The following is a 144,179-nucleotide window of genomic DNA, read 5'->3' on the forward strand; positions in this document are numbered from 1 at the left end:
AAGACAAATGGAAGGCTTTATGATCGTGGAGTTGGCTGATATACGAGGGGTGATTGATAAATTCGTGGCCTAGGGTAGAAGGAGTCAATTTTAGAAAACCTAGTACATTTATTTTTCAACATAGTCTCCTCCTACATTTACACACTTAGTCCAGCGGTCGTGGAGCATACGGATCCCTTCTTTGTAGAAGTCGGCGTCTTGGACCTCCAGAAAGTGGTCCACAGCAGGGGTGATTGATAAGTTTGTAGCCTAAGGTAGAAGGAGATGAGTTGTACAGCTCTTGTTACATGCACATGCAGTTCAACTCTTTGAATGAGTATGCAGAAAGTTTGAAGTTAATAACTCATCTCCTTCTACCTGCTCTGGACCACTTTCTGGAGGTCCAAGACGCTACAAACTTATCAATCACCCCTCGTAGGTCTGCACAACAACGTGGGCTGTGCTGGTGCTACTCTGAGCTATTCTGTATTTTCCATGTCCAAATCTTGTTAAACTATTTACACATTCTGCTCCCTTTTCCTTCTAATGTGTTCCTAGATAAAAAGGTTCACTCCATTAAGGTAAAAGGCTGTGCATTCAAGTCTCACTTGAAGCAAGCAGAGATTCTAGGGTGACACTTCCCTACATTACAGAGGCAGCCTTGTACTGTTACAAGTGCGGATGTGAAATTTCAGAGCGGAACCTTCTTGTGTCGAGGTTGCCTTGACAGGGTCAATGTTGAGGTGTTTGCACCAGTAGGAATGTCATAAACTAGGAAATCTAGCTATGAAATAAAGAGCTAAAGTGAAGCATAAAGAAATTTGTACTCTTAGAGGGTAGTTACTCTCTGGAGTTTGTTATCCTGGGGAGATGGAGACCAGATCTTTAGGTAAGTTTGAAGTAGGGATGGATATAAATTCAAAAAATGAAGGAATTGTAGGTTGTGGGAACTGGCATAAGAGGGTAGCTGAGACCAGCATAGACCAACCATGATCGTATAGAATGGCAGCTCAGGTTTGAAGAACGGATTGGCCAACTCCTATTTCGTTATGCTCTGATAAAAGCAGATAAAATTTCAAAGAAAAGCAAACAGATACTCTGATGCACAAAATAAGCTGCAGATGCTGGGATCAAAGCAACACTCACAACACGCTGGAGGAACTCAGCAGGTCGGGCAGCATCCGTGGAAAAGATCGGTCGACGTTTTGGGCTGGAACCCTTCGTCAGGACTGTAGAGGGATGGGGCAGAGGCCCTATAAAGAAGGTGGGGGGAAGGTGGGAATGAACATAGTATGAACTTGGTATGAACATAGAATTCTCCAACTTCCAGTAATTCCCTCCCCCTCCCTTCCCCTATCCCTATGTCACTCTGCCCCCTCCCCCAGCTGCCTATCACCTCCCTCATGGTTCCGCCTCCTTTTACTACCCATTGTGTTTTCCCCTATTCTTTCTTCACCTTTCCTGCCTATCACCTCCCTACCTCCCCTCCCTCACCCCTTTATCTTTCCCCTTACTGGTTTTTCACCTGGAACTTACCAGCCTTCTCCTTCCCACCCTCCCCCCACCTTCTTTACAGGGCCTCTGCCCCTTCCCTCTACAGTCCTGACGAAGGGTTCCGGCCTGAAACGTTGACTGATCTTTTCCACGGAATCTGCCCGACCTGCTGAGTTCCTCCAGCGTGTTGAGAGAGATACTCTGATGTCTTGGTCAATATTTATCTCTCTACCTGGAAGCTGATTATAGAATCATTATTATGTGGTTATTTTTGTAAATTGGTCAGGGCTTTAAGTTACACTCGCACTTCGAAAGTACTTGATCTGTTATGAAACACTCAGCAAAATTCCGTCTTCCTGATGGGTGCTGTATAAATGCAGTCATCCTTATTTTCATTATTTATTTCTTATTAACCATCCTAGCCTCTTCAGTTTCCTTTCCATTTTTTCATTCATTGTAATTAATATTACAGAAGGAGCTGAAGAACATGAAGTTCAAGTTCAAGTTTATTGTCATTCAACCATATACATGTATACTGCCTTACGAAATAATGTTCCTCCAGACCTAGGTACACAACACATTACATATAACTCACATACAACACATAAAGTAATGTTACTGCAAATAATACATATGAAGTTAGTGAGTGAAGTGAGTAAGTAAGTTTAGCAGAGCTGGTACCTGAGAGGCCATGTCATTCTAGTCTATAGAATGTAGATTGTAGAGATCTGACCTCCTCTTAGCTCATGAGGTCATGTTTACTTACCTCCCCTGCTCCCTGTTACATGGGTATGGTTCTTAAGGTTAATTCCACTGTCATCTAACAAGCACACTTGGTTGTTGTTCTGGATGGTGTCTTAACCCACCTGTAGTCAACCTTTGTAGTGTTGAATCAGGTTCGCGGATCTGGCAAGTGAGACAGCAAACACTGACTGCGATTAAGTATATTAATCATTTGTTTACAAACAGTAAAAATTCGACCAAACATTCATGTTCCCCAAGTTACAGAAACTAAAAAGCTGAATATTTAACAAGCGTACATAGTTAAACGCATATGCAGAGCATACCTTCTCATTGGTCATGTGCACTGCTTGCCTTAAACAAAGGGAGAGAGGAAGAACCTCCCACACGGGCTCACTATATACCCAGGATATTTGAAACTGGAGCTAACCAATGGGAAAAGCAGCTGCAGTTTCTGAACTAACCAATCGTGACAAAGTAACCTTTGACAGTCAGAATAAGCCACACTCCCCACAAGACAATCTTCACAGTTAAAATTTCCAGTCTTTGCCCATGAAATTGAAGGCTGGTTCCTCTACTTGACTTGCTTTTCTCACTCTCTGCCAGTTGCAACACCGATCTGTACAGGTTCCTTTGAGGATCAGATTCCAGGCACCACAGCTGTGAACAGAGGCAGTGAACCATTTTGAGAGCGTGCATCCAACTTGGCGATAATCTTCTAAAAAAATTCTCTCATGTGCTGTGGTAATTTTGAGCAGAGATTATCATCGATCAATGAATTAGTAACAATAATTATGGACTTTTTAATGAAAGAGGATGAGTTCTATTGCTTATTTATGTGTATTCATTGTTTCACTGCTAATAAAAGTATAATAGAGACAGATAGAAATAAATGAAACATTTTAGAAAACCTGTTCAAAAATTATTAAAATTAAACTTTTAAAAAGACAATTGAAAAATAAATATTCATGGAGGCACTAAACTATATACAGTATTTACCATTATTCTCACTGAATAGCTAATATTCACCCGCAAATGACAGGTGAAAAATATAACCAGACCAAAGCCAGTGCCAAATGGCCCATCCATTTACTATCCAAGACAATGTTAAAACTACCAATAAAGTAATTAAATGCTCCGGTTAAAATGAGTGCGTCATTCGTCAAATATAAAAATACTTAATGGATTGTTTCAATTGTATGCAACTGTTTCCTGAACAATACAGTACATCAATGCCTGTAGAATACTATAGAGATTTCCATCTACAGTACTGTAATATATATTAGGCATATATATCAGCTAGGGTGCATAAGAATTTTGCCTAGTATTGTATTTGTGAATGTGGAGCAGAGATTAGTTTGTAAATCTGGTGGGAGCAAAGGATGTTGGGAATGGTAGAGATGGAGTGACGCGGGAGGGGTATGGGACAGGTGGCAGAGAAGGAGTGCCAGGGCGGGGGTGGCACAGGTGAAGACACACCCAGTCCTGGGACACCAGGCAATGTCATTCGATTCCAAACAACTGGTTTATTGATCATTACAGAATGTCTCTCTGGTGCTTGCCCCTCCCTCCCCTCTCCCTTCTCCTCTTCCCACTCTCAGTCTACAATAGAGACTCATATCAGAATCAGGTTTATCATCACTAACACATGTCATGAAATTTGTTTTGTGGCGGCAGTACAGTGCAATATATAAAATTACTACAGTACTGTGTAAAAGTCTTAGGCACCATAGCGATATGTATGTGCCTAAGACCTTTGCACAGTATTGTAAATCAATAGGCAATGCTCTCCTGAAGTGGGGTTTGGAAGGGGGAGGGATGGGCTGTTAATAATTTGGGGCTTGAGTGATAGGGTGGTGTGGGTGGGGAAGGGGTTTTCGATGGAATGGGTGAGCAACGAGGGGTGGCACATACTTGAGCCAATATATGCAGTGACTTGCATCAAATTCAATTCATATATGGAAGGCTTAGTTGTAATGACCAGATAAATATTACACTCACTGAAGTCTTTCAATTTTATAGATGTAAAAATTAATCCAAAAAGTGTTTACTTTATTGATCACCAATAGCTGCTCAATAAAATTTACTATGCACAGTTGACATATTTATATGAAAGAGTGTAATTGTTTCCTTTTAATCATTAAAAACACACACCATTAAATTAAAAGATCCCAATGATGGTAATGCCCATTTTTGATAGAATAGGAATCAATTTTAGACTGTCAACAGAAGGCTTAAATCACTGTTTTTCAGTGTCTATTAGAAGATGCATTATTGAATTTTGGAAATACTACTGGCCTATTCAGAAGTCATTAGTCAATGGAAAAGCTTACATTCTTGGAACAAAATTGCAGTTTAACAGTTACACGGCTTTCCGTCCATTAATGGAGACGGTAGCTTAATTTATGAAGGGCTAAGGAACAGAGGATTTATTGATTGTTGAGACTACACCAGTGTCTTTTTTAATCAGCTTTCTATCCCAGTGTCCTATCCACAGTGCAGTAAAACATTAATTATAACCATTGAAATAGTATGAACCAATACTTAAACAAACGAACATCAGTTTTAGTGTTTTATTCAATGAAGAGCTTGCCTCCACTTGCAGATGAATTTTACAATCAATTCTCAGTTACATTCTGCACATATACTTTCAACAAAGTTCAGCCCTCTAATTTAAATTTTTATAATGCTTGAAAATTTAAACATTGAATATTAATATATGAATGCTAATGCATTTATATCAGCTTCCTCTGTCCTCTAATTTAATAGGAGCATTAATATGATTATCTGATATGTGTCAGAACCTCCATAATTGTAATGGATAAAAGAATTTAATGCAAACATGTAAAGTGGATATGGGGTAATGTTTAAAAGCCTATTGTCTCTTCTTGTTTGCAGGACTGCATAATTTCCAGTTTGAAGAAGTTTCTTTTTTAGATTCTACACAGTACACACCTTGTACTTAGTCATGAAGTGTGTGGGACACAATAAGTAGCTACTACAACTTCCATTTCATCCAGGCACAGCCTTGCTATTCTTACGTCTTCCTTTTGGAGTACGTTTTGGTGCCTTTCAAAAGCACAGTGGTGCAGTGGTTAGCTCAATAGCTTTACAGCACCAGCAATCACAGATCAGGGTTTAATTCCCACCTCTGTTGGAAGGAGTCTGTTCTCCCCATGATCGCGTGGGTTTTCTCTGGGTGTTCCAGATTCAAGTCAAGTCAAGTTTTTTTGTCATTTTAACTTTTATACATGTATACTACCAAACATTTCACCAGGCCAGGGTGTAAAGCACAGAAGTACACATAACGCACAATAATTTAGGAAAGTAAGAATTAAATCTACAAATGAATTTCGCACAGGTAAACAAAGTGCATAAATTAAATATTATAGGGTAAAGTACAAATTATCCAGTGACATTTCAAATGCAATGCGGCAGGGAGTTCAGAAGCCTAATGGCCTGAGGGAAGAAGCTGTTTCCCAGCCTGACAGTTCTCGTTTTTATGCATTGGAGTTTCCTGCCTGATGGTACAATGTCAAAGGGGAAGCTGGATGGATGGGTGGGATCCTTGATAATACTAAGGGTCCTGTGTACACAGTGCTGCTGATAAATGTCCCCTATGATTCTCACAGCTGTTCTCACAGTCCTCTGTAGGGACTTCAAGGTGTAGTGCTCTGCTGCTCCCATACCAGATGGAGATACAGCTTGTCGTAACATTCTCACTGGTTATCCTGTAACATTCAGTTAAGATGGGGATCCTCCCACATTCCAAAAGCTAAAAATTAGGGTAAGTGAAATGTAGGCTCCTTACAGTATGTTGGTGTCAGAAGCTTGGCATCACTTGCAGGCTGACCCCAGCACAGCCCTCCAAAATCTATTGGTCACTGACACAAAATGATACACTTCAGCACGTGTTTCGATGTTACAATATCAATGTCACAAATAAACCTAATCTTTATCTCCTCTTCTCTTTGCAATAACATTGTTCAAGATTGCTCCCTGTTCCAGTTTTACAGAAATAAAAAGATTAAAAATCAACTTTGCTTCACCAAGTAATTTTAAAAGAGCGGAATCACTTTTAGGAAGAACTTGTATGGTAGATGTTTGATTGAATATCTTAATAAATACTAGGTTACCCTGTATAAGATGCATTCCCATTGTGTACTGGATATTGTAATGGGTTTTTGCTTAAACCTTTCACTTCAGGCACATAGACTTCCACTTCAAGTTTAGACTGATGATGAGTCATCATGAAGGGTATTAATTGAACTGATTCTGGACAGAGAAACACGACTCTTATTAGATATAAATGAATCACTGTAAATCAATTTATAATTCAGCAGAATTGTTAGCCTCTTGGAGAGAAGCTTCTAAGATATCTGAGCAGGAAATATATCAGAAGAAGATAATTTCTCTTTTTGACAATGTTGCCACAGCATTCAGAATTAAAACATCTTTTATTTTGGATTTCCAGCATCTGTAGGTATTCCAGTTTAGAGGCTTTACTCTCGAAGGATACTGTACAACATCTAAGGTGGTTGATATTGAAATTGCTACAAAATTGGAATAATTCATACCATTATATGAAGATAATACATCTTAATAAACTCAATGTCCAAAGCAGGTAAAATGTGTAAAATGGAAAACCTGAGATACTCAAGTTGACGCTATTATTCTTCCCTTCATATTAATAATGTGCAAATGGAGTTTATATTGATCACCCAGGTCCTGAATATCGAATCTCCCTATCATTTGCTGCATTTTTAATCCAGAAAAAAAAATTGCCATCTCCATATCTCTTCCTCCAACAAAATTTTTGAGCGGAACACTAACTGGGATTAAACAAGTTCACTTTTATTGAGATTAAAGGCTTCTTATTACTCTCAATAGTTCTGTCCAAATGGCATCCTTAAGATCATTATTCTACAGGCTGCTAGAAATTATTCCAGAGCGACACACACAAAATGCTGGAGGAACTAAGCAGGTCAGCCAGCCTCAGGCCTTTCATCAGGCAGAATCTCATATGTTTAGAAATTATTCCACTAATATTTTTGCTACAACCCAGAAGGAACAAGGACTTTGACCTGAAACATCAAACCTTTATTCCTTTTCTTCGATACTGCCTGACCGGTTGATTTCCTCCAGTATTTTCTGTGAATTATTGCACCACTGGGATTGTTCTATTTATTGTATCCCATATCCTGGAAGCCTTTCTAAATGTAATGACTGAAGTTACATTATAAACAAGAGAAAATCTACAGATGCTGGAAATCCAAGCAACATACACAAAATACTAGAGGAACTCAGCAGGCCAGAACTCTATGGAAAGGAGTACATTCGACATTTCAGGCCCAGATCCTTCATCAGTGCTGATGCATTACGTCACTGAACTAGATAACTACCTATTCTCTGGCCTGAAGGTATAACTTGAGCAAGAATGACTCAGTAGATTATGCTGGTGTTCTGGTTGGTGCACAGAATGCACGTTGTAAGAAACTCATACATTTACAGTACTCTGCAAAAGTTTTAGGCACATATCTATATCGCTAGGGTGCTTAAGACCTTTGCACAGTACTGTAGTAATTTTATATATTGCACTGTACTGCTGCAAAAAAACCCCCAAAGTTTATGACATATGTGAGTGATGATAAACCTGATTCTGAAATGGGTCTCTATTGTGGACTGAGAGTGGGAAGGGGGCAGGGAAAAGGAAATCATGGTTGGGAAAAGAGAAAGGGAGAGGGGAGAGAGTGGGAAGCACCAGAGAGACATTCTGTAATGATCAACAAACCAATTGTTTGGAATCAAATGACCTTGCCTGGAGTCTAAGGGCTGGGTGTGCCAGCTCCCGTGGCACCTCAAGCCTCTGGCATTCCTTCTGTGCCACCTGTCCCACCACCCTTCCCACGGTGCTCCACCCTCTGCATTCCCAACATCCTTTGCTCCCACCAGATTTACAAATTTGCTCTCCGCTCCACATTGACAAATGCAGTACTGTGCTGAAGTCTTTGGCACCCTGGCTATATACTGTGCCTAAGACATTTGGACAGTACTGCATGTTCCTTAAGGTTCTTATAGCCGGGGGTGGTAATGGGGACAAGGTCCCACTACTTATTAAATGCTCCCAATGACATGCACCTCAATAGGCTCTGACAACCAAGTCCAATTCCTGGCCTTCACGTATGGCTTAGCTACTAAGCCCTGTGGAACCATGTCTACTGATAGGAGAAGGGCTAAAGGCCGGTTACTGTCGCTGTAAAACTAGTTGCTTCGGATAGATGGGGCTTGTCAGCCGTGGTTGGCAGCTCATTTAGGAGAAGGAAAACTCTGACCTCAAAACTCCACTTGCTGCTATACCCACTCATGGGGAAGGCTGCGGGAGTAAACCCTGAGGGAAAAATACGGAGCTGCAATCTCTAAAGCAATCCAACATTGAATTAAATGCTGACTGGCTACTCCTACGATGCTGCTGGTACCAAACTGTATCGGTCTCCGCTGTTCATTTGGGCTCATCAGATGCGTGGAGGGGGGAGCTTGCGACATGGGCAACAGCTTGCTCTCCATATCATACTGCTCAAGCTTGTGTATCTAGACAGCCAGGACACAAGATCTGTGGTCGACCCTGACCAACGGAGGCCTCAGCAGCAGCGGCAGCATTATGTCTAAAAAGATGCAGTTACCTGCTCCATTGACTGATTCTGTTGAATCACAACTTTAGGGAGGGTTATATTTCAGGTAAGATGCATGCAGCATTAATTGATTTGATTGAGCTCGACTCTGGCACATTTATGCTTTAGATTTCTCTCACATACTCTCCAAGTGCATCTGCTACTTTCCCTGTATGCCTTTATGTTTTCTTCAGTGAACCTAATACCTTCTTTCAAAAACCAGAGAAAATATACAGATGCTGGAAATCCAGGCAACACACACAAAGTGCTGGAGGAGCTCAGCAGGCCAGGCAGCATTTTGTGTGTTTTGCTAATGTCGTCTTTCCTACTTTACCTCAGTGTCTCACTTTCTTTTTGTATTTCTCACCCCAGGGTTCCTTCTCTTTTCACCTATGATTAATCTTTATTCTCCCTTTTTTTTATCAAATGGCTTTTGTTCCTTTCCCTATTAGTCCATCAGTCTTTCCTGGTTGTGCTCCATTTCACTAATGACCTCTAAGTGATGCAGTTTTGTCAAGGATGATTCACAATTGCATTCCATTGAATAACTAAGCACTTTGCTATGTAAAAAGTCCCCCAATGGGCCATGGAGGATTTGAGTATTGCAGTGTAAGAGTGCTCACTCCTCTCAGACCACAAACAGCTAATCAATGCATGTTCTGCAAATTAGAAAGGCAGAAAAGATAAATCAGACTGACATAAAATAGAAGTGGCCCATCATTCCCCTCTGGTAGAGTCCTCTTGTCTCTGAATGTGGTCTCTGCACCAAGTTTAATGACCTCTGGCAGGAAACACTATTAGCTTCTCGGATGTACGGTACATCAGTGGCCTGAAAAGCAAGATCTTCAAATGGCTTTCACCCTCTTCATTTTGCTGGAATCTCTTTACCATTTGCATTTATAATAGATTGAGGATAAAAATTAGTTTTATTTGTCACAGGTTTTTTGAACATTACACTCTCTGGTGTTTCCTAGTCCCTCCCTCCCCCTTCCCCTTTTCCCAACCATGATTCCCTCCTTCCTGCCTCCTTTCTACTCTCATTTAACAATAGTGACCCATATCAGAATCAGGTTTATCATCACTCACACGTCATGAAATTTGTTTTTTTATTGCGGAAGCACTACAGTGCAACACATAAAATTGCCACAGTATTGTGCAAAAGTCTTAGTCACCCTCACTATGTATTGTCACATCAGGTGCTGGTAATGGACCCAAATGCAAGACACAGACACTGAAGTACAAGGAACACGACTTGACTAGAGTAGGGACATGACAGGATTCAGACCAGGAGCAGGGACAAGAACGCAGACTTGGGCTACAGAAAGCGGGACCAGGACTAGAAACCATGGACTAGGAGACAAGGCTTCGACTCCGAGCCTGGACTGGACAAGGACCCAGAACCTGGGTCTTGCCTCGGGCTTGGACCCCAGAACCAGGCAAGGCCATGACATGGCTTCAGGACAGGACATGGCTGGGGTCTAGAGGCCTGAGCTTGGAGACAGGCTGGGGTCTTTGCTCTTGAGGCTTGAGGCTGGGGCCCTGGGCCTTGAACTTGGCTGCGGGATCGTCGGGGCCTGGGTTCTTGGAGCTTCTCCTGGGCGGGACGCGGGGTAACGGCAAACCATCTGGCTTACCCAACAGAGGCAAGGGACAGGAAGGGACAGAACCAACCATAAGGTAACAGCAGTTACAGCCTGGCTTACCCAACAGAGGCAAGGACAGGAAAGGAGCTCAGTATAGGGTGGCTCTGAATCTCAGGGCAGCCAGCAACCTTGGCTGGCTACAGAAACAGCCAAATCCATACCACGATGACTGCTCCGATGAGTGGCAACAAGGCTCAATGAAGCAGTGGTCCTCCAATCGGGCCTAGAGATCACAAATGGTTTCACTAGCCTTCCATCGGCAGGTTGCTCCAAGGGGAACTGACAAGACAAACCAGCAGCCCACACTCAACCCCAAGGCTACTTATATTCCAAGCCCAAAGATGGGAATCAGGTGCCTAAGATTAACTCAACCAAACGAGGGACAGCTGGAAGACCCGAAGTCCTGAGTCCACGGACCTGACCGTGAGCTGGAATGTGGACTTCATGGACCGGACCATGACATAGAAAGGTGCCTAAGATTTTTGTACATACTGTAAATTAATAAAAATACACTTTTCTCCTGGTAGTTATTTTTCTCCATTTAAGGCGTATGATCATTTAGCTTTGCAAGACTTTAATTCTTCTCCCAATGTCAATGAGAGATTAACAATTGGTTTATTGATCATTACAAAATGCCTCTCTAGTGCTTCGCACTCCCACCCCTCTCCCTTCCCTTTTTCCTAAACATAATTCCCCTCTCCCTGCCCCCTTCCCACACTCAGTCCACAATACAGACCCAGATCAGAAGCAGGTTTATCATCGCTCATGTATTTCATGAAATTGTTTTTTTTTGTGGCAGTAGTACAGTCCAATACATAAAATTACCACAGTACTGTGCAAAAGTCTTGGGCACTCCGTACTCTATCTACATATATGTGCGTAAGACTTTTGCACAGTACTGTATATATCTCTTACTGTAATTTATAGTTTTTTTTTATTATTATGTATTGTAATGTGCCCCCTGCTAAAAACAACACATTTTTATGTAATGCACTGTAAGGTTTCACTGCTAATGTAATGGTTTCTCCGTAGCAGCAATGTTTGGGTTATGACTAGAGATAACAGGGCTTTAGCATATGGGGGATGCTGTGCTTTCTCGTGGGTCTGGGAGCAGAGATTTCGCGGTCTTTTGCCGGAGAGAGATGTGGAGAGAAGACGCGGGTGGAGAGAGTTGGTAGACCGCTGGACGGAGTGGACTCGGAGCGAGGGTCCGAGGGTCGGCTACGCTCGGAGGAGGTCGATGCGAAACCAGTGGACTGAACCGTGAGCTCCAACATTGCGCATTAGACCGCTTCATGAGAGTGGGCCCTTTTCTTTTTTTTGTTTCTTTACTAAACATATAGTCAAATTAAGAATTATAAAGCTCATATTATAATGTGCATATTGTGTACTGTTTGTTATTTCGTAGCACTGATTTGTAACAGGGGACACGTCGCACAGCATCCACCCAAACAAGATTTCTTAAATTTGGCCGGGCCAAGAGCTGTCTTCCCCTAGATTGAGCTGCTAGCTGAACTAAGAGTTACATTTACAATATACAGTATGTCAGTCATATTAAACCTAAATCTGATTCTGAATGGTGATGACTGGCACTATAAAGTGATTGCACTAACCATTATGTTGCCACATAATCCTTAAGAGACTATAATTAAAAATTGAGTATGACCCTTCATTTTCAGAATTAGAAAGTCACTGGCAAGCCTGCCAATGATTCCCATCACTGGATACCCGGAGAATGTGATGGGGATTCTTAAACCATTACCGTCTATGTGCCTTTATTGTTTGTGAGATGATTTGAAAGATCACCTCAGGCAAACAAAAGCGAAGCATATTGTGAAAATGAGCCCACATGTAGGCCAGACCAGGTTAAGTTCCCTGAAGGATATTATGGAGCTAGAACTTCATGGTCAGTTTTAAAGATAATAGCTGTTGATGGCAACAATGTTTGCAACTAAATTCAAACTCTTACTTTCTCTGTTGGATGTTACTGTCTCCGGATTATTAGCCCAATGATCTGACCCACATTTCAGGCACAGACACTCAATAAATGTCCGCAATACTCTACTCGTAACATTTATAGGAGGAATGTGACTAGTCTTTTCGAAGTCAAAACAGCTCCACCCTGTAACATAAACACAAGAGGTTCTGTAGATACTGGAAATCCAAAACAACACGCACAAAATGCTGGAGGAACTCAGAAAGTCAGGCAGCATCTATGGAAAGGAATAAACAGTTGATGTTTTGGGCTGAGACCCTTCATCAGGACTGGAAAGGAAGGGGAAAAATGCCAGAATAAGGATGTGGGGAGAGGGGAAGGAGTACAAACTGAATGTGATAGTTGAAGACAGGTGAGGGGGAAGCTAAGTGGGTGGGGATGAAGTGGGAAGCCAGGAGGTGATATGTGGAAAGGGTAAAAGGCTGAAGAAGAAGGAAACCGATAGGAAAGGAGAGTGGACCATGGTTGAAAGAGAAGGAGGAAGGACAACAGCAGGAGCTGGTAGACAGGTGAGGACACCCTGTTACATATACTAACTGCTATCTTACACTTTACACTGGTAGCTTAACACATTGCGTTTAAACAATCTTGCTATGAAGTACTACAAATTACTTGAAATGCCTTTGAATTTTGTTAAGTATTGTGGCCTAGTGATTATGTTGTGTATGTGTTTTATTAATATGTGTTATGCCAGCGAAATCTGATGAATATATTTGCATCATTGCATAAAACATAGAAACATAGAAAATCTACCACACAATACAGGCCCTTCGGCCCACAATGCTGTGCTGAACATGTCCTTAACTTAGAACTACCTAGGCTTTACCCATAGCACTCTATTTTTCTAAGCTCCATGTAGCCATCCAGGGGTCTCTTAAAAGACCCTATCGTATCTGCCTCCATTACAGATGCCGGCAGCCCATTCCACACACTCACCGCACTCTGCATAAAAAAACTTACCCCTGACATCTCCTCTATATCTACTTCCAAGCACCTTAAAACTATGCCCTCTCATGCTAGCCATTTCAGCCCTGGGAAAAAGCTTCTGACTGTCCACACAATCAATGCCTCTCATTATCTTGTACACCTCTATCAGGTCACCCCTCATCCTCCGTCGCTCCATGGAGAAAAGGCCAAATTCACTCAACTTATTCTCATAAGGCATGCTCCCCAATCCAGGCAACATCCTTGTAAATCTCCTCTGCACCCTTTCTATGGTTTCCACGTCCTTCCTGCAGCGAGGCGACCAGAAATGAGCACAGTACTCCAAGTGGGGTCTGACCAGGGTCCTATGTAGCTGCAACATTACCTCTCGGCTCTTAAATTCAATCCCATGATCGATGAAGGCCAATGCACTGTATGCCTTCTTAACCACAGAGTCAACATGCATAGCAGCTTTGAGTATCCTATGGACTCGGACCCCAAATTCCCTCTGATCCTCCACACTGCCAGGAGTCTTACCATTAATGCTATATTCTGCCATCATATTTGACCGACCATAGTCTTTAACATTCTTTTTGTGTTTTTGTACATCAGATGTGTTCATGGGCATGTGCTTAGGTGATCTGCAACATTCTGGCATTTAATCCCTCATTCATACAAGGCGCCTGTGTGTTACCAGCCACTTCAAGATTCAAGGTTTTGCTGGAGGGGTGATGCATGAGCAGGCTTTGGGCTATTGCATCCAGTACAAAGAACGCATCTTGAAAGGCCTCTCTAAATTCACATAGCCTCCCTATTGACCGTCTTAAGGCATCCTAACTCCTCCTTAGATCCACTAACTGTGATCTCTACTCCCATCTGATGGCTAGCTCAACAATCAACTCTCCAATGCAAGGTTGACTGTCTCATTGCCCAGCCTCATTGCATCACTGATTCCTCCCACACTATGACCCCCATAGCCTATTGTGATCAGTGGCCTAATCTTCAACCCAATAGCTGGTCTTGATATCCACCATGGCTGTTTTGATCTGACTCTTGGTGTCTTGATCTTACTCTCCCCTTCCCCTGTGCCCCTCACCTTTGACTCCTCCTCTCTCCTGAGTATCACTTTCCCCTTGTCAGGCCTGTACAGGCAAGCACTTGCCAGTCTCCACCCAGCTAACAGACATCATCTGCCTCTCATTTCCAACTCTTCACCTACAGCCTATTCAAACCCAGCTCTCAACAACAGTCCCTGTTCGCTCATACGAACCAGGCGGTCTCAGCCAGATGCTCCAGGCCTTCAGCCATCTTGTTGCCTTGTCATCTTAAGTCATCTGTTCTCTCTTGTTTGCTGGCCCCTCGAGGCTAGTTATTTTGCAGTTTATTATTAAAGTGATCACTCACCACTAAATCGTCTCCACTGCTCTGTGCTTGAGTCAAGCCTCCTCTACATTTTGGTAATGCCTAGGGTTGCCAACTGTCCCGTATTTGCCAGGACATCCCGTATATTGGGCTAAATTGGGTTGTCCCATACGGGACCGCCCTTGTCCCGTATTTCCTCCGCTAAGTTAGAGCGTTCCTAAGAAACCATTCATAAGCAAAAGAAGTAATTACCATTAATTTATATGGGAAAAAATTTTTGAGCGTTCCCAGACCCAAAATTAACTTACCAAATCATACCAATAACACATAAGACCGAAAATAACACTAACCTATAGTAAAAGCAGGAATGATATGAAAAACACACAGCATATATAAAGTAGAAATAATGTATGTACAGTGTAGTTTCACTTAACAGATCGGGAAGATTAAGCCAAAACTGATTTGTAGAAAAAAATCAGCATGTACATGCATGCTCATGTCATATATGTGCACGTCACGCATGCTCACGTCATGTATGTGCACGTCACGCATGCACACATAGGTGCCCATGCAAGACTTCATGGTGATGGTGTTTCCATCCGGGGGTCAGTGTGGACATGGTGGAGGATTACAAATACCTGGGGATACGAATTGACAATAAACTGGACTGGTCAAAGAACACTGAGGCTCTCTACAAGAAGGGTCAGAGCCGTCTCTATCTCCTGAGGAGGCTGAGGTCCTTTAACATCTGCCGGACGATGCTGAGGATGTTCTACGAGTCTGTGGTGGCCAGGACATCCCGTGCTATCATGTTTGCTGTTGTGTGCTGGGGCAGCAGGCTGAGGGTAGCAGACACCAACAGAATCAACAAACTCATTCGTAAGGCCAATGATGTTGTGGGGATGGAACTGGACTCTCTGACGGTGGTGTCTGAAAAGGGGATGCTGTCCAAGTTGTATGCCATCTTGGTCAATGTCTCCCATCCACTACATAATGTACTGGTTGGGCACAGGAGTACATTCAGCCAGAGACTCATTCCACTGAGATGCAACACAGAGCGTCATAGGAAGTCATTCCTGCCTGTGGCCATCAAACTTTACAACTCCTCCCTTGGAGGGTCAGACACCCTGAGCCAATAGGCTGGTCCTGGACTTATTTCCTGACATAATTTACATATTACTATTTAATTATTTATGGTGCAACTGTAACGAAAACCAATTTCCCCGGGATCAATAAAGTATGACTATGACTATGACTAGTCTTTTTCAGTGTCCCGTATTTGACTGCTACTTTTGTCCCGTATTTGGGAGTGAGAAAGTTGGCGACCCTACGCTCCACCCCTACAGAGGTGGACCCCCATGACATGGCCTAAGTGTGCAAGGCTCCACATACAACACAGAATGAGGGGGACCTCTTTGTGGCTGTAGATCTTTAAAAGATAATGTTCATTGTCCCAGCAGAAGATACCAATCTGATGAGTCTTACTGAAAGCAATGTAATTTCTCACAGTGTCATGGAATAAAATACCGTGGATACAGCACTTGGGTCCAACCAGTCTATGCTGGCCACTGTGCCCATTAAGCTAGACACATTTCCTGCATTCAGCCCATACCCTCCCAAGACCCATACCTCCATAATAAATAATAAATTAACTGAATTTTTTCATGTACCAATCTAATTTTTTCGTAAAGGATACAATTATGCTTACCTTAACCACTTCCTCTGGCAGTTTTCATTAACTTGAAATTTATAGTGTCATAAATAATAGTTTAATGACATATCAAAATATCAAAAATATACATTTCATAATAAAAGTTATTATATCATACAGTTACTGAATCTGCTGTTGTGCATTTTAATGCCTTCATTAATATTTTCATTTGAATATCTCATCCTTTTCAGAGCTCAAATTTCAAAGCTAAAAGCTGATATTCTTTTGCCCAGAGCTGTATATCTTGAGCTGAATGTGGATTATGCAGTCTTAGTACATAAACCATCTGAACATAACACATAGGAGCAAATTAGGCCATTCGGCCCATTGAGTTTGCTCTGCCATTCCATCATGGCTGATTTATTTTCCCTCTTCTGACTCTCCCCATAAAATTTGACGCCTTACTGACCAAAAACCTGTCAAACCTCCGCTTTAACTATACCCAGTCATTTCACCTCACAACCATTTGTGGCAATGAATTCTACAGATTTTCACCATCCCCTAGCTAAGGAAATTCCTTCTCATTGTTGCTTTGAGGGGATGTCCTTCTATTCTGAGGCTGTGCCCTCTGGTCCTAGACTCCACACTATAGGAAACATACTCTTCTCATCCACTCTATTTCGGCCTTTCAATATGTGCTAGGTTTCTCATTCATGTAAGCTCCAGCGAGTACAGGCCGAGAGCATCAAACACCCTTCATATGTTAACCCTTTCACTCCTGGAATCATTCTCATAAGCCTCCTCTAGACCATCTCCAATGCCAGAATCACAATCCAGGTTATTATCTCTGAAATATATTGTAGGATGTGTTGTTCTGTGCCAGCAGTACAGTGCCAGACATAAAAATTACTGTATTACAAGACATACAAATTACATAAGTTTATTCCTGATTCAAAGGTTACCCTGGATGTGGATCATATTTGTAAGCGGGTCACAGAGTAAAGATCAGAGTAAAGGAAGTGTTATTTGTCCAATTTACTTGTTGAATTCCACTATAATATTCGAATGGAACTGAGTTTCAGAACCACAGGACCATGAATATCAGGCACTAAATCATTTAATGTAAGAGACTGAGAATGAATGTATCTGGGAGACTTCAGGTCGCCTGCATAAGTTGTGATAGGAGAAGAGATGAAATTTAAGGTGCACAGACCCAGAATTCCCTGCTTGCCAGCTCCACATTTACTGGAGCAGATCTTCAAGCAGCAATGCCAATAGTATTGTAGGTAGGTTACTGGATTTCTGGACCCACCATGTGTTCAAATCTCTCTATGAAAACTAGGGATTTGAAATTCAAGTAATTAAATAAATCTGTAATTCTTTTCAAAGTAAACAAAAATCCTAGTAATGATAACCTGGAAGCTGTAAACTTTTTGTAAAAACCTGTCCGGTTACAGTTCTCCCTCTTCCCCTCTCTTTTTTCATTCCTCATTCTGGCTCTTCTCTTAGCCCTTCTCATTTCCTCATCTGCCTATCAATTCCCTTTGGTACCCCCTCCTTCTTCCCTTTCTCCCATGGTCCACTCCCCTCTCCTATCAGCTTCCTTCTTCAGCCCTTTACCTTTTCCACCAATCACCTCCCAGCTTCTCACTTCATCCCCCACTCCCCACACTCCTACCTCCCCCCTCATCCCCCCTCATCTGGTTTCACCTATCACCTTCTAGGCTTGTGCTCCTTCCCCCTCCCCACAACTTCCTTTTTCTGACTTCTTCCCTCTTCTTTTCCAGTCTCAGCCCAAAACGTTGGCTCTTCATACTTTTCCGTAGATCCTGCCTGACTTGCTGAGTTCCTCCAGCGTTTTGTGTGTGTATTACACCGAATTTCCAACATCTGCAGAATCTCTTGTGTTTCTGGTTTCAGTCTGACCTCTATGCAACTTCAAATTCTTCAATATATCTTATCTGCCTTCTCATTTTTGGAGGTGAGGAGGGTGCAATTTTAATGAACTGAGTATCAGCATTCTCAATATGTCTACAATCTGCTAATAAATTGAAAAGTTCATGAATGAAGCAATTGTAAACAGCAAGCCTGGCCTGAACATAACCCTTTGCAGCAAGTTAAATTGTGCCCTCAGGCTAATGGTTAGCAAACTATTTGATTGTTTTTCATTGAATCGGGTCTCAAAAGCTACAGAAAAAACATCACGGGTTTTTTATATAAATAAATTAATTGATATACTTTCAACAACTCATTAATTTTTGTTAATTAACACACACAAAATGCTGGAGGAACTCAGCAGGTCAGGCAGAATCTACGGGCCAAGGCCTTTCTTCAGGGCTGGAAATGAGGGGGCAGATGCCAGAATAAAAAGGGTGGGGGAGGGGAAGGATGAGAGCTAAAAGCTGAAGCCAGGTTGGAGGGAAAGATGAAGGGCTGGAGAGAAAAGCATCTGATAGGAGAGGAGAGTGGACCATAGGGGAAATGGAAGGATGTGGGGACCCTGTGGGACGTTATAGACAGGTGAGGAGAGGTAGGAGGTCAGTGGGGAATAGAAGAGGGGAGGGAGAGGGAAAAATGTTTTTACCAGAAGGAGAAATCGACATTCATGCCATCAAATTGGAGACTACCCAGACGGAATATAGAGTGTTGCTCCTCCACCCTGAGGGTGGCCTCATCTTGGCACAAGTGGAAGCCATGGAAGACATGTCCGTACGGGAGTGAGAATCGGAATTAAGGTGTTTGGCCACAGGGAAGTTCTGCTTTTGACGGTCGGAGCAGAGGTGATCGATGAAGCGTTCCCTTAATTTACGACAGGTCTCACCAATGTAGTGGAAGCCACATTGAGAACACCGGAATTGACAACCCCAGCAGATTTGCAGGTGAAGTGGTGCCTCACCTGGAAGGTCTGTTTGGGGCCCTGAATGGAGGTGAGGGGGGAGGTGAATATATTAAAATATATTAAATTGTTAATTAAAATGTAATTTACCTGAAACTGCTCAGGCTTTTGCCTCTGTAGGTAAGTTTGCATTTGATAGTAGATAAGAACTTAAAAACAGGAACAGGAGTAGGCCAAATAACCCAGCCCACCTGCTTTGCCATTCATAAAAACTGTGGCTGATTAGATTGTGGCCTGACATTCCTCCAGAGCCTTGACTCTCATGTGGATCAAAGGCTTGTCTACTTTGGCAATGAATATATTCAATGATTAAGCTTCAAGAGCTTTCTCTGGGATAGACAATTCAAAAGGTTCTCTAAACTCTTGTGGGAGTGCTGAATCTGGGCAGTTACAAAGGAAAGAGCCAGCAGTTCCAAACAGAATTGCTGTTTGTTTCAAGGAAAATCCAGCCACTATTTGTCTACTTGAAGACCTTATTTTCCTCTCTTGGTGACTACCTTCTTCACCTTCCTCTACTACGTATAAGGAAGGAGAGAAACAGAGACTAAAAGTTTTCAAACAACAGAAGATAGATAGAAGGACTAACAGTTAACAAACAACAAACAAAGAAGTAGGAATATTTTCAACCCCTAGGCTTCAATTCTTACTGGAATTCTATTAATTTTCTGCGATAGCTCAGACTGGTGAAAATGGCTGCAGTAATTTTAATAAATTACCTTTCTGTGAGAATTCCCAACTAAGCCAAGGGCCAATAGATCTTCAATGAACAATCTTGTGCACAAGCATGCTCAGAATCTAGCTCTTTATTGAATTTTTCACTTTGAAATATCCTATTAAAGAACTACTGCTAGATTTCATCACATAATGTTGCGTCTCCACTAGATAAACCTTCTTGACCAAACTTATTTATTTATTCAGAGCTACAGCGTGTAACGGCTCTTCCAGCCCAATGACCTGTGCTACCAGCATCCCACCTATTTTACACTTGCCTTTTCACAGGAGAATTCATAATGACCAGCTGGAACTTCATAACTCATTAATTGGTATGTCTGAACTGTGGGAGGAAAACAGAGCACCCGGCAGAAACGCACCCAGTCACTGGGAGAACAAACAAACTCCTTACAGGTGATGCTGGAATTGATAGCACACATGAAGTATTCTCATGTATATGAAGTATTTACCAATTAATGTTGAAAGAAAGGTGGATAATATTAAGGTGTCTTTGCTAAAAGATCAGAAACATTAATAATTTACAAACTAGTTGTTGATCTTTCAGATCTTTTAGCAAATGCAATTTGATAATAGTTCTGAAACATCTTCATGCAAATAGTAACAAAAAAAACTGATGGAAATTGGAGAGAGTTGATACATTAAGTCCAATCCTATGTGAAGTTTATCCGCATTTTCCTAACATTTTTATTATTACCTTTTGGAGTCATTGCTGTACTTACATTTTCTTTGATTAAACTTACAACCTTGTCTGCAGGAGAAATCGTTATTTCTTATGTGACTTCCAAGCACAGCATGTTTCAATTATAATTTGAGCACAAGCACCATTACAGGTTCAGATCCTCATTAAAGTGGGAGACCTTGACTCCTACTGCAGTTCTTTGGTTTTCAATATGAGTTCTATAGAGAGTTGATGAAGGGTCTCGGCCTAAATCGTCAAATCTTTATTCCTTTCCATAGATGCTGCCTGACCTGCTGAGTTCCTCCAGCATTTTGAGTGTGTCTTTAGTTTTTCACATGTGACAGACATATAGGGCTGTTCTGACTGAAGAGTGAATGCAGACACTAAATAGGTGACGAGCCTTGCACTTGGACTCAGCCTTTCCGAATCCAGCCAAAGGTTCTTTTGTCTTTTTTTACAATCACATTGCTGGACATTAAAAATTTCATCAGCGAGTTGCTCATTAGCAGAAGAACTGGAGTTGATGCGGACCGTGTTGCTGCCTTCTTCAGAAAGGCATTGGAGTCAGCTCGTGAAGACGGTGTACAGCCCAATAGCAAGTGGTTGTCTTGAACACTTTTCTTGTGATTGCAAGACCGTTCTGGACATTGGTAACACAGAATACTGCAAGTATGGTTCACTAGTTTAATGGCGAGACCAATGACGGGGGAGCTGCGTGGCCTCAGTTGTAGCAAGGGCTAGGCCTCATGCTGCAGTGTGGCCTTTTGCAGCCACTATGAGGAGAGCCTCCACCCTCCGGGGACAGTGGTGCAGTGCCCATGCTGGATTGCAGGCTGGCCCCTCCTATTGGTGCTGCCCTCTAGTGTTCACTGGGTGGAAGACAAGCTGGTCTGCATGTGTGCACGCGTTCATCTGCAGGCTACTGAGAGCTTGTCCTTGAGACAAAATTTATGCTCCATCAATCTACAGGACATGTCACTTAGGGACTTGGGCTATATTATACTTTTTTTGTGTGACTGCATGGTTGAATGATAATTAAACTCGAGCTTGAATGTGTTATCAAGATACATTATTTGGCCGTCTGAATATAGCAAACAATATTTGGGATAATTGATGACTGTCATGATTTAACCAGACCTGCAAGCATTCTACAACAGCAGGTTATGCACAAGTATAGATTAGCTACAATTTTCCTGAAGCTATCTTTACAGCCTTCAAACTTCTCCACTGAAGGTTTGGAACGGGTGAGTTGGTACACAGTGACAGGATTCTGGGTGGCTCCAGGGTGGTAAAATATCAAAAAAGATTAGGGGGGTTGAAAACAGCAGGCAAAACAAATCATAGTTTTGAAAACTGAGGCCACAAATTCTACTGGAATTGTATTAGTTCTCTGTCATAACTGAAATGAGAGACTGGTAAAAATTATCACTATAATTTTCAGCTAATAGTCTCCCACTTAAATTAGAGAGGAGAACAGATGGAATCACCTTCAAACTTTAGACGCAATGAATGACTTTTATTCAACACACAATCTTGTCATTAACTGTATTCAAACCAAACAGGCAGAGTTGTTCCTGACTTGATCTCTTTACAATATTCTGACAGAGTAACTGCTCTCATGTGAAATGGCATTCAAGTTCTTGGATGCAGCAATGGGAGTTTAGGGAGATGAGCTTTAGTGTAGGAGGAACATTTTGCATTTAATGGAGTATTTATTGGGACAAAACAGTCACAGAGTGGTTAGTAAAACATTTTACAGTGCCAGTGATCACCATCAGGGGTTCAATATCTGCTGTGTAGATAAGGAGTTTATAGGTTCTCCCCATGACACTGTGGGTTTTATTCAGAAGCTCTGGTATCCTCCAATATTCCAAACACCAAGGGTTAGGGTTAGTAAGTTGCTGGCATGCATTATTGGCTGCCCACCAGCACAATTCTCCGACTGCATTGACACAAATTGATGCATCTTGCTGCATATTTTCAGGTACATGTGACAAATAAAGGTATTCTCCTTAGCAAAGTCTATGAAGCTATGAAAAAGGAACAGGAGTAGGCTGCTCGTTCCCTCAACTTTACACCATCATTCAATAAGGTCACAGCTGAACTCATTTTAAACTCAATTCTGCATTCCTGCCTACCATAGTAATCTTTCTCCTCTCTTCCATCGGGCAGTAGATACAAATGCCTGCAAGGTTGTACCACCAGGTTTCAAGGACATTCTATCCCATTGTTATCAGACTCTTGAAGGGACTTCTTGTACAATAAGATGGACTCTTGGCCTCGCAGTCTTCACCTCATTATGATCTTGCACTTTATTATTTACCTGGACTGCACATTTTCAGAAGCTTTTACACTTTAATCTGCATTGTTGTCTTTCTACCTTATTTTACCTCAATGCACTGTGTAATGATTTGATCTGTATTAACAGCATGCAAACAAGCATTTCACCGTATCTTCGTATATGTGACAGTATTAAACCAATAAATTGTGCTTCCACTGCCCTTTGAGGAAGAGCATTTGTTCTAAAGCCTCGTGACCCTCAGAAAGAAATAAAATGCCTCATCTCGGCCTCATTTTTAAATAGTGATCTCTTATTTTAGATTTTCCTGCAGGAGAAATCTTCCTTTCTGCATTATTCTTGTCAAGGTTCTTCAAAATCTTGTACTTTTCAACAAAGCCATCTCTCACTCTTCTGAAGACCTTTCGGCTACAACTTTAGACTAAAGAATCTTTCCTTTTCTGTCAGCTCCACATGAATCTAGTTAAGATTCCACACACCTTTCTATCCACCTCCCCCGCAGCAGTTACCGACATGTTTCCCCACTCCTCCTGCAAACCTAGCAGCGTTACAGCAAGACGCTAATGAGTAAGTTCGCCCTAATCTCGATAAGAAAGCATGAGTCAATTCTCACAGTTTTGAGAAAAAGTGCTCACTGGATTTCCAGAACGTACACTCAGTGGTCATTTTACTAAATATACCGTACACCAGCTCATTAATGCAAATATCTAATCAGCCAATCATGTGGCAGCAACTCAATGCATAAAAGCATGCAGACACGGTCAAGAGGTTCAGTTGTTGACCAAACATCAGAATGGGGAAGAAATGTGATCTAAATGATTTGACTAAACATCCAGTGAGTGGCAGTTTTGTGGGCGAAAACACCTTTGATGAGAGAGATCAAAGGAAAATGTCCAGCGTGGTTGAAGCTGACAGAAAGTCAACAATAACTCAAATAACCACGCACTGCAACAGTGGTGTGCAGAAGAGCATCTCTGAACCTTGAAATGATTGGGCTACAGTGGCAGCAGACCACAAACATAAGCTCTGTGGCCACTTTATTAGGTACAGGAGTTTCCTAATAAAGTGGCCACTGAGTACATGTTTGAATGCCTTGAAGAAATGTCCCTGAAATAAATTCAGATCTCCCACAAGCAAGTCTACATAAAATGAAAACACGAAACATACCGGAAACACCTACAAAATGCTGGGGGATCTCAGCAGGCCAGAAAGCATCTATGTAAAAGAGTACAGTTGACATTTTGGGATGAGGCCCTTCAGCTGGACTCGAGAAAAAAAGATAAGGAGTAGTTTTAAAAGGTGGGGGGTGAGGGAGATAGGTGAAACCGATAAGGTGCTTTTCCTCCAACTTGAGTGCAGCCTCATTGTGACAGTAGAGGAGCCCATGGATAGATATCTTGGAATGGGAATGGGAAATCTGCAGGAAACACTCAGCAGGTCAGGTAGAAAGAGAAATAGATGCAATATTTTGAGTCAAAGATCCTTCAAGCCTGGAGATGATGCCCTTTCAGTGGACAAAATCCTCTAAAACTATATTCTTATTCCAACTTACTGAGACCAGAAGAAGAGTCTTGGACCAAAACATAAACTGTTTATTCCTCTCCATAGATGCTGCCTGACTTGCTGAGTGCCTCCAGCATTTTGTGTGCGTTGTTCTGGATTTCCAGCATCTGCAGAATCTCTTGTGTTTATGATTATTTATTCCAGTTCATTTGTCAAAGTGAGGCCAAAGCATCAGGTCAAGTGCTGGCTGTCAATGTGGCAAGCACTCTCCTTAGTAATCAATTCATTGTCAATCAGCCCCTTGATGATGCGTCAGCTCCTTTAGTACGACGTGACTTGAGCTAACCAAGCTGATTGAGATTTATTGCTTGAGAATCCAATACGGCCACCTTGGAAACTCCTTAGCACTGGAATTATCTGAAAGAAAACATTTCCTTTGACATTTGGCTCCAGCTTTATTGATCAAAATACTTTTTCTGTCTTTGTAACCTGAACTGTTTCCTGTTGAAAATTATACGTTGGCACTAATTTTTATCTGATCATTCAGCAACTTCCATTGAATTGTCTCTCATTAATTGTAACCACTACATTTTCAGCATAACTCAGGGAACCTTTCCCAGCAACAGGATAGAAATCTATATGAGAAAGACATTTATGTTAGCATCTAAGTGTGGAAACTGCTTTTATGTTCTGGATTGAGCTAAGACAGACCAAAACTTGTTGTAGCACTTAGTGTCCACTTTACTAGGCACACCTGTACACCTGCTTGTTAATGCAAATATTTACTCAGCCAATTATATGGCAGCAACTCAATAAATAAAAGAAAAAAACATGCAGGCATGGTCAAGAGGTTCAGTTGTTGTTCAGACCAAACATCAGAATGGGGAAGAAATGTGATTTAAGTAATTTTCACCGGTGGAATGATTGTTGGTGCTACTCGGTGAATCACATGCTTGTGATATTTTTCAGTTACGTTTGTCAGGCCAAGTGAACACATTGTTTAAGTAAGCTGATGTTTCAAAGGCTTCAAAGGTACATTTAATGTTTGGAGAAATGTATACAATACACATCCTGAAATTCTTTTCCTTTGCAACCATCCACGAAAACAGAGGAGTTCCCCAAAGAATGAATGACAGTTAAATATTAGAACCCCAAAGCCTCCCCCAGCTCCCCCTACTCATTCATAAGCAGCAGCAAAGCAACGATCCCCCCCCCACCATCTAAAAAACATCAGCACCCCCCCCACCGGGCACTCGTGTGCAGCATTAATAAGGACACAGATTTGCAATACCCCAAAGACTAGAGGTTCACCCGGTATTCAACATACCACAGGCTCTCTCTCTCCCTAATAAGAGAAAAAGAGGTGTCCCCATTTCACAGCGAGAGGGGAGACATAACAAAGAACTCGTTGATTTATGATGTTATAAGTCTGTTGAATCACTTTTTCCGAGCTCTGTGCCCAAAGAACTCGGGTCTCTGGGCACACAGCCAGCAGCCAGCTTGCTGCTTTTTATCTTCCGTGTACTCCCACGACACACCGATTTCCTGCGGAGGCACCAACCTCAAATCCATCCGCCTCCAGAACCACGAAATCCCGGAACCCTGAAGTGCGCTAGTCTTCCAGGCCGCATCCGTGGCATATCGAATAGCGGCCAGTCGTGAGACCCCGAAAGCGGTCCCATTCCCACACAAAGCCAAAGTCAGCGTGTGGCTCCAGGTCAGGGTCTTCAAAAGAACCCTGAAAAGAAAAAAATAGAAATATTAAAGATAGAAATAGAGCCGTTTCTGAAGATGCAAACAAAGGAGTTGTCATTAGGTGACATCGTCCTCCTAAACTCCGCCATGTGGATGCTATGGTTTTCTCTTGATGAAATAATAGGCCAATGAGGACCTTATTTTGTATTTGTTTATGACAAGAGGAAGAACAAGGAATATCGTTTGGAAGTTTAATTTACTCAGAACAACTGTTTGACCCCTGGGAGAGTCAGCTGGTGTGCTGAAAAGCTGAGCTTGACGAAAAGACCCCCAAAGAGCTGGACAATAGTATCCATCACATCACTACCTCACCCCCCACAACCCACTCTTTACCCTACAGGGTTTTGACCTGAAACGTCGACGGTTCCTTCCCCTGACAGCTGCAGCATTGCCTATTGAGTTTCTCCAGCAGCCAGTTTGTTACCTTAGATTCCACTTTCTTTACTCTGCAAGTCACAGAGTAACCACCCTACCTGTCTGACACTGAACTGGACATTGTGATATTTATGAAGGAGATGGTAAACTTTCTGGAAAATGATGGAATACTTTACGCAGAAACTGCTGAGAGATCGAGAAGTGTATATGAGCTGAATCCAGGGTAAACTCCTGAGAAGCTTCCTGAGCAATGGTACAGGTAACATTTTGAAGGGTTAACTTGGTTTCCTTTGAGTGTGCCTGCCTAGTCAAGGCTGTTCTGTAATCTTGCATTCAAATTCCAGTGTTGCAGCAACAATGTTCATTATGGCTTGGTATCGCTATTGCATTCCTACTGCTTTCGTGCGTATTATGACAGGGAGATATATATATATTTATATTCAATTAAAGGCATTGGGAAATCATGTGATTAATTCTGTACTCAATTCAATTACGTCGTCGAAAAACCTTGCAGATGATGATTCAATTTCATGGCCATATTCTGTGAATATGTCCCCTTACAGTTAGTTCCTTTGTCAATGACAGGGAATGGATAATACGATTTTTCACAATATTACTCAGAAACCTTATTCAAAATTTTCACAAGGTGCTCATCCAATTCAGAATTAGATGTACTTATGCTTATTCTGTTCAATTTACACTTTTCACACATAAAGGCAGAAAAAAACCCCTGCAAGTTTCTGCATCATGCTAACATTAATACATTTAATTTCTGCTGATCACTGAGATAAAACCATTAGGACATAAGACATTGGAGCAGAATTAGGTCATTTGGCCCATCGAGTCTGCTCTGCCATTCCATAATGGCTGATATATTAACCCTCTCAATCCATTGTCCTGCCTTCTCCCTGTAACCTTTGATGCCTGATTAATCAAGAATCTATCAAGCTCCATTTTAATTACAGTATACCCAATGGCTTGGCCTCCACAGCTGTCTGTGGTAATGATTTCCACAGATTCACCACCATCAGGCTAAAGAGATTCCTCCTCATCTCCATTGTAAATGGACATCTCTCTATTTTGAGGCTGTGTCCTCTGGTCCAATTCTCCCCATTATAGGAAACTTCTCCACATCCACTCTAACTAAGCCTTTCAATATTCGATAGGTTTCAATGAGATCCCTCTTCATTCTTCTAAACTCCGGTGAGTACAGGCCCTAAGCCATCAAACACTCCTCATACTTAAAACTTTTTCATTCCCAGAATCATTCTTGTGAACCTCCTTTGAACCCTCTCCAGTCCCAGCACACCTTTTCTTAGATAAGTGGCCCGAAACTGCTCACAACACTCCAAGTGAAGTAGGGTCATTGCCTTATAAAACCTTAGTAAATATACAATACCTATGGTTACTCAGTAAGATTGCATCTGAATGGTGTAGTTTTATGGTACTGGAAAATGAAAGGCAATCTACACAAATAACGTTCTGTTTTTGACTATTAAAGTAATCATTGTCCTAAATTCAACTACCTCAAATCTTTCCAAGTGGTGCTGGGTCATTTAAATACTTCTTACATCCAATCTGTCACTGGGGCTTTTCCAAATCCTGTCTTTCACCAGTGAACCGTAGCAACAAGTCACAGCGAGGAATATTCGAGCAGCAATGTTCTTTCCTATTAATCATTTTGCAAGTGTATCAGGCATCATCAGTTGTTGCCATCCATCACTGTCTGAAGGAGGAAAGCATATCACTCTCTCAATGTGCAATTCCCATGTGATGTCAACTTGCAATGTGCTTTCATAGAGTAGTCTAAAATAGAACATTCTCTCAATGGCCACTTTATTAGGTACAGGAGGTACCTAATAAAATGGACACTGAGAGTAGAGTACCACAGCGCACAACATTCATGGTTTGTGATCTGAGGATTGTCACCTTGTCGAGGTGAAGAGACTTGTGAGTTCCTGAGATCCGAAGAGTGACGCTATCTGGTGCTTAGCTCTTGGTAGGAGGGTTACCCATTTGCAGTAAGGTCAAGGAGGAGGTTCCAGACAGAGAGTGAGCTAGCCGAGACCTCAGTGGTGGAGCTGGCAGAAGATGATGATACATCACGATGGCAGTGAGGGTGGAGAAAGGTGGCAGCAGTGAAGGGACCCCAGTCATCTTGCATTCCGTGCCTCTGGACCCTGACCCTGATCTGCCACTGTCTGGTGGTTGCTTGTGCATCATCCTCCCTACATTAAACAAAGTCACACACAGGCCTTCTCCATTAAGGGAATATGTGGATCCCAGATCAGCCTCTACAGACACCTGAGGACCCACCAATAGACTACCCCTTTTGGAGAACATAATACTCAACTCAACTGATCGCAGTACTACTGTTCAATGAAGAAAATAAGCTAGATAGATGACCCTAGGGATGATCTTCTTTCTGACATGGCATTTGAATGACACTGGTCATCAGGTTAATCAATGTTGACCATAACATATTAAGGGATACTGAACTATGGTGAAAGCTAAAACTAGCTTGTCTGTGGATCGATGTTTTGAGCCTAGTTTTTCTGATTGGTTGGAGGAGCTAGATAGAGCCATAAGGTATAGATTATGTTGGGTTATCCACATGCATCATCAGTGTACTTGCATTGTTATCAAGCAAATGTATCAAGCTTAGCAGTTGGGTTATTATACTACAGATGCTGGAGAAACTCAGCAGGTCAGGCATCATCTATAGAGATGAATAAAGAGTCAACGTTTCAGGCTGAGATCTTTCATCAGGACTGGAAAGGAAGGAGCAAGAAGCCAGAATAAGAAGATGGTGGGAGGGGAAGGAGTACAAGCTAAAAGGTGAATGGGGGTAGGGGTGGGGATGAAGTAAGAAGCTGGGATATGACTGGTGGAAAAGGTAAAGGACTGGATTCGTTATCAGTAGTGGTATTTGAAGAAGGTTGGTGAGGAATGAGTATTGTGGCTAGGCAATCACCATCGTTAACAGGTTGGTGCCATCTCTTTAACTGACCTACAATATTATCAGGGACACTTATGACTAGTGATGCTAGTTGATGAATAATTCTCACCAACCACTGGCAACATTTCTGTTGATGACACTGATGTCATTTTCTAGCTGCTTGTATATTGATAACTATTTTGCTGTCCATCAATCTGCCTCTATCTATTCTTCACATAATAACACATTCCGCAGCTCTGCCCTTGAGATGATATCAGTCCACTCTATGTGACTGAAGTTAAGCACATCAATTAAATGTAAAAACAAACCTTTGTGAACTTCTAAAAACACCTATTCTAAGCAACTCTAAGCACTCAGTACACACTTGGTGGCCACTTTATTAGGTATCTCCTGTACCTAATAAAGTAGCCCACTGAGAGTATATTTGTGGTCTTCTGTTGTTGTACCCTTCCACTTCAAGTTTCAATGTGTTGTGCATTCAGAGATGTTCTTCTGCACACCACTGTTGTAACACGTGATTATTTGATTTACTTTTGCCTTTCTGTCAGCTTGAACCTGTCTGGCCATCCTCCACTGATCTCTGTCACTAACAATGTGTTCCACCACAGAACCGCCACTCGCTGGATGCTTTTTGTTTCTCGCACCATTCTCTGTAAGCTCTAGAGACTGTTGTGCATGAAGATCTCAGGAGCTCAGCAATTTTCTGAGATACTCAAACCACTCCATCTGGCACCAACGATTGTTCAATAGTCAAAGTCACTTAGATCACGTTTTTACCTAATTCTGATGTTCGGTCTGAACAAAAACTGAACCTTTTGACCATGCCTGCATGCTTTTATGCATTGAGTTGCTGCCACATGATTGGCTAATTAGATGTTTGCATTAACAAGCAGGTGTACTTGTTGTTAGAATTGTTTTTTTTGTGCCTTTAATAAGGTATTAGTTGAATCAATAAGGTTTTTCACAAGATTGAAATGATAGCTTCACTAATGGTTTATCACCTTTCATTTTTCATTGGTTAAGATAAACATGCTACACCTGTCTGTCTTTAATTGGCTCTTTGCTTATTTCAGGAATGTGGCCCAATCTCAATATAAAAGTGTCTGTCTCTGCAAAAATCGCCATCTTGTCTTTGTTCTTAGTATCTCATCTTTGATTTTTCTTGAGATTCGTTCCTTTGTGTTTTATATCTGTTCCTTTGTTTAAACGTTAAATAAACTATCATGAAGCAAAATCTTCACTCATTCTTGGATTCCTAAAAGAGCCTGAGGATCGAAAAATCACCAGATCCCACAAGATGTAACTAATAAAGTGGTCACTGAGTGTTTCTGTCCATTCCAGTACAATCTATGCTTCTAGAGCATTCTTTAATAACATCCATTAATTTTCTTCATCAGGATGCCAATTTGGTTCTGATGCCTTCCGATCAAGGTTTTCAACCTGAAACATTGGCCTTCTTCCTCCTTCCACAGCTGCAGTCTGGCCTGATGGATGTTTCCTGCACTTTCTGAATTTATTTCATGTTTCGTGTATTTGCGGTTCTTTGATCTTTCATTAAGTTCCTTATTGTGGTTCTGCAATGTGTAGACTTTATCCTCTCCCCAATGAGAATGCTCATTTAAAATCTATCATTTCTTATTCTTATCGTCTGTGGATAATATGTTTCATAATTCTACCACCATCTAACTCAGAAAGCATTGTCTAATTTATTTGTATGCTTCTGAGTTCTTAAAATCCTCAAATCGTTCAGCTAATAGACATATTTTTTCCAGATCAAATTCTTAATATCCATGAGAACATGAAGATGCTTCAGTCTTCTCTACAAATTTCTATTCACTGGCACATGTAGTAAGAGGATGGAAAGTCTTTTCTCCAAACGCAGCTTTCAAATTTACAAACTAAGATTCAAGTCAGGTAAACTCAAATTTACTATCGTTTAATGATATACGTGTACCCAACATTCTGTATATAACCATATTATATATATAGAAGCAAGTCACCGTAATGTAGAAACATGGCAACATTATAGAGTCATGGAGCATTACAGTATAGAAGCAGGCTCTTCAGCCCATCTAATCCATGCCAAGTTGTTTTTCTACCTAGACTTATCAACCTGCACCTGTAGTTAGGTGACCAGAACTGCACACAGCACTGTAAATTTGACCTCACCATGTCTGATACAACTTCAAGAACTTTTCAACATTATTCCTGTAACCTCCACACGAGGCCTAACATTAAACCATAAGACCTTAATACAGTACATAGGAGCTGAATTAGGTCATTTGGCCCATTGATTCTGCTCCTTTATTCCATCATGATTGACTTATTTTCTCTCTCAAATCCATTCTCTTGCCTTCCCCCTGCAATCAATGATGCTGTTACTAATCAAGAACCTATCAAATTCACTTTAGATATACCCCATCATTTGGCCTTTACAGTCGACTGTGGCAATGAATCAATCCTAATGAAGGGCCTCAGCCCAAAACGTGGACTGCTTATTCCCTTCCATAGATACTGCCTGATCTGCTCAGCCCCTAGAGCATTTTGCGTGTGATACTCCCTTCTTCTTGGTTTTCTACCTCTCAGTCACAGAAAAATCCTGTCAAGTTCATGAGCATAGACATTATTAATCAATCGATTATACAGACTGTGTAATATACCTTCCTGAAATTCAGGTGGACAATATTTGAAGACTCTTCCCTCTTAAACCAATCTGTAATCTATTCACTCTGGCTAACCCTGAATGGTGTTATTAGCCAGAGAAAGTGGCTCACCTGAGGACTGGGAGAAATTCCGAGTTCAGCAGAGGAGGACAAAGGGCTTAATTAGGAAGGGGAAAAAAGATTATGAGAGAAAACTGGCAGGGAACATAAAAACTGACTGTAAAAGCTTTTATAGATATGTAAAAAGGAAAAGACTGGTAAAGACAAATGTAGGTCCCCTACAGACAGAAACAGGTGAATTGATTATGGGGAGCAAGGACATGGCAAACCAATTGAATAATTACTTTGGTTCTGTCTTCACTAAGGAGGACATAAATAATCTTCCAAAAATAGTAGGGGACAGAGGGTCCAGTGCGATGGAGGAACTGAGCGAAATACATGTTAGTAGGGAAGTGGTGTTAGGTAAATTGAAGGGATTGAAGGCAGATAAATCCCCAGGGCCAGATGGTCTGCATCCTAGAGTGCTTAGGGAAGTAGCCCAAGAAATAGTGGATGCATTAGTGATAATTTTTCAAAACTCGTTAGATTCTGGACTAGTTCCTGAGGATTGGAGGGTGGCTAACGTAACCCCACTTTTTAAAAAAGGAGGGAGAGAAAAACCGGGGAATTATAGACCAGTTAGCCTAACGTCGGTGGTGGGGAAACTGCTGGAGTCAGTTATCAAAGATGTGATAACAGCACATTTGGAAAGCGGTGAAATGATCGGACAAAGTCAGCATGGATTTGTGAAAGGAAAATCATGTCTGACGAATCTCATAGAATTTTTTAAGGATGTAACTAGTAGAGTGGATAGGGGAGAACCAGTGGATGTGGTATATTTGGATTTTCAAAAGGCTTTTGACAAGGTCCCACCCAGGAGATTAGTGTGCAAACTTAAAGCACACGGTATTGGGGGTAAGGTATTGATGTGGATGGAGAATTGGTTAGCAGACAGGAAGCAAAGAGTGGGAATAAAGGGGACCTTTTCAGAATGGCAGGCGGTGACTAGTGGGGTACCGCAAGGTTCAGTGCTGGGACCCCAGTTGTTTACAATATATATTAATGACTTGGATGAGGGAATTAAATGCAGCATCTCCAAGTTTGCGGATGACACGAAGCTGGGTGGCAGGGTTAGCTGTGAGGAGGATGCTAAGAGGATGCAGAGTGACTTGGATAGGTTGGGTGAGTGGGCAAATTCATGGCAGATGCAATTTAATGTGGATAAATGTGAAGTTATCCACTGTGCTGGCAAAAATAGGAAAACAGATTATTATCTGAATGGTGGCCGATTAGGAAAAGGGGAGGTGCAACGAGACCTGGGTGTCATTATACACCAGTCATTGAAAGTGGGCATGCAGGTACAGCAGGCGGTGAAAAAGGCGAATGGTATGCTGGCATTTATAGCGAGAGGATTCGAGTACAGGAGCAGGGAGGTACTACTGCAGTTGTACAAGGCCTTGGTGAGACCACACCTGGAGTATTGTGTGCAGTTTTGGTCCCCTAATCTGAGGAAAGACATCCTTGCCATAGAGGGAGTACAAAGAAGGTTCACCAGATTGATTCCTGGGATGGCAGGACTTTCATATGAAGAAAGACTGGATGAACTGGGCTTGTACTCGTTGGAATTTAGAAGATTGAGGGGGGATCTGATTGAAACGTATAAGATCCTAAAGGGTTTGGACAGGCTAGATGCAGGAAGATTGTTCCCGATGTTGGGGAAGTCCAGAACGAGGGGCCACAGTTTGAGGATAGAGGGGAAGCCTTTTAGGACCGAGATTAGGATAAACTTCTTCACACAGAGAGTGGTGAATCTGTGGAATTCTCTGCCACAGGAAACTGTTGAGGCCAGTTCATTGGCTATATTTAAGAGGGAGTTAGATATGGCCCTTGTGGCTACGGGGGTCAGGGGGTATGGAGGGAAGGCTGGGGCGGGGTTCTGAGTTGGATGATCAGCCATGATCATAATAAATGGCGGTGCAGGCTCGAAGGGCTGAATGGCCTACTCCTGCACCTATTTTCTATGTTTCTATGTTATCATTGCTACATATAGTACAAAGAAAATGAGATGACCATGTGCCTAAACATTCTGTGGAGTCACAGAATACTAAAACACAGAGACAGGCCCTTTGGGCCATCTAGCCTATACCAACCAGAACTTCTGACTTGTCCTATCTACTTGTACCTGGACCATATCCTTTAAACCCCTCTCACCCCTGTACCTATCTAAACTTCTCATAAATATTACAATTGAACTCACACCTGCCACTTCCACTGGCAGCTCATTCCACACCCTTACCACCCTCTGACAGAAGACATTCACCCTCAGATTCCCCTTAAGTAGTTCACCTTTCATTCTAAACCCACAATACTGTGCAAAAGTCTTAGGCGCGCACGCACGCACACGCACACACACACACACACACACACACACACACACACACACACAGATATATATATAAATATATATATATAAAGTAAAGGCATCCGTTAGTCTTGCGAGACCATGGATCTGCGCCTGGGAAGTCTTCACTCTCCACGGCGCAGGCCTGGGCAAGTTTGTATGGAAGACCAGCAGTTGCCCATGCTGCAAGTCTCCCCTCTCCACGACACCGATGTTGTCCAAGGGAAGGGCATTAGGACCCATACAGCTTGGCACCAGTGTCGTCGCAGAGCAATGTGTGATTAAGTGCCTTGCTCAAGGACACAACACGTTCCCTCGGCTGGGACTCGAACTCACGATCTTCAGGCCACTAGTCCAATGCCTTAACCACTTGGCCATGTGCCCACACACACACACACACACACACACACACACACACACACACACACACACACACACACACACACACATATAAGTTTGGGTGCCTAAGACTTTTGGACAGTACTGTACTTGTCAATGTGGGGCAGCGAGTGAGTTTGTAAATCTAGTGGAAACAAGAGCTGTTGGGAATGGCGAGGGTATAGTGTCATGAGAAGGGTGTGGGACAGGTGGCAGAGAAGGAGTGCCAGGGGTATGGGGTGGCCCAGGTGCAGACACACCCAGCCCTGAGACACCAGGCAAGGTCACTTGATTCCAAACAACTGGTTTATTAATCACTGCTTCCTGCTCCCTTCCCGCTCCCTTCTCCTTTTCCCAACCATGATTCCCCTCTCCCTGCCTCCTTCCCATTCTCAGCCCACAAAAGAGACCCATATCAGAATAAGGTTTATCATCACCCACCTATGTCATGATTTTGTGGCAGCAGTACAGAGCAATACATAGAATTACTGCAGTATTGTGCAAAAGTGTCAGGAACCCTCGCTATATATACTATACAATGTGCCCAAGACTTTTGCATAGTACTGTATGACTTCTAGTCGTAGTCTCACCCAACTGGAGGTGAAAAGGCCTTCATTCATTTACCCTATCATAATTCATGATTTTATATACCTCTATACGATCGTTCCTCATTCTCCTCTCTTGTAAAAGCAATTGTGGGTGCATGAATATACCTCATGCTTCACTCTGGTGCCTTCTGATTTATTTGCTCCAATTGGCAATGATAACAATATGAATGATGGACAAAGGAGCCTTCCAAGCTTATCAACACTGAACAAACCTTCCATCCCCACAATTGCTTTTCAGAGATGTGTCTCATTGTAATCATCTTTCTCCAAGCATTTTTACAATGGATCAATTATAGACGCTATGATTCATTGTTTCAAGGAAGGAATTAACATGGAATTAATGTTGAATTAGCGGAAGTGGGTGGTCGATGGTCAGTCTGGATGCAGTAGATGACTCTATGGCTCTGAGTAGAGGTGCTTGCCAAGGAATAGTGTCAAGTTAACTAGGGACCCCGGAGACATCTGGCTCTTATCTGCAAGTGTCCATGTTTCTGATCTGAAAACCAAGGTCCTTCAGCCTTTGCCTCAGCAATGGCCTAGGCTTGCTCAATTTGTGCTTTTCCAGGGAATCAATACTGTTTTGTGATCTCTTCCCCAGACAACATAGAAAACAAACTTGTCAAATTAATAATGCAAACAACAGGAATTCTGCAGATGCTGGAAATTCAAGCAACAAACATAAAAGTTGCTGGTGAACGCAGCAGGCCAGGCAGCATCTCTAGGAAGAAGTACAGTCGATGTTTCAGGCCGAGACCCTTCGTCCTGGGGTCTCGGCCTGAAACGTCGACTGCACCTCTTCCTAGAGATGCTGCCTGGCCTGCTGCATTCACCAGCAACTTTTATGTGTGTTGCTTGTCAAATTAATACTCATTAGGCTCAGAATTAGTAATTCACTTGTCACAATTTCTACAGCTTTCTCCTCCCTATAATGGTACCAGGTGTCCTCGTTTGCAGAACTTTTCCAAAGGAAGTGGATTTCAGATTTTACCAAGGAACAACTTTACTCACTATATACATTTAGATGTATTAGGAATTTGCTGGTCAAGGTGTGTTGGTCAGGGCACAACATACAATAAACAATAACATTCATCCATAACAAAGAATTAACAATTACTGCAGATAGAAAAAATAAACTTGAAGTATGGATGTAGAATAAAATGTGCATAAATATATAAATCTCAGCATGGTTTACAATGGAAACAGCATTATTAAAAGTGATTTAGTGCTTACAGTGCAGGGCAGTGACTGGGGTAATAGATAGAGGGGTTTGGGGGCTAATGAGAATGATCAATTAAATTAACTACCTGAGGGGAAGAAACTTTTTAAGACAGCATGAAGCTTTTGTTTTACATAGCCCTATAGCACTTTCCAGAAGGGTTCTTTTGGAAAAGGCAGTTTGCAAGGTGCGTAGTGTCTGCAGTGATTTTTCCTGCCTGCTTATTTGTCCTGGACGCATACAAGATCTGCATTGATGGTAGACTGCAGCCATTGCACCTTTTCTGCTGACCTGACAGTTTGCTGTAGTGTTCATTTATTGTTCGAGGATGCTCCATCAAACCAGACAGTAATGGCTGATGTGAGGATGTTCTCTATCATGGCAGTGCCAGCAGAGAGAGCAATGGTGTTCTGCAATTATTGCTCCTAATTTGCAGTTACAGGCTTGCCGCTGTTACCTTAAGGCAAATCACCCGCTTCGTAAATCTGCTACTGCCATAGATATCCGGTCTTTGGCACTGCCTCACAGTCTGCCCGATGACACGATAGAACATAGAACATAGAATAGTACAGCACAGTACAGGCCCTTCGGCCCACAATGTTGTGCCAACCCTCAAACCCTGCCTCCCATATAAGCCCCCACCTTAGACCTGTCTAGTAGTCTCTTAAACTTCACTAGTGTATCTGTAAGACAGAGAATTGGGAATTCTGTAAAATAACTGGAATACTTCTCCATTTTAGTTCTGAAAAATAAAAATAGGAATGTAAATACAGTTTGAACTGTTTTAATATGTTGCTCATACTATCTCGAACGGACACCTCCTTACATAGCAACTTAGCAAATTCACAAAACCAGATCTTCTTCAGATCTTTTGACAAAGCCCACTCTTAATGAAGGCTCGTGAGATGTCATTACACAGAATATTGATAAGATTCCTATCGCCTGCCACAGAAAATTGTCTTGGATTCCACACTTCTATCATCAAACACGTCAGGAGATTTTGCTTGCTTTCCCATTCAAGGATAATAACTGTTCATTCTTCATATAAAACATACAAATGTGGATCAATATAAAATTACTGTGTCAGTTGGAGCTATATGTGATGTAGTTTGAGGGTAAATTTGGAGGAAGCATAGAGTACTTGAGTATTTCTGAGTTTAAGATAGAAAATGTTGCGATATTCTGTAACAGCACATAGTGTAGGCAGTTAAGAAAAAAGAGCTAGGCATTTAAATTGCAATAATTGCGGTAATGCATCACTTGTATTTTTCTATTCTTTTTGGTTACTTAAATTATTTGCCTTTCTGCCTGAAAGGAGTCGCAGTAGAAACTAGCTTGTCTTGGCCAATTTTATTTTATGGTATTGTTGAATTGCTATCTTACATAAATTGGCTTAAATAGAAAATTTAAAAATGAAAAATAGTTTCTCACAATAATTAAAACCCAAGCATGAGGTGAAAGTAATAATGTTGTGAAATTGCTGAGGTTTCACAGTATAGTGTACATTGAATCCCACTGTGAATTGTGCTAAGCTCAATGTTACTCCTGCACTGCAAAGCAAGGACCTCATTAATTGGAAAAATTTATTGGAGTGCTACAGGAAGCAAAGAATTGTTAAAGAAGGAACTCATCTGGTGTAATATCTTTCATGAAGAGTGTCATATAGCTAAATTTCACAGGATATAAACAGTCTGTTTTGCAATAAATAAAATGCTGAAAGGCTATTACTGATTTCTGACCTGAAGTACCTTCAAATTTACTCAGAAAGGTATATATTTTTATTATTTTATTGAAATGTAATTCTAGTTAATTCGGAGGACAATTAAAATGCACAAAAAGGATAAGACTGTGCCTCTGCCCTCAAACTAAAAGCAGCAGGCCATTGGATTCAAATGAAGTTTTGGAAGTTTGCCTGGTCTTGACAAGAGGAAATCTCTGGCACTTAACATATCCTGTGAATTTGTTTCATTCATCTTCAAAGGAAATGGAAATATTGAGACATATATTCCTTCCCGTCTTCAGTTATGTTAACTTGATAAATATATAATGGCTTTCAGCCAAAATTGACATACAGGTTTATAGATCAAAAATCAATATCAAATATTGTTCATATCTAATTGCACTGATACAAATTGACTATTAAACATTTCTTGACTGTGCTATTTCAGTGAAACTTATTGCTGTATCTTTAAAATGCACTTCACTTTTGCAATTAAATATGGTGTGGTGATTTAGTGTTACATATAAAGTACTTTGTGTCATTTGACAAACGGCAACTATACAGTATGTGTGCTGTCAAACATCTTGCAATAGAAAGCGTCTTTGATGGATTTCAAGTAAACTCCTATTCAGGTTTTGCAATGACTCTGCCAGAGCTACATTTAAGTACTGACCCCGAATTAGCAGGACAACACTATCAGCCTGTTTGTCAGGAGTAACTCCATTAACCGAAGACTTTCTTCAATTCCCTTCAGGTTGCGATAATGCCTAAGGAAAACCACAAACCTAGGACTTGCCAATGAAATTAGGGCCTAGAAATTGGATTGCACCTATATTTGGTGCACTAAAAGAAAATTGCAAAATGGCAAATTGGATCTTTGTAAAACTAATGTTGAAGTTGGCTGAAATCCAATGTGAAACTGCATTAGAGAAGTGGGCTACATACAGAAGCAAATGCTGAAACAGAACGCAGCTCAGTTCAGCACAGTTCCAAATACTTTGCTGTGAGCTTATCAGAGGAAAGCATTGGTCCAAAAGACACATTGATGTGGGGGTAGAGAAAAGTTGAAATAGAAGAGTGCTAAGGGAGAGGGAGGGGTCTGGGACAGAAACTCAATGACAGTACTGGATCAATCATAAGGAAAGCCTAGTAAGAAGGTTTTGATGAAGGGTCTCAGCACGAATCATCATCTCTTTCTTCCTCTCCATAGGTGCTGCCTGACCTGCTAAGTTCCTCCAGCATTTTGTCTGCGTTACTCTGGTAAGTCTGGCTGCTGGAGTCTCCTGTGGCACCAGGAACCTCTGCACAGTAGAGCATCCTTAAAGGAAATTGTATCTCCTAACAACATGCATGTTGGCATGATCAGCAGATCAGTGTTTAAACCTGCAGAGATTAAGTCCTCAAAGGAAAGTGTATTTTATGCAGTGGTCCTAGTCTAACAAGAGAGATGTTACTCATTAGGGAAAGCACAGATGTATTTGCAAGCCATTTAAGTAACTGAGGAGAATTTTTTTCAGTCATGTGTTGGAATTAGCGCTGGTGGAGGATGGGCGGGATTTTTAAACGGTCCCTGGATTCCCCACCCATTATTCACCATTCAAAATCCAAGATTCAAGGTTCAAGATTGTTTATTGTCATCCTTCAGTCAAGAAGAGTAAGGGAGAACACAATGTTTGTTACTCCGGATCCGATGCAGCATAAAAAAAACACAATAGGCATAAAGAATGCAATAAAACAAACAAAAAAAAAGCATAAATATAAAAGTGAGCCTATTAAACCCAATGTACAGTAGCTGTTTGAATGTGGCCGTACAGATGTAAGATGAGTTAATATACATAGACCAACTGTATGTACACAAATTGACATTAGGTACAGGAGTATCTACATAGGCAGTGTCTGACAGGAAATGATAAAATGTCAAAGTGACTCCTGGCATGAGGAATTCCTCTAGTTAGCAGCAGAATATATGAAATCACAGGAGGACAGCGACTGTGTCAGCAGTGTAGGTATGAGGTGTGGAGTGAAAGAGTAACGTGATAGTGCGTGGAGGGGGATGAAAGGTGCTGAGGGACTGATGTGTAATATATGTGAGTAGCATAATATGCATAATATCAACCTAATTGCCAAGTCATTGAGTATATTTAAGGTGGAGGTTGATAGGTTCTTGATTAATCTGGGTGTCAAAGGTTACAGGGCGAAAGCAGGAGAAGGGCTTGAGAGAGATAATAAATCAGCCATGATGGAATAGCAGAGAAGACCCGATGAACTGAATGGCCTAATCTACTCCTAGGTATTATGGTCTTATGTTGGGATAAAGAATATCAGAGAAATGTACCTATCAAGGTGGCCATTGTAAGCTGTGCTTGTCAACTAGGTGATGAAGTTTTAGATACCGTACAGAAACATCCTCCTGGTTGCTTCCTCCTTTCCCCTGTTCCCTTGCTCCTTCTACTACTTCGGCTGTTTCTCGTGTCCCGTGGGCTACTGGTCTCCTTGCCGCTGCTCCGCTGGCTTTTAGTTCACAAAGTCTCCACATCCGGCTGCAGTATAATCAAAGGGTGATAGTATAGGAAAGAAACAACAGGGTTAAAGTTCCTGGTCTGGCATTCATGGAACCTGACCAGTAGTGGGCCATAGAAAGTTCTGACCACTGCATTCTCTTTAAATAGAGATGCCTACATAGTCAAAAGGAGTTCCAAGAGTTGCCCATAATCTAAAGTTTTTGTAAGTCAGAAACACTCTCTCTGCTGAGGCCACTGTTGGTTCACTTTGCAAAAGTTGCACTGGTAGGTTCATTCAAAGTTCAAAGTAAATTTATTATCGAAGTACATATACTGTACATCACCATATACTACCTTGAGATTCATTTCCTTTTAGGTATTCATAGTAGTACAAAGAAATACAATAGAATCTATGATCCTTGACAATGCTAGAGGACCTGCGTATGCAGCACTCCTGATAAACACGTATCTCTAATGGAAGAGAGACCCCAGTGATTCTTTCAGCAGTCCTTATAATTCTTTGTAGGGACATATGGTCAGATACCTTGTAATTCCTATACCATACAGCGATACAGCTGGTCAGGACACTCTTGATAGTGCTCCAGTAAAAATTGGTTAGAATAGTTGGGGGTGGGGTGGGAGGTTGTGAGGAGGGAGCGTTGCTCACCTCAATCTCCTCAGAAAACAGCAACACCATGGTGCTTCCTTAATAAAGAGGTGGTGTCGAAGGACCAGGTGAAAACATCCAGTATGTGCACTCCTGGAATCTCGGTGCTCCTAACTCTCTCCAAAGTGGAGCTGTTCATGTGCAGTAAGGTGTAGTCAGCCTGTAACTTCTTAAAATCCACAATCATCTCTTTAGTCTTGTGCACGTTGAAACTCAAATTATTGTGCTCGCACCACTCGACAAGCCGCTCTACGTCCTCTTTTTACGGTGTCTCATCATCATTATTGACGTCTGTGTCATCAGCGAGCTCGATGACTCGGTCTGAGCTGCACAATGCACCAGCACCGTAAATGGCAGCAGGTTGAGCACGCAGGCTTCGGAGGAACTGGCGCTCAGCACGATGGATCGAGAGATGTAGCTGCCAACATGGACTGACTCTGCTCTTTCTGTCAAGAAGTCCATGATCCAGTTACAGGGAGAGTTACTGAGACCCACAAGAACAGTTTACGCACCAGCTTCTGAGGGGTGATCATATTAAATGCCGAGCTGAAGTTAATAAGATGCACAAGGCATCATTTTCCAGGTGAGATAGGATGGAGTGGCGGGTGGAGATTATGGCATCGTCAGTGGACCAAAATGGAAGGGGACCAGTGCAGCAGGAAGATGGGGTTTAATGTGGTCCTTAACCAGCTACTCAAAGCAGAACGTTATTGTAGGGATATAAGATCATAGGATTCAGGAGCAATATTAGGCCTTAGACTGCTTAAATCTCTGACCAACAGTTGGTCACAATTATTCCCAGACAAGCCCCCATATGTTGTGACTGTGATCCAAGTCACCTGAGAGACACTGAAGCTGGTGGTATGGAGATCTTTATTCATCCTGACAGGTAGACATTCTCTTGGAGACCCTCTGGGTAGAGTCTCCCAATCTCAACGCACCACATTCTTAAGATCAAAGGTAATTGCAGGCGATTCAATACAATTTCCATATTTACTATGACATTGTTTACTTCAATATTTTGTGTCAGACAAATGATTTGTTTGTGCAACACTTATTCACGTTCTAGTTGATAAAGCACCTTTGAAGGTTCAGGCACCTCATTGGGACAAACTGATTCACTCAGATTGTCTACACTTTTCTGAAGACAGAGAACCCAAATGCCCAACATTAGTTTGATGTTGACCAATTAACATTGACAGATTGCAGATGAGAACATTTTGTGGCCAGATCACTTTACTTTACAAACCATATCTTGAGCAGCCAGTCTCTTACTGTGGGCAAGTGGTCTGTGCTTCGCAAAGCTGTCCTTTTCATTTCAAATTGATTACTGTTTACAAGTTACATTAAGAACTGAAGACTTGTTCTCATTTGAATTAGTATCTGTCACTTTCATATAATCCCATAACTCCTCAATAATCCCTAACACTCCTCATATGTCAGACCTATCATCTCAAGAGTTTGTCTTCTTAAACCTGTAGTCCCATGGCAACAAGAACATCCTTCCTCAAATAAGGAGACCAGAACTTCGCGCAGAGTTTCAAATGGGATCTTGATGGGTAACACGGTAGAGTAGTAGTTAGTGTCGTGCATTACAGCATCAGCTGCAATATCAGGGTTTAATTCCTGCCGCTGACTGTAAGGGGTATGTATTTTCCCTCCATGGGTTTCCTCCAGGTGCTCTGGGTTAGAGTTAGTAAATTGTGGGCACGCTACGTTGGCGCTGGAAGCGTGGTGACACTTGCCTGCTGCCCCCAGCACATCCTTGCACTGTGTTGGTCGTTGACGCAAAATGAAGAATTTCTCTGTATGTTTCAATATTTTGATATGCATATGACAAATGAAGGTAATCTTTGATCTTTAATGCCCTTTCAAACTGTAGTAAGACACACTAGTTACTTACTGTACATCTTGCAATGAAAGTCACTATTTGCCTTTAGCTATCACATGAAAGATTAAGCAAAGGGCTTAGATCTTAAATTTAGATTTAGCACAGTTAACAGGCCACACACTGTCCAATTACACCCGTGAGACAAATTAACAGATTAACCTGTACTTGTTTGGAATGTGCTAATATCAGGAGCATAATTTTAAGGTGAATAGACAAAAGTAAAGGGGGATGTCAGAGGTAAGTTTTTTACACAGAGAGTGGTGGGTGTGTGGAATGCCCTGCCAAGTGAGACAGCAGAGGCAGATACATTAGGGACATTTAAAAAACTTTTATATAGGCAGATGAATGATAAAAAATGGAGGGTTATAGAGGTGATTAACAAATTTCACAACACATGCCTATGATAATAAACCTGATTCTGATGAAGGGTCTCGGTCTGAAATGTCAACCGTTTGCTCTTTTTCATAGATGCCTCCTGGCCTGCTGTGTCCCTCCAGCATTTTGTGTGCATTGTTTTGGTTTCCAGCATCTGCAGATTTTCTTTTGGCTATGTAGAAGGGAATGGTTAGATTGCTCTTTGAACAGGTTAAAAGCTCGGCACAGCATCGTGGGCTAAATGGCCGATACTATGCTGCAGTGTTCTATGTTCTATGAAACCGGAGCACCTGGAGAAACCTGTATCGTACATAATCCTTACAGACAGCGGCAGATGTGAACCTGGGTCACTGGCGTTGAAATAGTGTTACACTAGCTGTTATGTTCCCGTGCTGCCTCTGTGGATGCGCTGGGAGTGTGAGGTAGGATTTGTATGTTGACATTAGTACCGCCAGGTTGTTCGGGAGTAAGAGCAACCTGATTGTAAACGCTGGATGTTTTCAACACAGCCACTGCATTACCTGAGTTTCTGGAACAGTTGGGCTGCATAGGCATGACGCTGAGCTGCACAGCTAATTGGTGGAGGGGCAGGAAGTGTCGAGGAAACAGGTAGGATGCAGAAGGACTTAGACTGATTAGGATAATGGACAAGACAGTGGCAAATGAAATACAATATTGGAAAATGCATGGTCATGCACTTTGGTAGTAGAAATAAACTTGCAGACTATTTTCAAAATGGGGAGAAAATCCAGGAATCTGAGATGCAGAGGGACTTGGGAGTCCTTGTGCAGATCACACTGAAGGTTAACTTGCAGGTTGAGTCAGTGGTGAGGAAGGCAAATGCCATGTTAGCATTCATTTCAAGAAGTCTAGAATATAAGAGCGAGGATGTGATGCTGAGACTTTTATAAGGCACTGGTGAGGCCTCACCTTGAGTATTGTGAACAGTTTTGGGTTCCTCATCTTAGAGAAGATGTGCTGGCATTGGAGAGGGTCCAGAGGAGGTTCACAAGGATGATTCCAGGAATGAAAGAGTTATCATACGAGGAACGTTTGATGGCTTTGGGTCAGTACTCGCTGGAATTCAGAAGGATGAGAGGGGATCTCATTGAAACTTTTCGAATGTTGAAAGGCCTAGACAGAGTAGATGTGGAAAGGATGTTTCCCATGGTGGGAGAGTCTAGGACAAGAGGGCACAGCTTCAGGATAAAGCGGCGCCCTTTCAAAGCAGAGATGCGGAGAAATATTTTTAGCCAAAGGGTGGTGAATTTATGGAATTTGTTGCCACATGCAGCTGTGGAGGTCAGGCATTGGGTGTACTTAAGGCAAAGATTGATAGGTTCTTGATCACAGGTTATGGGGAGAAGGCTGGGCCCCGGGGCTGCTGAGGAGATAGAAAGAAAGGATGAGCCATGATTGAATGGCTGAGCAGTCTCGATGGGCCAGATGCTTGTCCCCAAGGGAGGAGCGGCCTAGAGGGAAAGGGAGAGCTGGAGGAACGGGGATGACGGTGGACAGGACTCCTATGTCTTATGGTCTTATGGTCTTATGAGCTGTATGAGTCACGTCAGCTTCAATAAGGGGACATTGCACTGACAGATTCTGGAGTGGAGAGGTATAAATAAGGAAATGACAGACTGGGGAGCATTAGATCAAGCTGATTCTTGTTTTAGAGATATTTTTCTTGGTGTAATACAGGAGTTTTCAAGGACACCAAGAAATATATTTTCTTTCTGGTAGAAATGTGGAGATCATTGCAAGGTAAGGGGTAAGATAATGTCCAGTAAGACCAGTTTGCAGATAATTTGCAGTCAGCCCAGGAAAGCAAGGTTTTTGAAGAACAGAGCTTCCCTTTACACAGCAGGGAACCGGAGCCATTTGACATATAGAGACAAGATAAGGATACAAACAAAGGATTTACAAGTGATACTTATTATTGGTCAGTTATTTTCCTAATTCTGAAGTACTATTGGCACCCAAGCATATAGAATCTATTGGCTATTAATGCCAGTATTACATAGGGTGATTGGTGATTGATCCTGCAAATAAGGAATTTGAAGATACACAAGGTTACTGATTGGTCAATATCCATAACTACGAGTCAATTCTCTATAGAAATGGCATTTCTTTGTTCAAACTTCAGAGCAGTGTGATGACAGGGGCCAGGCCGTTCTCCCTGTGTAGAAGTAAATAAAGTGTGACCGAGGGACCAGTGTGAATTTTCAGTTAATTGATGATGACAGATGAGACTTGCCTGTAGCACCAAGTAGCTTGGTTGGAAACTGCCGATTAACTCAGCAGCAGGAATGCCAGAATTCATTACCGAAACCTCGTTAATGATTTAATCAGAGCAGGGAAGTTGAATGGCAGAGGTACATCATCAATATCCTATGCCAAATCTCTTGTGTTATCCAGCTTCAATATCAAAGTCAAGGTATTATCAAAGTGCATATATGTTACCATATACTTGAGATTCACTTTTTTGCAGGCATTTACAAAAAAATAAATACGACAGAATTTACTAGAATAGAATATGGATAAACTGCCGCACTCAACCGTCACTTGGACGTTGTGTTTTATAGGATTGCTTTTATGTTCATATTTATTGTGTTTTTATGCTTAATGCGTTTTTTAATGCTGCATCAGATCTGGAGTAACAATCATTTTGTTCCCCTATACACTCATGTACTGAAGAATGCCAATAAAGAATCGAGTATCTTAAATCTTGAATTTACGAAAAACTATACATACACAAATACTGACAAATTGTGGAAATTAAAAATAAAATAATAATACTGAGAACATGCATTGGAAAGAGTCCTGCTCCATCTTTCTATCTCAGTCACGTATGCACGCTACTAATTCTGTCCATATCCGGGTATCCCCAGCCACACCTGATATCACACAATGCCCACTTTCTACCCTCATCCCTCACTCCTCACTCACTATTTATGAGGAGAGAAGGGTTGTGCAATGCTTGCCCCCTAGGGAGTGGAGGCCTAGAGGGAAAGGGAGGGCTGGAGGAATGAGGATGAAGGTAGGGTAGGGCAGGAAAGTTACAAGTGCACTCAACTCTGAGACACAAGGCATGGCCGTTCGTTCAAAACAATTACTTTATTGTTTAATACAGATATCCTTTTCCCTCTCAATCCCACCTTCCCATTAACTTCTCCCTTTTCCCTCCCCTCCCGCTCCGTCTCCTCTCTTTTCAGTCCCCAGTCCCCAAACTCCCTTCTTTCTATGGACCAGCCTCCTCATGACCCAACCCCATGGGACTCTGTTCCGGGGGGCTGTGGCCTCCATTCGGCGCTCCCTTAGCAATGCCTCCATTCCTCTGGCGAGGTAGAAGGTGGCCCTGTGTTCAAGATTAATGTAGGTCAGAGAGGGAGGAGAGGTCTGTCTGGGATTCAGCCTTCTGGCCTTCCCCATCACACCCTAGTGGGACCTCTCCCATTAGCTGGGAGGAGCCAAGGCCAGTTACCATGACAACAGCAGCCTGGAGTTGGAACTCAAGCAGGATGTGAGTGTGCAGTTGTGGGAGAAGTTGCTGAAGGTCATGACGAAGATGACGGTGTACAAAACCTGGGACTGCCATATTGTCAGTGTCGCCCTCACCACCAAGACCTAGAGCCGTAGAGAACCACTAGCCTCCTCACTTCAGGACGTGGGACTCCAGCAGCACCAGAAATGCTATTCAAAGCCATGACATGGATGCATCCACTGACAAAATGCCCACCCGGCAACAGCCTAAAGGGAGTGTCAAGCCGAGCTGGAGAATGATCCCACGCGGGAGACCCTCTTGAGAATGGGCCGAGTGGAAGGTCATATTCTGGGAGAAGGATGAAAGGGGGAGGGGGGTTAGAATGTCCAAACAAAAAGGAATTATTCCAGAATTCCCACATGTGAATGACGCTCCTGGTATGATTTGGAGACAGACACAGTGCTTCAAGTCTGGTTCCGATCCAGGAGCACACAGTTAAGAACCGTACATGGCAGTGATCACTACCCAGTTTTGTGTTCAGTGGGTGAAAGAGTTGAAGTAAGACCAGGTGGCGGAACCCCAAAGTGGGTGTTTGAAAAAGCTGATTGGGGTAAGTTCCAGAAGTTGAGTGAAGAAGGGTTGACAAAGATTGATATTTCTGGAAATGTAGATGAATTAAACAGTCAGGTGCCTTCAGCAATTATCATGGCAGCAGAAGGATCTATACCTAGGAGTAAAAATAGGATGAATAGAAAACTGGTACCATGGTGGACAGAGGAATGTTGTCAGGCTGTAAAAAACAGAAATGGAGCATTCAGGCTAGTTAAAAGAACCCATAATATGCAGCATTTGGTTCAATATAAGAAAGCCCAGGCAGTGGTGAGAAGAACTATACGTCAAGCTAAAAGGGCAAGTTGGAGGAGTTTTTTGCGACAAGGTAGGAAGAACAACACCTGTGGGAGAGATATGGGGAATGATTAAGAGGCTGGGAGGAGATAGAAGGGAATGGGAATATCCAGTAATGATATCTGAGGAGGAAACTGCAGTCTCCAGTAGGGATAAGGCTGAGGTCATGGCCAAGTCATTTGTACTGATACACAGTTCAGAAAATTTGTCTGAAGACGGGAGAAGAAGAAGGGAAAGAATAATGAGCCAACACCCAGGTGTGTTAAGCAGGAGGGAAGGAACAGATGATATAATTGATGATCCATTTACATTAGCAGAAATGGTGAGAGCAATAAAGAGATCGAGACCAACCTCCCCAGGGAAAGATCTGATATGCTCTGTGATGCTAAAAAATCTAGGAGAAGGAGCGCTCTTGAAGTTGCTGCATTTTTATAACAGAGTGTGAGAGGAGGGAAGATTACCAAGTGCATGGAAAGAAGCAGTAGTAATTCCAATAAGGAAGCCTGGCAAGGATCTGTCAAAACCCACTAGCTACAGACCAATTGCATTAACATCAAGTATATGTAAGATAATGGAAAGGATGATAACAGAAAGGTTATCATATGAGCTTGAGAAAAGGGGAATGCACAAACAGTCGGCAAGATGTACTTTATGAAGTCCTTCAGTTAGTTACAAGAATTGCAAATCAGGGAGGTCAGGTAAAATTTCTATGGGTTCCAGCACATGTAGGGGTGAAGGGGAATGAGAGGGTGGATGAGTTGGCAAAGAGGGCGTTAAAGAAAGAAAATGTGGAAATGCACATTAGTATCAGTAAAGCAGAGGTTAAGTGTGTAATCTGGGAAAAAGTCAACCGAATGTGGCAAGAAAGATGGGACAGGGAGGGGAAAGGGAGGCATTTATATCAAATACAAAAGAGTGTTGCAGTTACTAGGGTAGGTAATGGAAACAGAAGAGAGGAAATTGTGTGGACTAGGTTAAGGCTGGGGCATTGTGCATTAAACAAAACATTGAAAATGATAGGGAGACACCAGACAGGATTGTGTGAGGAATGTCAGGAAGAGGAGTCAGTAGAACATGTAGTTTTGTGTTGCAGGAAGTATGGGATACAGAGAGAGATGATAACTAAATTAAGGGAGTTGGGGGTGCAGGAATTCACATTAAAAGGGTTGCTGGGCATGGGTGAGAGAGCACAAGTCCGGGTATTTTTAGCGTTTTTAAGGGATACAGGGGTTTTTTTATAGAATATGACGAATAAACAGGAATAGGATACTAGGATGATCAAAGATGGGAGGGTGAAGTGTAGGTTTGTATATATGTGTGTGTGCGTGTGTGTGTGTGTGTGTGTGTGTGTGTGTGTGTGTGTGTGTGTGCGCGCGCGCACGATTGGGTGAAGGGATTTAGAATGTATGTCTAGTGCACATTCTGGAGCAGAGGGTGGCGGTAATGCACCATTAAGCTGGATGCCAACTGCCGTAAAACAAGATACAGACAGACAGTACATGGTGCAGCCATGGTGGATCTGAACAAGTATATGGAGGCAGGAACCACGCACGGCACCCACAGTGTTGGTGTGATGAAAGGGTACAGAGATGGGAACTGTGCATGATACTTACTCTTTGCATTGGTCTGCTCCAGCCCATTCCTAATTTAACCTACATTAGACAATCCCACTGCCTGGAACTGATACTCCATGTGTTCTTCTGTTTCCCATGATGGGACATTTCTCGGCTGCTCGTCCTGGGGAAGTGCAGATGGATAATCTACCCTACAGCAGCATTGGGGAACCAGTGGGAAGAGATGCCAAAGTTTCTGATTTGTTACACTGTTGTGGTCTGAACCAGGGGTACTGGAACCTGAACTGTGCACAGTGTTCTCAGAAGCAGAGATCAGAGAGTTGGCATTACCTCAAGGCACATAAGGGAAAGGTAAAGAAAATATATAATTGCAGAAGCAGGCAATGGTGTAGTAAAGCAGGCTGGTTTTACTGAGTTACTGCCCACTGGCTGTCGGACGGTAAGATGCAATCTCCTGCCTCAGGGTATGTTGAATCCTTGGATAATTCAATCTCAGAATCTCTTTGGCACAATGCTGTACCAAACCAACTAACTATAGGAACTAAACGCCTAACTAAAATAATCTCTTCTGCCTAAACCGTGTACACATCGCTCCAAAAAGCTCCAAGTTCAAAATGCATCAATTATCAAAGTGTATGTCACACAACCTTGAGATTTGTCTCCTAACAAGCAGAGAAACCTAAAAAACAGAGAAACAGAATTTAGCTTATTGAAAAAAAGACCATCAAACTCCCACTGTGCAGAGAAAAAAGAAACAAATCATGCAAAGAATAAAAGTGAGCAAATAACATTCAGAACTGAAATACACGAAAGTGAGTCCATTGCCATGAAGCCATTCATCACTGCAGACAATCCAAGAGCCCGTTAGTTGCAGGCAACAGCCTCAGTTCAGTGCAGAGACGAGTAAACCTCCTTGAGCAGCAAGTTGAACTGGCCTGTCTCTCTTCTCTGGCCCTGACATCCTGACTTTTTCAGTTTGGCCCAGCTCTTAAATTGTCCAAAGCTCGTGTCGCTCCTCATTCTCAGATCCAGGCCCTGTGGCTTTGATACACTCTCAGGCCTGGAACCCATTATCTCGATTCGGCCCATACCTGACCTTTCCAATTCCGCTGAGAGCTTAAATTAATCAAACCCTGGGTCTTTCCTCACTCTCGGGCCAAGGTCAAGGGGATGAAGTTTTCCCTCTCATTCTTATTTCCCACAAATTTAGCTTTGGTGGAGAACTCACCGACAAACAACATGAACAGTAAAAGAGAACTTTCTTTAACGCATCAAAGAACAAAGCAATACCTGAAGGGATCTATCGTCCTCCTGAATCACTAGTTCAATACTGTGTCATTTTTGGTCTAATAGAGACAAGTTTGTTGTAGAATGTAGCAGTTACCTAGTTGGACTTTGGTGCTGTGCTGGATGGAGACACTCCTCACTTCCTGGGCTCTTCCCAGAAATGTCCATCCCAAACTTCACCTCACAGAGAGGTGGACGTCCCTTGGTGAGCTCATTGAAGTCGGGAGGGGGAGTGGGCTTGTGAGGGAGAGAGAGGGGTCACAACACCTCTCCCTCCCCTTAAAACATTGTCAGGACCTGCCCTTTTCTCTCTAACTGCCTCCCTTCCCCTTCCTATGTTGACCACCCCACTCAGCATGAGACCATTCTCTCTTCTCCTTTCCCCATCAGGCAGAAGATACAATGTCCTGAAAACGCATTCTAGAAAAGCATCTACCCTGCTGTTATAAGGTTATTGAATGGTCCTCAGTATGATAAAATGAACTTGACCTCACAGTGATGGGCCTTGTACCTCATTGTCTACCTGTACTGCTCTTGGTCTGTGACTGTAGCACTCTAATATTGATTTCCCTTGTGCTACCTCAATGCATCAAGTAATAAATTGATCTGCATAGATTGCTTGCAAAACAATGAGTACACATAACAATAACAAACCGTTTTACATGGTGTAGGCTAAAGGAGCTAGCTTAGTGCAGAAATTAAGTAGTTCAGCACAACATTTTGGGCTGAAGGGCCTATTCCTGAACTATACCTTTCTATGGTCTATAACTTATGCTACAGAGGTGGAAGTGTAGATAAGCAGAACAATTGATGCCAGGATTAAGGATGACATTTCTGTTGGTCCACAAATCAACCAGGTCGACAATGATAGGCAATGAGAAGAACTTCTAGTGGGACCGGAGAAAATCGCATGGAAGACGTTCAAGGATATTGTTGAAAATATTCTTGGCAACTACAGAACACCAAGCTATGTGCAACTGGTTGACAACATACTTCAAGCATACAAAACCATGAAGTGCAATATGTCATGCAAGATTCAATCTCTGCAATCCCACTTAAATTTCTTCCCTGAAAATCTTGGCACTGTCAGTGATGAGTATGGTGAAAGGTTTTACCAGAACGTTGTGGCACTGGAGAAATGGTATCAGGGAAATTGGAAGCCATCAGTGCTGGCTGATTATTGTTGGACACTTAAGCAAGAAGTCTCAGACACTGAGTACAAACAAAAATCATCAACAAAACATTCTTAGCTTCGTTGAACTATTGCAAAGCATCAGCACTGTTATGCAATTAAACACATTATATTCAATAAAGATTAATTTCTCGTTTCTCTAAATTCCAATGTGATACAAGTAGTCTGAAGTTATATTTGTGTTGAGCTTCAAGCAGTCTATCATAAACAAAAAAATGCTGAGGAAGCAACACTTTTGAAACAAAAATTGTGTTCAGTGTTATTATCGTCTCCTGACTGTTCCAAGGAACAAACTTCTGTTCAATTACCATCCAGATAGAACATTCCAGTGGGGAGCTGGAGACTTTGGGGCAAGATCGATTCAGAAATGTCCTTGGATGTCTTGCTCCAGGGAGATCTCTTCCTGAGATGATGGAGAGACCTCACCTAGGGAATCGTCCTCTGTATTGATCTCCTGGTGTAAGAGGGGTGCTAGGAACAGAGTACATGTGCTAAGATATCCTGTTCCAGCTAGACAGGACATCAGCGGTCAGACTCAAGTTTACTGTCACTATGATGTCCGAATATGCACGACTACAATGAAAGTATTACTCGCAGCAGCATCACAGAGGCCTGCACTCGCTGGAGTCTAGAAGAATAAACGGGGTTCTCTTAAATGCTATAAAATATTGAAAGGCTAGATAGAGTGAATGTGGAGAGGACTGGGAGAGTCTAGGACCAAAAGTCACAGAGTCAGAAAAGAAGGACATCCTTGTGTTAAACCATGTATATAGGTTGTAACTGGGTTACCTGTCTGGACATGCCTGGACACGCCCCTCTGCTGACTGCTCCTGTGGCTCCTCCCACAGCCCCCTGAATAAAGGCAATTGTATCACTGCTCCTCCCTCAGTCCAGGGCAGATACTCAGCATGGACGTGTGTCCATTTACTGTTAATAAAAACCTTTCAGTATTTACTGTACTTCCAGTATTTTGCAGTAATTGATAGTGCATCAATCCTTTCAGAACAGAGATGAGGAGGCATTTCTTTAGCCAGAGGATGGTGAATCTGTGGAATTTGTTGCTACAGATGGCTGTGGAAGCCAAGTCATTGGGTATATTCAAAGAAGAGGTTGATAAGTTCTTGATTAGTAAGGACAGCAAATTTTAAGGGGAGAAGGCAGGAGAATGGGGTTAAGAGGGATAATAAATCAGCCATAATGGAATAGCAGAGCAGACTCAAGGGGCCGAATGACCTATTACTGCTCCTATGTCTTTATGGTCCATGGTCTTATGTGATGAACATCGTAAATAATTCCTATCATCCATCCTTTCAGGAGACGCCATTAACCTTCCTTATGAATCTTTATCTTTTTTTCTCCTTGCAGAAGAGAGCATAAGACACATCAACTGGCAGAGAATTAAGGATGGAGAGGGGGGTTCTTTGAGACAACTAACTACTCTTAACAAGAGGCAGCACTCAAAGGCAGAGCCTGATGCTGATGATTGAATTAACTATTATTAAATGCAAGATTTACTCCAGCAGGCCTGAAATCAGCAGGGTAAAATATCATCATATATATTTTGAGTTAAGGTATTGTTAACTTGATGATTATCATTCTAATGCTTCAAACAGAGCCTATAAGAACGATTCAAGTGAGCAAAGAGCAGATTATGGATACAGGAACAGGAGTGGAAACTCAGAAATTCAGTGTTGAAGATGCAAGTTGTTCTAACTCTGCTCTGACTGCTGTAGAAACTGTAACTTGCAGGCCTCAATGACGTACAGTACAGTGCAAAAGTCTTAGGCATGTATATATATATGAGAGGGGTGTGGGACAGGTGGCAGCGAAGGAGTGTGGGTGGCCTGGGTGCAGACACACCCGGCCCTGAGACATCAGGCAAGGCCATTAGATCCCAAACAACTGGTTTATTGGCCATTACAGAATGTCTCTCTGGTGTTTCCTGCTCCCTGCCCTCTCCCTTCTCCTTTCCAGTCTCCCTGCTCCCTTCCAACTCTCAGTCCACAACAGAGACCCATATCAGAATCAGGTTTATCATCACTCACATAAGTTACGAAATAGTTTTTTTTTTGCAGCAGCAGTAGAGACAGAAAATTAATACAATACTGTGCAAAAGTTTTAGGTACCCTGGCTATATATAGGTGACTAAGACTTTTGCATATTACTGCAGATAGTTCGGGTGAGAGACAAATAATGCCACATTGTGCATACTTGCGGAACAAAAGGAAGTGTAAATTCTGTCATGCAAATTTAAACATTGGTGATGATATAAATAACCTGTAAGGAGCGTTTTTACACCGCTTCGCACAAGACCGAGTGTGGCCTCCGTGAGATCTTTCACACTGAGAATGCCATCTTGCACAGAATGTGTTAACATCTTTGGACCTTGCAGCATTGTGTTCTTCCGCTCATGGCCAGCAGGGAAGCAGGATTGTGCCATCGCAGGGGTTTGGGAAAGGGAGACGTGTAAATAAGAAATCTGATCAATATACTTTCATTCCCCACCTGTTGCTTGAAAGCTTACGATCAGTAGCCGACATACATCCTGATGTCCTGATAACCCAGCTCTCTTGCCCACATATGTTCCCAGCGGTTCAGTAACTGTAATTAAAGATGAGGGATTTTTAAAAGATTAGCTTTTTATTTATCACATATACGTACATTGAAACATTGAAATACATTGAATCCTGGTTAAGTGAGACATATCAAGGCCAGTATATTATGGCCCATTAAGCAGCTGTCCCAATTAGTCGAAGCTTCATGAAAAGTTAAAAAGGCTCAAAAAAAAGACAAACTATCATTTAACTGAGTAACAAATTACGTATTTAAATAAAATACAGAACAAATTTAACCATTACCAATATCACTACAATACTCTTTGCACATATGCAGATATGCAGATATCACTGTATTAATTGCAAGTATGGAGGAAGAACTACACAACTTAATTGATATAATTGTTGAAGAAAGTGCAAAAATGGGTCTATCTATCAATTGCAAAAAGACCGAATGTATGGTGATACCCAAAAAGAAGGAGAATCCTATCTGCAGGCTGAGAATAAATGGGGAAGACATAAAACAAGTACAGAACTTTTGCTACTTAGGAAGCTGGGTGACATCAGATGGCAGGTGCGACATGGACATCAAAAGAAGAATAGGGATGGCAAAAGACACCTTTATGAGAATGACTACCTGCCTCAGAGTACTGAAATGTTACGTTTATCCAGCTCAGAATGTTGGACAATATCTAGTAACATGAGGAAATGAATTGTAGCAGCAGAGATGTGGTTTTTGAGGAGGATGCAAAGAATATCATGGACAAAACGAATATCTAACGAGTACGTCATGAACAGAGCAAACACAAAAAGAGAAGTAATGTATGAGATCATGAAAAGACAACATAACTTCATTGGACATGTGATTAGGAAAGAGGAGTTAGAATGCACGGTAATTATGGGAAAGATTGAAGGGAAGAAAGCAAGAGGAAGACAAAGACAAATGATGATGGAGACAGCAGCCAGAGAACTGGAAATGAACACCAATGAATTGACCCACTTGACCCGAAACCGGAGTGTGTGGGCCAAAGCTCAAACTGGGCATGGCACCTGATGATGATGACTATAAAACTATGTATTAGTTCCTAATAGTTATTGATGAAGGAATCTACGCCGCCATGTTCCTTTGATTGGCTGCAAGTGAACAAAATCAGCTCAGACACCTAGTGCAAATAACGATCTCATCTTCCAAATATTCATTTTCAGAATCAGAATCAGAACCAAATTTAATATCACCGGCATACGCCATGAAATATGTTAACTTTGCGGCAGCAGAACATTGAAATGCATGATAAATAAATATTTAGAAAAGAACTGAGTTACATTAAGTATATATATATATATCTATTAACTAGCTATGTTAAAAATGAGTAGTGCAAAACGACAGAAACAAAAGAAGTAGTGAGGAAGGGTTCATGGGTTCAATGTCCATTTGGAAATCAGATGACAGAGGGGAACAAGGTGTTCTTGAATCATTGAGTGCGCACCTCCATGCTTCTGTACCTCCTTCCTGATGGTAACAGTATGAAGAGGGCAGCCCCTGGGTGGTGGGGATCTTTAGTAATAACAATAACAATAATAATAAGTACTTTATTGATCCTGAGTGGGAAATTCTTTCGTTAAAGCAGCAACATTTAAAAACACACCCAGCAGTGTGCAGACTTAACTAATAATAAGGTACAGAATAACAATGTACCAATGTGCAATAATGCACAAAGTAATAAAGCAGAGACGACTGTACTATGCTGTGTGTTCTCCTGCTGCACAGAGATGAACTGTTGTCTATGCTTATTGCATTTGGTAGGAAAGATTTTCTGTAACGATCGCTGTGACAGTGGAGCTGAAAGAGTCTGTTTGAAAAGGTGCTCTGCTGCTTATTCAGTGGGATGGACCGAATGATGGACGCCACTTCCTGAGGGACTGCTCCTTGAAGATGTCTTGGATACCACAGAGGTTCGTACCCATGATGCAGCTGACTAATTTTACAAGTTTAAAATGGCGCTAAATGGCGACTCCTTTCCTTGCATCTTCAGAAGCAGCTCGATTTTCATCTTTAACATCCTTATTTCACTCTTTCAGGGTTCTTTTGAAGATCCTGACCCAGGATATTTGTGATTTGCAAGCGCAGAGCTCAAGAAAAGGAACGTAACGGACTTTTAACATTGTAAACCAGTGAGTTGTTTGTTATGTCTCCGTGCCCGCTGGGAAAACGGAGACACCTCTTTCTCCCTTATTAGGGAGAGAGAGAATCTGTAGTATGTCGAATGCCGGGTGAAACGCGAAGTTTTTGGGGTAGCTGCAAGTCTGTGTCTTTGCTACTGCTTTGCTCTCGCTTAAGTGCTCGTTAGCGGTGCTGATGCTTGCTTTTTTTTGCCGGTGGAGGGAGGGGAGCTGGGGGGGGGGGCTTTGGGGTTCTTATGTTTAACTGTCATTCATTCTTCCTGGTGTTTTCGTGGATGTTTGCAAAGAAAAAGCATTTCAGGGTGTATATTGTATACATTTCTCTGACATTGAATTGGACTTTTGAACCTTTGAACATATTTCAATCTTGTGCAGTAGCCCCCCACCTTACACCAGATGGTGATACAGTCAGTCAGAATGCTCTCCATGACACATTTGTAGAAGTTTTTGAGTATTTTAGCAGACAAGCCAAATCTTTTCAAACTCCTAATGAAAGATAGCCGCTGTCTTGCCTTCTTGAAAGCTGCATCATTATGTTGCTTCTAGGTTAGGTTCTCTGAGACATTAACAGCCAGGAACTTGAAATTGCTCACTCTCTCCAGTCTGATCCCTCTGTGAAGATTGGTCCATGACCCTTGGCTTACCCTTCCTGAAGTCCACAATCAGCCCTTTGGTCTTGTGACATTGAGTGCAAGTTGTTGCTGTGACATCACTCAACTAACTGGCAAATCTATTCATTGTAAAATTCAAGATGATTATCAACACCTTCAATTTCTTTGCAGTTCCTAACTTGTTGAAGTTGTGAAAACATTCCATTTCTGGCATCTCCAAGCTTGGAAACCACAGTGAAGAGAGTAAAGCTGTTCTGAATTGTCTTACTGCTTATTTTTCGCTATCAGTGACAAAAATCATTGTGTTTTGGACACAAACACACATGACTGACGCTATTTAAAAACTGTTCGCTCTAAGCACAGTGTAATGTCGAACAGCCACAGAAATTCACACGACTGATGCCAGTTAGAAGCTGTTCAGCATTAGTGTCCTGCCCCAATTAAGTGGCGTAATGTCGCAAATAAATGAAGGGAGTTCTGGCTATTTTCTGGATTAGTTTTTGTTCTTTAAGAGTTGTCTCAAACATGTGGCTTCTCTGATTAACCAATGGCTCAATTAACTGGAATCCACTGTATACGTACAGTGAATTACGTCATTTTGCCTCAATGACCAACACATTGCAAGGATTATAGAAACATAGAAACATAGAAAATAGGTGCAGGAGTAGGCCATTCGGCCCTTCAAGCCTGCACCGCCATTTATTATGATCATGGCTGATCATCCAACTCAGAACCCCGCCCCAGCCTTCCCTCCATACCCCCTGACTCCCGTAGCCACAAGGGCCATATCTAACTCCCTCTTAAATATAGCTAATGAACTGGCCTCAACTGTTTCCTGTGGCAGAGAATTCCACAGATTCGCCACTCTCTGTGTGAAGAAGTTTTTCCTAATCTCGGTCCTAAAAGGCTTCCCCTCCATCCTCAAACTGTGGCCCCTCGTTCTGGACTTCCCCAACATCGGGAACAACCTTCCTGCATCTAGCCTGTCCAATCCCTTTAGGATCTTATACGTTTCAATCAGATCCCCCCTCAATCTTCTAAATTCCAACGAGTACAAGCCCAGTTCATCCAGTCTTTCTTCATATGAAAGTCCTGCCATCCCAGGAATCAATCTGGTGAACATTCTTTGTACTCCCTCTATGGCAAGGATGTATTTCCTCAGATTAGGGGACCAAAACTGCACACAATACTCCAGGTGTGGTCTCACCAAGGCCTTGTACAACTGCAGTAGTACCTCCCTGCTCCTATACTCGAATCCTCTCACTATAAATGCCAGCATACCATTCGCCTTTTTCACTGCCTGCTGTACCTGCATGCCCACTTTCAATGACCGGTGTATAATGACACCCAGGTCTCATTGCACCTCCCCTTCTCCTAATCGGCCACCATTCAGATAATAATCTGTTTTCCTATTTTTGCCACCAAAGTGGATAACCTCACATTTATCCACATTAAATTGCATCTGCCATGAATTTGCCCACTCACCCAACCTATCCAAGTCACTCTGCATCCTCTTAGCATCCTCCTCACAGCTAACACTGCCACCCAGCTTCATGTCATCCACAAACTTGGAGATGCTGCATTTAATTCCCTCATCCAAGTCATTAATATATATTGTAAACAACTGGGGTCCCAGCACTGAGCCTTGCGGTACCCCACTCGTCACCGCCTGCCATTCTGAAAAGGCCCCGTTTATTCCCACTCCTTGCTTCCTGTCTGCTAATGTTGGGCATTCTATAACTGTTGCCACACCTCCGGCACTGTACCCCAACAGTATAGTGCCTATGAAAAGCATTCGCCACCCCCCCTCGGAGTTTTCATGTTTGTTGTTTTACAATATTGAATCACAGCGGATTTAATTTGGCTTTTTTGACACTGATCAACAGAATAAGACTCCTTCATGTCAAAGTGAAAACAGATCTCTACAAAGTGAATTAAATTAATTACAAATATAATAAGTGATCGCAGAAGTATTCACCCCCTTTAATATAATACCCCTAGTCATCACTGGTGCAGCCAATTAGTATTAGAAATCACGTAATTAGTTAAATGGAGATTTGTTTTTGGAGACTCGTGTATATTCAAGGTGCTTCAATTGACAGTAGTAAAAATACACCTGTATCTGGAAGGTCCAACTGCTGGTGAGTCAGTATCCTGGCAAAAACTACACCATGAAGCCAAAAGAAGACTCCGAAGTAACTCCACAAAATGGTTATTGAAAAGCACAAGTCAGGAGATGGGTATAAGAGAAGTTCCAAGTCACTGAATATCCCTTAGACTACAGTTAAGTCAATCATCAAGAAATGAAAAGAATAGGGCACAGCTGTAAATCTGCCGAGAGCAGGCCGTCCTCAAGAGCTGAGTGCATGGAGGGTTCTAGAGATGGAGGCCACTAAGAGACCTATGACAACACTGGAGGAGTTACAAGCTTCAGTGGCTGAGATGGGAGAGACTGCACATACAACAACTGTTGCCCAGGTGCTTCATCAGTCACAGCTTTATGGGAGAGTGGAAAAGAGAAAGCCACTGTTGAAAAAACTCACATGAGATCTCGGCTAGAGTTTGCCAGATGGCATGTAGGAGACTCTGAAGTCAGCTAGAAGAATATTCTGTGGTCTGATGAAACCAAAATTGAGCTTTTTGGCCATCAGACTAAATGCTATGATTGGCGTAAGCCAAACACTACGTATCATCAAAAACACACCATCCCTACTGTGAAGCATGGTGATGGCTGCCTCATGCTGTGGGGATGCTTCACTGCAGCAGGCCCTGGAAGGCTTGTGAAGATAGAGGGTAAAACGAATGCAGCAAAATACAGGGAAATCCTGGAGGAAAACTTGATGCGGTCTGCAGAAGAACTGTGACTTAGGAGATCTGTCTTCCAGCAAGACAATGACCCCAAGCATATAGGAATGGCATAAAACCAACAAAGCTAATGTCCTAGAGTGGCCAAGTCAGAGTTCAGACCTCAATCCAATTGAGAATTTGTGCTGGACTTGAAAAAGGCTGTTCACTCACAATCCCCATGCAATCTGACAGAGCTTGAGCAGTTTTGTAAAGACGAATGGGGAAAAATTACAGTGTCCAGATGTGCAAAGCTGACAGAGGCCTATCCATACAGACTCAAGGCTGTAATTGCTAGGAAAGGTGCATCTACTAAACACTGGCTTGAAGGGGGTGAATACTCATGCAGTCAATTATTTTGTGTTTTATATTTGTAATTAATTTACGTCACTTTGTAGAGATCTGTTTTCACTTTGACACTAAAGAGTCTTTTTCTGTTGATCAGTGTCAAAAAAGCCAAATTAAATACAATAAAACATGAAAATGAAAATTTCCAGGGGGTGGGTGGGAGAATACTTTTTACAGGTGCTGTATATCTTTGGAAACTAGAGAACCTGGAGGAAACCCACATGGTTACAAGGAGAAAGTACAAACTCCTTACAGACAGCGGCAGGAATGGAACCCCAATAGGTGACTGTACTTGGTAAAGTGACATACTAACCACTATGTCATCATGATATACAAAGTGGAAGTGGTAGGAAGAAGATTAAAGGAATGAGATTACACAAGAGTGTACACAGTATTAGGGCATTGATTAGCTGTGATACTTTTGAACCATTAGTTCTTATTCTAAGCCACTTGGCCTTCTTGCCTTGGTTTCATTCACAGGCTCCAGGAAGCAAACTTAACTGATTGAGCCACAACCAAAGTTAAAAATCCTTGTAAATAAAGTTTAAATGAGATGTTGAAATCGGCATCTTTTCTCTTCTAAGAGGTTTTGCAGTATGACTAATATGTTTGAGCTGTCGGGTTGGTTGGGCCCTCAATTTGTTGATAGTCCAATTGCATTTTAATCCCATACTCATTCCCATGCTTGCATTTTGATCACTGAAAATGCAGTTCAAACAACCTCTCTTTGTAATGAGTTGGCTTTCCAATAAATACTGGCTTGTGATAAAAGTGGACAACAAGCATCAGCCTTGCCAGATACATTGATCCCCCCAAAATTATTCAGAACATACTCAGGAGCTGTAATTTCTAGATTAGCCAAAGCTAGACCACTGCTGCCAACATGTCAGCTTCATTACTTGCATTTCACAGTGATGGTGGCCTGCCAGGAGAGCTGATCTCAAGTCTATACCTGAAAGTTCTAGACATCACGCTGTCCTTCTCAAATGTGCAATGTGCAATCAAGACCATGACATACATAGAGATCTATTTTATAGTTTCATAGCCAATTTGTATCAATACAAAATAGTGTAATTGTCCCACACTCTTGAAGACTTTTCCAACTAAAACAATCAACTGGATCTTTGCCCATAATTACTTGGAGCTGGACAGAAGTTGTTAAAATTCTCCCCTTTTAAAAAAGTTATATATCTCCTTCCCCTCTGCCGTCAGAATTCTGAATGGACAATGATCCCATGAATACTACCTCAGTACTCCTCTTTGCACTACTTACTTAATTTAAATTTAAATTTCTTTATATTTTTTACTGTAATATACAGTTTTTATTATTATGAATGCAATGTACTGCTGCTACAAAAAAAAGAAATTTCACAATCTACTGTCTGCCAGTAATATTAAAACCAATTCTGATTTTGATTCTGACAATGGAAAAAAAATAGCAACCACAATGCAAAATTCTTCCTGAGTTAACTCATTAAGTAACTCATGTTCATGTTCATGGCAGTAATAATTCATAAATGCTGGGAAGCCGATTAATGAATCGCCTCACTATGTTCACTTAAACCTAAACTATGCTGAGTAAATAAATTCATCCACAGTTCTTCAAGACATCGACCACTTCATGTACTGGGAAAGGAGCTCTGTGGCAAAGATCCATGCACAGCTTGAAGGAGCCCATTATATAGTCACCAGAACATCAGTGCTGCCACATTCATCTCCGTGCTACTGTGGCAGGACAACCTCCTGAGGTACATTTTTTTGAGGTAACAGGGGGATTAAGATATGTTTGTACATAATAGTGGGTGTGAATTTGCTGTTAAATACGATGCAGGAGAAATATTGAACAAAAGCTGGAGTCTAAATGAACTGAATAATTTTGGAATTGATTGCCTCATGTTAAATTCCAGAATAGGTCTGGACCTGCCTTCCAATGTAAATGGTATCATTCATAAATGAAGATAGAAGCACTTTATATGCATATAATAATAATATTTTCCTTTGCATTAATTTACAGCTGAGGCACCAAGAAAATGAGATGTGTTGTTTATAATTTTCAGCACTGCAGTAAAACGTTCACTTCTTACTTTATAGACTTACTGTACTGCACAGTCAGGGTAATGCCACATTTACACATTTTTCATTAAAGTCTAGCTCTAAAACATTAGTTATGCCATTTTCCTGATCTTGTGATGGTGTTAACAATTTGCTAACACTCTTTTAAAATGCTCTGGCGAGAAAAATAACAACAAAGTTGATCAGTATCAGTTCATAAGTAAGCTCCTTAATATCCTGGTGATGTTCTTAAGAGGACAGTGTCTGGAATATTGGGGTGGAGAAATAGTGAAACATAGAAACATAGAAAACCTATAGCACAATACAGGCCCTTCGGCCCACAAAGCTGTGCGAACATGTCCTTACCTGAGAAATTACCTCGGCTTATCCATAGCCATCCATTTTTCTTAGCTCCAGGTACCTATCGAGAAGTCTCTTAAGATATCCTATTATATCTGCTTCCACCACCGCCACTGGCAGCCCATTTTACGCACTCACCACTCTCTGTGTAAAAACTTACCCCTGACATCTCCTCTGTACCTGCTTCCAAGCACCTTAAAACTATGCCCTCTTATGCTAGCCATTTCAGCCCTGGGACAAAGCCTTTGATTATCCACATGATCAATGCCTCTCATCATCTTATACACCTTGATCAGGTCACCTTTCATCCTCCGCCACTCTAAGGAGGAAAGGCCGAGTTCACTCAACCTATTCTCATAAGGCATGCTCCCCAATCCAGGTAACATCCTTGTAAATCTCCTCTGCACCCTTTCTATGGTTTCCACATCCTTCCTGTAGTGAGGTGACCAGAACTGAGCATAGTACGCCAAGTGGGGTCTGACCAGGTTCCTATATAGCTGCAAAATTACCTCTCAACTTCTAAACTCAATCCTGTGGTTGATGAAGGCCAATGTACTGTATGCCTTCTTAATCACAGAGTCAACCTATGGATTCGGACCCCAAGATCCCTTTGATCCTCCACATTGCCAATTTTCTTATCATCAATACTATATTCTGTCATCATATTTGAACCACCTCACAGTTATCTGGGTTGAACTCCATCTGACACTTCTTAGCCCGTTTTTGCATCCTGTCAATGTCCCGCAGTAACCTCTGACAGCCCTCCACACTATCCACAACACCTCCAACCTTTGCAAATTTACTAACCCATCCCTCCACTTCCTCATCCTCATCCTTATTTATTAAAATCACAAAGAGTAGGGGTCCCAGAACAGATCCCGGAGGGATACCACTGGTGACTGACCTCCATGCAGAATATGACTCACTCTTTACCTCTGTGGGCAAGCCAGTTCTGGATCCACAAAGCAATTTCCCTTTGGATCCCATGCCTCCTTACTTTCTCAATAAGCCTTGCATGGGGTGCCTTGTCAAATGTCTTGCTGAAATCCATATACACTACATCTACTGCTCAACCATCAGCAATGTGTTTAGTCATATCCACAAAAAATTCAATCAGGCTCATAAGGCATGACCTGCCTTTGACAAAGCCATGCTGACTATTCCTAATCATATTATGCCTCTCCAAATGTTCATAAATCCTGTCTCTCAGGATCTTCTCCAACAACTTACCAACCACTGAAGTAAGACTCACTGGTCTATTATTTCCTGGGCTATCTCTACTCCCTTTCTTGAATAAGGGAACAACATCCGCACCAAACCTCCGGAACCTCTCCCGTCCCCATTGATGATGCAAAGATCATTGCCAAAGGATCAGCAATCTCCTCCCTCGCCTCCCGCAGTAACCTGGGGTACATTTCGTCCGGTCCTGGTGACGTATCCAACTTGATGCTTTCCAAAAGCTCCTGCACATCCTCTTTCTTAATATCTACACGCTCAAGCTTTTCGGTCCACTGTACGTCATCCTTACAATGGCCAAGATCAACCCTATAATCGCCAAGAGTGGGTTGGATGTTAGATTTAGAATAGTTTCAATGAAGTGGCAACAAACAACAGCTGTGTGGGTAAATGGTGACTTGGAATTATGTTTGATTTCTTTTGGGAGGGAATCACATATAACTTTTGCCAAGAGATTAAACAGGATACTTTATTTTAAGACCATAAGATCGAATTGGGCCATTCAGCTCAGTGTGTCTGCTCCACTGTTCTATTGTAGCTGATTTACTTTCCCTCAGACCCATCCTCCTGCATTCTCCCTCTAACTTTTGACACTCTAACTAAGCAGGACCTATTGACCTCCACTTTAAAAATACACAATGACGTCCATCACAGTAGTCTGGGCAGTGAATGCCAAATGTTCACCACCCTCTGCCTAAAGATAATCCTCCTCATTTCTGTTCTAAAGAGACGTTCTCTATTGTGTGATTGTGCCCTCTGGTTCTAGACTCTCCAACGGCAGAAAAATCCTCTTCACATCCACTATGTCCAGGCCGTGCCTCTGGCACTGAGTCTGGCCCTGTGCCTCATAAGGGTAGGAATCTGAAGAGAATAGCAGGAGGGAGTAATAGGGGACTCTATAGTTGGGGGCACAGATAGGCGACTCTGTGGATGTGAAAAGGAAACACGGATGGTAGTTTGCCCCCAGATGCCAGGGTCCACGGTGTTTTTGGTTGCGTCCACAATATCCTGAAAAGGGAGGGTGAGCAGCCAGAAAGTGTGGTACATATTGGTACCAATGACACGTAGAAAAAAAGAGGAGGTCCTGAAAAAAGAATACAGGGAGTTAGGAAGGAAGCTGAGGAGCAGGACCTCAAAGGTAGTAATCTCAGATTGCTGCCTATGCTACACAGCAGTGAGGGCAGCAATAGAATGAGGTGGCAGATAAATGCATGGCTGAAGAATTGGAGAAGGGAGCAGGGATTTAAATTTCTGGATAACTGTGACCTGTACAAAAGGGACAGGTTGCCCTTGAATCTGAGGGGGACCAAAATTCTTGCGAGCAGGTTTACTAGAGCTGTTGGGAGTTGTTTAATCTAATATGGCAGGGGGATGGGAACCTGTATGACAGAGCTGAGGATGACCCAGCAGGTTTACAAGTAGATGATGGATGTAACATGAATGAAAGGAAGGACAAGCCAATGACTGGGTACAAATGCAGACAGAGCAAAGAGTTTAATTGTACCACAGAGGCATAATTCAAAAGGGTGAAGAATGCATGACTGAAGATGCTGTATTTAAATGGGTGTAGCATTTGGAATAAGGTAGACGAACTCATGGTGCAATAGAGTTGTTGGCATCACTGAGTCATGGCTGAAAGAAGGTTATAGTTGGGAGCTTAACATCAAAGGGTATACTTTGTATTGAAAGAACAGGCAGAAAGTCATAGGTGGTGGTGTGGCTCTGTTGGGAAGAAATGGAATTATATCTTTAGAAAGAGATGACACAGGGTCAGAGAATGTTGAAGCTTTGTGGGTTGAGTTAAGAAACTGCAAGGGTAGTAAAACCATTATGGGTTCATATATAGGCCTCCAAATAGTAACCAATATATGGGATTGAGATTACAAAGGGAGGCGGAAAAGACATGTAACAAGGGTAATGACACAATTGAAATGGGAGACTTCAATATACAAGGGGATTGGGAAAATCAGGTTGGTGTTGGATCACCTACCAGATGGCTATTTAGAGCAGCTTGTGCTTGAGCCTATCGGGGAAAGGCTATCTTAGATTGGGTGTTGTGTAATAACCCAGATCTTATTAGGGAATTTAATGTAAAGGACCCCTTAGGAGGCAGCGATCATAAAATGATTGAATTAATACTGCAAGTTGAGAGGGAGAAGCATGAGAGAGGAGCTTGCCCAGGTGGATTGGAGGAGAATACTGACAGGGATGAGGGCAAAGCAGAGATGGCTAAAGTTTCTGGGAGTAGTTCACAAGGTACAGGATAGATATGTCCCATAGGGGATGAAGTTCTCAAATGGCAGGGGTAGTCAGCTATGGCTGACAAGGGAAGTTAAGGACTGCATAAGAGCCAAGGAAAGGACATATAAAGTAACAAAAGGGAGTGGGAAGTTGGATGATTGGGCAGCTTTTAAAATCCATCAAAAGACAACTAAAAAAGCTATAAGAAGGAAAAAGATAAAATATGAGAGCAGACTAGCTAATAATATAAAACAGGATACCAAAAGATTTTTTCAGTTATACAAAGAGTAAAAGAGAGGTGACAGTTGATATTGGACCACTTCAAAATGAAGCTGGTGAGGTAATAATGGGGGACAAAGAAATGGCAGATGAACTTAATGGATACTTTGCACCCGTCTTCACTGTGAAAGACACTAGCAGTGTCCCGGAGGTCCGTGAGTGTCAGGGAGCAGGAGTGAGTGCCATTAATATTACAAAGGAAAAAGCGCTAGACAAACTCAAAGGTCTTAAGGTGGATAACTCACCTGGTCTAGATGGACTACATCCCAGAGTCCTGTGAGGGGCTGCTGAAGAGATAGCTTTGAAGAATCATTTGATTCTGGCATGGTCCCGGAGGACTGGAAGATTGCAAATGCCACTCTAAGAAGGGAGAGAGACAAAAGAAATGAAATTATGGGCCAGTTAGTCCAACCTCAGTGGTTGGGAAAATGTTGCAGTCTATTATTAAGGATGAGGTTTCGATGTGCTTGGAGACTATTGATAAAATAAGTCGAAGTCAGCACGGTTTTTGTAAAGGGAAATCTTGTCTGACAAATCTGTTAGAGTTATTCGAGAAAGTAACAAGTAGGATGGACAAAGGAGAGGCAGTGAATGTCATTTACTTGGATTTTCAGAAGGCATTTGATAAGATGCCACACAGGAAGCTGCTTAACAAGATAAAATCCTATGGTGTTACAGGAAAGGTACTGGCATGGATGGAGGAATGGCTGACAGGCAGGAGGCAGTGAGTGGGAATATAAAGGGCCCTTTTCTGGTTGGCTGCCAGTGACTAGTGGTGTTCCTCAGGGGTTAATATTGGGACTGCTACTTTTCACATTGTTTGTTAATGATTTAGATAATGGAATTGATGTCTTTTTGACAAAGTTTGCGGATGATACGAGAATAGGTGCAGGGGTAGGCGATGCAATTGTGGTAGAACATAGACAAATTGGAAGAATGGGCAAAAAAGTGGCAGATGGAATACAGTGTTGGGAAATGTATGATAATGCATTTTGGTAAAAGGAACAATAGTGCTGACTATTATCTAAATGGGGAGAAGTTTCAAACATCAGAGGTGCAAAGGGACTTAGGAGTCCTCATGCAAGACTCCCAGAAAGTTAATTTACAGGTTGAGTCTGTGGTAAAGAAGGCAAATGCAATGTTGGCATTTATTTCAAGGGAATAGAATGTAAAAGCAGGAAGATAATGCTGGACCTTTATAAGACACTAGTCAGGCTGCACTTGGAGTCCTGTCAACTGTTTTGGGCCCCATATCTCAGAAAGGATCCTTGCTTTTATAATCTAGTCCTCACAAAATGAACGCTAACATTGCATTTGCTTTCCTTACTACTTACTCAAACTGCAAGTTTATCTTCAGGGAATCCTGCACAAGGACACATAAGTCCCTTTGCAGCTCTGATATCTGAGTACTCTCCCCATTTAGAAAATAGTATGTGATTATTTTTCTTGACCAAAGGGTATGACCATACATTTCCCAATGCTGTACTTCATCTACTACTTCTTTTCCCATTCTCCTAATCTGTCTAAGTCCCTCTGCAAATTCCTTACTTCTTCAACTCCACCTGCCCCTCCACCTATTTTAGTATCATCTGTAAATTTGGCCACAAAACCATCAATGCTATGGAAAAATAATAGATTAATCCAACAAATGTTGAGATTAGTTGTTCACTAATGACTTATTTTGTCTCTGAAGCCTACAAAATCCCAGGTCCTGCCCACAGCCATCAAGGTATGAACTTACTCTTTCAAGTATTTCCTTTCCCTCAGTCCATCAGCTGTTCATATTATTTAGTCCTGTAATATCCTCACTTCCTTCTATCCAAAAAGTTCTTTCTTGCTCTCATTCCTTTCCTGATCTATCTTCTCACTCTATCTCACATTCTCTCTATGCTTTCTGCTTTCTCTCTTTCCTCACTCAATGGTGATGCTATCTCTCTCTCTTTCTCTCTTTCTAAGACACTTTCTAAATTGGCTTCTTGTCCACATGACTCTCGAGATTGAATGGGCAATAAATGGATCATTTTCTTTCTTACACAATATGCCAATGATACAAAGATCTAGAATTTATAGTCTTTATAGGATTCAAAAAGCATTCAAAGTACATTTTGTTTTATCAAAGTATGTACAAATTATACAGCCTTGTCTACTAACAGGCAGCCTCAAAGCAAGAAACCTGAAGAACCCAATTAAAAAAAAGAAAGATCAACACTCAAAGAACATCAAAAAGTGAAAAAAAAACACAAATCATGCAAATAATAGAAGCAAGTAACTGAATTCCATAGACCCGAATCCCTGGATCAGCCGGAGTAGGTCCAAAACCTCGGTCACAAGTTCATCAAATAGCGGGGCAAGCCACTGCGAAGCGTGCAGACACGAAGCACATAGCAGTGGGAGCAGACTCACAGCCTCAGTGTCGCAGAGAGAAGAATTAACATCGCCGAAGAATGAGCGAAATTGGCCCTACCCTCGCCTTCAATCCTGGCATCCTGCCTTTCCAGTCTATCGGGGCTAGTATTTAAATCATCCAAACACTGGGTCATTCCCTGCTGGGCCTCAGTACAGGGCCTAGACTTCGCCGACCAGCCTGAAGCCGTTCTCGATTTCACCAAATCAGCTCGGCAACCCCGCACCTGATCTAGATTTTTGGGCACCAAAAAGTCTTCATCTCAACTTCTCCTCGAATTGCTCACTCCAACTCCATCTCTGTCTCTGAAACTACCTCAACCTGACTTTGTAACACACCAGCATGGCTCATCCCTGAGTCAGCTTCACCTCCATTTGCCTATTCATTGTTTGCGATGATGGTATACCACAAGTTGCTTCATAAAAAGTGTTAGTAATGATGTTTTTAGTCATACTTCTTGTCTCTGAACTACCAGTAAGCTGGCGCCCAACTTCAGTAGCCACCTTAAACCGTAAGTTTTGTAACTGTCAAACTAGGGGGTAATAGGAGGTGGGGTGGGACCACAGGAGCGCAGGAACACAGTCCATAGGTGGAACCTCTTTTGACATGTTGCAGTTTTTAACTTCTTAGAGTCACAGAATAAAGAGGCAGACTGTTCTGTCCATCTACTCCATGCTACCCTTATCTTCTGCCTAATCCTATCCACCTGCACCCAGGCAGTGTCCCTCTAAACCCTTCCCACAATGAACCTATCCAGGCTTCTCTTAAGTGTTATGATTGAACCTGCACGTACCACCTTCACTGGAAAGTCATTCAACGTTTGCACCACCTCTGAATGAAGAAATCTCCTCAGATTCTGCTTAAATATTTCACCTTTCACCCTAAACCTATGACCTCTAGTTCTAGTCTCCCCCAACCTGAGGAGAAAATGCCTGCTTGCTTTCATTCTGTCTGTACCTCTCATAGTTTAGTTGAATCAGGGCACTCAAAGCATCCTAGCAGTGGAAATAGAAAATATTGCAGTTGCTGGAAATTTAAATGAAAAAATAGAAAATTCTGAAAATATTCAACAGCATTTCTCCCCATTCTGACTCTGTTTGTATTTTCCATTTATAATTTCTTTGTCTTTCAGGGTGGCTGGGTTCCATGTTGATATGCACTGAGTATTTATATTGCAAATCAGCATTCATGGGCAATGAAGGGGCGGTTGTATGTTCAATTGCTTTGGTTTTCACAGATTTTACTCAACAAAATAACTGTTATTCATCTTTCATGGGTCCCTGTAATTGAATTTTGGTGAAAAACAGTTTACATTTTCAAGAGAAGCCAGATGATTTTGCAGGGCTCCGAAGAGCTCTGCTTTATAAATCTGGGTGGCATGCAAGCTGTTATTAGGTGCTGTCTTCATTAAGGTAAACTACTGCCCCACTTTTAAAGTCTATCCATGAAGATGAGATACTTAGCGTACTCATTCACAACTAGCCCATTAATACCAATGTAGCATTATCCTTTTAGTGCTATTGGCAATTTTCAGCAGCCTCTAGTGAATAGCAGTTGTTTCACTTTGGTATTACAGCATCTCATTTAGACTACAACAGCACTCACTAAGAAGACAATTCAATTCTTTCACCTTACACAACAATAAACTACCAATAATCAACATTTTTTCCTAATTATTCCCTGTTGAAATTATCACATTTTCTTAGAACAGTTTGGGAAATATTTAAATGACAATCCTATTAAAATCTTCTCTAGAAGTTTCTATGTCTTACTCTACTAAGTAAAATTATTAATCTCCCAAACAGCCTGAAAGCAATTGCCATGTCATTTTATTGTAAACATTTAATTGGTAGTAACATATTTATTAATTATCTACGGATATTTAGAAGGCAAGTCGAAGGTTAAAGTTGTATCCAGTCCTTGTATTAACCACAATAAGATTGTCATATAATTTTGCATTCAGGGGAATGAGGGATTGAAAATCGCCACTGACTTTCCTTTTTATCTCTTCAAATGTTGGACTGCATAAATGTAGTGATTTTAAGAAAATTGTAATTATTGCCTTGTAAAATGAACATGTTTTACTGCATATCTAAACTTGACATGCACTATAATCTACTTCTGGTGAAACATTGCAGAATCTTATTGGTTTGTTGAATATTACAGTGCATGGCTTCAAGCTGCCTTGCCAGACTGAAATATTGAACAAATACAATTTTGAAATAAGGTTGGAAAGAATGATGAAGATATACTGTATGTCAAGAACAGAACAAAGAACTTGTTGGAAACAAATTGACTATTTGGAGTTTTATAGTAGTCCAAGAAAAAGGTAAAATTGTTTTCATAAAAAGAAGAGATCCTGTAGATGCTGGAAATCTTGAGCAACAGACACAAAGTACTGGAGGAACTCAGCAAGTCAGGCAGCATCTATGGAGGGGAACAAACAGCTGGTGTTTCAGGCTGTTAAATTAGGGTGTAGAATTGTTATTTTACTTGTACTTTAAATTTCCTATGCTTGTTTGTATTTTAATTACACTTATTTTAATTACACCAATTCCACTTAAGTTGCTTCTGCATTTTTCCAGAAGCTTCCTGGTTTTCAGTAGCAGATGTCACACCATTTGAATCTGGCTGTTTTATAGGTTAATCGTTATCACTGAAATTTGTATTATCTCAAGTCTGAGTATGAGATGACCACGACTGATTGTTCTTTTTCTTTTCTTTGTTCTCTTGGCTCCTCTTACTTTGTCCATTTTTGTAACAATTAATGAAGTTGCTTAGCAATAAGTTTTATGCCTTATTCCTGACTTCCAAGGAACCTTTGGATCACCAAAGCAGCGGAATCAAGTGGGCCTGAGCCACTTCATCAAACTAATGAAGGGTTTCAGCCTGAAATAATGACTGTTTATTTCCCTCCACAGATGCTGCTTGTCTTGCTGAGTTCCTCCAGCATTTTGTGTGTGTTACTAAAATGATGTTAAATGTTTTAGTCTTGCTTATCCTCCAAGAGGACCACAACCTTATGGTTTGGAGGCTTGCGTGCCTCAGTGACCCAGAGAGCTGGCTGGAGTCAGGGCTTCATGCTTTGGCCCTTGGTAGGGTCACCCATGCCAAACACATCAGAGGGTAGAGGCCAGACTAAGAGTGGTTCACCAGGTCTCCGGGTTCGGGGGTTCAGCTCAGGACTAACAACCCTGACTGGTAAAACGAAATGGTTACAGAAACAGCAATGAAGAATCCTTCTGCATCTGACTGTGATGGTGTTCCTGAGTTTCCACCTTGGACTTGCGTGACTGACAGTAGTGAAAACCGAGAGGAAGCTACTGACATGATGAAGGAAGCCCTCAACTCTGCTAGAAATGGAAGACATTCAATGCTGTCCTAAACACCAGCAGCTTAATGGGCAGTAAAGAGTCTTGTTTATGTTCAGAATTGATCCGCACCATTTTAAAGTTTTTGAGCAGGAATTTTCCCTTAACAACTTTGAGCAGATTTTTCAAATAGACACAACAGAGGCAAGGCCACAATGAAATGTAATTTTCTTAACCCTACAATCCTTGGTTAGTTTTAATACAAAACTTTCCTTCAAAACACATTAGTTTAAAAATGTACTCATTCCTGTTCAAATTTACTTTAATGCATTTTCAATTATTGTTGCATATGTTTCTTCTGCTATGCAAGCCAAGAAATCGGTAGTAACGAATTGAATTCCAAAACCAGTGCCCAGGAGCACTAGACTGATTGTTTGACCGTACCTTCAAGACAGGAATTGGCAGTCTTCAGGTCACACTGGCAAAGTCCAGCCAGCGGTGTGATTTCTTTAACTGTGGGCATGGGGATTAGGATTGAAAGAGAACAGCAATAGCTGTTTGAATCTGCTGCAACCCTCCTGCTCGCCCTTGTTATACATTCAGGAGCGTAAATACATATTTTACTTCTCAATTTTTGGCAGAATCCATTATAGATAAACCACAACATAATTTTCAGTTTTGAGTGCCAGTTTTTCAAAGGGGCGTGGAGTTTTCATTGATTGGAATCAGCCAATCCTTGAGAATGACTATACATTGCCTTACTGTAGATATGCGAAGAAGGTGTGGAGAAGGTTTTTTAAAGGGGCATCAGATTAGTGTGAGATTTGCATTGACTAGATTCAGCCAATCCTTGTGAATGATTATACATTACTTTACTGTAGGTATCCAAAGCGGGTGTGGAGAAAGAAAGATTCCAGGGCTTGTGTCAGCGCTCATGCCGAGCGGTTGTTTGACAGAGAACTCTCTGATCCACACATTGATCCCAGGGACCTACAGGGATGGACATCTAGTGCTGTTGGAAGATCACCAACATGGTGAAAGACATCCTCTCATCTGCCCAAGGTTTGTTAGTCTGCCGGCACATTGAGATGTCCATGGGTGGGTGCTGCCGACTAGCATATTCCAGGCTGCAGGAGTACATACTGAGAGATGCACTGAAGCTTGGTGCAGCCACTGCAAGGGCTCATTGGGGAAGAACTATGGTGTGGTGTTCTTCAGCTTATGGACATGGAGGGGCCGTGTTGGGTGAGAGGGTCACTGCACTGCAAACTCTTCAAACCACTTTTTATAAAGCTGTTTTTGCACTGTAGATACATGCTGGCATTTATTCACAGTGTATTCCATATCCATAATTTAACCTTTAACTTTAATTTTTATTTAAATCTTTATTCTTTAGAAGTGTTGAATGTTGTTGCTTTTTGCTGCATATCACGCCAGCACACCACAGCAAATTCCTAATAGAAGTAAATGTATAGGGCAAATACAGTTGATCCTTGATCTTTATTGTAGTAGAGGACCACGCCAAAGGCCACAATAATGGCAACAGTCCTATTGGTTTTAAGAAGAGTAATAAAAATGTAATACAAATAATGTTTTTTTTGTGTGACTGTATTTTGCTGATACCTTATATGTGCTATATGTGCTTTCTGCTGTGTGTGATGGTTGGTTCTGTGTTTTGCACCTTGGCCCTGGAGTATTGCTGTTTTATTTGGCTGTATTCATGGGTATTCATGTATGGTTGAATGACAAATAAACTTGAATTTGAACTAGAGCACTACTTGTTTCATTGTATCAACTGAGTCTGGCCCGTACATTTCCATAAAAAAGCATTGCATTGTTTATTCTTGAAAATATTTTTTATTATGAATAGTTTATTTTGATATTATATTTTAAAAATCTTAAGGTTTACATTATATTAGAGCTTGAGCCTTAGATTTTGTCATTGTGTTTTAAGCACAGGTTGAATTCAGAGATGGAAGAAACTTAAATGTCTTAAAGGTACTATTTAATTATCTTAAGGGTACTGTTTAGTCCACTTTCTCAGCATTTCTCACTAGAATGCCATATTACCTTATTGTTACCTCTTGTCCAGCTGACATTTTACTGATGCAAAAAGTAAATTCATGATGTTTATTAGACTCAGAAGTATTCAGTGTTGTAGTGACCAAACCTTGCAGAACCATGGTTAAAGACTAATGTTCAATGGAAAATAAATTAATGTAAGTCCTCTGGTGGGAGATCAAAGAAATTTTCAACTGAAGGATTGGAAAGTGGTTTACCGTCTTCTGCCATGAGTTGAGTTCAACTCCTCCATGGATGGTCCCAAGCCCAAGCTAAAAGAGGCATGGGCCTATCAACCCCATCTCGTAAAAACTCAGCTACAGAAGTGCTCCCACCAGATTTACAAACTCACTCTCCACTTCACATTGACAAATGAGTATTGAGCAAAAGTCTTGGGCACCCTAGCTACGTATATGTGCGAAGACATTAAGACCATAAGACTCTAAGACATAGGAGCAGGATTAGGCCATTCAGCCCATTGAGTCTGCTCCACCATTTCATCATGACTGATCCTGGATCCCACTCAATCCCACACACATGCCTTCTCGTCACATCTTTTGATGCCCTGACCAATCAGGAAACGATTAACTTCTGCCTTAAGTACGTGCATGGACTTGACCTCCACCGCAGTCTGTGGCAGAGTATTCCACAGATTTACTACTCTCCGGATAAAAAAGATTACTCCATACCTTGTTCTAAAGGGTTGCCTCTCAGTTTTGAGGCTGTGCCCTCTAGTTCTGGATACCTCCATCATAGGAAACATCCTCTTCACGTCCACCCTGTCTAGTCCTTTCAACATTTGGTAGGTTTCAATGAGATTCCCCAGCATTTTTCTAAAGTCCAGTGAGTACAGGCCCAAAGCTGCCAAACACTCCTCATACGTTAACCCCTTCATTCCCGGGATCATCCTTGTGAACCTCCTCTAGACTCTATCTGAGCTATGGGGCCCAAAACTGTTGTCAATACTCCAAGTGTAGCCTGACTAGTGTTTTATAAAGGTTCAGCATTATCTCTTTGTTTTTATATTCTATTCCCCTTGAAATAAATGCCAATATTGCATTTGCCTTCTTTACCACAAACTCAACCTGTAAATTAACCTGCTAGGAGTCTTGCACAAGGACTCCTACGTCCCTCTGCACCTCTGATGTTTGAACCGTCTCCTCATTTAGATGATAGTCCATACTATTGTTCCTTTTACCAACATGCATTATCACACATTTCCCAACACTGTATTCCATCTGTCACTTTTTTGCCCACTCTTCCAATTTGTCTAAGTCCTGCTGCAATCGCGTTGCTTCCTCAGCACTACCTACCCATCCCCCTATCTTTGTATCATCCACAAACTTTGCCACAAAGCCACGAATGCCATTATCTAAATCACTGGCAAATAATGTGAAAATTAGTGGTCCCCATACTGACCTATGAGGAATACAACTAGTCACTGGCAGCCAACCAGAAAAGGCCCCTTTTATTTCCACTCGCTGCCTCCTGCCTGTCAGCCATTCTGCTATCCATGCCAGTATCTTTCCTGTAACTCGATAGGATTTTATGTTGCTAAGCAACCACATGTGCGGCACCTTATCAAACGCCTTCTGAAAATCCAATTAAATGACATCCACTGTCTCTCCTTTGTCCACCCTACTTGTTAGTTCCTCGAAGAACTCCAAAAGCTTTGTCAGACAAGATTTCCTTTACAGAAACCATGCTGACTTTGACTTATTTTTATCATTAGTCTCCAAGTCCCTCAAAACCTCATCCTTAATAATAGATTCCAAAATGTTCCCAACCACTGAGGTTAGGCTAACTGGCCTATAATTTCCTTTCTTTTGCTTTCCTCCCTTCTTAAAGAGTGGAGTGACATTTGCAATCTTCCAGTCCTCCAGGACCATGCCAGAATCAAATGATTCTTGAAGTTCATGACCAATGCATCCATTATCTCTTCAGCAACTCCTCTCAGGACTCTGGGATGCAGTCCATTTGGCCCAGGTGACATATCCACCTTAAGACCTTTGAGTTTGACTCGCACTTTCTCCTTTGTAATAGCAACAGCACTCACTCCTGCTCCCTGACACTCTGGCACACTGCTAGTGTCTTCCACAGTGAAGACAGATGCAAAGTACCCATTCAATTCATCTGTCATTTCTTTAACCCCCATTACTACCTCGCCAGCATCATTTTCAAGTGGCCCAATATCAACTCTCACTTCTCTTTTACTCTTTTATCTTTTCCCTTCTTATAGCTTTTTTTAGTTGCTTTTTGTTCAATTTTAAAGGTTTCCCAATTATCCAACTTCTCATTCACTTTTGCTACCTTATGCACCCTTTCCTTGACTTCTATGCAGTCCTTAACTTCCTTTGTCAGCCACGGTTGCCTACTCCTGCTATTTGAGAACTTCTTCCTCTGTGGGGCGTATCTATTCTGTGCCTTGTGAACTATTCCCAGAAACTTCAGCCATCTCTGCTCTGCCGTCATCCCCTCCAGCATCCTCCAATCCACCTGGGCAAGCTCCTCCCTTTATTCCTTTTGTTTCCTTTATTCCATTATGATACTGATACATGTGAGTTATGCTTCTCTCTCTCAAATTGCAGTAAGAATTCAATCTCGACGTCCACTGTACTCTTTTCAATAGATGCTGCCCAGCCTGCTGAGTTCCTCCAGCATTTTGTATATGTTGCTTGGATTTACATCATCTGCATATTTTCTCTTGTTTGTGATATTATGATCACTGTCTCCTAAGAGTTCTTTTACATTCATCTCCCAAATAAGATCTGGGTTATTACAGAACACCCAATCTAAGATAGCCTTACCTTGACACCCAATCTGAGATGGCCTTTCTTCGAGTAGGCTCAAGCACAAGCTGCTGTAAAAAGCCATCTCATAAGCATTCAACAAATTCCCTCTCTTGTGATTTGACACTGACCTGATTTTCCCAATCCTCTTGCATATTGAAGGCCCCATTCCAATTGTGTCATTACCCTTGTTACATGCCTTTTCCAGCTCCCTTTGCAATCTCAATCCCACATCTTGGCTACTACCTGGAGGCCTATATGATTCCCATAATAGTTTTTTTAACCCTTGCAATTTAGTCCTGCATTCTTCTCCCTTTTGAATTTTGCCTCTGTGGTACTATTTAACTCTTTGCTCTTTTCCACAGTACTGTACATCTGGAGACAATGTGAAAGACTGGCCCAGGATAGAAGCCTCAGGTGAGGTACTGTCGGTGACCCATGCCCAAACGGGGTGATGGGGCTTAAATTAAGTACGAGTTGAGTTCTTGATTTCAGCAAGAAAAAAAAAGTACTGGAAGAACTCAGTGGTTTAAATGGCAAAGGGTTGGTCAATGTTTCAGATGGAGAGCCTGCATCAGGAGTACTGCTGATGCTGCTTAAAGATTAGATTCATTTGTCACCTGTACATTGAAACATACACTGAACTGCGCCATTTGCGCCAAAGGCCAACACAGTTAGAGGATGTGCTGGGGCAGCCTGCAAGTGTCTCCATGCTTCTGGTGCCAACATAGCGTGCCCACGAATTACTAACCCTGACTCTTACATCTTTGGAATGTGAGAAGAAACGAGAGTAACTCATTCATTCATGGAAGAGTGCACAAACTCATTACAGACAGCAAGGGTTTTGAATCTGGGTTGACGGCACTGTAATGTTCTTACACTAGCTGGTAGGCTGCCACTCCACTCCACCTGACCTGTTGAGCTCTTTCAGCAATTGAATTTTTTGCCCTGGATTCCAGCATCTGTGCTCTCTCGAGTGTCCTGATTTCAGCCATTTCTAATCTTTGTAAGAATCAAGCTGAATCCAAAGTCAGAACATTCATAGTTTGGTTGTTCAGTGGCATAAGAACATTAGAAATAAAAGACAAGGTAGGTCATGTGAGTCTGTCCTTCAATATTTGAATAATATTGTATTTCAGCTCCACTCTGTAGTCTGATCCCAATTTCCTTGGATTCTCCGAAGCAGCTTGTTTACGTTCTGCCCTTGTAGAAGTAGGCAGATGTACTCAGGGGCACACGGAGTCAGTGCCGTAACTCAGTCAATAACGACTTGAGATTTCAAATGCTATTTATGCAATGAGCAACAAATAGTTTAAGTAGTAAGGAGTTCTGTTCCTCTGAAGTCACCGCATTTTCCTGCTGCCAGTATTACATCATCCAGTTAGGGTGATGCAGTAACTCAAACTCTTTAGAAAAGGCTGAACCCAAGCTCTAAAATTAAAACTCAGCTCCTTAAAATGGCTTGACAGAGGAGGATGCGTGTTTAAATATCTGTCACACTCAAAAAGCTTAATGGTAACACCCTTTTAGAAGTGAAGATAACCATCAGAAACTATTATCCATACCATTCAGCATTCCATTCCATTTGAGGTAACTGGTGTACTCATGAAGCACTCTGCAAGACATTGTCCATGCTTTCCAATACATTCGCTTAACGGGTGGTAAAATTACAGTCTGTGAGCTTCAATTTCCCACACTACAGTTCTCATAAACATAATTCCCTGTTGAGAACATAAGATCACACATTTGCTACTTAGAAAAATGCATCCCAATGATAATTGACAACTTCATGCTCTCGGTAAACATCTTCACCCACTGAGAGAGAATGGTTGAAACTCATCTGTTTGCGACTGATGGTATTCTACCCAGGTAAGTAACAAGATAAAGGATCTACCCGAATCCTGATACGGACTCGCACTAGGAAAGGCTCTTCATGCAGTGGGATGATTACCCCACAAAATCGCACCATTCTGCTTTGCTACTGCATTGGGTTAAAGTTCAAAATGCAACTTCCAACTTTCCAACAATTGTGACTGCTGTAGAAAGTGCACACTTAATCCCTCACGTCTGGTTCATGCGTGTTCCAATTATAAGATAGAATTCAATGGAGTTCAGTCCCCTGGCTGGACAGAGATCTTTACAACCGTGTGCAAAAGCTGCACAACTATATATTGTAACATGGGAATAAATTTCGAGACAGTAATGAGCACTAAAGGTTCCTAACCGAAATATCAATCTTTCTTTCATTCACTGACTGACCTATTCTCTAAATCCAGTATTTTCTATTTTTAATAGAATCCTGTTGATTTACATTCATTTTATTTTTATATGAAAGGTTAAAAAAAGAGAATAGATTCTATACTGAACATCAGAAATCAACAAAGGATCTCTGCAGCAGAAGCAAGACGCGGTAGGTTCAAGGTGATACCCGTAATCTGAGATGACCAAGGTTTATTAGTGAGCTCTGTACTACAGAGTCTAGCCCTGGGAGGTTCAGCAGCTGGGAAAATTTAAAATCTAAAGAGGAGCTGTCTGTCCATGAACTCAAGATGTTTTAACCTATAAAATGGTCGTAAACATTTTCCCTCTACATTTAATAGGCTACAAAGCCTGACAGAGACATAAAAACTGGATGATAAAAATCAAAGGATGACAAAATATTTACAAGAGCAAGGAAAATTTAGTGCCTCGTTGATGACATAATTTGCCAGCTTGAAGGCCATAGTGATCCAATAACAATATATAGACCAGAACCTTATATTGTGTGGGAGATACGCTTGAGTCTATAAAGTATCTATCATAGCCTGAGATAATTTCTGAATACCTTACAGCCTATAAATTGATTCTGAAGTGTAATCACTAAGAAAATTTAGAATCAGAATCACGTTTATTATCACTGAAAAATGTTGTTTTGTGGCCAGAGTACAGTGCAAGAGCTAAGAGTCACTCTTGGCTAACAAAAATATAAATATCTATTTATTTAACCAAATTCAATGCAGAATAGGCCCTCTGGCCCTTCGAGCCACGCTGCCCAGCAATCCCCTGATTTAATCTTTGCCCAATCATGGGACAATTTACAATGTCCAATTAACCTACTAATCTTTGGACTGTGGTAGGAAACCAGAGGAAGTCCATGCGGTCAAACTCCTGACAGGCAACAGCGGGAATTGAACCGGGGTCACCTGTACCGTAAAGCGTTGTGCTAACCACTGCACTACCATGCTGACCCATGCTTACTGTATTTATTATTGTGCACGTTATGTTTATTCTGTTCTCTTTCTAATGCTGCACGTTCAAATCCTCCCGGGAGGGGGGAGAGATGGAGGCACGGCGACAGCGCGCGGCCACTTTGGTGATGAATATCTGTTATCTGTCAAGTAGGGGACCATGCACAATCCTAATTTGATGGAGACAGACGTGAGAGCACAGTGGAACATCTGGAAAACTTCTGAGATGTCTGCTTTGCTACTGCTGCTGCTGTGTGGCAACCAGAATCTCTGGAGCTGAAGGCCTCGAAATCCTCGGCTTTGCGTGTTTCAGCGGCCGGGGAGAGGTTGAAGGCGCTCAGGAGGCTGTATCGGAGAGGCTGCTCAGAAGCTCGGAGTTTTGGGATGGATGGACTCAGGTTCGGCTGGGGTCGGCTGCTTCCAAGGTATCGGCAAGTTGACGGTGCCTGGAGGTTTATGGCAGGGAGTTTCTCCCTTTTGCTGCTGCTATCAGGGACTTGAGAGTCGATCGACTTGGGGACTTTGAGACTTTTTTTTTACTGTGCCTATGGTCTGTTCTTTATCAAATTATGGCATTGCTTTGCACTGCTGTAAATATAAGTTATAATAATGTGGTTTTGTCAGTGTTAGTCTTTGGTCTGTACTGTTTTCTGTGATATTACTCCAGAGAAACATTGTATCATTTCTTACTGCATGTATGCATTTCTAAATGACAATAAAAGAGGACTGAGTGTTCTCATAATCTAAAAATAAATGAATAAATCGCTCAAAAGACAAATATCGAGTGAGTGTGTGTATTTCCATTCAGAAATCTGATAATGGAGGGGAAGAAGCTGTTCGTAAAATATTGAGTGTGTGCCTTCAGTCTCTTGCACCCCCTCCCTGATGGTGTTAATGAGAAGAGGACATGTCCCAGATGATAATAATCCTTAATGATAAATGCCCCTTCTTGGGGCACTGGCTCTCGAAGATGTCCTCAGTGATGAAGAAAACATGGCAGCCACATGTCCAGACACCAAACTTCCACAAAGGTCACTATGGTACTGACCAAGAAACATTTTATGTGAAGCGTGTCAGCAATAAATATTTGGCAGGATTCCATGGTGCAAAGGTTTCTTTTTTGCATTCACCCAAATGAAAACACAGGACCTCAATTTAATATCTTATGTAAAAGGTTGCTTTCTCAGCACTGCACTGAACTGTCCTGAAGAAGGGTTTTGGCCCGAAACACCCAAAGGTAGTTAGGAACCAAAATCTTTCTTGACCAGTACTATTTATTCCACTCCATACATGTTGCCTGACCTGTTGAGGTCCTCCAACATTTTGTGTGTGTTACTCTGAATTTCCAGCAACTGCAGAATCTCTTGCTGAGCTGTCCACTTAGGTCACAAACAAGGGAAAATTCACAGATGCTGGAAGTCTGAGCAACATACACAGAATGCTGGAGGAACTCAGCAGGCCAGGCAGCATCTAGGGGAAAGAGCACAGTCAACATTTCGGGCCGAAACGCTTTGGCAGGACGTTGGCCCCGAAATGTCAACTGTACGCTTCTCCATAGATGCTGCCTGGCCTGCTGAGTTCCTCCAGCATTTTGTGTATGTTGTCCACTTAGATTATTCGTCTCAAGTTGTCAGAGATCTCATTTCTTGAACCTGTAAGTGTGTGAGAGTGCTGTTAACTGGTCAAAACAGTGATGTTAAACTAAAATGGCATATTCTTTTACTTGAAGATTGTTAGCAGACTGAACTTTTACAAATAAATGGCAGATTTTGAGGAAGAGGATAGGTTATGGTCTGCAAGGTTCAATAGTTCCAGTTTTTAAAGTTTTCTTTGGGACTTGACCCATTACTTCTTTCAGAAAGTAGAAAACCATAACCACTAGATTTCTCCTCGTAAGGATCTTCTGTCAAGTGAACTCTGGTAGTTGCTCTGTATTCCTCTGGGTACAATCCATTAAACACAACTGCACATATTCCTGACAAACCAGCATATTTGTGAGAGACCATTTGTAATATCTTGTATAAGACGTATAAAAATATCATACATGCATTAGTATAAGATGTAAAGCCACAAATGTCCAACATCTGAAATAGAACCAAAAAAATGTTGGAAAATTACAGCAGGTCAATAAACCTCTATTATGATAAAAGGGAAATGATGGCCCTTATGAGACTCAAGATCTATTTATAGCTAAAAGTCAAGTTTACACATGAAAAATCATAGCCAAACCTTTTTTTTTCTTTATAAATGCTAACCTTGATGTCTCTTTCCCCCATTACCTGTTTTCATATTTGATTCATGAAGATTGCTTGCAGGGTTGGAACCAGTGTACAGCATGAGGGAAGACTCATCAACTTGATCATGATCAGAAAAGCAGAAATCAGAAGGGCAACTCAATGATAACAGTGCATGTAGTTCCTGGGGTGGCATGGTGGTGTAGCGGTTAGTGTAATGCTTTACAATGCCAGCAACTGGGGCTCAGTTCCTTCTGCTGTCTGTGAGAAGTGCTTATGTTCCCGACGTGACCTAGTAGGCTTCCTCTGGGTGCTCCGATTTCCTCCCACGGTCCAAAAACGTATGGGTTAGGGTTAGTAAGTTGTGGGCATGCTACTTTAGAGCTGGTAGCATGATGACACTTGCAGGCTACTGCCAGCACATCTCAGATTGTATTGGTCGTTAACACAAGCAATGCATTTCACTGTATGTTTCAATGTACATGTGACAAATGAAGGTAATCTTATCTTATCAAAATTTAATAGAAAACTCATTCGTTCATTATGTGCTGTGCTGTATGAGGTGGCCCAGTCATGGTTGTTCCATGACTATGATTGTTCTTGGCAAATTTTTCCTCAAAATTGGTTTGCCATTGTCTTCTTCTGGGCAGTGCCTTTATGTGACAGGTTACCCCAGCCATTATGAATACTCTTCTGAGAATGTCTGCTTGGCGCCAGTGGTTGTATAACCAGAACTTATGATATGCACCACCTGCCCCCACGGCTTCACATGTGGGGCTAAACAGGTGCTACACCTTACCCAAGGGTGACCTGCAGGCTACCGGAGAGAAGGAATGCCTTACACCTCCTTTGGTAGAGATGTATCTCCACTCCACCACCCATATAAAAAATTATGGAAGCAATAAGGAGAGAAAATACAGCTTAGGTAGCATCTGTTTCCGGTTAAAAACACTTCATTAAGTAAGAGCAAAGTGTCTTCAAATTAGTAAACCAGGAACAGATGTAGCAGAGATTTTAGCACGAATTCTAACTCAGGAACTAGAGTGATGAACTTAGAGCATGGATCAGTACATGGAACTATGATATTATGGCCAATACAGAGACTTGGTTGTCCCAAGGGTAGGAATGGCTGCTGGATATTCCAGGGTTTCTATGTTTCAAAGGAACTGAGAGGGAGGTAAAAGAGGTGGGGGGTGATATTGCTAATCAGAGATGCCAGGGATCAGCTGCAGAAAGGGAAGATGTTCTGGAGGGATTGTCTACTGAGTCAGTGTGGGGTGAAGTCAGAAACAGGAAGGAAGCAATCACACTATTGGGAATATTCCATAGACCACTCAATAGCAACAGAAAGACTGAGGAAGAGATTTTGGAAAGGGTACAAAAGCAACAGGGTTGTTGTCAGAGGCGATATCAACTTCCCTAATATTGATTGGCACCTCCTCAGTGCAAAAGGTTTAAATGGGGAAGAATTTGTCAGGTGTGTCCAGCAAGGATCCTAACACAACATGTGGACAGGATGACTGGTGGAGAGGCCCACACTGGATTTAGTACTTGGCAAAGAGGTGACAGATCTCTTGGTGGGTGAGCATTTCGGTGATAGGGAAAGATGCAGCGATAAGGGAAAGTATTTAATTCAGGGAGTGAAAATAATTGCTATTAGGTAGGAACTTGGGAGAGTAAATTAGAAACAATTGTAGTCAGGGAAACAAACAATGGAAGTGTGGATTTAGATTTGTCCCCTTGAGGCAGGAAAGGGGTGGTAGGGTGAAGGAACTATGGTTGATAAGAGAAGTTGATCAGGAGGAAAAGGAGTATACTTAACGTTAAGGAATCAAGGATCAGACAGATTTTTTAAGAGTTATAAGGTAGCCTAGAAGGAGCTTAAGAGGAGACTTAGGAGAGTTAGAAGAGGACATGAGAACAGCTTGGGGAGGAGGATTGAGGTATTCCACACGTATGTGAAGAACAGAAGGAAGAGTAGAGTGAGGGTAGATACTAACATAGCATGCCCACAACTTACTAACCCTAAACCACGTGTCTTTGGAATGTGGGAGGAAACTGGAACACCCAAGGAAACCCACACGGTCACAGGGAGAACATACAAACCCCTTACAGACAGGGGTGGGATTTGAACCGCAATCCTGATCGCCTGCACTGTAAGGAGTTACACTAATTGCTACTCTACCATGCAGCTTTCTGGAAGACAGCGGCTCTAAAGACTCTAAGGGTATTGATGAAAATAATTTGATTCGGTTATTATGGGCATGGATCTGCATTATACATTTCCAATAACTTGAAGTTATCGTGACCGCTTCAAAAGAGCTTTTGCGGGAACTATAAAGAAGATTGGAGACATAAGCAAGACTGCAGATGTGAGAACCTGGAGCTAGAAACAAACCACTAGAGTCATTACGATGATTTTTATGGGTAAAAAACTTGGGCCACTATAATTCAGAGCTTCAGGCTAATCAATATTGTTGATGCTTACAAGGTTTCCCCTTTTTGACTCTGATAATAGCTGAAAGGAGAGCCTGATAATGACACTGACCGCAAACATTAAAATTATCTTTATGCATATAACCTATTAAATAACAAAGAATGGAAAGGGAGATTGGAATAAGACAGAAATTAAAGTTTTGTTTTTCAAACCATCAAGAATCCCCACTTGTTCAAAGGCAATTAAAGCTTGGGCAAGTGAATGTGAAATTCATGCTTCAGCCAAACATTTATAATTAGTTCTTGAGTTACCTTAATTGCTTCCTGTAACAAATAAAGTGGCCACTGAGTGTACGTTCATAGTCTTTTGCTGCTGTGTCCCATCCACTTTAAGGTTCAACATGTTGTGCATTCAGAGATGCTCTTCTGCATCTCTATTGTAACACATGATTATTTGATTACTGTCGCTTTCCTGTCAGCTTGATCTAGTCTGGCCATTCTCTTCTGACCTCTCTCATTAACAAGATGTTTTCACCCACAGAACTGCTGCTCACTGTTTATTGTTGTGCACACCGTTCTCTATAAAACTCTGGAGACTGTCGTGCGTGAAAATCCCAGGAGATCAGCAGTCTCTGAGGTACTCAAACCACCCTGTCTGGCACTAAAAATCATTCCATTATAAAGTCATTTAGATCATATTCCTTCCCCACTCTGATGTTTGATCTGAACAACAACTAAATCTCTTGATTATATCTGCATGTAATTATGCATTGAGTTGCCACCACATGATTGACTGATTAAATATTTGCATTATCAGCCAGGTGTACAGGTGTACCTAATAAAGTGGCCACTGAAATAGTTTGTAAGTGGTATTATAGAGATATGCACTGGTACTCCTTCCCAGAAATGTAACGCCAGATTTGAATTGGATTGTGGATGTAGGGAGTGAAATGTCTGGCCCTATAATGATCAGGAGACTTTGGCTTGTTTTGGCATGAATGAATGCCATTGGGAATGATGTCACCATTGACAAATGGATCATAATTTATTATGATACTGTACCACACTGGAGGTCACTGAATCAAGCCTCAGCATGGGGGTTAATGAGGGATCAGAAAATCTGCATTAGGAGGAGAGAAGAAGGACATTCGTGGTTGGGCGTCCGGTCAGCAGAGCAACAAAGATGAAGGCTGATGGCCCCCTCCCTCCAGGTCAGTGAATCAGCGGCAGAGTTTCCTGTGGGAAACAGGCACGAGGCGCGATGGCCCCAGGTACGTGGGCTTGAGAACTAGTTTTCAGGGTTCCATCATCGCGAGACTGGAGTTTGAGGCCTGGAGTTTGGGCCCTCATCCAGGTCCTCATTTGTTGTTGAAGCTTGAAGGTCACTCAGTAGTCTGAAGATGAAGGCCTGATGGCCGGAACCCCAAGTCGGTGAATCTCTGTGAGTCTGCTGTGGAAACTGAAGGCCTAATGTCTGCAAGTCCTAGTCCACTGAAGACTGGAGACAGGAGATGACCTGTCCTGGGTTCGGATGGTTGTGTGTGTATGACGATGGGTGGGTGATAGGGAGGAAAAGGGCTTGCTTTGCTGTTGTGTTCTGTGCTCGTCTCTGAACAAGGTGGGCATGAAATGTTGGTGCTCCCGGAATGTGTGCCAACACTTATGGGCGGCCCCCAGCACATCCTTGTGTCACAAACAGGAGAGAATCTGCAGATGCTGGAAATCCAAAGCAACACACACAAAATGCTTGAGGAACTCAGCATCTATGGAAAAGAGTAATCCTCATGCGTGTTGGTTGTTAACGCCAACAACGCATGTAAATATGATCAATCTGAATCTGAATCTTGGTGCACCAGAGACCCCACATAATGTTCTTCCATCTAGCCTGGAGAGGCAAGGTGTACCTCCTACATCCAGATTTTAAATAGTGTCACTTACTCGGTCTTCCTGAACAAAATTTCTCTCTGTTAGTATATTAAGAAACAATGGCAAGCTTAACTACATTCATTGCTTCTTTCAGCATCTGTAGCAGTCGAAGGCAGCCAGACTTCCCTTTGTAGTCATTCAGAGTTATCTGTTGTGCTGTAATTACATTCAATCAAAATTCTGCACATGCCCATGTGTTCAGCGGCCACCCAGCAGTGGATCTCAGCATGTGCATCCACCAAAAAAAAACATCTGCCCAACGGGCTACTCAGAAGATGTAATAATTATGATGGCTCTGTGTTTTATGACTCTTTAGTGCTTCAAGGATTTTTGTTTATCTTCACTGCAATGCCCTCCGCAGTTATAACTGTAATCCGTTCTGTGGGGCTTTTGTTTTCTGGCATACCCTGTGTAAATGATGGAGCCATGTGGTTATTTTTGTCAAAGTATAGTGGTTAATAATTTTATTAAGATTTTTTAAAGCTTTTAACCATTTCCTACATTTTAGGTAGAGCCATTGTGATTGTTTTTTTATTCATGGTTGTATTTTCTTCATTGTATTATCTTACAAAGAATATACTCCACTACTCAATGGGTCAGAACTAGAAGAGGATGGGATTTACCAGTGTCTGATGTTAGTTTGGCTTGCTTCAGCACATTTCAGTTCAAAAAACTAAATTCCTGCTCACTAACTTGCTGAAGATGCATGCTGCTAATTTTGCAGTACATAACATCCTTTGCAAAGTATAACATCCTCCTTGACTCATGGGAAGCCTCAGTCTGTGGGCTGCTCAGAGTGGAGGTGTGTTGAAAAAGGCTCCAGATCAGGCGTCCCCAACCATTGTCATGCCATGGACCAAGGCCATTAAGCAAGGGGCCCGTGGACCCCAGTTTGGGAAATCTGCTCTAGATTTTTAAATGGAAGCATTCAAATGGTAAGTAACAGAAACCTCCCAGTCCATCCACTCAACCTGCCTAGCCAAAAATTTCCTCCCCAACTGTGGAAGAGTTTGTCATCTTGCATCTTATTTTCCACCTGCACTGCACTTTTTCTGCAGCTGTTACACTTCAGTCTGCATTGCTATTGTTTTACTTTGTATTTACTGTGTAATGATTTGCTCTGTATGAACAGTATTTCTGAACAAGTTTTTCACTGTACCTCAGTACATGTGACAAGAATAAACCAATTCCAATTTCAATTCCCACACTGGCCTCAACAGACAACTTGGGACATGCGGAAACAGAACGGAAACAAGTCATCCTGAATTCAAGGGCACACCCTTGGAGAAAGAAGGGAGAATGAACTGATGTTCAGAGAATTAGGAAGCAAATAAGAATAGATTGAAGAGTTAAAGAGCAAAATCCATATTAGGAGTGGTTTATACCAACCATAGCAGCAACCAAAGAATAAAGAAGGCTAAAAACAAAGGTGATATAATAAGTATTAAAAAGTTTTAACTTTAATATAGAATAAGTAATTTAAATTGGCCTAAGAAGGTTCAATATAATGTTATGAGTTGCCAACTGGCTAAAGTGCATATGGAAAAGAATGATTTTTCTTAGATTTTACTGTGGTTCAATTCTGAGCCCAAGTTTTAGGTGAGCCCAGTAGAGGGAGGGTCAAGGATCACGGGGCATAGCGTCAGAATAGAAGGGCATCCTTTTAGAACAGAGATGAAAAGGAATTTCATTACGCAGAGTGTGGTGAATCTATGGAATTAATTGGCACGGACAATTGTAGAAGTCAAGTCATTGGGTATATTTAAGGCAAAAGTTTATAGGTGCTTAATTAGTTAGAGTGTCAAATGTTAATGGGTGAAGGCAGGAGAACGAAGTTGAGAAGGAAAATAAATCAGCCATGACTGAATGGAGGAGCAGACTTGATGGGTCGGATGGCTTAGATCTGCTCCTATTTCTTATGGTCTAATGGCATTATTCCCATTGGACAGAACAAAGAGAGAGAAACCCCTTGTGTTTGCCTTTGCATTCTTCATAACGTCTGCCAACTCCAACATGACCCCACCACGACTTCCATCTTCCCCTCTTCTCTCCTTTCTTCATTTTGCAGGAAGCACTCACTTCACGATCTGTTCTCCAAGCTGCTGGTGTGTAGTCCTCACCCAATGAAGGAAGGTGATTTTTTGAGAAAGACGTATAGTCCTTGGATGACAAAGGAGGTAAAAGATAATATTAACTTTAAAACTGTGGTAGAGAGGGCCAGCAGAAGGTCAGAGGACTTGGAAAGTTTTTTTAGGGTCCATGCACAGAAGACAAAAAAAGCTTTTAAGAAGGGTGAAAACTAATGTTGAGAGAAAATTTGTATGTAGCATAAGAACAGTGATCATTTCTACAAGTACACAAATAGGAAGAGTGTGATTAAGGTATATGCGGAGACTTTAGGGAACAAGGCTGATAAATTAATAACAGTAAATAAGGAAATGGCAAACAATGTTGAATAAAAACACAAGAAAATCTCCAGATGCTGGAAATACAAAGCAACACACACAAAATGCTGGAGGATCTCAGCAGATCAGGCAGCATCTATGAAAATGAACAGTCAACATTTTGGGCTGAGACCCTTCTTCAGGACTGGAATTGGACCTTTCTAGTCTTGAAGAAGGGTCTCGGCCTGACATGTCAACTGTTTACTCTTTGCACGTCTTCACTATGGAAGAAAATTCTACTATCCCAAAGATACCAAACAGCCTAATTTAAAACATAATGGCAGAACATACAAAATTCCCTGTTGCAAGGGAAAAAGTATTGGAGGAACACAAGGAGTAAAGGCCAATGTGTCAAGGACATGATGAACTACATCAGTGGTCCCCAACCGCAGGGCTGCAAAGCATGTGCTACCGGGCCGCGAGGAAACAGTATGAGTCTGCTGCACCTTTCCTCATTCCTTGTCACACACTGTTGAACTCGAACATAGGGTTGCCAACTGTCCCATATTTGCCAGGACATCCCATATATTGGGCTAAATTGGTTTGTCCCATATGGGACCATCCTTGTCCCATATTTCCCCCGCTAAGGTAGAGTGTTCCTATGAAACCTTTCGTGCAGAAGTAGCGTAAGGCGAAGAAGAAATTACCATTAATTTATATGGGAAAAATTTTTGAGTGTTCAAAAAATAACCTACAAAATCATACTAAATAACACATAAAACCTAAAATAACACTAACATATAGTAAAAGCGGGAATGATATGATAAATACTCAGCCTATATAACATAGAAGTAATGTATGTATAGTATAGTCGGGAAGATTAAGCCGAAACCGATTTGTGTAAAAAAATCGGCAAGTACGTGAATGTGCACGTCACTCACGCATGAACACACAGGTGCCCGCGCAAGGCTTCATGGTCATAGTAGTCTTTCCTGGGGTAAACACAAGTGTCCCGGGATTTGACTGCTACTTTTGTCCCTTATTTGTGAGTGAGAAAGTTGGCAACCCTAACTGTAAAGGACATGTTGAGGTGAGTTTAACCCTACTTGAACACACCCCCCCCCCGCCCCTGGTCCGCCGGTCCGCAAGAATATTGTCAATATTAAACTGGTCCGCGGTGCAAAAAAGGTTGGGGACCCCTGAACTACATTGCTAATGCTTTAAAGAAAGTGGCTACAAAGATTGATTTAAATATTTCATAACTTGTTCAGATCCATGAAGGTACCAGAAGATTGGAAAACAGTCCATGTGACTCCATTCTTCAAAAACAGGAGAAACCCAAAAGAAGTAGATCTAGAGTCCAGTTACTTTAATAGTTATTACTAGTATGATGCCAAAGTCCATAATCAAAGAACAATTAGCTCGATAGAGTTTCTGCAGATGCTGGAAATCTTGAGTATTGCAAACTAAGTGCTGAGGGAACACAACAGGCCAGGCAGCATCTATGGAAGGGAATAAACAGTCAACATTTCAGGCCAAGACCTTTCATCAGGACTGGAAAGGAAGGGGGGAATAAGTTAGAGTGAGAAGGTGGAGGAGGGTAAGGAATACAAGCTATTGTTGTCAAGATGTTCGAGTCATTAACCAAAGAGGAAATAGCTCACCATTTAACAAAGCTGAATGCAATTAAACCCAATCAACATGGCTTCATGCGTGATAAATCTGATTTGAAATTTTTGCTTGATTTCTTTAAGGGTAATTTGATAGAGGGGAACCAGCAACTTAGTGTGTTTACAGTTTGTACAAACATTGGACAGGACACCACACAGGAGGCTGGTACTTAAAATAAAAGCCCCTGGAGGTGGAAGAATTGCATTAAAAGGAAATGAAAACTGGATGTCTTCATCGAAAATAGGGAGCTGGAAGATAACTTCCAGTGATTTCTCACCCCTCACCCTTCTCTATTTTTGCTACATACCCAATTCTGTCTCCCTTCTCACCCTTTCTCTTCCCACCTCCCTTTGATGTCCCACCTTCTTCCCTTTCTCCTATGGTCCGACTCTCCTCTCCGATCAGATTCCTTCTTCTTCAGATTTTAATCTTTTCTGCCTATCAACTCCCAGCTCCTCGCTTCAACCCCCTCCCCACCCACTTATCTTTCCCCTCACCTAGTCTAACCTAACACCTGCCAGCTTGCATTCCTTTCTTTCCCCTACCATCTTATTCTAGCTTCTGCCCCCTTCCTGTACAGCCCCGAGGAAGGGAATCAGCCCAAATTATCAACTGTTCATTCCTCTCAATCAATTCTGCCTGACCTGCTGAGTTTCTCCAGCATTTTGTGTGTGTTCAACCGGAAGAAATAAAGCCCTTTTCAGACAGGAAGGAAGTAACCTGTGGTGAGCTGCAAGGAACAGTTCTTGGCCCACAATTGATCACTATTTAGATAAATGATCTCGGAGAAAAAAACAGTATGTGTTGGATTGTGGTGTAGAATTATAATTCTTCTTGTAGTTTAACTTTCTTATGCTTGTTTATATTTTATATGATTACTTATATGCAGGCAATTTTTCAGTGAACTTTTCAGTGTTACAGTTGTCGCTGTGTTTTTCCGGAAACTTCTTGGCTTCAATGGCAGATATCATATTACTTGAATCTGGCTACCTGATTGGTTAATGTTATCAATGGAATTTCTGTTATCAGTAGTCTGGTATAAGAAAACCACACAATGTTCAATCTGTCTCTTTCCCCGCCCCTTTGTCTGTTCTCTTTTCTCTTCATTTTCCCCATGCTTATTCTCCCTTCCTCTCCTTTGCTCTTGTAACCTTTAATAAAGAGATCGCAAGCCTCATTCTTGACTCCCAAAGAAACAGGATCCAACATATGTAAGGATTCCAAATTGGCTGATGCTGTGACAGTAGGCGAACAGGCATATTGTGATTAGGACATTAAGACAGATAGTTTCAGTGGGCAAAAGATTGACAAATGGAATTTAAGGTGGAGAAATATGAGATCATGCACATTGGTAAGACAAATCAGAGAGCAGATATTTATCTGAATGAAGAGGCACTGCAAGTGAGTGAAAAGCAGAAGAATCTATGTGCTCTAGTGTAACATACACACAAAATGCTGGAGGAACTCAGCAGGTCAGGCAACATCTATGGAAAGGAATAAAGAGTCGATTTTCAGGACAAGATGCTTCTAGCGAATTGATCACTAAGATCTAGCAAGCAGATTCAAAAAGTAGCTAAGAAGGCAAACAACATTTTGCCTTTATTGCAGAAGTGTTGGAGTTTAAAAGTAAGAAGTTTTTGTTGCAATTGTACAAGACCTCAATAGGAATTCTATGCACAGTCACAGTCCCGTTACCAAAAAATAATGATTTGGTAACACTGGAGGCAATGAGACACCGCTTTTGTCTGTAGTAGAGGCTCCAGGTCTGGCTGCCGTAAAGCAATGTGCTGAGGACACAGGCCCTGTAGACTGCAACTTTGGTGCCTTCCACCTTCGCAGCCTGAGACGCATCCTGGACATCAAGTGGATTGACCGAGTCACCAACAATGAGGTCCTGTCCCGCGCCCAGATACCCAGCCTCTTCACGCTGCTCCAACAACAGCGTCTCCGCTGGCTGGGTCACGTACACGGCATGTCAGACGGGAGGATCCTAAAAGACCTGCTGTATGGGGAACTGGCCTCCGGCAAGAGAGCACAAGGGCAGCCCCATCTTTGTTTCAGAGACGTTTGCAAGAGAGACATGAAGTCACTGAACATGAACTTCGAGAGGTGGGAGGACATCGCAAGCGATCGCTCTCACTGGAGGCTGGAACTACGCAGAGGTCTAAAAAGAGGAGAAGAGAAGCTGAGACTTGCTGTTGAAGAAAAGCGCACTCGTCGGAAAAACAGCACCAAGACAACACTGGAGGACAGCGCCTTCAAGTGCAGTCGCTGCAGCCGAGACTGTCACTCCCGTGTGGGCCTCTACAGCCACAACAGATGCTGCTCTACCAGCACAGACTGAAGCGAGACTTTCCCTGTGCAGATCCATGATCTTGCAGGACTAACGGATGCTACCACCAATAGGAGGTAATGTAATTGGGATTCACCAGACTGATTACTGGGATGAGAAGGTTGTCTGACCAAGTGAGAATAGACAGTTGGCCGATATTCCTTGGAGTTTAGAAAAGCTGAGGGTAACCTTATTCAAATGTATAAGACCCTATGAGAGGCTGTCAGGGTGATTTCACCAATGAGAGAGACTGGGACAAGGAGACGTAACTACAAGATAAGGAGCTGGTCATTTTAATCTGAGATATATAGAAATATCACCTTGCAGAGGGTTGTAGATGTCTGGAATTCTCTCACCCAGTGGCTGGCAGAAGCTGCTGATAATCATCAGAAGTGTTTAAGGTGGAGCTGAATGAAAGTCACAGAAGAGAAATTAAGGTCAGTATAGGTTTGAACAGTGTGATGGTTTATTCCTAAGTCCTATCATCTTGAGTTCTTCTATCCCTATCCAACAACCTTCACTCCCATGCAAATGGTAGAGATACAGTTCCAGTCCTTTCACCTTTTCCTTTGCCACCATCTAGGGAGCCAAATAATCAACACAAGTAAAGCAATTATTCACTGGCACTTTGTCCAATCTAATCTACTGCATTGGCTGTTCACAATATGCCTCCTCTACATCAAAGAGTTGCCAAATAACCTCTTACTCAATGTCAAAAAGGGAAAGGAGGTGGTTATCAACGTCAGGAGAATTTGCACAACTCACACCTCTCCTTACATCTTTACATCAGCAGCACAGTAGTGGAAACTGTGAGCAGTTTCAAACACCTGGGAGTGCACATCTTGCACAATCTCTCATGGTCCCAGAACACATCCTACGCAATCAGGAAAGCTCACCAATGCCTCTACTTTCTAATGAGGCTGAAGAGAGCTGGTAGTCAAAACAGCCCAGTGCATTACTGGCAACTGCCTACTCACCATCAAGGACACATATACAGAAAGGTGCTGGAAAAGGGCCAGCAACATTATGAAAGATCCACCCACACTGCTGTTCATCCCACTCCCATCAAGCGTGAGGCTACGTAGCATCCACATCAGGACCACCAGGCTCAGAAATAGTTACTTCCCTCAAGCAGTGAGGCTGATCAACACCTCCACCCACTAACTGTACAACCCCACCACCCCCACCACCACTACTTTATCATTTCCTGTCAGACGCCTAATAGACAGACACTCCTGCACTTGCATCACTTTATGGACATACAAATCATCTATGTCTATAAGCTATCTTATGTATTTATATTTATAGTGTTATTTCATTATAGTGTTTTTTTTATCTTACTGTGTTGTTTATGCTGCACAGATTCAGAGTAACAATTATTTTGTTCTACTTTACACTTGTGTACTGGAAATGACATTAAATAGCCTTGAATCTTGATGAAAGCAAATGCAGATTAAGTGATTGCCTCTCAGAGCACATGCAAAGAATACGCATTCATTAGGAACTGATTCTATCAGAAGTTCCAGTGCAAATAACTATTGCAGTTGAAGATCCAGTTTGATTCAAAGAGGCTTATCATATTGGCAAGTACAGGTTAATGAGCAAGATAGAAACGAATGGAAACTGCGTAAGAATTTTTTAAAAAAGACAAAGAAATGAGAAATTGACAGAAATTTGCCAGGAAAAATGACAAAAAGTAAAAGTAAATGAGTGAAAAGGTAATAGTAAATGAAAATATGACAGAAAATTAACTAAAAAAATGACAAAACTTAGAGCTTCAACAAATATTTGACGTAGAAGAAAGCAAAAAGTGAAGCATATTCTGTTAGGTGAATATGCCTAACAGGGCACTGGGTAAATTAAAACTGAAAATGTGATAATAGTAGCTGCATTAATTAATATTGTACACACTTTCACCACAGATATTCATATAGAGTCATTCGTATAGCAGCAAAACAGACCCTTCAGCCCAAATGGTTAATGCTGAACAAGATGTCCATCCCAGCTGGTCCCATTTGCAAACAAGGGAGAACCTGCAGATGCTGGAAATCCGAGAAAGACACACAAAGTGCTGGAGGAACAGTCGGTTAAGCAGCATCTATGGAAAAAAGTACAGTTGACGTTTCAGGCCGAAACCCTTCAGCAGGACCCCCGTCCCATTTGCCTACACTTGTCCCATAAGCTTCTAACTTTTTACCTATCCATGTACTTGTCCATTGTCCAACTGTACTTTAAGTAAATAATCTAGAAATAGTAAAAAAACCATGGATGCAATGATACTCATCAAAATCAGAGGAAGAAAATATTAATAAGGAAAAAATATTGGAAAATGTATTGGGCTAAAGGCCAACAAAATATTGACCAAAATCCTATGATTCAATAAGAAGTAGCTTCTTAACTTAGGCACATTTGGCAACTGACTTCTTCAGTGGGCTTTACTAGCTCAAATTCCTCTCTCTGAGACTTCCAATTCTACACTCTGTTTTATTTCCTGTCCCAAAGTATGCTATGCCATAACCTTCACAAATCATTTCCCCACAGCATTCCAGTCTCATAGTACATCTTCCCCAGAACTCTACAGTTCCATTACTGAATGAAATCCCTCCTGACCCAAAAGCTAGTTCAAATCACTCTCTTAGTTCTATAATCAGTTTGCACCCTTCTTCCAGAATATTCCATTCCTGCGGCTATATTAAATCTCTCTTCCAGTTTATTCCACCCCCTTCAGCCAGCCTTAAGGTTCTTTAAGGTTGTTATAGCCGGGGCTAGTAATGGGGACAAGCTCCCACTACCTATTAAATGCTCCCAATGGTGTGTGCCTCTAATAGCCTCTGACAACCAAGTCCAGCTCCTGGCAGAATCGTTTCTACTGACAGGAGAAGTGGCAAAGACGGGTTACGTATGGAAGTTGTCCTGTCCAAGACCGAAAGAAGCTACAAAAAATTGTGAACACGGCGCAGCACATCACACAAACCAATCTTCCGTCCGTGGACTCACTTTACACTGCACGTTGTCGGAGCAGTGCTGCCAGGATAATCAAGGACACGACCCACCCAGCCAACACACTTTTCATCCCTCTTCCCTCCGGGAGAAGGCTCAGGAGCTTGAAGACTCTTATGGCCAGATTTGGGAACAGTTTCTTTCCAACTGTGATAAGACCATTGAACTGATCCTGACCCGAATCTGGGCCGTACCCTCCAAATATCCGGACCTGCATCTCGGTTTTTTTGCACTACCTTACTTCCCATTTTTCTATTTTCTATTTATGATTTATAACTTAAATTTTTAATATTTACAAACTTTAACTATTTTTAATATTTAATATTAATCCAGGGAGTGTGAAGCGCAGAATCAAATATCGCTGTGATGACTGTACATTCTAGTACCAATTGTTTGGTGACAATAAAGTATAAAATATAAAGTACTGACACCTTAAAACCAATCGCTTCAGGCAGATGGGGCTCATCAGCTGTGGTTGGCAGCTCATCTAGGAGAAGGAAAACTCTGATCTCAAACTTCTGCGCCTTGTAGCTATACAGACTTATGGGAAAGGCTTTGGGAGTAAACCCTGAGGGAAAAATCCGGAACTGGAGTCCCTAAGGCAGTCCTACTTTGAGTTCAATGCTGACTGGCAACTCTTGTGATGCTCCTGGTACCAAACTGATTGGTCTTTGCCGTTCCTTTGGGTTCAACAGGTGCTCGGAGAGGGGGAGCTTGCTACATCGGCAACAGCTTGCTTTCCATATCGTACTGCCCTGGCATATCTGGACAGCTAGTACACAATATCCATGGTCAATTCTGACCGTCGAAGGCTTCCTCCTCAGCCAACTGAAAACCTATTCTTAAAGTACAGTATTCCAATCAGAGAAGCAGCTCATAAACAGAAGCAATTCAGCAGATGGTGGAAATCCAGTGTAATACACACAAAATGCTGGAAGAACTCCACAGATGAGGCAGCAACTATGGAGGATAAGAAAGAGTCAATATATTGGGTCAAGACCCTTCATTGGGAGTGGAAAGTGAGGTGAAAGAAGCAAGCAAGACCAACAAGGTGGAGAGAGGGGAAGGAGTACAGGCTGGCAGGTGACAGGTGAAACCAGGTGAGCGGGAAGATGGGTGGGTTTGGGGGTGGCAGAGTAAAAAGCTGAAAGGTGATTAGTGGAAGAGGCATAGGGCTGAAGATGTAGGAATTTGACAGGAGAGGAGAGTGGACCGTGGGACAAAGGGAAGAAGGGAGAGCACCAGATGAAGGTATTGGGAGGAGATATATAGATTGTAACCTTCTCCCACAGCACTACGTTCTCATTGCTTGCTCAAGTCCATCCATTGATTCTAAATTTAGACCTCTCTGTTAGCTTAAACAGTCAATCTCAAGGAGCCCAATGCCCCACAGTTTATCTTGTGGACCTGAGCATAAATTCTGTCATCAGCAAGATGTCTCAAAGAACTGCTCATGGAATAACAATCAAAAAACAAGAACATAAAATAGACAATACTGGAATTCCAAATTAAAACAGGAATGGTGAAAACACACATCATCTATAGGCCAACAGCATTACTGTTTCAGATCAATGACCATTTAAATGGGGCACCAAATAAACTTGCTGGCAGACTCATGGATTTTAGCCCTCAGCATCTATTCTCCTCTTTATCCGCACCATGCAAATGATGGAATGTACTTTATAGACAGATTGCACAACAATTCTGTGCTGCTACTACATTGGATAGTAAGTAGATTTGATCAAGGTGTTTTGGCATAGACTTGACTCTGCAGCCTGCTATCAGCAAATGACTGAATTGAACTGAACTGAACTAAATTGAACACCTCTAGGCCGTTTCAACAACTCTGCAGTTTGATGTTTAATAGTCTTTGTGTTATTTGCTCAGTTTTTGCTGTTTGTGTGATTTGTACTTTTTTCATGTGTTGTATGTTCAATGTTTTCTTTGAACAGATTCCATAGTATTTCTTTGTTTCATGTCTGCCTGCAGGACAACGAATCTCAGGGTTGTATACTGTATATATAAATTGATGATAAATGTACTTTGAATCTTTGAAGTCAGCCAAAAGCAGCTTAGTTCCATCTAAGGCGTACTAAAGTTACATTTTATCCAAAATCCAGAAGGCGGAGCTTAGGAGGAATGATGGCGCCTAATGGCAACTCCTTTGCTTGCATCTTTGGAAACTGCTCTACTTCCACCTTTAATATCTTTATTTTTCTCTTTCCAGGTTCTTTTGAAGACCCTGACCTGGAGTTACATGCAGGCTTCGGTTCTTTGCAGGAATGGGACCCGTTCTCAGGGTTCCACGTCTGGCCATTACTTGACATGCCAAGGGTTTGGCCTGAGAGTCTCGATCGTGTTCAGAAGCCTAAGATCTCGGGGCTCTGGAGACTGGCAGATCGATAGTCAGTGTCATGGCAGGAGACTCCCGTGTCGTCGGGGAGGCTGGAAAATCTTTGCTGTGGGCCCGAAGACCCAAGGTCTTTGCAATCTTCGGACACAGAGCTCAAAAAAAGCAATGGAACAGACTTCTAACATCGTTACGTCTCCTGCTTGCTGTGAAAATGGGGGACACCTCCCTCTCCCTTGCCAGGGAGAGAGAGAACCTGTGGGTTGTCGAATGTTGGATGAAATGCAAAGCCTTTGGAGTAACATTGGCCTGTGTCTTTGCTATTGCTCAGCAGATGCTTGGGCTTGGTGACAGTACCGATGCGCTTTTTTTTGCTGGTAGGGGAGGGGGGATCGTTGCTTGCTGCCGCTTACACGTGGGGGGGGGTGAAACTGGGGGGGCACTTTGGGGTTCTCATGTTTAACTGTCGTTCATTCTTTGGGGCACTTCTCTATTTTCGTGGATGCTTGCGAAGAAAAAGCATTTCAGGATGTATATTGTAAACATTTCTCTGACATTAAATTTGAACTTTGACCTTTGAAATCATAGTCTGCCTTACTCATTTGATGACACAGTCAATGAATAAACAGCAAACTAGCACCTCATCGACTCTTTCTGCAATTATTCCCCAAATCTGAATTGGCCATACCTTGATGGAACTCTCCCGGAATGCTCTCAATCAGCAATAAATCACAATGCCTATAAGACCATAAAACATAGGAGCAGAATTAGAGCATTCGGCCATCAATTCTGCTCCATCATTTCATCATAGCTGATTTATTATTCCTTTGAACCCCTTTTTCCGACATTCTCCTCATAACCTTTGATGCCCTGACTAATCAAGAACCTATCAACCTCAGCTTTAAATATACCAAATGACTTAGCCTTCACATCCAACCATAACAATGAATTCCACAGACTCAGCACAATCTGGCTAAAGAAATTCGTCCTCATCTCTGTTCTAAATGTACAGCCATCCATTCTGAGGCTGCTGCCCCAGTCGTAGACTCCCTCACTATAGGAAACATCCTCTTCACATCCACTCTGTCTAGGCCCTTCAATGTAGGGTAGGTTTCAATATGACTTCCCCCTACACCCTGGCTTTGGGATGACAACAGATTCAAATGTGCTCATTGGCTATATCTGCAGGCAAACCTACATATTAATACATTAAAATTTCTTAACCAATATGTCAAAGTAACCTTCTCTAAGTAATTAGATTTGTTCTATATCTTCATTGGGTGTTCTTGTGCATTATAAAAACCTTTGCGATTAGCATTTAGAGCGGAATATTATCCGTTCTTTATTGGTTGTTAAGTATTAGGGGCTTCATTCATAGTAATGCAGCTGGGCCAACAAAGTGATTTCTTTTCATTATGAAATCTTTACAGAAGCCACCTGAAAGCAGAAATATATGGACAGATTCTTGTAATAGAGTGCTTTGGTGATGAGGTCACCTTTCAGAACTGAAGAGGTAAATACAAAAGATTCTGCAGATGCAGGAAACCTCTTTCCTCAAAACTGAAATGCTCAGCCCCAAGCCATATCTCCTTGAATCAGAATTTATCCATACACTGTTCCCTGACCCAGCCCTATGCCTGCATTCAGGACAGAGATGATCCTGTTGGCTTCTACAGTTGCTCCTGGTATCAGAATTCTCCCTGGCTCCTGGAATGTGAGGGTGGAGAGCACGCAGAGGGTGTGGGCAGTGTTCTGTCTTCTCACTGATAAGATCTAGCATTTGGAGAAGTTCCAGATGAGGTTCACAAGAATGATCCTGGGAATGAAAAGGTTAACATATGAGGAGTATTTGGTTAGAGTTTAGAAGAAAGCGAGGTGGTCTCATTGAAACCTATTGAATATTAAAAGGCCTAGACAGAGTGGATGTGGAGAAGATGTTTCCTATCACGGGGAAAGTTTAAGACCAGAGGGCACAGCCTCTGAAAACAGGAATGTTCCTTACAACAGAGATAAGGAGGAATTTCTTTAGCTCAAGAGTGATGAACCTGTGTAATTCTTTGCCACAGACAGCTGTGGAGGCCAAGTCTTTGAGTATATTTAAAGTGGAGGTTGATAGGTTCTTGATTAGTAAGGGTGTCAAAGATTAAGAGGAAAGAGCACCTGAATGGGGTTGAGAGGGAAAATAAATCAGGGATGCTGGAATAGCAAAGCAGACTCAATTCTGCTCCCATATCTTATGGTAAACATTTTCCCACGTGCACTGTAGTGATTTGCTATGAAGTGTTTATTATGCTGTAAACAGAGAGCATAGAGCACATCACAATTAAAATATATGCTGGTGCATGAGAAGTACAATGGAAAACTGGACTCTGTTGGCACAATAAGATACAAGACTTGATTCCCTGGGCAGCACTGCTTTAGCCTCTGCACTCAAGAGGTGAAGACTATCTAGTCAAAGGTATTTCGGTCTGTGTGAGCTTCTTAATGCGGTTCCTTTGCCATATCCGTTTCACTGTAAGCCCTTATTCCACAGTCTATTTTATACTTCCTGACATTGCCCAATTGTATCTCCATTTTTCTTCAAAAATAAATCTTCATACAATATAATAAATGATGTAATATCACATGAAAGTAAGAGAAATTAAAGCACATTTTTGTAGGAAATAGGCTTTATTTTAGAAATACCCGAGAGACCAAGTCTTATCCATTTCTTTTATTAATATAATGTTTTTAATAGCTGAGTATAAAAATACTTGACAAGGAAATAAATGGCTTCTCTAATCATGTTTTTAATAGATATTGGCTAATATTCATTCCTGCCAGAATGGAATTATATGGAGATGGCTAACAGACTTTGACAAATTCTCATAATGTAATTGAAAAAATATTAGATTTTGTCTAATTTCAAATTTTGCAATATAATGCTTTCAAAATTATGTCATTAGCACAATGCCATTTTAAAATCCTGTTTTGCGTAAAATTTATGAATATTGCTTTATTCTTATTATTGAAGTTTTAATTTAGGTGGAACAAATTTATATCAGAAAACTCTGCAGTATTTTTCCCTGTGTTCAAATGATTCAGTATTGTGTGATCTAATCTCCAAATCTGTATGTACCCTTTTGAATTATGCCTGCTGGTGATTTTGTATCTTCCAGCATGATTCTTAATATTAGCAGAATCAAAGTAATTCCACTGGAACCCTTGCATTGAAAATTTTTAAGTCGGCTTTTATTTAGTAGTCAGCACTTGTATTGCAAACAGATGGGGGCTTTACAACGCTTCTACAAAAAGAGTTCTGTATAATGGGATTATGAGACAAAAGCCGATTTCACGTGAGTCACTAATGCTTCCTAAACCCGCCAAGAAACCCATGGACATATGCAGTAGAAACTGGCAGATTCTGTTGTAAATTAAAGGTAATTTACCTGATTTTAATTTTGATAGTTTTATTCATCTGTTAGGCTTTTTGTTTATATTTCTGCAGAAAAGTGTTCTGTTTTTGCTTCTGGTAGCTAGAATAACTCCAGGAAATTTAAAGGGACCACTTGTAAAGTGCTCTTCCTGAAATATGTGGGCAAATTTGGCAAGCTGTCTCTATCAAACGGAAGAGGACAAACGAATAGTATTTGGTTGAAGGATGACATGGAGCTGCAGCTGCCAGGGTACCTTGAGGCTGGCAGAGAGTAGAAATCATCCTTCACAATTCCCTTTGCTGTAGAGCACCCAGCAACCCCCAATTAGATTAGATTATGAGAACACTCAGTCCTCTTTTATTGTCATTTAGAAATGCATACATGCATTAAGAAATGATACAATGTTTCTCCAGGGTGATATCACAGAAAACAAGACAGACCAAAGACTAACACTGACAAAACCACATAATTATAACATATAGTTACAACAGTGCAAAGCAATACCATAATTTGATGAAGAACAGTCCATAGGCACAGTAAAAAAAAAATAGTCTCAAAGTCCCCGAGTCGATCGACTCCCGAGTCCCCGATAGCGGCAGCAAAAGGGAGAAACTCCCTGCCATAAACCTCCAGGCACCGCCAATTTGCCGATACCTTGGAAGTAGCTGACCACAGTCGACCCTGAGTCCATCTGTCCGAAAACTCCGAGCTTCCGAGCAGCCTCTCTGATACAGCCTCCCGAGCGCCTTCAACCTCTCCCCGGCCACTGAAACACGCAAAGCCGAGGATTTTGAGGCCTTCAGCTCCAGAGATTCCAGTTACCACACAGTAGCAGCGGTAGCAAAGCAGACATTTCAGAAGTTTTCCAGATGCACTCACGTCTGTCTTCATCAAATCAGGATTGTGCACGGTCCCCTACTTGACAAATTACAGATATCCATCACCGGAGAGGCCGCGCACACTGTCGTCGCGCCACCATCTTCTCTCACATTTAACCCTAGCCAAATCACAGGGCAATTTACAATGACTAATTATTTTACTGACTGGTAGGTCTTTGGGATGTAGGAGGAGACCCACGCAGTCACGGGAGAGCGTACAGACTCCTGACAGGCAGTGGCAGGAATTGAACCCGGGCCGCCTGTACTGTAAAGTGTTGTGCTGACCATTACAGCGGGACATTGATAGGATGCAAAACTGGACTGCGAAGTGGCAGATGGAGTTCAACCCTGATAAGTGTGAGGAGGTTCATTTTGGTAGGTCAAATATGATGGCAGAATATAGCATTAATGGTAAGACTCTTGGCAGTGTGGAGGATCAGAGAGATCTTGGGGTCAGAGTCCACAGGACACTCAAGGCTGCTACGCAGGTTGACTCTGTGGTTAAGAAGGCATACGGTGCATTGGCCTTCATCAACCGTGAGACTGAGTTTAACAGCCGAGAGGTAATGTTACAGCTACATAGGACCCTGGTCAGGCCCCACTTGGAGTACTGTGCTCAGCTCTGGTCACCTCACTACAGGAAGGATGTGGAAACTATAGAAAGGGTGCAGATGAGATTTACAAGGATGTTGCCTGGATTGGGGAGCACGCCTTATGGGAATAGGTTGAGTGAACTCGGCCTTTTCTCCTTGGAGCAGCGGACGATGAGAGGTGTATAAGATGATGAGAGGCATTGATCGTGTGTATAGTCAGAGGCTTTTTTTCCGGGGCTGAAATGGCTAAGATGAGAGGGTAGAGTTTTAAGGTGCTTGGAAGCAGGTACAGTGGAGATGTCAGGGATAAATTATTTACACAGAGGGTGGTGAGTGCATGGAATGGGCTGCTGGCAGCGGTGGTGGAGGCGGAAACAATAGAAACAATAGGGTCTTTTAAGAGACTCCTGGATAGGTGCATGGAGCTTAGAAAAATAGAGGGCTATGGGTAACCTTAGGTAATTTCTAAGTAAGTACATGTTCAGCAGAACACTGTGGGCTGAAGGGCCTGTATTGTGCTGTAGGTTTTCTATATCTCTATGTTCTATTACACTACCGTACCATGCGCATTTTAAGCAGATGAAACTGTAGATAAGTTCCTTAGCACAATCCTAAACTTTTGCCCTTTAGCTCTCAACTCATGTCTTCTTGTTTGAACCTTCCCCCACTCTCAATGGAAAAAGCCTATCCACGTCAACTCTACCTATCCCCCTCATAATTTTAAATACCTCTATTAAGTCCCCCCTCAACTTTCTACGCTCCAAAGAATAAAGACCCAACTTGTTCAAACTTTCTCCGTAACCTCGGAGATGAAACCCACGTAACATTCTCGTAAATCTTCTCTGTACTCTCTCAATTTTGTTGACATCTTCCTATAATTCAGTGACCAGAACTGTACACAATACTCCAAATTTGGCCTTACCAATGCCTTGTACAATTATGGGCTGAGTGCAGGTCGGTAGGACTAGGTGAGAGTAAGAGTTCGGCACGGACTAGAAGGGCTGAGATGGCCTGTTTCCGTTCTGTAATTGTTATATGGTTATATGATTAAATGTTCTCAGTATTATTTTATACTAGACAACGGGGTGGCCCGTTGGGGCACCCTTTGAGAGAAGGGTAGTGCAGTCTGATGTGACCAGAATGAATATTAAATTTTCCTGAATGCTATTGGTATCGCTTTGCTTTGGAAACTGAAGCAGAAAATCTCCGTTTATTAAAGAAGAACGGCACGTAACAAAGCAAATATAGCTCCTCCTCGTTTAACTGCCACTCTTGTGTCTTTTGTTGTCATTTCATCCCCCGTCTCTTCATCTCTTCTGCTGTTTGTTGTTTGTCTCTGATCCTGGAGACGCGTGGCCCTGGCCTCATCCAATTCTTGTTCTCTCCCTCTCCTTGCCGCTTCCTGACGACGTTTGGCGTCATCTCTTGACCGTAATGTCCCCTACCCTTTCCACGCGGCATAATTAGGCTGACCATTTTTTTTTAACCCTAATGCTGGATAGAAGATACAAAGCACTAACACCAAAGGATGCTGATTATTCTTGGTGATGTGGTTGGCACTCTCCTAAATGGACGTGATATAGTCACCACTGTCCTTTGACTGCAGCAAAGGGTTTTATGGGTGTCTCGAAGTACGTCATTACAATAAGATTTAATTATCTCTTATTGATGGGTGGCAGTTAGATCTGTCCCAATCCTGCACGTGCTGATGGTGATTAGCAGAATGTGACCCCTTGAAATAGAGCTGTCCTGCCCTTTTGCTCCGGTAGGTGTCGCTGCTGAGGCTGGCCGTGCACATGTGTCGGGCTGTCACGTCCCGTTTTCCATGAAGGCCAATCGGCTTTCGGGTGAAAGCCAGCCTGTTGATTTTTGGCGAATGAGCAATTTTATATGAATATATAACCCTGAACTTAGCCTGCATTCTGTTAGTTAGCGCATTTTAATTTTTTTTAGCCAAAAAAAAGTGCTGCAGTAATGCACCGTTTGTGCTAATTGGAGGTCGCAAACAGACAAACAGACAGACAGAGCATGAGAGTTTTAGTAGTATACAGATTTGCATAGTTTGCCTTTTTTTGCACATTCATTGTTTGTCGGTCTTTGTCTGTTTAAGTAATTTTTTTATAAAATCTATTGTATTTCTTATTTTACTTGTAAATGCTTGGAGAAAAATGAATCTCAAGGTTGTATCTGGTGATATATATGTACTTTAATAATAAATTTACTTTAAACTATGATCTTTAAAAAAGAGGAATGAGGTAGATCAAACATTCCCTCGTGCCTATTTCATCAGTGAAGAAGATCACGGTTGATCCTTTATCCTAGTGACACTTTATTGCACTAAGTCCATTTCTCTTGATATTTTAACTTCTACAAACCTATCCATAAATCATATCCACAAAGTTTGTTTAACTTAAAGGTTATTTCCTTAACCAATAATTTCTCCTGTATCGATCTACAAGGAATCCACATTAACTTGAACTTTCCTTTGGTGTCCCCTCCCTCCACTAGCCTGCAGGTCACCCTTGGGCAAGGTGTAACACTTGTTTAGCACCCCCCGCACAAAACCCCACCCCGATCGGGTTCACATGAAGCCATTGGAGCAGATGCTGGATGGTCGTATGAGCAGCCAGTGCATATCGCAAGTCCTGGTTATGCGACCACTGACAACCAGGTAGACAATCTCTGAAAAGTATTGACAATGGCTGAGGTCACCTGTCTTGAAGCACACTGCTCAAAAGTGGCAATGGAAAAAACACTTCTGTCGAAACATTTGCTATGAATAATCAAGATTGTGGGAACACCATGATCGCCCACGTAATATGACATGGCACGTAATGATGATGATGGATATGACAAATCCAACACTTTAGTAATCAGTCTGGTTCTTCTGCGGTCCCTCTACAGCAAGGGGTGCACATCTGTGAGAGTGCAGTTGAACACGAGAGGAAACGATCAAACCCAGAGCAGATCAAAGTTCTTATTGACAGGGTTTTGCTAGCTGTAAAAAATTAATACCTCTGCATATAAAATTCAGTGCGCAAATGTTGCTGTCACTGGGCAAAAAAGCCTCACAGCACAATATTTTTGCGCGCACTGGTCATTACAAATTAGAGGGAACATTGGTGGTGCATAGGCTGGTGCCTGTGATGCGTTGGGCAATTTTGACTACCCTTTGTCGAGCTTTCCTCTCCGCCATACAGTGATGCAGCGTGTTAGGATGTTCTCTACTGTGCATTTGAGGAATGACGTGAGTATAGATGTACTTAGTCCAGCTCTCTTCAGCACCCTCAGAATGTAGAGGTGTTGGTGAGCTTTTCTGATTGTGCAAAATGTGTTCTGGGACCATGACAGTCTGAGTACACTTCCAGGAGTTTTCACTGCTGTGCTGCCAAAGCAAAGAGGGCTGTGGGCAGTGTGACTTCTTCTGAAGTCAATCACCAACCGCTTGGTCTTGTTGACATTGAGGAAGAGGCTATTTGCCCGTCACCAGGCCCTGAGCTCTTCCACCTCCTTTCTGTAGGCCGTGTCATCATTTTTGGTGATGAGCCCCGACACTGTTGTGTCATCGGCAAACTTGTCAAGGTGATTACTTGGGTGTTCGGTGTCCGGTGTGAGCAGGGCGTACAGCAGTGGGCTCAGAGCTCAGCCCTGGGGGCGGGCGGGGGTGGCACACATGGTGAGAATTATGGGGAGGGAGGAGCGGTTGAGCATCGTGACTATGTGAGGTCTGCTGATTAGGAAGTGCGTCGCCCAGTTGCACAGTGGTGTATTTTGAGCGAGGAGCAGAAGTTTGTTCATGAATGCCTGTAGGACAATAATGTTGAATATTGATCTGAAATTGGGAAACAGCATTCTGACATAAGTGTCCTTGCTTTCGAAGTGTGTCAGAGCCAGGCGCATGACAGATGCTATTGCATCTGCCGTAGAACAGTTCGGTCGGTAAGCATATTGGAGAGTGTCCAGTGTGGCAGGGATGGAGTTTGCGATATGTGACATTATCAGCCATTTAAAGCACTTGATGATAATTGGCATCAGTGCCACTGGACAGAAGTCATTTAGTTCTGACGGCGTAGCGTTCTTTGGTGCAGGGATGATGGTGGCCGATTTGAAGCACGTGGGTTCAGCACCCTGAATGGCTGATGTGTAGAAGATGTCCATGAAGGTGTCAGTGAGCTGATGTGCACACTCCCTGAGTACCCAGCCTGGTGGGGGGGGGGTGTTGTCAGGCTTGGCCGCCTTGTGGGGGTTGACCTTCTGCAGAGTCCTCATGTCTGCTGCTGTTGCAGACAGTGGCTGCTCACCTGGGAGAGACGTGGCTTCTGTGACTCCCATTGTGTTGCAGGCCTCGAAGAATACATTAAGGTTGTTTAGAGAGTCAGGCAGGGAGGCATCACTGATACAGTCAATGCTGTTTCTCTCTGCATACTCAGTAATGTCCTTGATGCCCAGCCACATACTCTACGGATCATTATTGGACAGGTTTCCCTGAGGTTCCTTGTGCCCAAGGTGAGGTTTCTACTGAAGAGTTCTGTTCTAAGTTTTACACCGGTCTGCCTGCTCTTCCTGACAACATGATTCATCTTTTCTTTTAATCTAATGCGATTTTTAACTTCAAGTTAGAGTGCAAGTTTATTTTCATTCAACTATACACATGTATACAGTTAAATGAAACAACATTCCTCAGGGACCAAGGTGTAAAACACAATACTGTGCAAAAGTCTTAGGTGCCCTAAAAAATATGATTTCAGATAGCATGGCCTCAACAGACCCCTGATCTCAACATCATCGAGGCTGCCTAGGATTACCTGGAGAGACGAAAGCAAGCAAGACAACCAAAGTCCGCTGAAGAACTATGGTAAGTTCTCCCAGATGCTTGGAGTAACTTAACTAGCCAATTTTCTCATACAATTGCATGACAGTGTGCCAAAGAAATTTGATGCAGTTTTAAGGACAAAAGGTGGTAGCACCAAATATTGATTTGATTTTGTTTTACTGTTTACTGCTCTTCATTGTTTTTTTAATACTTAGAAACTTTTCATTTCATTATTTTGAAAGCCATGTCACTTTAGAGAATTTTTTTTACATGTGTACTCAAGATTAATATTAACACAATAACATTAATAGATAAACTTCTCTTAATATCTCTTTAATATCTTTAATGTTGACCCCAGTGTGTAATACAACTAATCACATGTCCTCCTCCGCGGGTTAATGAGATGAGCATTGTTACGTTCGGTAACTCCAAAACACATAAAAACTAATTGGAAGGAAATCAAGGGAGTCCAGAATGCGAGTAACTTCACGTTTACTTTAAGCGAGCTGCACACATATCACATGAGAGTGTCATGATATAACAAATTTACTTATTTTTACATATAAATTGTAATGAATTGTTTAAATGAACAAGAAAGCTTAATCATTAATTATATTTATAATATTACTGAAATATTAAGCACATAACACTACTCCCTGCTTAGCTATAAACTAACTCAAAAGACTTTGCATCTCAACTATACGTATAATACAACTACTATATACAGGCATCCACAGCACAGTAAATTTTAAATTGTCCCATTTGGGCCTAAAGATATAATTGTGTGGAGGTTTCCTTATTCTTCTGGGATAATGTCTTTCCTGACAGGAGGGGGGAGGTTACTGTGCTCGGCCTGTGAGACTTGTGGCTGTGAAGAAAACCTCAGGTTCTGAGGTTTGTAGGAATTGACTCTGGGACTGCAGGGAGTGGTTTTACCAGCTTGGGACACCTTTCTTCTCCTCTTCTTAACTTTTCTTTCTGGATCTACTTTGACCGTTGCTTTCCTCCCAGTCCTGGCTTATTTCACTTTTGTTCCTACTCTTTTTTTTCTTTACAGGATGTGTATCTAGTGTATTTGGGGTGTATGGAGTGTCAGGGAGGGATAGCACCTCTGGTGGGGGAGCATGTCACGTCTTTTTCAAGGCAGTTAGTCCACCTTTGGTCCCCACCTGGCACTCAGCTCTCATCTGTGGCTCCCCAAAGCTGTTTGCATGTGACAGTGGCCACACCCCGGGCAACGGCTTCAACAAGCCGGCTAAACCAGGTGAGGGTAGCCGACGGGTCTCAAACCCTCAGTGAGATAGGGAGTTGCCTATCCCAGCACATGAAGACAGACTCCGGCAGATTGAGCGGATGAGACCAATGGAAGGTCCAATGGTCAAGAAGGCGGTCTCTGCAAGCGCCGTGGAACGTGTAGAGCACGACAAGGCACAGAAGACGTCCTGGTCATCCACTGCGCCTAGTCCCATCTCCAGTCGTCTTAACTCCGTCTTGCTACTGGATCCAGATGGGAATTGGGAAGAGAGGGTGAGGCTGACGCTGCACAACTCTCCCTCACTTAAATCCAAATCACGCGCTAGTCTCGACACCATCAATGGTGTCGAGGTCTTCATCGATGACGACGATGGACAAACATGGATCTAGTGTATTTAGTTCACTGAAGCATTCTCTTATTAGTCCTTCTATTGGTCCCTCTACAATCTGATCTGTTCTGTTGGCTTCCTCATCTGCAGCATCATCTGATGAATTTTCATATCTCCATTGACTCCTTTCTTTAAGCCTTCCATTTATCCAGCTGGGCTTTGGTCGTTGCATCTATTTTTACAAGCAGCTTTTTATCTCCTCCATGAAGTTCAGACAATAATCTTAATGCACACAGAGTAGATTCTAGTTCTTCATACTCACTAAAGCTGGGTACATGTGACTTTCCTGAAGCTCTTTGAACTCTCTTCCAGTTTAGGACCGAGTCATATTCCGCAAGAAACTGCCTAATTAACATTTCAGAAGCTTTCTCAGATATGTTGCATAGAAAAAACTGTTGTGGTTAGACCACTGCTTTTGTCACTTCCATGTGATTTCGGTCTTTGAGGCTGATGTTAGAGCATCGTTCTGGAGGGTGAACCCACAGAATGTATCCAGCCCAGACGGAGTACCTGGTTAAGTACTAAAGATCTGTGCTGATCAACTGGCTGGAGTGTTCACTGAGATCTTTAACCTCTCACTTCAACCGTCTGAGGTACACACCTGCTTCAAGCAGGCTTCCATTATACTGATACCCAGAAAGAACATGATGAGCTGCCTCACCCAGCAGCACGTTCATCCATTGTAATGAAGTGTCTCGAGAGGTTGGTGATGAAACGTATCAAATCCTGACTGAGAAGCAGATTGGATCTGCTTGAATTTGTCTACTGTCACAACAGGCCAACAGCGGATGCCATTTCATTGACTCTTCACTCAGTTATGGAACATCTGGACCCTGAAGGTGTGTACATCGACTACAGCTCAACATTCAACACTGTCATCCCCTCAAAACTAATCAATAAGCTTCGAGACCTAGGCTTCAACGCCTCCTCGTGTAACTGGATCCTCGACTTCCTCAATTGCAGACCCCAGTCAGTGCAAATTGACAGCAAGACCATAGGACTATAAGATATTGGAGCAGAATTAGGCCATTCAGCCCATCAAGTCTGCTCTTCCATTCAATCACGGCTGATTTACTAGCCATCTCAACCACATTCTCCTGCCCTTTCACCAGAACCTTTAATGCCATAACTAACCAAGAAACTATTAACCTTCACTTTAAGTATACACAACGACTTGGCTTCCACAATGAATTCCGCAGATTCACTACCACCTGGCAAAAGAAATTCCTCCTCACCTCTGTTCTAAATGGATGCCCTTCTTTTCTGAGCCTATGACCTCTGGTCCCATACTCACCTACTATAGGAAACATCCTCTCAATATCCCTCTTGGCCTTTCAAGATTCAATAGGTTTCAATGAAATTCCCCCTCATTCTTCAAAAGTCCAGTGAGTACAGACCCAGAGACACCAAATACTTCTCAAACGTTTATTGTTTCATTCCCAGAATCATTCTCGTGAATGAAGGGTGAAGCAGCCAGAATAAGAAGGTGGCGAGAGGAGAGAGGAGAGAAGAGTACAAGCTAAAATGTGGTAGTTCAATCCAGGGGAGCGGGAAGGTAGGTGGGTGGGTCCTTCTGCTGTGATTGACACAATGCACAGCTAATTCAGCTGCTACTTCGCAGCACCTAGGCCCTGGGTCAATACTGATCTCTGCTACTGCCTGAGTGGTGGTTCTATCACATGCTTCACTTTCCTTCTATATCCCTAAGTTGTATAAGTTTAGTAGGTTAAATGGCTACTGTAAATTTTCCCCAGTATGTAGCTGAGGAGTAGAATCTGTGAGGAGTCGAGAGGAATGTAGATGAATGTAATGTGACTAGCATCAATAGGTGTTTGATGGTCAGTGTCTACTTGGTGGGCACAAGATGCTGCAGCAACTCAGTAGGTCAGGCAGAATCTATGGAGAGAAATAAATACTGGAGGTTTTGGGCCAACACTCATTATCCCCCTTCCTCACCTACACATGTTCATCCACACCTGGTTTCACCTATCACCTGCCAGCTTGTACTCCTCCCGCTCTACCCACGTTACCATTCTGGCTTCTTCCCCTTTCTTTGAAGTTCCGATGAAGGGTCTCAGCCTGAAACGTCAACTGTTTATTTCCATCCATAAATGCTGCCTGACCTGCTGAGTTCCTGCAGCATTTTGCATGCGTTGCTCATTCCAGCTTCTGCAGAATCTCTTGTCCTGCTGGTGAGCCTCAAGCCACCCTACTTGACACAAATGACTTACTGTGAGACCTCATCAGCTTTTGATTTAAAATATGTCAGACCCTTTGACCAGTGAATTATGGTATTTCCCCTGGACTGTATGATAAAGCAAGATATCCAATGCACCCATATCTGACCTCAAACCTATCGTTTGCTTCTGTGCTGCAGTGTGTAGGACGAAAGTCTGGATATCACTGGTGTGTGCACTTGTAGCTGGCTGGTAGTTCTGCACAAAGCGATCCATCCCTTTATTAGATCACTGGAGAAATTTTACTTTGCATTAAACATGTAGTATAATTCACCTACTTGACATGAAACTGAATGTAAAGCATTGAAAACGCTCTAATGGCTGATATAGCTATCACTCATGTTGAGACAAAATATTCCCTTGTATGCACCAAGTAAAAGGAATTCAATAAAATATGCTGTAATTTATCACTCAAGTCCATTGCCTGCATGTGATGTGATTATCAAACTTTCAGTAGTCTCTGAAAACCACAAAAAAAAGCTAAATCTTGGTTTTCAGAAATGGACTCAGATAAGTATAGGCAGAGTTGATTTAAGACAGAGCGTTAGATGCTTCATGTGCATGAAGCAATAAGTGGCTTCTAAGCTGATTAAACGGCATTGATGTAGGGCAAGGTGTTTAATCAAATCACGGAGCCAGGTTTACAGTGTACAAACGGGAAGAACAGGAATTAACACATTTTGTATGTTTTTTTAAAGGCAAGCCACAGCAAATTTGAACAGTAATTATGTGAAGCCTGAAAAATATTGATATAGGAGCAATTTATGCAAAGTTTTTCCAAAGCAGACAATCAATGATTGCCTTAATTCAAAAGAATTTTGTAAAAAATATACTTTATTTATAAATCTAGTGTGACTAACAGTTTGTAATTTTATTTTTTAAATTTATTTCTTGGCAATTAAGTTTGATCTTTGATTATTCTTCCACTTTAGCAGATTAACACAATTAAACAATCTCTAGTTTGGTAAAATATAAAATGAGAAAATATATTAACATTTCATCAATGACCTTAAGGATTCCAAAGACTGTGTCTGGATGGCCAAAGAGGGGTGAGGAGCACCCACTGGAGAGCATCAGAGCGCGTAGTCACCAGTACATACACATTGTTGGCAGGTGTGTTGGTCGGAGCAGGTTCATACTGTAGGAGCTGGTGGATCCTGTTCTCGAGGTCTCAGACTATTGGGGCAAATATCTGGGAGGCTGGACAGAGGGTTGATCTTCATCTCAGTTGGATCGAACTGTTGTGAGAGGGTATCCTCTTTAGTGTTCTTGGAGCCGGGTCAGCTGGAGAATGTGAATTTGAGTTGCTCGAAGAAGAGGGCCCAGCAAGCCTGACATGGGTTGAGTTGGTTGGTCTTTTGAATGGAGATGAGGTTTTGGTGGCCATTCCATATCAGGAAGGTCTTGGAGTTTCTGCTATTGTCTCCATTCCTCCAAGGCCCATTTGATGGTAAGTAACTTAATGTCTCCTACTCCCTAATGATGCTGTGTAGAGGTGAAATTGCATGAGATGAAAGTACAAAGGAGTGTCTTCCCACCCAGTCCTTGCAGGGAGAAGATTGCCCCAGTAACCACATCAGATACATTCACCTCTACCACAAATGATCCAGAGGGTTTCAAATGGCGGAGAATGGGAGCGGTGGTTAAGCTCCCTTGAGCTCCTCGAAAGCGTGGTCTGAGACAGCAGACCAATCTATCTGTGAGATAGGTGATTTGGTGACTGATGTGGGATGAGATGTGATTTGGTTGACGAAACAGTGGTAGAAGTTGAAGAAGCCCAAGAGGTACTGTAGCTGTTTGAGGGAGTACAGTCAGGCCCAATTCAAATACGGTACACATCTTCTCTGTGTCCATGGTTATGCCTTGAGGTGAAAGGATGTAACCTGGGAAGGAAATGACTAGGGTGTGGATTTCTGTGGATCTGGCATTTCTCTAACTGCAGTACAATTGGTTTTGGAGGAGACGCTAAAGGACTGAAAGGACGTGACAGACATGGTCTGGGTGGTCCTTGGAGAAGATGAGGATGTCGTCAAGGTAGACAAACAGATACCTGTGCAACATGTCTCGGATGAACTCATTGACGAAGGCTCGGAAAATGCCTGGACTGCTGGTCATTGTAAATTGTCTTGTAATTGGCCAGGGTTAAATCAGGGGCTGCTGGCCGGCGAGGCTCGAAGAGGCAGGAGGGCCCACTTCATGCTGTATCTCAATACATAAATAAATAAATGTAAATATTGGATCTTGTCGTGCTGAAGGACTCGATACAATGGCTTCAACTGATGACAAAATTGGAAAGAAAAATTACACATATTTTGTCGATAGCATTGTAATGAGTAATATTCAAATATGAAATATTATTAATTCATTTTTGAATTCCTGTGATATGTAAGTCTCATCATTAAATTATAGCCATCATTTCACAGCTCATTTCATAGTTTAAAGGCTAATTGATTCAAAGCATGCTTAACTTATGGCTATCTAATGAAGTAAAATAGACAATTCAGCCAATGTGTATTCTCCAGCCTGGGGATTTCTCGGGAGCAACTTCCCTTTTATTTGAAAAATAACAGAATGCCAATTTACATGTGCAGGTGAGATTCGTGCCCCCACTTCAACTGAGGTTCTAACAGCCGAACAGCAGCAGCTCTGAAGACAGTGCCTTCATACCATTTAAAGTAAAATCTACAATAAAATGTATGGGATGAGCCTTAGTCTTAGGGACTGAGTTACATCTTCTTAGTTTATCTACTTATCTTCTTGATTTAGGACATCTTCAATCTCTCACTGCTGCAGTGGGAGGTTCCCACCTGCTTCAAACGGGCGACAATCATCCAGTGACCAAGAAGATCAGGGTGAGCTGCCTCATTGACTATCACCCTCACATCTACTGCAATGAAGCGATTTGAGAGGTTGGTCATGGTAAGACTCAACTCCTGCCTAAATGGACGCGCTGCAATTTGCCTGTCGCCACAATAGGTCTACAGAGGATGCAGTCTCGCTGGTTCTTCATTTGGCTTTGGATCAGCTGGACAATAAATATACAGTAGAGTCAGTGGTGGACAATATCCAGGCAGCAACTTAATGACTGCAGCTCAATCTGCAACACAATCATACCCTAAGCTCTAATCTACTAGGCCTCTGTATTTCCCTCTGCAATGAGATGCCTGACTTCCTCACCAGGAGACCGCAGTCTGTGCTGATCAGAAAGAACAACCTCATCTTCACAGACAATCAACATGGGTGTGGCTCAGGGATGTGTGCTTAGCCCACTGCTCTACTCTCTCTACACTCACTACTGAGTGGCTGTGCACAGCTCAAACACCGTCTATCAATTTGCCAATAACACAACTATTGTTGGCAGAATTTCAGATGGTGATGAGGAGGTGTACGGGAGGGAGATGGATCAACTGGTTGAGTGATTTCGCAGCAACAACCTTGCACTCAAAGTCAGTAAGAACAAGGAATTGACTGTTGTCTACAGGAAGGGGAAGTCAGGGGAAATCACACCAATCTTCACTGAGGTATCAGAAGTGGAAAGGGTGAGCAATTTCAAATTCCTGGCTGTCAACATCTCTGAGAATTTATTGTGGTCCCAACATACTGATGCAATTACAAAGAAGGGAGGACAGTGGCTATATTTCATTAGGAGTTTGAGGAGATTTAGTATGTCACTAAAGACACATCTAAATTGTTGCATCATCATCTGGCATGGAGGGGCCACTGTACAGGATTGAAAAAAGCTGCAGAAGATTGAAAGCTCTGCCATCTCCATTAGGGTCAACAGCCTCCCTGGCATCCAGGACACCGTCAAAAGCCAATGCCGCAAAAAGGAGGCATCTATCATTAAGGACCCCCACCACCCAGGACATGCCCTCTTCTCATTGCTACCACCAAGGGGGAGGTACACGACCCTGAAGACACATATTCAATGTTTCAGGAACAACTTCTTCCCCTCCGATATCAGATTTTTGAATGGATAATGAACTCATGTTCACTACCTCAGAATTTTTCCTTTCTTTTTGCAGTACTTAATTATTTTTTAATATATAATGTTATTATAATTTATATACTGTATCATTATATATTGCAGTGTACTGCTGCTACAGAACAAAAAATTTCATGACCTAAATAACAGTGATAGTAAGCCTGATTCTGATTCTGTTACGGAGTGAGTTTGAGCAGGTTGTGTCTTTATTCACTGGAGTGCAGGAGAAAGTGGGATGATCTTTACCAGGATGTTGCCCAGATTAGAGGGCATGTCTTGTGAGGATAGGCTGACTGAGCTAAGGATTTTGTCTCTAGAATGAAGGAGGACAAGATATGGCTTGATAGATGCGTACAAGATGATAAGAGGCATAGATCAAGTGGATAGCCAGGGATGTATACTCAGGGTGGATGTGGCTAATATGAGGGGACATAATTTCGAGGTGTTTGGGAGGAAGTAAAGGGGGGATGTCCTGATGAAGGGTCTCGGCCCGAAACGTCGACTGTACCTCTTCCTAGAGATGCTGCCTGGCCTGCTGCGTTCACCAGCAACTTTGATGTGTGTTGGGGGATGTCAGAGGTGTGTTGTTTACACAGAGTGATGGGTTTGTGGAACGTTCTGCTGTGGGTGACAGTAGAAGCAGATACATAAGGGACATTTAAGAAACTCGTAGATAAGTACAGAATGATAAAGAAATGGAAGGCGAGTAGGATGGAAGGGTTACATTGATCTTAAAGTAGGTGAAAAAGCTTATTACAACATCATAGACCAAAGCACCCATCCTTTGCTGTAGTGTTCTGCAGTACGGTCTATGCTTAAGTTCTCTGCCTTTTGTTTGCATTACATGGAACTGGATAACTAATCAGAATTGTTTGATGAAAAACCATGCACTACCTATGAAACTTAAGTATATTCTGCACTAGTGAAACTGAATTTATTGGCAAATAACAAACTTTTGCAAATAACCCTGAGTTTTTTCTTATGATTTGTGACACAGATAACGCATTTTATACACACATACAGATGCTGAACAACCAGTGCACACCCAAAAATTGCTGGAGGAGCTCAGCAAATCAGGCAGCATCTATGGAGTCGACATTTCAGGCTGGAGAAGCTTCATTAATCTTTCTAGTCCTTTCCGGAACCTTCCTTTCCTAATGAAGGGTCTCGGCCCAAAACTTTGACTGTTTACTCTCCTCTGTAAATGTTGCCAGACTTGCTGAGTTTCTATAGCATTCCACTCTTTGTATAAAACGTTCCTGCATGAGACTTTAAAATAGTTTCATTTGTACCACAGAGGTTCAGCTGTAGTTTCACAGGATCTGTCCTGGGACCAGCGTATAATTTACAATGCCGGCACGGTAACACCTCTACTTTTTTAGAAGTTTACCAAGATTCGCCATGTTAAATAGAACTTCAACAAACATCTATAGATGCATGGTTGATAGTATACGGACTGGTTGCATCATGGCCTGGTATGAAAACACCAATGTCCTTAAATAGAAACACCTACGAAAGGTCGTGGTCACAGCCCAGTCCATTACAGGTAAAGCCCTCCTTACCAATTAGGAACGACTGTGAAAGCAGCATCAATCATCAAGGATCTTCACCACTCAGGTTAAGCTCTCTTCTCACTATTGCCATTAGGAAGGAGGTACAGGAGCCTCAGGTTCCACACCACAAGGTTCTGGAACAGTCATTACCCTTCAGCCAACAGGATCCTGAACCCAACACTGAATTTCAAACTGATTCCACAACCTATGGACTCACCTTCAAGGACTCCACAATTCCTGTTATTTATTACTTATTTATCTCATATTATTATTTTATTTTCCATTTTGTATTTGCACAATCTGTTGTCTTTTGCACATCGGTTGCTTGACTGCCTGTGTTGTGCGTATTTTTTTGCTTGATTTTATTGTGCTCCTTTGTACTTATTGTGAATGCCCACAAGAAAATGTATCTGAATCTGAAAACGAATGTGGTGTCATATATGTGCTTCAAAAATAAATTTACTTTGAACTTTGCTTGTAGTTGTCCTGTAAGACTCATTTCCAGGTTTACTGGTAAGACAAAATTACATGTGCACATCAGTAGGGAGGAGAATACAAAAGGATTCAAAAAATAATTCAGGGGGCAGATCAAGTACAATGTAGAAAAAAAACTAATATTATCCAAAACACAGAAATGTTGAGCATTTTTAAAAAGTGAGGGAGTCGTAATCATTGCTGATCAAAGAACTTGCATACTCTTAATGGTGCAGCAAGTATTTAGGAAGGCAGAAACAAAACTGTTGTCCTTTATTGCAAATAGTTTTTTTAGTAAACCGAATTACCCTTACTAGGTTGCTACCATCTTACTACAATAAGATAGGACATGAGTGAGACCACACTTGGCACATTTACAATTTTTGTCTCCCTACATAACATATTTAGATTATGAGAACACTCAGTCCTCTTTTATTGTCATTTAGAAATGCATACATGCATTAAGAAATAATACAATGTTCCTCCAGAGTGATATCACAGAAAACAGGACAAACCAAAGACTAACACTGAGGGAACCACGTAATTATAACATATAGTTACAGCAGTGCAAAACAATACCATAATTTGATAAAGAACAGACCATGGGCATGGTAAAAAAAAGTCTCAAGTCCCGATCGACTCCCGAGTCCCCGATAGCAGGCGGCAAAAGGGAGAAACTCCCTGCCATAAACCTCCAAGACACCGACAACTGCCGATGCCTTGGAAGCAGCTGACCACAGCCGACACCGAGTCTGTCCGTCTGAAAACTTCGAGCCTCCGACCAGCCCTTCCGATACAGCCTCCCGAGCGCCATCCTCTGCCGAGTGCCTTCGACCTAGCCCCGGCCACCAAAACGAGCAAAGCCAAGGATTTGGGGCCTTCCCCTCTGGAGATTCCAGTTACCACACAGTAGCAGCGGCAGCGAAGCGGGCATTTCAGAAGTTTCTCCAGATGTTCCTCCGTACTCTCAGGTCTGTCTCCATCAAATCAGAATTGTGCGCGGTCCCCTACTTGACAGGTTACAGATACCATTCACCGGAGAGGCCGCGCGCGCTGTGTTGCGCCACCATCTTCTCCTCCTCCTCCTTTACTGTATATGCTATGAAACAGTGCAGGAAAAAAAATCACCAGACGAGTTTCTTGGATGGGAAGTTTGCCAGACAAGTAGAGGCTGAGTAACCAAAGTCTCTAGACTTTGGAAGAATGAGTGCTGAAACTTTGAGTGGTGAAAATCTGACAATTAGGTGCAAGGATGACATTTCTCCTGACTAAAATGGGTGAATTTTTGAATTTTTCTGCTCTGGAGATCTATTTAGCCTCAATGATTGATCGTATTTAAAACACAGATTGATGAATTCTGGCTAGCAGAGGAATCAAGGGGAGTAACAAAACCCAGAAAATCTTGGAGATATTCGACAGGTAAAAATGGTGTACAAGATGATATGAGGCATGGATAGAGTGGATAGCCAGAGACTTTTCCCCAGGGTGGAAATGACTCCAACAAAGGGGACATAAATTTAAAGTGATTGAAGAAAAGTATAGGGTGGTGATGTCAGAGGTAAGTTTTTCACACAGAGAGGGGTGGATAAATGGAAGGCCCTGTCAGGGGTAGTAGTGGAGGCAGATGCAGTTGGAGAATTTAAGAAACTCTTAGATAGGCACATAGATGATATGAAAATGGAAGCTATGTAGAAGAGAAGGGGTATATTGAACTTAGAGTAGGCCAGCACAACATTGTGGGCTGAAGGGCCTGTACTGTGCTGTACTGTGCTATGTTCTATGTTCTTAAGCAGCATCTGTAGAATGAACAACAGTGGTTGAAGGTCTAAGCTGAGCATCCGCAGAATTTTCTGTTATTCTTTCAGATTTCTTGCATCAACAATTTTTCTTTTGTTTTTCTAGAACTAGGTCCACTGTCTTAACATCAGTTGTGAGCCATTTTTTGATAATAGAAGTGAAGATAAATTTTTTTCACTCAGACTGATGATTTTTTTTGGAGTTCTCTGCTCATGTGGAGCCTCAGTGATTGGTTGCATTTAAAGCAAAGGTTGATGGATTCTGGCTAATGGAGGGATCAAGGGCAGGAAGTGGAGCCGAGATGGAAGATCAGTATGATGTTGTTAAAAGGCGGAATGGCCTACCTGTGCTCCTATATCTTATGTACAGTACTTTCCATTCCAGCATTCTATGGAATTCCTTGGTGTTAAATTATGAAAACGACTATCTGCTTTGTTGTTGAGAAGCCACTTTACAGTTAGTTCATGAAGACTGGATTGGCTCTGTCACTGTGCTTTGTAACATTTTGAACTTTGTGCATGCTTGCTTTAGTGAAGCCAGAATTGCTTTCAAGAATGTTGTCCTTTCAGAGTTGCAAACAGTTCATTCCGGGCTTGCTCTGTCCCATTACATTCAGTCGGCACTGTCGCCCAAAGTATCACCATTCAAATGAGCTGGCCTCACATTCCAAGATCAGCTCGTTAGCAGATGAATTTGAATTTCTCTAAGTCAGGAAACTCTACTTTTCAAAGATTCGAACATAATATCTAATCTTATATCTTATTAGAGTAATAAAAATTAGAGTTATAAAAATTATTGAGCTATTGGAGGTGTCATTGTTCAGATAGATTATCAAGCAGGTGCACCTCTTGCCACTAAAGTATCTCAGGACTGACTTCCACTTCAACAGTATTAGCACCATTATTTATTTATTTATTTTAAGTTAGCGATACATCATGGTAACAGCCCCCTCCAGCCCAACAAGTCACACTGCCCAATTATACCCAGGTGACCAATTAACCTCCTCCGAGAGGACCACAACCCTGTCGTGGTTTGGAGGCTTGTGTGTCTCAATGACACGGGCAGCTATGTTGGCTAGAGTCAAAGCTTTATGTTTTGGCTCTTGGTAGGTCACCCATGCCAAACAGGTCGAAAGGCAGATAGGGGCCAGACTAAGAGTGGTTTCACTGGTCCTCCAGTTCAGGGCTAACAACCCAGGCTGCTAAAACAGAACTGCTATGGAAACAGCAATGGAAAATCCTTCTACGTCTGAGTGTGAGGGGATTTCTGAGAGCCCACCCCGGACTTGCATGACGGACAGTGGTGAAAGCTGAAAGGAAGCTACTGACGTGATGAAGGAAGCCCTGAACAACACCAGAGATGGAGGACCTTCATTGCTGCCCTAAACGCCAGCGATGTAACGAGCAGTAAGTAAGTAAAACCAATTAACCTACTAACCCATAAGTTTTTGGAATGTGTTGGGAGTTGGGAGCTCCTGGAGGAAACCCACGTGGTCATGGGGAGAATGTACAAACTCCTTGCAGTCAGTGACACTGTTGCTGGCGCTGTGATAGCGTTACACTAACCACCACGCTACTATCTAGAACAGGGGTCCCCAACCTTTTTTGCACCGCAGACCGGTTTAATATTGACAGTCTTCTTGCCGACCGGCCGGTTAGGGTTGCCAACTTTCTCACTCCCAAATAAGGGACAAAAGTAGCAGTCAAATCCTGACGAAGGTTCCCGACCCGAAGCGTCAACTGTACCTCCTCCTATAGATGCTGCCTGGCCTGCAGCGTTCACCAGTGTTGACAGGACACTTGCGTTTACCGCGAGAAAGGCTACCGTGACCACGAAGCCTTGCGCGGGCACCTGTGTGCGCATGCGTGACCTGCACATGCGCATACGTGCTGATTTTTTTTCCACAAATCGGTTTTGGCTTAATCTTCCTGACTGCACTGTACATACTTTATTTCTACTTTATATAGGCTGTGTACTTATCATATCATTAATGCTTTTACTATGTTAAGAGTTGTTTTCGGTTTTATGTGTTATTTGGTATGATTTGTTAGGTTATTTTTTGGGTCTGGGAAAGCTCAAAAATTTTTCCCATATAAATTAATGGTAATTGCTTCTTCGCTTTACGCCATTTCGGCATGAATGGTTTCATAGGAACGCTCTACCTTAGCGGGGGAAATACGGGACAAGGGCGGTCCTGTATGGGACAAACCAATTTAGCCCAATGTACGGGATGTCCCAGCAAATACGGGACAGTTGGCAACCCTATGTTCAAGTTCAACAGTGCGTGACAGGGAATAAGAAAAAGTGCAGCCGACTCATATCGTTTCCTCATGGCCCGGTAGCACATGCTTTGCGGTCTGATACGGGTCCGCGGCCTGGTGGTTGGGGACCGCTCATCTAGAACACAATGGTTTTTGTTTATAAAGCAATCAGTGACTGAGTTTCTTCTGATCCCGTAGCACCAGTGTAAAAAAGTAGAGGCTGATTTTCAGAAGTTCTCACCAACATTTAAACCACAGCAAGTAACTGATAACAAATTATCAAGTAACTGAGTCATTGCTGGGGCCTTGATCTATGCAGATTGCCTGCCAGATTTCCCGTAAATGAAAATTTCCTTCATTGCAAAATGTAATGTCATTCAAACTGGAAAAGGCACAACGTAAAAGCATATTTTTCTATCATTAGCCTGGCGATTCTTAAAGTGCCTGAGGAGGAGCAAAGATATTCATTGCACCCAAGCTATGTTAACAGCCTCATATATTTATATAACATAATTTAATATTCTGGAGAACTTGAGTATTCCCAAGATGCAAAAGGTCCTGCTCAGCTTATCTGGAAAGTTGAACTAATAAATATCATCCCATTTCCTTGACATAATTACACATATTTTAATTTAAATTATATCATAATGAAATGTTTTGTTCTAAGTACCTAATAATATTTTAGTTTGTTCAGGAGATTTACTTACATGAATAGGAATTCACAGTTAACTTCATGGCTTTATGAAATAAGCATTTGATAACTGACAAAAAATTCTAAATTTGCTACATACAAAATTCATACAAATAGTGTGTTGTAAAACAATAAATAAATGATTAGTAGTTGGATAAGTGAAACAATCTTTCAGCCTTCTGTCAAAGACTTGTTCATCAACTTCTGACATGTAAGCTGAGCACATTGAAGCTGAGTCATCACATATCGAGCAATGAACAGCACGTTGTTTCCTCTACACTAATTCCCTAAAAATAGTTCAAAGCCAGTAACCCCAGTGGTGATAGTCAAGACTCACAGAAAAGAAGATGACTGTGGTTGTTAGAGGACAATCACGCAGGTTTTATTCAGGGAAGTGTCCTAAGCCAATCTTCTTCAGCTGCTTCAATGTCTTTCCTTCCACCCTAAGCTCACAAGCAGGGGCGTTCTCCAATGATTTTGCTTTATTTGTCACATGTACATCCAAATATCAAAGCATACCACTCGCACCAACAACCAACACAGTCCAAGGACGTGCTGGCGGCAGCCCACAAGTGTCACCATGCTTGAAGTGTCCACATAGCATGCCCACAATTTACTAATCTTAACCCGTAATCTTTAGACTATGTGAGGAAACTGGAGCACCCGGAGCTAACCCACTCTGAAAACATACACACGGACTCCTTACAGACAGTTACAGGAATTTTACCCTGCATTTCTAATCACTGGCTCTGTAAAGCATTACACTAACTGCCACACTACTGTCTTTTACTTACATCCACTGGGAGGGGGGCAGGAGGCTTTGAGGTTCTTGTGTCTTTTCTCTGTCATTCATTCTTTGTTTTTTCTCCCTTCTGTTTTGAGGATGTCTGTGGAAAATAAGAATTTCAGGTTGTATATTGTACATGTTCTCTGATTAAATAGACCTATTGAATGATTGAACTCTGCAAATGAAACTGTCCATACTCCATGCAGTATTTAAGTAGAGCCAATTCGAGATTCAGGATTCTGTTTTGTCATTCTTCAGTGCACAAGTGATTGTTCCTCCGGATCTGATGCTGTATTAAAGGTAAGAACACAATAAGCGCGAAAGCACCATAAACGTGGGGCGGCAGGGCAGCGTAGCGGTTAGCACAATGCTTCACAGTACCAGCAAACTGAGTTCGATTCCTGCTGCTGTCTGTAAGGAGTTTGTACATTCTCCCCGTGACCACGTAGGTTTCCTCTGAGTGCTTCAGTTTCCTCCCACAGTCCAAAGACATACTGGTTGATAGGTTAATTGATCATTGTAAATTGTCCCATGTCTAGGTAGGATTAAATTGGGGGTTGCTGGGAGGCACAGCTCAAAGGGCTTATTCTGTTCATGTATAATAAACAAACAAATAAACAGTTAGATAGATAAACATGGACATAAATAAATAAATGTGTTGACACGTGGCCAAGTGGTTAAGGTGTTCGTCTAGTGACTTGAAGGTCACTAGTTTGAGCCTTGGCTGAGGCAGCACGTGTGTCCTTGAGCAAGGCACTTAATCACACATTGCTCTGCGACGACACTGGTGCCAAGCTGTATGGGTCCTAATGCCCTTCCCTTGGACAACATCAGTGGCGTTGAGAGGGGAGACTTGCAGCATGGGCAACTGCTGGTCTTCCATACAATCTTGCCCAGGCCTGCGCCCTGGAAAACCTCCAAGGCGCAAATCCATGGTCTCATGAGACTAACGGATGACTATAAAAAAAAATAAATAGCAAGGCAATAAATATAAATATGAAGTCAAACATATAAAATATAATGTACAAGTACTTGCTGAGTGTAAATATACATAAGACGAGCTAATATACACAGACTGATTGTATGTGCATAAAGTGATGTTAGGTGCAGAAGTATCTGTACATAAGGTATTGACAGGAAATGATAAAGTAACAATGTGGCTCTTGGCAAGAGGAACTCCTCTAGGTAGCAGCAGGAAATATGAAAACACAGTAGGACAGTGACTGTGTCAGTGTAGGTATGAGGTGTGGAGTGTAAGCTTAAATTGACGGTGCTTGGTGGGGAGTGTTATGAAGGGTGCCGAGGGGCACTGGAGGGGAGTGGCTGTTGTGGATGTAGTGGTGGTTTTTTCTCTGAGGTTTGTCTCTTTGTCATGATGGAGTGGCTTGTGAGTTCTTGAGATCCCAAGAGGTGATACTCTCTGAGGTTTACATCCAAGCAGGGTCACCCAGGGGGGTAAGGTCAAGGGAGAGGTTGCAGTCAAAGAGTGATCCAACCAAGACCTTAATGGTGGAGTTGGCAGAAGATGATGATGCATCATCACAATGGCAGTGAAGGCGGAGAAGTGAAGAGCGCCCAGTCCACGCCACTGGACCCTGACCCAGATCTGAAAAGGACGGTGTGGAGACTGCCTTCCGCACATTAAACAAAGTCACAGACAGGTGTTCTGTATTAAGGGAATAAGCCCTTGGGAGGACATCATACTCACCGCGAGTGTTCACACTACTCGTGTAGTGATGGGGTGAGTTCACTGGTGGAGCTGTTGATCAGCCTGGCAGCTTGGGGGAAGTTAACTGTCTTTGAGTCTAGTGGTCCTGGTATGGACGCTGCAACAGGAAATGTAATTTGCATCAGAACTTACAAGTGAAACCAAAGTCCGAAGTAGTGACCATCTCCCATAACAAAAAGACTAACGATCTACTTTTCACATTCAATGAGATTACCATCATTGAGTCCCCGCCATCAATGTCTGGATCTGGGAGGCATGGGACAGTTAATACCACTGATCAGAAGCTCTTCTAGGCCTGTCACACAAACACTGTGGCTACAAAAGCAGGTCAGTGTGACTTACCACCTCACACTCCGAGACCTTTCCACCATCTGTGAGCACAGCTAGAGGTAGTGGATGAGACATAGTGGACAACACTAGGTTAGATTAGATTATGAAGACGCGTAGTCCTCTTTTATTGTCATTTAGTAATGCATGCATTAAGAAATGATACAATATTTCCTCTGGTGTGATATCACAAAACACAGGACAGACCAAGACTGAAAAAACTGACAAAACCATATAATTATAACATGTAGTTACAACAGTGTAACAATACCATAACTTGATGAAGAAGTCCATGAGCACAGTAAAGTTCAAAGTCTCTCAAATGTCCCACATCTCACGCAGACAGGAGAGGGAAGAAAAACTCTCCCTGCCATGCCGACCACAATCCAACTCTGAGTCATCCGAAAACTTCAAGCTCTGATCAGCTCTCCGACATCAAGCACTGAGTGCCATCTCTGTCCGAAAGATTCGACCTCCTTCTTGGTCACCAAATGCAGACAAGGCCGGAGATTTTGAGGCCTACCCTCCGAAAGGTTCCTGACCACAAAGCAACAACAGCAGCGAATGAGTGTTTCAGAAATTTCTCCAGATGTTCCTCTGCGCTTTCACGTCCATTCTCCATCAAATCAGAATGGTCCATGGCCCCTATTTAACAGATACAATATCATTTTTCACCGGAGGGCTGCGCGCGCACAGGCGCGCCGCCATCTTCTTCTCCCGCCTTTGCGGTACTATGGGTATAGCTTTGCACCAGTGAGGCACAGATGAACAACTGCTGAAGATCAAGTAATGGGGCTGAAGATGCCAGATGATCTTCTCCCTCCTCTGAGGCAAAGTCCAAACATAAGCACTGCAGATGTCTCCACTCATAATGGAATATCCTTCTTAGGGCTTCTGTCCCAGTTCTGACAGGAATTTTTCTGCTATTTGCAAGCAAGGTGATCCATAAATCCCTGTCCATTCACTATCATGCTGTCCCTTCATCTTTTGACCTTTAGGTAATCTGTAATCCCAATGTTTTTGTTTTGAAAAAGTAGAAAGAAAAGGTACAGTGGATTCCTCTGATATTCAGACTTTGAAAAGCAAACCTCGAACCAATTGCATTAATTCTCCAGTCTGGTCTCAAAAAGTTAAAGTAATTGGGTCTTTTGTTTGCCACAATAAAAGGATTCAATTCTGCAACCGATGTTAATCTCAGAAGAAACACATTACTGTTCAATGTCTAAGATCTTTTACAACTGATCACAAAGAAGCACAAGATCATTGAAGAACATCATTCACATTCAACAGTAAAATCTCGGATGCACCCTTGGAAATTAATTGCATTGGTATCTCTTTTTAGTAAACAAAACAAAACGCTTGCAAACTTCAGTTTCTAATTTCCCCAGAGGACTAAAAACTAAATATGGAAATTGCAGGTCACAAAGTTTGTCAGTAACAGGTGCACAATCTCAGTTTTGGAATTGTGGTTATGGCCCATGAAATAAGATATTTCAGTTTTAAAGAACATAGTGTCCCCTTCATCAGTGTTTAACATCCAATTATAAGTTAGATTTATAGCCAGGGCCACTAAGCTTATTAATTAAAGTCAACACTTGTATTTATTTTCAATTACTGGATTCATGAGTGAGGCCAACATATTAAAAACGAAATGAAGGTAAAACTTGCATATTTTAACTCTTGTGGTTTATTTCATTTATTACAATTATAACTATCTTTGCACAACACTTTCAGAGTATTTTAAGTATTTCAAGCAGGCGAAGGGGCCCAGCCTGCCTGCCATCACATATGCAACACCACTATTGAGAAGACACTGGTGTGACATCTCCCCAGCAGGAAACCAGCGGAATATGAGTCCAGAATTTGCTGAGTCACAGAAAGTTGGACCGATACAATTTGGCCCATTGTGTCAGTGCTAGCTCTTTACTTAAGCAATCCAATTAATACTACTGGAGTCAAAATGATGTGACAGCGAAAACTGAGCCACATGGATGATTCAAGACCAAGATTCAAGGTTGAAGATTGTTTCATGTTATTTCCAGTACAAGAGTGTAAAGGAGAACAAATTAACTGTTACTCCGGATCTGATGCAGCACAAAAAACACAGTAAGATAGAGAACACAATAATTAAGAAAACAATAAATGTAAATACTTAAGACAACTTATATAAATAGATTATTGGTATGTCCAATAAGGTGACACTAGTGTCTGGACATTAGGTGCCACTGACAGGAATGATAAACTAGTGGTGGTGGGTAATTAGTGAGTGGAGGTATTGGTCAACCTTACTGTTTGGGGAAAGTAACTGTTTCTGAGTCTGGCAGTCCTGGAGTAGATGTTACATAGCCTTCTCCCTGATGGGAGTGGGACAAACAGTGGGATCTTTACAGGCCTTTTTCCAGCACCTTTCTAAATATACACTATATCCTGGATGGTGGGTAGCCTGGTGCCAGTGATGCTTTTCTGAGGGGAAATGTCCTGTTGCGAGCAACTAAAGAGAGTCTGTCTATGTTCTTGGAAAATAAGAGATGACATTAAAACGGGTAAGATCTTTAGGGAGGATGATAGATTAGATGTCAAAATGTTTTTACAAGCAGGAGAGTAAGCAAGAGGATGTGCAAGATTCTGGGACAGCCAGTGCGATCATGTTTGCTGTTGTGTGCTGGGGCAGCAGGCTGAGGGTAGCAGACACCAATAGAATCAACAAACTCATTCGTAAGGCCAGTGATGTCGTGGGGATGGAACTGGACTCTCTGACAGTGGTGTCTGTAAAGAGGATGCTGTCCAAGTTGCATGCCATCTTGGACAATGTCTCCCATCCACTACATAATGTACTGGTTGGGCACAGGAGTACATTCAGCCAGAGACTCACTCCACCGAAATGCAACACAGAGCGTCATAGGAAGTCATTCCTGCCTGTGGCCATCAAACTTTACAACTCCTCCCTTGGAGGGTCAATAGGCTGGTCCTGGACTTATTTCCTGGCATAATTTACACATTACTATTTAATTATTTATGGTTTTATTACTATTTATTATTTATGGTGCAACAGTAACGAAAACCAATTTCCCCCGGGATCAATAAAGTATGACTATGACTATGACTATTTAAAATTGAGATACGTGAAAGCTCTTCTCACAGAGGGTGGTAAATCTTTGGAATTCTTCAACCTGGAAATCAGATATATGGAGATACCTAAAGAGGAAGCAGGTAAATTTTAGAAAGATCATGGAATTGATGACTATGGGGAACAAGCACAGATGAGAAGATGAGGAACAAGTCTGAGGACTGAATGGCCTACTTATATGTTCTTATGTTTACCTTTATTTGCTTCTGTTTCCTAATCATCCAAAATTCAGATCCTACTGTTTCCAATCATTCAGTTCTTGAAGATCTTTCCTCCATATTTTTTCCATTATAACTATTCACAACATCAAACGACAATATTAAATTTTCTCCTTAACCTTTACAGCTGAGGACAGCAATCACAGTTTTTCAGTTTCTCTATTTAGTTAAAGACCTTCATCTCTGATTCATGATGAAGCTCTTCTGTATTCTCTCCAAGGTTTTGAGAGTGTACAAAAAGGAATGCAAATTCAGATTCTGTCTTTTTATATAAGTTTACCACAACCTCCTAGCTTTTATCATCTATTGATAAAGTATATCTTTGTGATCAAAGAATTCCATAGGTTTTAATGAACAGCCTTCCCAATGACTTACTTTTCAAATAAATTTGTATGCATAAATCCTCAATCTGTATCTGCCTGCTTCCTCTTCAAAGTTGCATTGTTCCACACCTTCTCCTTCTTTCAAACATTTCACATCACTTCACACATCAAAGCAATAAACTTCATCTTACCAACTTACTTGCTTGATAATATGCACTTGAAGTCTGCACTACTCTACCCTTGGTGAGTAGAGGACTGAAGGTGTTGTACTTGAATACACACAAGTATATGGAATAAGGTAGATGATCTTGTCGCACAGTTAGAGATCGGCAGGTTTGACATTTTGGGCATCACTGAGTCGTGGCTGAAAGAAGATGATAGTTGTAAGCTTAACATCCAAGGATACACATTGTATTGAAAGGGGAGGCAGGTAGGCAGAGAGAGTGGGATAGCTCTGTTGGTAAAAATGAAAAACATGAAAGGATGACATGATCCTATGTCACGTCTTAGAAAGACATGACATAGGATTTGAAGACGTGGAATCTTTGTGGGTAGAGTTCAGAAACTGCAAGGGTATAAACCCTATGAATAGTGCCAGGATGTGGGAGACAGATTTCAACAGGAGATAGAAGACATAAACAGGGTGATGTTACAATATTCATGGGATTTCAGTAAGCAAGCAGATTGGGAAAATCAGGCTGGTGCTGGAACCCAAGAGAGGGAATTTATAGAATACTTACAAGGTGCCTTTTTAGAGTAACTTGTAGATGAGCCCACTGGGGGAAAGGTAATTCTGGATTGGGTGTGTGTAATGAACTAGATTTCATTCGGGAGATTCCAGTAAAGGAACCCTTAGGAGGCAGTAATCATAATAGGATAAAATTCAATTTGCAATTTGAAAGGGAGAAGATAAGTCAGATGTATCAGAATTATAGGGTATTACAGAGGCATGAGAGAAGGGCTGGCCAAAGTTGATTGGAAGGGGGTAGCAGGGATGATGGTAGAAAAGCAGTGACAGGAATTTCTGGGAACTATTCAAAAGTGCAGGATAGATACATCCCTAAGACGAAGACGTATTCTAAAGGGACCATGATGTAACCATGGAGATCAAAGACATCTAAAAGTAAAGGAGGGGGCATATACTATTGCAAAAATTAGTAGGAAGTTAGGACATTGGTGAGATTTTAAAAAAAAAACAACACAAGGCAATTTTAAAAAGCCATAAGGAAAGAAAAGATTGCCATTGATAAAAAAAGAGGATACCAAAAGCTTTTTTTCGGATATATACAAAGTAAAAGAGAGGTGAGAGTGGATATTGGACTGCTGCAAAATGACGCTGGAGAGACAGTAATGGGGAACAAAGAAATGGCAGAACTTAATAATTAATAATTTGCGTTCGTCTTCACAGTGGAAGACACCAGCAGTATGTCAGGAATTCGAGAGTGTCAGGGGGCAGAAGTGAGTGGAGCTGCTATTAGTAAGGAGAAGGTGCTTGGGAAGCTGAAAGGTCTAAAGGTAGATAAGTTACCATGGGCTACATGCCAGGGTTCTGAAAGGGATTCAGTAGCTGAAGAGATTGTGGAGCCATTAGTTGTGATCCACCTCTAAGAAAAGAGAGAGGCAGAAGGAAGTAAATTATAGGCCAGTTAGCCTGATTTCAGTGGTTGGAAAGATATTGGAGTCCATTGTTAAGAATGAGGTTTCAGGGTACTTGGAGGTACATGATAAAACAGGCCAAAGTTAGCATGGTTTCCTTAAGGGGAAACTTTGCCTGACAAATCTGTTGGAATTGCTTGAGGAAGTAAAAAGCAGGATAAAGAAAGGAGAGTCAGTGGAAGTTTACCTGGATTTTCAGTAGGTCTTTGACAAGGTGCCACACATGAAGCTGCTTAACAAGATAAGAGCCCATGGTCTTAAAGACAGATACTAACATATATAGAATATTGGCTGACTGGCAGGAGGCAGAGAGTAGGAATAAAGGGGGCCTATTCTAGTTGGCTGTCAGTGACTAGTGGTGTTTCACAGGGGTCTGTGTTGGAACTGCTTCCTTTCACATTAAACTGTATATCAATGATTTGGATAATGGAATTGATGGCTTTGTGGCACATTTGTGGATGATATGAAGATAGGTGATATAGTTTTGAGGAAGCAGGGGGTCCACAGAAGGACTAAGGCAGATTGAAAGAATGAGAAAGTAAGTGGTAGATGGAATATAGAGTAGGGAAGTGTATGGTCATACACTTTTGCAGAAGGAATAAGGGTGCTGACTATTTTCCAAATGGCAAGAAAATTTTAAATTAAAGGTGGAAAAGGGACTTAGGAGTGTTTGTGCAGGATTACAAAAGGTTAACTTACAGGCTGAGTTGGTGGTAAAGAAGGTTAATGAAATGTTGGCATTTTTTGAGAGGACTAGAATATAAAAGCAAAGATGCAATGCTGAGGCATTATAAGGCATTGATCAGACCACACTTGGAGTATTGTGAGCAGTTTTGGACCCCTTAAACTAAAAAAAAGATGTGCTGGCATTGGAGAGGGGTAAGAGGAGGTTCATAAGAATTATTCCAGGAATGAAAGGATTAATGTATGAGGAACATTTGATGTTTCTGAGCCTGTACTTGCTGGATTTCAGAAGAGTGGGGGGAGAGTTCAATGAAACTGATTGAATATTGAAAGGCCTGGATAAAGTGGATATGGAAAGGCTGTTTCTGATAGTGGGATAGTCTAAGACTAGAGGGAACAGCCTCAGAAGAGTGGGATGTCCATTGAAAACAGAGATGAGGAGGAATTTCTTTAGCCAGCAGGTAGTGGAATCTGTGGCATTCATTGTCACAGATGGCTGTGGAGGACAAGTAGTTGGATATATTTAAAGTGGAGGTTAATAGGTTCTTCATTAGTAAGGGTGTCAAAGGTTATGGGGTTCCTTAAGGTTGTCATAGCCAGGGGTGGGCATGAGGATAAGGTGCTAGCACCTATCAACTGCCCCCAATAGTGTGCACCTGAAATAGCCTCTGACAACCCAGTCAAGCTCCTGGTGTTCAAGTGTGACTTAGCTACTGAGCTCAACAGAACAGTTTCTAATGACAGGAGAGAGGGCAAAGATGGGTTATTGGTGCATTAAACCAGTCACTTCAGGCAGATGGGACTCGACCAAGGTTGGCAGCTTACCCAGGAGAAGGAAAACTCTGATCTCAAAACTCCACTGCCTTGCAGCTATACCCAATCATGGGCATGGCTTCAGGAGTAAACCCTGAGGAAAAATCTGGAGCTGGAGTCCCTAAGGCGGTAACTATGTTGAGTTCAATGTTGACTGTCAACTCCTGTGATACCAATGGTGCCAAACTGTATTGGTCACTTCTGTTCCATTGGGTTTATCCGCTGCGTGGAACGGGGGAGTCTGGTACATGGGCAACAGCTTGCCCACCATATTAGAGTTATAGTCGTAGAGAAGTTCAGCACAGAAACAGGCCCTTCAGAATCAGAATCAGATTTATTATCACTGGCATGTGCTGTGAAATTTAACAGCAGCAGCAGTTCAATGCAGTACATAATATAGAAGAAGAAAATAATAATAATAATAACAACGACATAAATCACTGACAATATACGTATATTGAATAGATTAAAAATCGTGCAAAAAGCAGAAATATTATATATTAAAAAGTGAGGTAGTGTTCACAGGTTCATGCACTAGCCCATCTAGTTCATGCCGAAACCATTTAAACTGCCTATTCCCATCGACCTGCTTCCAGACCTTAGCCCTCTACATCCCTACGATCCAAACTCCTCGGGAACATTGAAATCGAGCTCGTATGCATCACTTGCGCTGGAAGCTCATTCCACACACTCATGATCCTCGGAGTGAAGAAGTTTCCCCTCATGTTCCCCTTAAACTTTTCACCTTTCACTCTTAACCAATGACTCTGTTGTCGCTCCCCCCAACCTCAGTGGAAAAAGTCTGCTTGCATTTACCCTATCTATACCCCTCAGAAATGTGCATACCTCTATCAAATCTCCTCTCAATCTTCTATGTTCCAAGGAATATCTGTTCAATCTCTCCATATACCTCAGGTCCTCCAGTCTCGACAATATCCTTGCAAATTTTCTCTGTACCCTTTCAACCTTGTTTAGATCTTTCCTGTAGGTAGGTGACTAAAACTGCACACAATAGTCCAAATTAGACCTCACTAACATCTTATACAACTTCAACATAACATCCCATCTCTTACACTCAATCCATTGATTGCTGAAGATCAATATGCTTAAACCTTTCTCTTTGACCCTATCTACCTGTGACGCAACTTCCAACGAATTATGGACCTGTATTCCCAGATCCTTTTGTTTTACCTTGCTCTTTGGTGCCCTACCATACACTGTGTAAGACCTACTCTGGATGGTCCCACTGAGCTGCAAAACCTCACACTTATCTGCATTAAATTCCATCTGCCATTTTTCAGTCCATTTTTGCAGCTGATGCAGATCTCTCTGCCTTCCTCACTGTCCACCACGTCCCCAGTCTTGCTGTCATCTGCAAATTTGCTGATTCAGTTAACCGCATTATCATCCAGATCATTGATACAGATGACAAACAACAATGGACCCAACACCGATCCTTGCGGCACACCACTAGTCACGAGCTTCCAGTCAGGGAGGCAACTCTCTACTGCCGCTCTCTGGCTTCTCCCACTAAGCCGATATTGTACTGCTCTGGCTTACATACTATCACGTAGGCAGCTAGGCCGCAAAATCCATGGTCAACCCTGACCAGCAGAGGGCCTCAAAGTTTATGGGTAGAAGGCAGGAGAATGGGGTTGAGAGGGATAACAAATCAGCCATGATGGAATTGCGGAGCGGAATTAATGGGCCAATTGGCTTATCTCTGCTCTTATGTCTTGCAAAATGAAATATACACTCTGTGGCCACATTATTGTGCACCATCTGTACCTAATAAAGTGGCCCCTGAGTGTATGTTCTTGATCTTCTGCTGCTGTTAGCCAATCCATTTCTAGATTTGAAGTGTTGTATAATCAGAGATGCTCTTCTACATGGCACTGTTGTAATGTGTGGTCACCTGAGTTACTGTCACCTTCCTGTCAGTTTGAACTGGTCCGGCCATTCTCATCTGACCTCTCTCATTTACAAGGCAGTTTCGCCCACAAAACTGCCACTCTCTGGCTTTTTTTGGTACCATTCTCTGTAAATTCTAGAGACTCTTCTTGAAAATCCCATGAGATCAGCAGTTTCTGAGGTGCTTAAACCACCCTGTCTGGCACCAACAATCATTCTAAAGTCACCTAGATCACATTTTCTCCCCATTCTAGTGTTAGGTCTGAACAACAATGACCATGTCTGTATGCTTTTATGCATTCAGTTGCTTCCACATGATTAGCTAATTAGATATTTGCATTAACGAGCAGGTATACAGATATACCTAATAAAGTGGCCACTGAGTGTATTTAGGGGTGTGCAAATCAGCAAGTTCAGAGGCCTGGAGTTCAGGATCCTATCATCAGGTAGTCATGGAATTGTTACCAAAGATCAAAGTCCAAAGGTCAATCAGAAGTCTGGAAGTCAAAACCTGAAGTTTAAAGCCCTGGGCCTACTAGTCTGAAGTCCACCAGGGAAGTCAGAGGCCCAATGTTTGTGAGTCTGCTGGAGGCTGGAGGCTGGAGGCCTGCATGAGTTGGAGGACTGTCATTATGTGTGGGTGGATGGGTGGGTGGAACAGGGCTTGTTTTGCTGCTGTTGCTTTGTTGATTGTCGTGTTCTGTGTTGTTCTGCTGAGCATTTTGGGCGTGCCATGTTGGCACTGGAATGTGTGGCAACACTTGCGGGCTGCCCCCAGCACATCTTGGGTTGTGTTGGATATTAATGCAAACAATGCATTTCACTGCATGTGTCAATATACATGTGATAAATAAATCTATCTGAATCTGAGATAGATAAGTGATCCTAATTCTGACCCAGAGAACATCACTGTCTGTACATTAAGCATTCAAAATTGGACCTTCTTTTCTATCCCTTAGCTAATTTTGTATTCATGTTATCAATGACCCTTTAATCCCATATGATTAATTTTAGTAGCAAGATTTTATTGAATACTCTGTCAAATGTCTTTTGAAAGCTCATTAACACATCAATCACAATATTGTCATCATCCCATTCCATCATTCCATCAAGTTAGTCAAACATGATCTGTCTTTAGTTTATTAGCTGATGCTTTCCCAAATGGCAATTAATTTTGCTCCCGATCTCTCGGGTAGTTCCAAAACACCACACTGACTGGAATATACTTATAAAAGTTTTCGGTAAGAATGGAACATGTGAGAAACACACTTCAGGTAGCATCCATGGAGAAGGAAACACTTAACTTTTACAGTCAAGGACCCTTTGTTAGAATTGGGAGAGAGAGAAAACTTCCTAGGTTTGTCATCCGTCATTCGACACAATCCCCTGTGTCATGTATTGACTGTGTATGTGCGTGTGTGGGAGTGAGGGATGGGGTTTATTTTTCTGTTGTTGTTTTGTTGCTTGTTGTGTTCAGTGTTGCTGTCTCAAGCATTGTGGGCATGCTATGTTGGCGCTGGAATGCGTGGAGCACTTGCCGGCTGCCCTCAGCACGCCCTTGGGTGTGTTGGTTGTTAATGCAAACAACTCATTTCGCTGCATGTTCCGACGTAGCCATCATAAATAAACTTGAATCTTCAATTTTGAATCCTGATTTTGACCATGGAAGACCGTGTCTCTGGAGACTCAACTGGATACAAAAGATTAGAATACACTATTTTGAAGATAAAGTAAATTATTCGGTATTCCACCTGTCCAGGCCAGTATTTAAGCACAGTCAACATAATTGAAAATGCATCAAAACCATTCTACAACTGACAATATTATGATCACTTCTCCAAATACTCAGCCACTGTAATATGGCCGATTTGCCCCAGTCAACACCACAATTTCTTGATGAAAACACGCTGATCAATATATTTCATCAGCATATTATATCATGGATCAACTCTTTTTGCCATATGCACTCACATGTATTAGGATTTTGCTGTGGTGCATTGGCATTAAATGCAAAAAAAACTCAACAATTATACAGAACAAAGAATTATATAGAAGTACACACATGGAGTAAAATGTACATACATACACAAACACTAGCATGTGCTTACAATGCAAACAGCATTATGAAAAAAGAGGCCAAAATGTTGATAGTGCAGTGACAGGGGTAATAGAGAAAGGGGTGTGTAGGGAGGAATAACTAGAAAGATTCAACAGATTAATTGCCTTAAGGAAGAAACTTCTAAGGTGGGGTGTAGTTTTTGTGTTAATAGCCCTATAATGATGTCCAGAGGGGAGCTTTTGGAAAGGGAAGTTTGCAGGGTGGGTAACATCTACAATGCTCTTCTTGCCCACATTTTGGTCCTGGGTGCATACAAGTCCTGCTGTGATGGTAAACTGCAGCCAATGACCCTTTCTTTGGCCTGGCCATTTGCTGTAGATTTCAGATATTTGTGAGAGGATGTTGCAACAAAGCAGACAGTAATGGCTGACGTGACGATGCTCTCTATGATGTCAGTGTAGAAATACACCAGTTTACTCTGGGGAAGGTTAATTTTACCAGCTGTTGCAAGAAGTACATTCTCTGCTGAGCCTTTTTGTTGTTAAAGCGGATATAAGCTTCAGCCCACTTTGAGCATGGCAAATCTTCTCTATTTGTCTCACGTTGTTAATTCTTGATGATTTCTTGCAAAGTCCCACCTTCTCACGGCTACAGCAACCTAGGATCAGTTTTGATTTCCAATGTTGCCCAGATGTATGTTTCGTTGTATATGTGATTTTTTAAAAAATGAATCTGAATGCACTTCGTGAATTTTCCTTATGATCACATTGGCTTCTCCATCTGAACATGTGGACTTCTTCCAGGTACATCTGAAAGCTAGAAGGTTAAGTGACCACTGTAAGAGGACTGAAGGAAATGTGAAGAAAATAAAATGGGAAGAGTGTAAGTAGGTGCTTGATGGTTGCCATTGACTTGGTGAAGAGGAGGCACAGTTCCTCTGCTGGCTCTATAACTTCATTAAAAAGAGGCATCAGGAGCTTCCAAATGATAATGGGAATCCAAGAATATTACCACATTTGGGACTTCATTTGTGGGACCAGCAGTTGAAATTGGCAGCATTCACCAGCATGATCCAAATTATTGTATTGGAAGTATAAATAGGACTGACCTTATTTTCTGTTAATTTGCAGAAATATCGTATCATGGACTGCAGGATATGGCTTTGTTGGCCTGGATTCTACAAAAGCAACAGCGATGCCAATGAATCTCTAGCATTACCCTCCAGGAGCTAAGTGCAATGTAGTGGCCTGAAATTCTGGTGCATTTTTTTCCATAGTAAAACATTTTTTTCCCCTTTCTCTTAAACCTTGAAATTTTGGCTACCTTGATCCAGATGATAGATGATAGATGATAGATGATAGATTAAGAGATAAAATGTCAAATTAAATGTCCTATTAATACACTTCTGAAATGTAATTGTGATTCTGTGTAGAACACCAAATATATTGAAGCAGAAAAATGCAGATTATTTTCTTTTATTCTGAGCAACAACACCAGAAAAAAGAATTTGTGTTTGGGAATGTCAGTGGAATGTGATTCACTGGGATCATGGCTAATATCCCTTTATACCAACAGATAGCTAACTATTTGTCCAACAGAGACAATCAGTACTTTTTCATTTGTTCAGATATCTTTGGAACTTTGTAAACTCATTAATTCTTTAAATAATCAAACAGAATCAAACATAGACTGCTTCTTTTTAAAAGCTCCTGTTTTTTGTTGCACAGAACATGAGTTTGTACCCTGGGTACTTTTCAGTGATCTGAAAGTAATCTTTTGTTGAATAAATTTTATCTTTTGGGTCCAGAAAAGAAATCAGAAGATAGCCCTACAATCTTTGAAGGCAGTTCCCATTATTCAACTAAACCACAATGATTTGCATTTCAACTTCATCTTGCAGAGAAAGTATTTGTGTTGGAAAATATAAATAATGGAGTGTGGGCATTTGTTTCTTTGTTTATTTATGTGGCATAGTGACAAGCCCTTTCAACCTGACCAGCCCGTTCCGCCGAATTACACCCACATGACCAACTAACCCACGAACCCGTACATTTTTGGAACGTGGGAAGAAACCAGAGCACCCAGAGGAAACCCACGCAAACTCCTTACAGACAGAGTAGCATGTGTGAGGTCTGCATTTTGGTAGGAAATATACTGTATATATCCATCTGGTTTGTATCAAAAATTATACTGATTGCATAATTTGGATACAAACCGGATGGATAAGCAAAAAGATCTTGCAAATTAGTTAATGAAAGAGACTATGTTTATTTCTAGTGAGGTAGATTTGAAACAAGGGAAGTCGTGTATTAATCATTGGTAGGACACTTTCACCAGTGTGGTAATGGAAGAGGATATATACATTGGGAGAGGTACGAAGATTGACAAGCATACTATGATGTTCTAAACCAGAAAAGATGAGGGAGAATAAGGTCCTTTTCCCTAAAAATAGAAATTCTAAGAAAAAATCGAATGGGTAGTCATGATCAAGATGGCACTGTATCTAGCTAACCAAATTGAGAGATTATAAGAGTGAGATAATCACTATTAAGCCAAAAAGAGAATTCATGTGACATATATCCTATTTGTGATTTCATCTAAACTTAGATTTGAGATTCAATCTAATCTCATGCAATTAACATCTTGTTTTTTTTACACACTCCTTCCCAGCTCTAATACATCATTTAAATGAAGCAGCTAAGATGTTCATTTGCATAATATTGAATATTTAATACATATGTGAAATCTTATTGATTACCTCATTGAAATGCAGGACATGCGATCATGTTTGTTTGTAAAGTTATGAATATACGTACTTTGAAATAACCCATCCATGTTGGCGTTTCCTGCTTCAACCAGAAGTGCCTAATTTTTGGGAGTATTGTTCATATTAAGTGTCATCAGAACATATTGGATCACTCAAGAGAGAGTCCAGGACAAAAGGCCTACAAAGATAATGGCTTTGCTTTGTAATTTACAAAAGAAGACAAGAACCAAGGCTTTAAAGAATGTAACATCTCTACCCAGAGGTGAAGTGAAGTAATTGCATTTATCTTTTTGTACAATTGCTGCTTTGTGGGATCCATGTCCAGAAAATTATCCCTAGGCAAGTCAAAGCATCATAGTCTTGAAATTCATCACATGGCTTGGACAGAATAAATTCTGCAGGTACAGTGTAGCGCTTTGATGTTGTTACATACTGTGTTTAGTACTACCAGCAGGAATGAATTTCTAGGCAAGTGTTTGTCAAAGACTTGGTCAAATTTATTGGAAGATTTATTTTACAAGCATAGTTGAGGTTAGGTTTGAGTTCTTTCACTATCTTACAACCAAAGCTAGATTAAGGAAGCAATGCTCTCTTCTTGCTGCTGCCATCAGGAAGGAGGTACAGGAACCTTCAGTCCCACACCACTAGGTTCAGAAACAGTTACTACCCAATAAGCTTTTAAACCAGCCTGGGTAATTTCACTCACCTCAACACTGAACAGATTTCACAAGCTATGGAATTATTTTAGATAATAATCTTTCCAATTTTTTTAATATATATATGTTACCATTGTATCTGCCTCCACCACATCCTCTGGCAGCTCATTCTATGTACACACCACCGCTCCTTATAAACAACATACCACCTTAAGTTCCTGTTCAAATGTTTCCCTCTCATGATTTTATGCATCTGTGAGGTCAAATATATTAGTGACACCTTTCAAGGACTCTATAACACATGTTCTCAGTATTATTTATTTGTTTATTTATTTGGTTGGTTGGTTTGGTATTTACTTATTATTATATTTTATTTGTGCATGTTGAGTTCTTTTGTACATTGGTTGTCAGTCTTAGTGTGTAGATTTTCACGATTCCCCTCTCTTTGCTCCCTTCGTACTTTCAATCCACTATAGAGACCCATTTCAGAATCAGGTTGATTGCTATTCACATATGTCAAGAAATGTGTTTTATTGTGACAGCAGTACAGTGCAATACATAAAATTACTACAGTACTGAGCAAAAGTCTTAGGCACCCTAGCTGGATATATGTGCCTGAAATGTTTGCACAGCACTATAGCTATGTCGCATCATTGTTCTTTGTTTTTCCTAATCTATACGTCAAAACATAAATAAATGCACATCCTTCTCAGTGGCTTTCTTCCACTGGGCAGCTGTAAAGGGCACCTCCCTTTCTTCCACTTTCAACCACACTGTGTCCACCATCTCTTCCATTCCCTCACAACAATACTTCCAGAAACCTTCAAGATAATATCATCTGCTTGCTACCCTCCAGATCGTCATCTGGAGATATAAGGATGAGCCATGCCCACAGCTTACTAACCCTAACTTGCATGTCTTTAGGATCACAGGACAATTTACAGTGACCCAATTAACCTACTAACCACTAAGTCTTTTAAATCTGGGAGTAAACCCATGGAGAGAACAAACAAATTTTGTACAGACATCAGAGGGAATTGAGACTGGATCTTACAGCTGGCATTGTTTAGCATTACACTAGCTGTTATGCTACTCTTCCATGATAAGAAGATAATTCTGATTGAAGTTTAATAACTTGAAATGTTCACTGTGTTTCTTTCTCTGCGGATGCTGTCTACCTACTATGTATTTATCGAATTTAACAAATTTCCAGTATCTGTGGTTTCTGCTCTTTGATTTCATCCTTTGGCTTTATGTGTATCTGGGATACTATACAATTTCTGTTAACAGAACAACACACACAAATTCCTGGAAGAACTCAGCAGGTCAGGCAACATCGATGGAAAGGAATAAAAAGGCGATGTTTCAAACCAAGACCAATCCGATGAAGGGTCTTGGTTCAAAATGTTGACTCTTTATTCCTCTCCGTAGATGCTGCCTGGCCTGCTGAGTTCTTCCAGCATTTTGCGTGTTTTTCTCTGGACTTACAGCATCTGCAGAATCTTTTGGGTTTATGAATGGTTGTTAACACCTCCTTTAATTGAATTGGGACCATGTAAAACTACTAGACATCTGAATAAAAATACAAATTATGCATCATGCTAGAAATCTTTTACTCACTAGTGTCCCTTTTGCTTTGAGCTGACATTATTAGAACAAAAATTGTTGTGTTTTCCTTCTTATTGGGGCATGTTGAGGATGTTCTACGAGTCTGTGGTGGTCAGTGCGATCATGTTTGCTGTTGTGTGCTGGGGCAGCAGGCTGAGGGTGGCAGACACCAACAGAATCAACAAACTCATTCCTAAGGCCAGTGATAATGTGGGGATGGAACTGGACTCTCTGACGGTGGGGTCTGAAAAGAGGATACTGTCCAAGTTGCATGCCATCTTGGATAATGTCTCCCAACCACTACATAATGTACTGGCTGGGCACAGGAATACATTCAGCCAGAGACTCATTCCACCGAGATGCAACACAGAGCATCATAGGAAGTCATTCCTGCCTGTGGCCATCAAACTTTACAACTCCTCCCTTGGAGGGTCAGACACCCTCAGCCAATAGGCTGGTCCTGGACTTATTTCCTGGCATAATTTACATATTACTATTTAACTATTTATGGTTTTATTACTATTTAATTATTTATGGTGCAACTGTAACGAAAACCAATTTCCCCCCGGGATCAATAAAATATGGCTATGACTATGTAGCTATCACCTCAGGATATTAGCCTCTGCCAAAGAGATATCATTTGAGAACTTTGCCCAGTCGTATTTTGCCAGTACAAGACTATTATTTGCAAGTGGTTTTCCAGGATTTCCTTCTTCTTACCTCCTATTGTAATCAGTCTTGGAGTCATAGAGAAGTACAGCACAGAAACAGGCCCTTCAGCCAATCTAGTCCATGCCAAACTATTTAAACTGCATACTCCCATCAATCTGCACTGAGCCTATAGCCCTCCATATCCCGACTATGCATGTACCTATATAAACTTCCCTTAAACATTGAAATTGAGCTCGCATGCACCACTTGTGCTGGCAGCTTGTTCACGCTCTCACGACCCTCTGAGTGAGGAAGTTTCCCCTCATGTTCCCCCTAATCTTTTTACCTCTCACCTTTAACCAATGTCTAATCCAATTTACTACTTCATCTTGAATGCTGACCCTTCTTGACTAACCCTCCATTTGGGACCTTGTCAAATTCCTTGCTAAGATCCATGGAGACAAGTTCCACTGCCTTGCCTTCATCCACTTTCCTGGTAACTTTCTCAAAGAACTCTATTAGTTTGGTTAGACATGTGCTACATGCGCTACCAAACACAAAGCCATTTTGCCTTTCCTTAATCAGTTCATGTCTATCCAAATACTTGCATATCTTTTCCCTTAGAATACCTTCCAATAACTTTCCCTCAGCTGATGTCAGACTCACCGGCTTATAATTTCCTGGCTTATGTTTAGAGCCTTTCTTAAACAGAGAAACAACATTGGCTATTCTCTAATCCTCTGGTACCTCTCCTGATGCTAAGGATGATTTTAGTATCTCTGCTAGGGCCCCAGCAATTTCTGCACTTGCCTCCCGTCCAGTCCGACGGAACACCTTGTCAGGCCCTGGGGATTTATCCACCCTGATTTGCCTCAGGACTGAAAACACCTCCTCCTCTGTAATCCGTACAGGGTCCATGAAGTTGATGCTGCTTTGCCTCACTTCTATAGACTGTTCCCATTCCCTAAGTAAATCCACCTGCAAGAAACTGATTTAAGATCTCCACCCCCCCCCCCGCCGTTGGCTCCACACATGGATTACCATTCTGATGTTCCAGAGGACCAATTTTTACCCTTGCAATCCTTTTGCTCTTAACATATCTGTAGGATCCCCTGGGATTCACCTTCACCATGTC

At 41.8% G+C, this 144,179-nt stretch overlaps 1 long non-coding RNA gene across 1 annotated transcript; it reads left to right on the forward strand.

Annotated features, from left to right (window-relative positions):
- Window positions 1-12,906: 12,906 nt before the first annotated feature.
- On the forward strand, window positions 12,907-74,027 carry LOC134357525 (uncharacterized). The gene is made up of 6 exons (XR_010020639.1): window positions 12,907-13,030; window positions 39,892-39,941; window positions 56,915-57,063; window positions 57,190-57,282; window positions 62,693-62,842; window positions 73,859-74,027. It is a non-coding gene; the product is annotated as an uncharacterized LOC134357525 (long non-coding RNA).
- Window positions 74,028-144,179: the final 70,152 nt, after the last annotated feature.

This window comes from Mobula hypostoma, chromosome 16 (assembly GCF_963921235.1).
Source record: "Mobula hypostoma chromosome 16, sMobHyp1.1, whole genome shotgun sequence".
Taxonomy (NCBI): Eukaryota; Metazoa; Chordata; class Chondrichthyes; order Myliobatiformes; family Myliobatidae; genus Mobula; species Mobula hypostoma.